Genomic DNA, 141,801 nt, shown 5'->3' with positions numbered 1-141,801 from the left:
TCCCACAGCAACCACAGGTAGCAATTATCCTGGTTCTGCAAATTTCGAGAACAGAAGGAATATTTGCTTTCTGCATCCCTCCTCTAAATGTACAGCCAGGAGTGTGTCTGCACACAGAATTGAGTGTGTTTTTCTTTATCTGTGTTTGTATCTGTTTGCACCCTGGAAATCTTTTCTATATCAACATTTTTGGACGGTTTTTTTTCACCCTGCTGCTGAATGCAGAACATCCTAAAACACATCATGCTTAATTTATTTCCACTTAGCTCCACTCTTTGCAACAAATATAATTCATTGCACTGGCTGCATCGCGCTCCCTCTCTGTATATCACACATAATGAATATCACTACAATAAAATTCATAGTTTGTGACACTCCTTATTAATACTAGCTTCCCACAGAAAAGAAATATTACTGTGACCATTACGAATTTATACAGATCTTGTGTTTCCCATTAGGAGACACACAGTGACGCACACTGCTTTCAAATGGGGGGAAAAAATGAACCTTTCTTGCCTGCTGAAGGAACGAATGCTGGGGAGAGGAACAAACGAGCACAAATCCCCACATGCTGCAGAACCAGCAGCAGATGAACGTCCTCCAAATGCCAGGCTCTCAATAAAGCAGAGAGGAGAGGTGTGATGCTTCTGTTTGGGTTTTCAAGGACTGAACTCTGCCCAGTGCACGGCTGTGATTAGCAGACCAGCAGCTTGCTAGGGGGTTAGTGGTTTATGTCTTCTTTAATTAGCCAAGCTCTCCTAATTGGCGGTCCTTTATTGCCAGGACCTGGTCTCCCAAATGCAGATCAATTCTGGGAAAGGCGAGTGGAAACCACGCTGCTGCCCGGCCTGCTCTGGAAGAGGCTCTTTCATTTGGCAAAGCTCAGGAGCACCGCGATCGCCCAGAGAATGCTCTCCCTTCCTCTGACTTGAGATGCAGTTACGTGCTCGTGCTGCCTCTGCAAATTACCTCCGGTTCCCTCCCAGCCCTTCCTGCATTATTGTCAAAATTGCAAAGGCCCAAACCTGCTTTCTAGCCCAGCTTTGCTGCACGCTTGCTCCTGGCAGCGTGAGCTGGCCGGGGCTCCGTTATCAGCACCCGTTAACCCCAGGGTTGGCTCGGGGGCTGAGCAGCCCCAGCACCACCACCAGGACCCTGCTGTGAGCCCTCGGTTCAGCTCTTCCTCCCTGAGGCTCAGCTCGGTGGCAGAGCAGGGATAACTAAAGCCCACAGCTCGGCTGCTCGCCCGTGTTTAATGCCGCAACCCGTCCGGATGAGTTTGGTGCATTTGTTATGTACTTGGTCTTCTTACAGCCAAGGCGCAGCACCTGATTTAAGTTTTTGCTGTCAGATTTGATTAAAAATTAATCCGAACACAGTTGTAGGAAAACTAAATTAACATTCTTTTTGTATAACACCATATAATTTAATGCAACAATTAATACAATTGAGTCACGCAAGTGCTAATGTATGTTTAGCGTAGCCCCGGGTTGGAGGCAGGCAGGGAAACCTTGCTGATTTTCTACTCCAAGGGAGCCCAGAAGTGGCCAGGCAGACGTAGGGGCACAAACAAGGCACCCATGGCATTTCGGCACCCCAAATTACAGGAGGATAAATATTAGGCCATTGGAGATGCACCGAGGCAGTTCCCTGGGGCGCAGCCTCCTTGCAAGATGAGTGACGACTTCCATCCTTGTTTTTATTTTAGGACATTTGGAGGATGCTCAGTCAGCTGAGCACCACAGACGTCTGGAGATTCCTTTCAGCCCAGCGCCAACTGATGGGATGTTGCTTATCCTCCTCCTTGTGCCGCACATGTTCCTTCCCACAGCCCGCGCATCCCACACGCAGGAGGCTCATGCAGTATCGAGGGGACGGGTACGAACTCATTCGCCCCCCATCACACCAAACAGATACCCAGACGATGGAAATTCAACACAATTGCAACGAGGAACATCCTGACCAAGTCCCAGCTGCTGCTCGTTCTGCTCAAGCACAGCGTGATTGATTTCCAGCTTTTAGCTCCGAGCGCGTTGGGATAATCAAAAAGCCATCACGAGCCAGCCGAGCACAAGCAGTTCAGAGCTCTCTGTCTCCAGGACCATCCAGGCCTGCGTCCGAGCGTGGTGTTTTGGAAAGGAGCCAGGCCTCGTGTCCAATGCAGCAGGGCAGGATCCAGGGGGGGCGTGCAGCACGGGGATGTCTATAGCATCGGCCACCAGAACTGCCTGAGGAAACAAGCCCAGGAGGAAGGCAGGAAGGGTTTGGCCCCGTCAGAAGCAGCCACGGGCTGCCCAGGCACAAGAGGTTTCCCAGCAGCCTGGAGGAGCGTGCCGGCACCCCGCACTGTGCTGGGGCAGCCAGGAGGGGACACCGGGGTCCAGCCCCTCTCCGCTGGGTCACACACGGTTGGAGCCGGTATCCTGGGGCTGTGCACACAGCATGGCACGAGGAAGTGTGGATTTCACAGTTCTCCACCGTCTCCCCCACACCTCTCCAACACACCTCGCCACGCTGACGTCTCGTGCATCTGCCTGAACACACACACACAGTTTGCTTTGCTTACTCTGCTCCGACAGTTTTTCTAGCGTGGTTTATCTGTAGCATCCAAGGGCTGCAAGATACGAGGTTCGCAGGAACATTTGCTGCTGTTAGCAGGAAGAGCTGGAGGCAAACCCTGCACCAGACACTCACAGGGTGCTGCAGCCCCCAGCACCCCCAGAGTGGGGACCCAGCGCCTGATGTGGCTGCATGGGATCCCTAACGGGGCTCAGCAGAGCAGGAGCAGCCTGCAAGCTGTTCATGTGCAGGGCTGCAATGAGAGGCAGGACGTTTTTTTTGTTTTAAATGGTTTATTCAAATGTTGGTGACAAGTTTTCAGCAGTGACCAGCTGTCCCCAGGTGGTAATGCCTCCCCTGCCTGCAGTGTGCTCCTTAATACACCGAGGACTCTCTCCAGAGGGTAGCCTGGTTTGATTCCTCCCTCCTAGAGAGAAAATCTGCCCTGGACGTGGTTCTGCTCCCGTCCCAGCATGGTGCCACGATGGAGGGACACGGCTCTGACCCCCAGCCTTCCCAGGGCCTCAGCAAGCCCTGGTGGCACCGAGGACCTTGCTGCGATGCTCCCCGTGTCCCGACACACAGCTCAGCGAAATAAATCGCCCAGCACTGCACGGGGGCTGTGATCAACACCCTCAAAGCCACAGAAGCATCGCAGCTCTGCAACAAGATGGTTAAAACCATCTGCAGAGAGAGCCATCCCCTCTCCAGAGGCTGAGCAATTCCGGACGGTTTCTATTTCTTTGCAGCTTTCACGCTGAATGGAGACAGCTCATATACCAGGCTTTCAATACAAGGGCCATTTAGGATTGAAAAATAGAGAGAGGTTTATATACAAAATGGGAGCATTTCACAAAAACTCTGCCTCTCACTCCCTTCGAGAATTATTGTCCCTTATTATACCCCAACAATGGAAGGAGCCGCTTCCTTACCCAGGCAAGCACAATCAGTTCTCCTGTCATTTTGCACAATGGAAGAGGAAAATAACGTTGACCTGAAACCTGAGCTGAGGGGCCCGTGAAGAGCCGGCACCCTTTTTGCCTGCTGCTCCCCATCCCTCTGGGGCAGGAGAGCACGGCAGGATGCGGCCACCACCAGCTGCCGGGAGGGGGGGGGGGGCTTCATCCCTCAGAAGGGGTGGCACGGAGCACGGCAGCAATTTCTTGCCATTAGCAGCATCCTGCAAATGTCATTCAAAGCGTCCGTCATTTTTGTAGGTATTTTTGGCTCCCGGCAGCACCGAGGTCCGTTGTATAACCCGCTCACTGCCGTGGCTCTGCGTTATCTATTTATATCCACGCGGGCGGGGAGAGGTCGGGTTCTCCAGACACCCAGGAACTGAAGAGCTGTGGTCAGCCTGCTGCCTTCTGCGTGCTGCTCTCCTAAACCTTCCCCAAAGCAGCCTGCTTTGGACACCCAGAGACCCCAGCCCGGGCTGGGCACCGTTGCCTGGATGCTGCTGGAGACGACCAAGACTTGGAAGGGGTCTGGGAGTCCTCGGCCTCATCCTGCTGCGGTGCAGCTCCAAGGGCAGCCGGGCAGGAGGTGCTGGCCTCGAGGGCAGCCGACCTCTGCCACGTCAAAGGGCCCCACGGGGTGGGCAGGAAGGGCTTCAAGGGCTTCTGCTCGGCCCCCAGGAGACGTGGGGCTGGCTCCCAGCTCCCCACACAGGTGCAGCCTTGTTGGGCTGCGTTAAAGGGGTCGGGAACAGGCGAGTATCGGAACAACACCTGGAACAGATGGAGACTTCTGCTGCAAGCACCAGCCTATGCCCTAGGTTTCTCTACAGCAACAGAGCCAAACGGGGAGAGCTCAGACGAACCTGCTGGGTTCTGCACAGCACTTCCGTGCCCCGTGCTTCCCGGAGCAGCAGCCGCAGAGACCTCGGGAGGGAAGTGATGCTGCAGGGAAATGACTGGGAGCAGCTGCTCCATGGTCACACACCCGTTTTGCCCATCAGTGAACTCTGTGCAGGTACCTTATGGGTGCCAGCAGCATCCTCCTTCCTTTACAGGAAGGCACCAGGAGATCCTCAGGCACTAACACATCACAGAGACGAAGCCAGGCTTAAATCACACCGAGCCCAGGCACAGCTTTCTGCAGCACCTCTGCAGGAGCAGCTCCACAGCAGAACGTGCACGGAGACACCAGAACCAGCATATCCTTTCCATACAGCTGCCATACTGGCCCTTTCAGGTCAATTTTACACGCAATTGGAGGCAGCTACATTTAAAAAACGTGCCCAGAGCTTGGGCGTTCAAGGAGCAGCAGCGAGGCTCCGTGTGCTGCTGCATCGCTGCTCTGGTGTGCAGCCAGCTCGAGGATCTGCAGGACTTCTGAAGTGCCTTATCAGGCTTTATTAATTCTTTCTAGAAAGAGCTGCCAAAATAGACGGTGTGCAATTATCCGCAGACGTATCCGCCACCAGGAATAAACATCTGCAACGAGACCTAGTAAAAAAGCCCTCCTACCTTTGGAAACGTTCAGACATGAGAATTTACAGCAAATGGAAGGAAAGTAGTGAGAGGGCTGCAGCAGGACAGGCAGAACCGGGGCTCTGCATCCCGAGCGAGCTGCTGTTCCTCGGAGTTATGGGAGCCCCTCCACCACCAGGCTCCCACCTCCCGTGGCTGCACTGTTCATTACGCAGGGGAACAAAGCAAAAGGCGAGAATTACAGTGCCAAGCCAACGAAAGCAAACAAACTGCATCTTTCCATGCTTTCCAGCTGGGATTCCAACGGGCACTTCTCCAAAACAAGGCTGAGGGGGCGTACAAACCTGCTGGCCACTCGTCTGCTCCAGAAACTATTTCACCCTGGATGCATTCTACCAGTCAACGCAAACTGTGACTCAGCTTTATGCCTAATGCACAGGCTGCGAGGTTGGCCGATGAGAGGGAGAGGTTCAGAATCCAGAAGCAGAAGATGACTTGGCCGGCCTGGCCCATGGGACCTGGCCGTGGGGCAGCAGTGCCCAGCAGACACCGTCCCTTCCTCAACGCAACCGTTTCTGCTGTTGGAAACCTCCTGACTGCAGGCAGCAGGGATGCTCAGGGTAGGAGAGCTGGAAATCGTCCTTGTAGGGGCTGCAGCCCTGCCCCATCCCAACCCCAGAAGCAGCAGCAGCACCTTACCTAGGGGAAAGTTTCTGTTTGTGCGAACCTGGGAAATAAAACAGCTCCATCCCCCCCGCGACGGGCATTATTCACTGCTTAGCACAGGTGCTCCAATTCTTCCTCCCCAGAATTAATGCCTGGCTCTTTGGATCTTGTTCAAGGTGTCTCACCCTGCCTCCCTGTGCTCCTTGCGGTGTCTCTGCTCCAGAATATAGCAGCTGAACGTTTTTGCCTTAGGTCTTTAATAAGAGGAGTTTTGCCATAGCTTATTATCGCTAAAATTAAATGTCACCTTGAGTTTTCCTCGCTCACTTTGGCGCACTTTGCTGCTGCCTGCTCCATCTATAAAAGGAAATTTTATGGCTCTTTGCTCTACGCTTCTTAAAAACTGCATGCAAAGAGAAAAATATCACCTTTCTTTCTTCCTTTTTTTTTTTTTAAAAAGATACGCAGAAATTGTTTGTGAAGTTGCATGTTCATCGCACGGTGACCTTCTGGGAAAAGCTGCACGACCGCGCGCAACTGATGCAAATGAGGCTCTACAGCAGCAAGGGAAAAACGGGGAGGAAGTAAAGATTCTTCACCGATTTTTCAGGCCTCTGGGACTCCACTAGCTCATAAATGCAGGTAGTATTAACCTATAAAGCACTTTATCCTGACCTGCGTTTACTGCTTTAACCCTGAAGTGAAGGCAATGTTTGTCTGCAGTTGGTGGGACAGGGACCGCAGGGGTGCCTGGTTAAACCTGTAAGGACAGCTCTGGGGACGTCGCTCCTATGATGATGGGGATGTTGCCAGACAAGCATTTCAGAACGAGATATTTAAGCCCAAATCCCTTAACTGCTTTCCAGCGACAAGAGCCTCATCCCACAAGACCATTGAATTAACCCTGTTCCCTTTTACTAAAGCATGCTGGGGCAAGAAAAGCCGCTACGTAGCACTCCTGCCCTTGTTTAGATTCAGGGAGGGGATGAGGCTTCACCACGCCTTCACCACGCCTTCACCACCGAAGGAAAACAAGAAGTGGGGTATCAATAACCTAACAGAGAAGTTCATTTTTAATTCTACTCATTCACTGCTCTTTCAAGCCCAAAGAGAGCTGGGGTTGGATGATGTAGCACAGACTCTCCATGGATTCCACCAGGATTCCCCATCTCTAATCAACAGCATAATTTCTGTACCTTTACTTAGAAACAGGACAAAGATCGAGCTAAATCAGAGTCCTACCACTCTGATTTGCAATAGAGGCTGGCATGGATGTATGGAGAGTAGAAGGGCCATGTGCAGAGTGACATTCAGTCAGAGATTCGGGAATTTCCTGGCTGGCTGGCCCCTCAATGCTATCAGCCACCCCTGGACCCATCCTCCCTTCGTTTCATCTCTCTCTGCTCACCTCACTCCCAGCTCAGCAGCACCCAGCGACGATCTCCATACTGCCGAAACAAGCGCTTCCCTTTGTTCTGCACCAGCTGCCCAATAATTCCACGGCCTGCCTCTGTGCGAGGACCAACAGACTCAAACCCTCTGCACCAGAAAATCATCGCATTAAGTATCACTGCTCCCGTCTCTCCTTCCTCAAAGCAACACTCGGGTCCTGTGTGAGCTCAGGGGCTACCCCCAGCAGTTATTTACAGGCTCTCCAAAGTCTACAGACAGATTTTTATTCATTTGTTTTCGGGAGGATCCCTAGGCAGCCTTCCTTTTGCCTGTGACCAATCCTTCCTTTAAACTATTCTCAAATGGATTCTTTCATCCGAAGAGAACACAGCTCCTTCCCCCCCAAAATAACCAGGATGCTTTTGAAGTTGTTTTGCCAGCATCCAGATCAAGCTAGGTTCATTTTTAATGATATCCTTATGCTCCTGTTACACAGCTACAAAGATTGTTTTGATACTTCAAGAGTATTTGACTCACCCGTCAAAATAAAGTACTGGAAACGAAATAAAAAACCACCCTCAAATCCAGAAATCACTTATCATTACCACAAACACGTTCCGCACGATGCGATCTGGCCTGACTTCCCAATTAGCTACGATCCCAGAGTCTTCTCTTGGAACCAACGTGCACCAGAAGTCGGGCTATTAATTAACTGCAGCAGCTTTCTGTGGCTTTTGTCAGCTCCTAAATTGCTTTTTCCTCGACGAGACAGCGCGCACGGGTAAGACGAGCGAGCAGCTGAGGAAGGGCGGCAGCGCGGGACTGAAGGCAGCACCATGGCCTCGTGCCTCCAGCCTCAGAGCTGTAGTGGATCCTCCAGCCTCCAGGTTAGGAGCTGTAGAGGTGCCTCCAATCTCCAGGTTGGGAGCTCTAGAGGCTCCTCCAGCCGTGGAGCCCCTGGCGAGGCCACCGAGCCAATTCCCTGCCCGGCAGCCAGCTGGGGAGCTCCCTCTGCTCCCCGTTTCCATCTCAGGCACGGATGCAGGGACCCCTCCATCCACCATCCCACCCCATCCGCCTCCCGCACCCCTCAGCCTCCAGCCTAATCCCTTTATTATTGCCGAAACACACACGAACTAGCCCTCCGGGGACCTTGCAAGTTTTTTATGATTTTTTTCTTTAATTTCGCTAAGCTGCATTTCCCTTTGCCAGGAACCTTATTTTGATGTAAATCTTGTAAACAGGGGACCGGTTCGTTCAGATGCTGAGAAAAAGCAAAACAAAAGCTCTTCCAAAGAAGTAGATCAAAAGTCTGCAGTTGGCTTAAATAAAGCCAGACTGACAATTAGGTTGGGAAATTCGGCATGGATTGGGAGGGGGGAGAAAAGCGACAGATTTAAGGGTTTTATTAATAGGAAGGAGAGGTGCAAAATAGCAAGAGAGGGTAGGGGGGATGAACACATCTTCAGTTTTATTACCATAAATACCCTCATGTAAAAAGTCCATTGTTCAAGCCAGTACAAAATGGCTGCACAAAAAGCTAAGTGCTGAGGCAAATAGAAAATTTAGACCTTCAGAAAAAATTGTTCAATATTTAAAGTGTTTTCTTTGCAATCAGGTGTACCCATCTGGATTTCTTTTCAAGTTGTGTGCCATTCCTGAAATCACTACCAGGGGATAATTACAGTACTTTTCACAAATGAAGTACAGACGACGCAAGAAAAGAAGCCAAGCTGTCAATATCATGGCAATAACACACAGACATTGTCTTGCCTTGACACAGAAAGCATTGATCCTCCCTTCGCTGCCACGAGCAACATAAAAGAGAACCAAGGAGGGGAGGACCCCGCCGTGGCGAGGCACACCGCTCACACGCCGGGGAATAATGCTCTCAGCCAAGGTCTGAGCATCCCCCAAAGCTGTTGTTTGCATGGCTTTGAACTTGGAAGGGATCAGTCACTTCTTTTTGAGGGAAAATAAAGCCTACCAGACGTGCTCCATCGTTCTGCTGGACGCCAGCACAGTGCCTGTAAGGTGAGTGGTGAAATTCATCTCCTTGAGGCTGCCACCATGCCAATGGAGGGCAGGATGCTGACGGCATGTGGTCAGCAGGGAAGTGATGGACTCCTCAGGTCACCTAATTGAGAAGGACAAGGTTTCTGTGATGTGAACGGGACACAAAAAAAGTCCCCTGCTGCTTGAGCACGAGCACAGCCCAACCAGCCATCACTTGAAGCCATCCCACCAAAGACTGGCAGGGAATTATCGCTGCCCCAAATACTCTGCTAGGAAATGACTGCACACCACAACCTGAAGGAGGTGGCTGCTGCAGCACCTGCACAAAGCAGCAACCCCCCAAAAACGCTCATCCCCAGTGAAATCTAGAGCCAAGAGAAGTGCATTGAGCACCGAGACCTCATCTCTGGGTAAGGAGAAGGAAAACAGTTAATGCTGGAAAGGAGAGAAATGATCCTGCTGTTATCTGATCTTAGGCGGACACAGCAGATTATGCAGAATACCAAGGAAAGTAGCATAAGCAAGATCCTTTGGTACTTGAAATTATCCACATTATCTTAAAAATAGATCAGGCCCAGTGCCCCTTTGAAGTTCTGTCACTATTTTTAACCGTGGAGTTGGGACGTGGTTTTTTAGGTGAATTCATCAGTAATTTATGCTAATGGATCTCTGTGCTAACGCTCCATGCCTATCTCCAGATCTGTCTAGATGCCAGCACCACGATACCCAAGGGAACAGCAGCGCAGGCCCCACGAGCCCACAGGAGCTGGAGCACCCCTGCTCTGCTGTGTCCGGGACCGCATCCTGCTGCACCCCTCCAGGTCCCTCTGTCCCCTACGCATGGCTCACGTTCACCCATGTTCTTCCCACTGCCAAAACCACTGCATAAATGCTTGGAAAAACTTGAGTTTTCTTCTTGGCAGGCCTGCACCTTTCCATTATGGAGTGCTGGAGCAGCCAGCAGCTGAGGGACCACAGATTTCGCCGCAGAGCCGGGGATGCTCTTGCTGTCCCCGCGGCACGCACCGCCGCGCTCCATCTCACAGCCTCATGTAACTCCAGCACTCGTTTTTTATTTATTGACACAAAGAGCTCCCTGTAAAACGTATTGAAGTTACGGTGCCGAAAGGAGAACGTTTCAGCAAACTTCTTGTAAAATAAAGCCGTAAGGAAGAGGAAGCTCCCAGCTGGCTGCACATGCCCGGCTCTCGCAGCAGCACAAGCTCACCCAGCTGGGGGCTCAGCGGCTGGAGCTGGCCCAGGAGCAGCACCACTTCCACGCATCCCCTCCTTAACCACACCATCAAGAGGCACCATGTAAATCTGCACGTTGTGCCTTCTGGAAAGCGAACAACGAGGGTTGGAGCCCAAGGCTGCCTGTTGCTGGTCTGGGTAGCATTCAGACACAGCAATTTAAGAAGGGGCTCTTGCGAGCACAGGCAGGTAACACCAAGCTGCCGTGAGCGATGGTCCCTCTGGCTGGGAGCATTCACTCCAAGGAGTGATCCATTTCGAAGCAGGAACAGAGATGGTTTCTTCCGATCACCAATGGATGCAGGACTGCAAACACCGCTGCCAGTGGAAATCCTCACCCAGCTGCCTTCCTTCAGAGCGCACAGACCCCAAGCAGCCGGGTTTGCTGCTACTGATCCCCTCTCCTCCTGCTTCCTAGTAGCCCTAAGAGCTGCCAGGAGAGCACAGAGAGCTGGCTCTCGGTGCCCAGGACCATGACCAGCAGAGGCACTTTGCTCCAGCCCTGCAAAAAGGGATATCTACATATTTTCAGATGACATACGAGCAGGCTTCAGGCTGAAATCACACCCATTGTAATTCATACTACTCAGACACAGAAGCACAGGCTTGAAGCCCGGACGTGAGCTCTTTACATTTAGTATCAGCACATAGGGACCAAGATCTGATTTGGTTTAGTCTGCGTAAGCCACTGCAGGTAATCTTTGTCCCATCCCCGAGAGGATCAGAAGTTGCACCAGCAGACCCCAGAACGGCTCAGTTGTCCTCTGCTGGTTCCTGAAATTAAATCAAAACCACGAGAATCCCTCTGCTTTTCCTTTCTTGGCTCATAAGACTAACATCTTGACTTTTTTTTTTAAATATCTATAAAAGCAACACCTCCAGGTGTTTTTCTGCTTCCATTGTCACTCAAGTGCCACTGCCAGCAAACAAAGATTTTCCCCTCTCCCATACTCAAGGGTTGTTTTGTCAGGAGTGTAACAAGCTGTCTGTTAGCTTGAATTATTCAGCCATACAACATATGTTAATCTGACCAATTTACAGCAGCTGCAGGCCTCGAAACATCTCCAGAGTTGACCCTACAGGTGTTTTGCCATTTTGATAAGGGTCCTGGAGGCACACCAGGTATCAGCCAAACCGACCCCTAACAACGCAGGGTCTCACGCCTGTACAAAGCCTGGGCACGGCACCCACCTTGCACCAGACAGAGCGAGGAATCACTTCTGTGGCCCCAGTGCTCAGCGACAGGCACGTCCACGAGCACCCCAACTCCTGCTGCGTGCTCGTGCCGGAGCAGTGTGATAAGTCTCGCCCTTCTCACCCGCCTCCTCCTTTTAATAGGGGCACTAAAAGTTTAAAGTGACCCAGTTTAATGTAGAATAATGTGAAACGAATCCCCACAGAATATCTCACCCGTGAAGGGTGATTACAACCCTCACATAAGAAAGACCTTAAATAATATCGGGGCTTACAGTCCTCGCCTTTGGTTTTGGGGAGGACGAACATACACGCGACCTTCATGGATGAGGGGCTGTGTATTTATCGTCGCACAGTGCAGGGACAGAAGACCAACCAGACCTGTTTAGAGGAAGGTTTTTGAAATTATTCAGACAAGTGGAAGCAGGGGGACAGCATTATTTAGCACTGGGGAGGGGAAGAGGAGTGTGCATGGAACCCCCCATCCCTAAGCCCAAACCCTTTGAGCCCCCACTCAGCCCCACGAGCAGAGGGACAGAGCACAGCCCACGTGAGCAGGAATTGGTGATAATTAACACATAACCTGCCCAACACCAGTAGTATCTGCCCTGTACAACTCAGATTGGACTCGGGATTCTTTTTTTTTCTTGGCACTCTGCAGAATCTGTGAAGCATCCAGTGTCAAAGCAGCTCGTGCCTTTTGGCATAAACTTTCCCCACGTTTCAGTTCAGCTCCACGCTTCCCAACTTGTTCGGCAGTAGCACAGAAGTGGAAGAGATAGAAAAAAGCATTAATAACACCTAAATTAAAATCAAATCTCAAATTCTACTGGAATTTGCTCAAAAGAAAGGAGAATCAATTGCAGCCTGTTCCCAGTTCTTTAAGGCAGTCTCATATTGTTTCTAACGGAACAGAAATCAATAAGAAATGCTTCTGATGGTTCATTTTTTAAGCTCAATACCAGCTATGCAATTTGGTTGACAATTATGAATGATCTGTTATGTCATCCAGCCCGTTTTCTGCTACACAGCTTGCCAAATCCTGCAATCATGTGTTATTGCTTGCAGGTACATCTTTAAATATTGGTTTGCTTTCCACTTTTCTACAATGATCACTCAGAAATAAACTGAATTCACTGATCAATTCCATTGACTTGAAAGCAAAAGTTATTAATGCCTTCAGTTTGATGCTGGCTCCTAAACTTTTCTGATCCATTAGTTATGAAAGCCCATTGATTGAAAGCGCACATCCTCCTGTCTTTGTTTTTTCAATGAAAAAACAATGCTCTTCTTAGAGACCCTTTTCCCCAGGAGGCACAGCTTAGTTTTTCAAACCAGCACGAGACGACAACGTAATTTCACCACAATAACCTCCTTTGTGGGTAAAAGTGACAAAGCTATTTTTGAAGCGCCTCATTACAGATGATTTCATTTTATTTCCAAACCATGCATTCTTCTTTCATCTCCTACGTGCATTTTCCTGGATCTCTGCACTCCAATCTTTTGGCTGGTGGATCTGCAGCTACAAAGGCAGGGCACTTGTCAGTTCCGCTCTGCAACGCCTGCAGGAATTTGCGTTGGCTTTGCCGTGAGCATCTGAGCTACCATGGTGCAGCAAGCTGGGCTTCGGGCCCTGCTCTGGACCACGATCGATGCAGACCCAGCAGCACCGGGCTGTGCCCCAAGCTGCCCTCGAGCCCCACTGCACAAGGGGCTCTTCCAAGCCTTCCAGACCCAGAGAGCAAGAGCACGTTTATTTCTGAGCAATGCGTAACCAAATGCTGCCCTCAGCGAGCACAACCCTCCTCCTGTCCCTGCTCAGGCAGATTTGGCTGCATCAAACGAGGAGGGCAAGGGAAGAAACCTCTGCCTCCTTGTTCAGAGGGAAGCCTGTTGCTATTAAAGATGCTTTTCTTCTGAATTTGCCCCCATTATAAGTTGTTATTTTTTTTTCTCCTTACAGGAGAATTACTTTCAAACTGAAGCGTGCCTGTTCAGAAAGCTGCTGTTGATCAGTGCAGACACGGGACGGACTCACCCAGTCTCTGCTCTGAAGTAGGTCATAGGAACTGCCACAGCATTCCTACAAATGTCCTAAACATCTAATCAACCTGAGGAAAGGAAAAACATGGCAATACATCTAATTTGCAAACCACACTGGCTGGTCTCCATTTTGCAAATCATTAAGCACATCCTTAACCCGAAGCTAATGAATCAACTTACTGAAATCAAAGATACTTAAACGTCTCTGAAGATCCAGTCTGAAGCACTCAGCATCTCGCAAGCTCAAATCCCAGAGGTCAACAACGAACTGCTCCAACAACCTAGCTCAAAGCTCACCGTGGGTCAGTTCAGAAATAATTTCTACATCTCCACGTTACAAACTTAGCTGTTTTCAGTACAATTTACAAGTGTTTAAAGTGGTCATTATGTCTCATTTGGTGATGAAAAAATCATGTTTTAATTTTATCAGTTAGCTCCCTTTAATATATCTAATCATGTCAGGGAAGCCTTGTGCTTGGAGCAAGTCTAATATCGGTTGCCTTTCCTTTCAGTTGAAGATATTCCTGAAAATGTCCTATCGATTCTGAGAAGAGGGTCATTCATTCTCCCCTGAAGGCTGTGCTGGAGCTGATCAGCGTGCTGACATAAACATATAGCATTTGATCAGCGTCAAGGAAAGGCAAACCTGCAGCCAGAGCTCAGTGACCCGGCCCAAACACCACGCCAGAAGCCTCCACGATGACTCACTTTTATTCCTGCTGACTGTAACGCAGCAGGGGGCAGGGGCTGGGTTTCCCTCAGGAGGGAAGACAGGATTTAGAAAACAGGTGGTGGTGGTGGTCTGCACCGCTGCCAGATTCTTGATCTGAGTAGGGGAAGAAGAATCGAGCCCTTAAGACCACCTCCAGAAACACTGCACACTTCTGGAAATAAAGTCAACGAGGAAGGCAGCAGTGGCACGAACAAGGAGACTGCTTCAGCTTCCTAGGAAGCACCAGAGACACCTCCCTGAAGTGGGATATGGGAAACCAAGACCCAAAAAAGAACGGAAAGTGGTGATGCTGCATCCCAAGGCTTCCCACGAGTGGCCTGGGGACAGAGCAGGAGAGCGAGGGGACACAGCCCCTGCACAGCAAACCTCTGCTCGGCAGCTGAGAGCCAGCCCCAGCTTGCTCTGTCCCCAGATTTCAGGGCTGAGCCACTTTGGACAACGAAGCCAAGTCTTTTTGGCAAAGGGAAATGAGAGCCTCAGGATTCTTCCTTATTAATGTCTCGTGATCTGGAGCGCGTCATGTGTGCATTTGATGGTGGACTAGAGGGGGAGGAATGAGAAAGGAATGAGAAAGAGGGGGAAAAGCCTCCCCAAAGCCCTTTCTGCTTATTCATTTTTTTGCTTTTGGAGCACCCTCGGGGATTGCCCTTCTCATAGAGGAGCGTGGTTTGGAGGAGAAAGAGGGCGACACGTTCTCAAGGAGGTTATTTACAAGTGCTCTTTCGCTAGAGATCAATGTGTTGAGTCTGGTGAAGAACGATTTCAATTTTGCCTCTAAAACTTGGATCAAACAATGCTGACGATGCAAACTTCCCTGCCATCCAGAGATTAAACTTGTTCTGCTGTTTTTAATAGGGGGCTGAGCACATCGCTTGCCAGCGGGCACTCAGTGCCGTGCTGCTTGTCTTTAAGCAGGCTCTGGGAGCAGAAATAACTGATGTGTGGCTGCATCCTGCTCGAGATGCTCCCGAGGCATCAGCGTGGTGGGGGGAGTGCCCCACAGGACGGAACAGAAAAAAACATTCCTGAAACCAAGTGCAAAGATGAGACAAAGTTACGGTAGCCAACCAACCTGGGTTTCATTCTGGGTTACCACAGGCTCTTCCTACGACCTTGAACAACTTGCCGTGATTGAGGGCACGATGACAGCGCGAGGACACAAGCATCCTGTGCGGCGCTGGAGTTTATAAGAGGTCTATATTCAACCATCCAAAGCCATTTATAGCAAGAGGTACCCTTGGCATGCAGCGTCCCCTGGGAACTGACTGCCTCGCTGAGGTTGATCACCCTTGACTTCACCTAGAGCTGTTTCCCCCCTGAGCCAGGAATTAATCCCACTGCCTCCCCATCCCAGAGCCTCAGCTGTCAGAAGTGCACACCCAGTGAGAGTGATCGGCTCCTGCCGATGTGAACAGCAGCTCCCACCTCGCAGGAGCTACACCCGCTTCTGCGAGATCCTCTTTCCCAGCAGTGTAACACAGAGCAACGCGATAACCAGCAGAAGTCCCGATGTTTTAGTAATCACAGAACCCAATTCTGCTGGGGGGTTGCAAGGGCTCCCCGATACCCACAGCTCATTGCCTAGGAAGGACGGGATCAGAACCCCAGCCTGCTCTGCGAGGCATCTTCTAGCCCCATCTCCATGGCACACAAGCATGAGCCAAGTCTGCCAAAGCCTCCTCTGAAAATAAAGATGTTCCTGCTGTTCTTCTGTGCCTCAAGGAGGGATCGTAATCTTCTGCTAGGATTATGTTGCAGTATTTCAGTTGGCTATAAAACGATAATAAGCACTGGATTATGCTTTGATGCACGTTAGTATCAGCTCAGCAGGATCTGCGGGCGCTCCACAAAACCCAGGAGAACCTCCAGCCTTCGCAGCCACCCGCGCTAGCAGCAGCCCTCTCCATGGAACACTTCCCAAAGGCTTTGATGACTCATTAGCTGCCTTCAGCTAACTAGCAAACAGCAGCAAACACAATAAGGTGCATTCTGGCTTTTTCCAGAACAGCACCACTCCAAAAATGTACTTAGAATTACCTCTAGGAGCAGATGGCAATGCCTCACTCCCAGTTACTTATTACAGCACTATTTAATGCAGCACTAATAAGAACAGCCTCAGCACTATCCATGCCACTTTGAGAGAGGCACAGACTGAACGCCAAGGATCTCAGCTCTCCTTTCCTATCTGTAAGGCTGGCTTGCACAAGAATTTTACCTTTGTATCTTTACCTGCACAAGAATTTTAGCACAGCCTCCCAGCAGGGAGGACCAAGCCAGGAGAGCACCACAAGCACCTGCACGGAGGCTCCAGCCTCCTCTCACCATAACCAGCAGGCAAGGCTCATGCTCATCCCCCATCCCCTCTCCTGCACCGCTCTGGAGCTGGCAGGCGTGCTACTTTTCCCTTCTCTTCATGCAGCCTCAGTATTGTAAAGTGATATTAAACTTGTCCTTAGCCCCGTCGGAGCAGCAGACGAGGCGGCCACGCTTCACCAGCGCCTGATTAGTCAGTCCTGCAAGACTTTAATCTATTCGGAGGGTTTTTTTCCTTCTCCTTTCTAATTCATAAATGGGTATCTTTATATTTAATCTCTAGTCAAACTACTCCTTGCTTGATCTTTAAACTGCTAACACGAGGGGATGTAATTGCATCTCTCCAGGGCCGCCTCACCCAGCGGTGAGCAGCTGAGCAGCGCTGGCAGGGAGAGCCGCAGCGTTCTGCTCTCGCCTACTCCCAGGCTGCATCTTACTGAGATTTACTGAGATGTGCCAAAATACCGCCTTAGAATTGGGATTGCTTTATGGGAAAGATGTACATTCACTTCCAATCTAAACATAAAGGTGCCTGACATCCGCATTGCCCCCAGGTATGACAGGCAGACAAGCGCTAACTGATGGATTTGGGGTTATTTCAGCCCTAATTGATTAAAAGCAGCCGCCCAGCGCTGTCTGCTGCCAGCCACCGGCCTCCCCACACCGGGACGGAGCAGGCAGCACCAGGCACTGGCATGCCTCTGGGACAAAAACAGGGGGGATAGATTTTGATTTAATAAAAAACCCATCCAGAATGCTTCCTTTTGCTTTATTCCTGTCCGTTCCGTCCCCCCCCTTCCTCCCCCCCGAATGCTTACAGAACAGAAATAGTTATGCAGAATTAATCATTTTTTTTTTACATTTGAGAAAAGCCAACATGAAGTACTCCTCTATATGACATCTTACTTTAAATATCCAATGTTCACTGGTTTACTTGACACAGTTCTGTTTTTTTCCTCTTTGCATTTGAAAAAAACCCAAAAGCTTCCCATAGAAAATTATGAAAATAGGCTGTAAAGAGAGGCTCTTTATTTTCCAGTCGGGTTTCAATATGCTGGTCATGTTCCCCACCATGAAATGGAAGCGGTGCGGAGCACAGATACAATACAGGGAAGATTCTGCATATGCTGTCTAAAATAAAGCCTCATCAGATCTGTTTTACTTGTACTAAGACCCACTTATAAATATTTTCCTTCTGTCCCGTCATCAAGCAGAAAGGGTATGTAGAAATAACAGGGGTCAAGTTTAAGCAAGGGATTTCCAAGCCAAAAGAGCCCCTGGTTTTTATCCCAGAGCTCCATCACTCTAGTCCTCCAGCTCTTACAGCTCGAACAAGACCGAGCAATTGGAAACTGCAGGAGAATTCTGAGCCCTCCGTTTGCTGCACGGCCAACGGAGGTCTCCAGAAATGGTGCAGAAAAGAGGCACAAAGTGCATGGCTCAAGGCACACTAACTCTCAGCTCCTCACTCGGGGTGAAGGTGGCAGTCACCAGAGGCACTCAAAAGAGGGGTGCTGTGCCATGCACGCCACCCCAACACACGCATCTATCCCTGGACACGTCCATCCACCCATCCACCCCAGCCCCTGGGGTAGCTCGGAGGAACTGGGGAAACCAGAGCGCATCTTACCAGTCCTATTTCAAAACGCAATGCGTTTGCTATCTTTTTTCATTTTCTGTTTTCTTAACACTTCCAAAATACCACATAAACATCGGATTTGAAGAAGTAACAGCAGAGCGTTCCTCCCTTCCTGCAAGGAGGGCCGCAGGGTGCGCAAGAAGCCTCCCACGCTCCCCCTTCACTCCACGCACACCACAAGCTCCCTTCAAGCAGGATAAAACAGGAGACTTTATTGCTTGCTAAGCTGAAAAGCACCAAAATTAACCCCGTGCCCAGGCACTGACGGGCACGAACAACAAGCATTTAGCTGGTGCAATGGCTCTGCACCAGCTTTAAGGGGAGCCCACCTGAAACCTTTGCTGCAGGGACCGGCACAGACATCTCCTCGCAGCTGGCGAGCCAAGTTAGGAGCTGAGTGCTGCTGCTGGCAGCTGGTGCAGGTTTTTTTTCCCTCCCTGACTGCCTCCATCTGCACCATCGTGTCCGGAGGAGCATTTTTCCCCATGGCCGGTGCCCCCGGGAAGGCCGTTTTCCCCCAAGCATCCCACCCCATGCCCCACATCAGGTCCCCACTGAGCAGCGATGCCCAGCCCTGCCTCGTTTGGTTCTGTATAGGTAAGGCCAGATGCAGGCACAGCTTCCCCGCCCGACATTTAAGCTTTTTCCCTTGTTCCAGCACACCCAGAGAAGTTCAGTGCGAATTGGAAGCAGGCCTGAGTTTGTCAGGGGACTGGGAAACATGGAGAGGCTGCAGCTGGCCAAATTAATTCCCAGCATAATTCCACCAACGTCTGATCTGAACAGGCATCTGAAACAACATGCTCTTTCCTTGGCCTTTGCATGTGTGGTGGGGAAAAAAAAAAAAAAAAAGGTATTAGCAGCTCATTCTGCATCTTCGCACGGGTAATTAGGCACGTGGGGAGCAAAGGGCCCTGGCCACTGGCAGGTGACCAACCTTCTGCTGCGCCGCCGCACGAGGAACCGAGGAGATCCTGCCCGGGCTTCAGGCAAGGGGACACACCTCGATGTTGACAGCCCAAAAATAAACCGCTGGCGAATTTATCAGAAAGCCAAGGAGCATACCAATTTTTTTTCTTTTCTGTAAACCAGTTCCATGTAAAGATAATTGCAAGCAGAGTCTAATTCTGCAGTCTCTAATTTTCTTGTCTGACTAAGCAGGCATAATTTACACCCATCATTCACAAATGGCTTCTCCCACCAATCCTAAAGATAGGGATTTTTTTTTTTAAGGAAAAAAAAAAAAGATGATTTCCTACCTCTGCAGAAAGAGGACAAAAAATGCAGGCGAAGACCATTTGGCATGGATGTGCATCTCCACTCAGCCTAGTCCAAAAGATTATATTGTAGTGCAGGAAGAGGAGCGCTTGACAGAGCTGACTGTCCAAAACAGTCAGGTGCTGGGATAAAGATAATAATTTACACTGGTCTTACTTACTCATTTGTTCCCCGTTGCCCTTTTCAGCCTGTAAGACACGCTACAATTTCACAACCCCGCCTGCTGCTGCGCGGCCCCGGGTGCTCGGACACTGGGGTGCCCAGGCAGCTCCTCCCTTGCTCCCAGCACCTCTGTGGCTCCAGGAACACTGAGCCCCAAATTTATGCTGCTTCCGATAACTTTGCCAAAGAAAAACAACTGCTGATGGGGGAGCCAGCTCTGTGCTACATGGCACCATGCCGCAGGGCTCCTGCCTGGAGCTTTACGCAGGTACAGGCCACAGCCCTTCAGATGTGTAATTGAAACAAACCCAAGATCTCTTCCTGCCCCAATTATTATTTTCTTATTCAAAGGGTGCCTCTCAGGTGTAATTAAGCCAGCCCCAGGTGACAAAGCCTGGCACACATCCCCAGCATTGTGGCTGCATCAGTGGCTGCTCGCTGGGCTTCCCAGCGCCCCTGGAAAGGACACAGCAAAGCAGCCGGGACACGAGCAGCACCGAGCAAAGGACACACGGGTCCCCACCTCCTGCCCACCCAGGACCAGCTCCATCACGGAGAGGAGCCCCCCCGGGACCGGGGCAGCCCCGGCACCAGCTGCGTCGCCGAGCGGCGGTGACAAGGTTTTTGATCCCCGGAGACGTGCCGGCCACACACCGGGCTCTTGTCGGCGTTTTCCCTGCAGCGTCGGCTCCCCGCGAACACCCATGTAAAATTAACGGAGCACAGCAGCAGGTGTCAACGCCCTTCTCCTTCCCAGCTTCTGATCTCGGGTTTGACAGGAGCTCACATTCCCCCAGTGTTTGCCTGACTTCCACGATAATATATTCAGCAGAACTGGATACATTTCAAACCAGCTATTACACCACAGTGTGTTCCAACACAAATATATGCAGTGTAGCACAGCAACAATTCTGCTAGGAGCATTATTCTCTAACACAGATTGGGGGAAAAAAAACATTTCCCTCCCTTTCAGCGTCCACTCCACCTGCCCAGCGGCTGCACGGAGCGGAGCGTGCCGCAAGATGTGCTTTCCTGGCAAACTTGCATAAAGTTATTTACAGAGAATAGGCCAGATAAAAAATCTAAGAAGTGAGAAATCCACAGACTTTCAAAGCACCCTTTGGTTTGAAGTCTCGTCTGTCTGCTTCTAGCATTTTCCTAAGCCTTCTGGGGCAGGAAAGGCAGAGCGGGGCAGCAAGAGCCTGCCCCAACAGGGACGCACCGAGCTCCCCCACTGCAAGTGAGGATTTCCCTCTCCCCCATCTCCTCAGAGGGATAAAGTTAGCACTGAAATTGGTTTGTGAGGGACGAAGTGGTTTCTTGCTGTCTGCTTTCACAGGAGCCCCAGCAGCATGGGCACTGTCACCCAGCTGCTTGCCATGGGCTCGCTCTGGCCACAGCACCAGCACGAGCTGTCCCAGGCAGCACCCGATTCTCCCCAATGTGGTCCTCGGCACCTCTCCGCGCATCTACAGCTCCCCAGGGGACTGCTGCGGAAGGAAGCCTCGTGTATCTGAGCTCACCACTCAGAAATACATCCATTACTGCATGTACAGAGCTGCAGGAGCCAGAACGAAAACCAGAGAGGTAGGAGAGAAGTGAGCGTATGCTAAGATGAGAGGAAGAGGAGCAATTTTTCCCTGACGGGTGAACTCGCGAAGCGCAGTCTTGGGGCTCGTTCAGCAGCCCATCAATCAAGCTGCGAGGTGTCCGAGCTAAGGGATAGTGGAGAACATTTCAGTAGAGGGCACCCAAGCCCCAGAAATGCGCGTCTGCCAGCCCCTGTGTTTACTCCCGGTATTTTAGGAGACGACTTCGGCACATGAATCTCAGTAATGCGAGCGCTGGGCCTCATAACTCACATTGATTGTAGTTGTATTACACTGGATGCACATAAATCTAAACAAAATACATGTGGATGCAGCTAATTCAAATGAACCCGTTTAGGTGCCATTAAAGAAAAAGAAGCCTCTTTTTCTTCATTAGTATGGAAAATTGTCAGAGCTATAGAAACGCTTACGTCTCTCTCTGAGGCTCATACGTCCTCTTAAGCACAGATCTGATTTGGAGAAGTCCTTAGTCAACCAGTATTCTCCCCTAGACATAGACGAAATTATTTCAACTTCTTTTTCTACTTCTGCAAGCGGTTCCCTTTCATGCTCAGAAGCGAGAAGCCTTACATTAAATTCATCAGCTTTAGAACATCCACAAACCTACAGCTTTATTTAGGGGCGAGAGAACTGAGGCTTTATGCATATAGGAAGTGTAAAGCACACTTCAGTATCCTACACGCGTGGGAAACAGAGCTGTAAATACCACAGGCAGTCACTGCAAAGAAGGCAGCATGAAAATCCTAACGTATCTCAATACCTCCCTAACTTGGAGTAACCAAACGGTCCTATAGCGTAAGTGGCACCCCTACAATTGGAAGTTGTATTTATAACAAAGAATTCACACTAACTGGTAACAAATATACTATGAAATGATGAATCACCACACGAAAGCCACTTGTGCATCAGCTGGGAGCTGGACAAACACATCGTATTTTTAGCAACACAACAGGGAATCATAAAAGAACACCAGAGCCCTTCTGCTGTGTCTCATTGCCCTTCAGCAGAGCACCAGCACAGACGGCTGCAAACGGCCCCAACTTTAACCTCTACAAGGTTTGTACCCTCACCCTTGAGCCCCCCGCCCTCTGTAGGGCCAAGGACCACCCCGACCCCACAGCACACACAAAACCCCAGCAGCAGCACCAGGCTGGAGCCCTGTCCCCAGGAGCTGCTCCATTCATTTCCCAGACCCGCTGTCCTTTGTCACATCCATTTTGTCATGCTTTAATTATAGGATAATGATGTAACCCCACCACAGCTGATGGAGAAACGTGGCCTAACTGATAAAGATCATTACTCACAGGGGGGTGACAAAAAAAGGGGGGGGGGGGGGGGGGGAGAAAAAAACCCTAAGGCAACTATGGCACAACACCTGGTAGCTTTAGCTTCAAATTGCCCCATTTCCATCACTTCTGGTGCAGCCCTGAGATCGCCCTGGAAGGCAGCTGGGTGCTGCTGAGGCTGGGGGTAATGTGGGAGCTCAGCACCACGAGGGGGGCAGGATGGGCAGCGCTGCATCACTGCTCGGGTTCTTAGGGAAGGGAAGGGCATGCAAGCCCCAGGACAGGGCAGAGCGCACCCCTGCCTCGTGTCTGCTTCGCCAAACAGCTTCTGGTGACTGATCCTGCTTGCCCTGCCCTTAGCAGCACAGATTGTGCTCCCTGACCCACACATCGAGCAGTATTCACGGCTCCCATACACCCATCGGATGCTAATCAAGTACAACAATATGCAACGCACCCTTTGCTGTTCCTGCAGCAGAATCCAGAAGCCAAAGCAGAAGTCAGAGCCTTATTAGCGCCTGGCACCAGCAAGCAGCAGCACCTCGTCGCTAATGAGCGGAATACATCATCCTAGCAACTTCTTAATTTGAAGTTTACAAAATCAGAACTTCTTGTCCTGAGTTACTGAAAAGCAAACTGTTGTCGATGCACAGCCTCTAAAAAGAGTAAGAGAGTAACAGCCCTCTCTACCCTCTTCCTCCCACTGGATTATTTTTTATCTCCAGGTGCAAAGATTTACCAGATTGTGACATTTAATTTTCTAATAATTCCCCTGCAACAGCTGTCCTTCATTTAAGCAATAAGTAAAGAAAATTCCTTGCATGCACTTTTGCTGAATCTTATCCTTTTTGGTGCCCTGAGAGATAAAACTGCCCTTAACATGAGGCTCCCTTTTTGCTAACTCCGATTTGGGCATGGAGATTTCCTGCTGGCAGTCGGAGCCTGGGCTGCCCCCAGGAACAACAGCCCTGGAGCTCCTCGGAGGCTGGACATTTGCACAGGGCTTTGAAGGCGTTAAGCAGTGCCTTTGCCTCTCTGGCTCGGCTCTTAGGGAGGAGCAAGAAAAATCCCCTCCACGGCGAAATAAAGCAGAGAGCCAAGGTCACGCTGTGGGGTGCCTTCCCCTGCCCCAAAGGAAGCACGAGTGAAGCCCTGGGGAGGCACTGCTGGGTTTCTGGGAGAGGGGGGCCAGCATGCTCTGGGATGCTCCCCCTGAGCCTCTCAAAGCCTTTCCCTGGGGCTCCGTGATCGCAGCAGGCAGCAGCCGCCCTGCCCAAGCTCCCTCCCCAGCGCACGGACCAGACGCCGCGGTGACGGGCGCACCGGGTGTCCCCGCGGCGCGGGTGCCTCCTCGGCGTGCTGCGTCTGCTCCCGTCAAATGCAAACCCCGTGAGTTTTGCTTTGACTTTCAGACCACAGCGATTTGCATGCATCCCCTCCTCCAGCTCATCAGAGGCACCCCAGCCGGGCGATGCGACGCCAGCCCGGGGTGAGCCGCCCGCAGACAGGACAGAGATTTGCTTTTCTTACGGCGCGGAGCGCTCCGAGCTTGCTGCCGAGGAACGAGAAGGACAAGGAAAATTAAAAGGATGAACAGATACGGACTAATAGTATGTTTGTAAGAAAATTAAAGATTTGCTCTTCAGATGTTCCAGGCGATGTAGTTAGCAGACAGCTGGCAAATGGGAGCGATTGGAAATGATGGAATAGATCAAATTATTTAAATGAGAAAAAATAAATTCGCCCCTAGCCTAGCCCAGCAAGTCGACAAAGCAGCCTACTTACCCGGTGCCTTCGCAGTGCTTTGTCTCCGTCACCGAGGTCATTACACTTGGCAGTGACAGCCCACGGGCACCAAATAAAACCATCCCCAGGCCCCCCGCACCCCCCAGCTCCCAGCCCCACTGGTCCAAGCCCCCAGCCCCACCACCTCACCTCGCCCTGCACCTGCCACTGGGGACGCAGGGGACACGCGGGACACCAGGAGCTGTGGGGACACAGGAGAGAGGGGGATTCCCAGGACACAGGGGACAGCGGGGACCTTGGGGGACACCGGCACGGTGGGGTGGCCGGGGCTCGGGGGGAGCCATTGGGGTGGGTTGGAGCCACCCCTGTGTCCATCCCATGTCTGCCCCGTGTTCCCTGTGACCCGCGTCCCCTGTGACCCATGTCGCCTCTGTGTCCTGTGTCCCTTCTGTGTCCTGTGTCCCGTGTTCATCCCACGTCCCCCGGGTCTGTCCTGTGTCCTCTATCTCCTGTGTGTCCTGTGCCCCCCTGTGTCCCGCGTCCCCCGTGTCTGTCCCACGTCCCCTCTGTGTCCCGTGTCCCCTGTGTCCCCCTCGTGTCCCGTGTCCCCCCGAGCTGCTGTGGCGCGGAGCAAGCGCTGAGCGCATCGGTGCGGGTGCGCGCGTGTGCGCGCGTGTACGTGTGCCTGTGTGCGCGCGTGTCTGTGTATGTGTGCGTGCGTGTCTGTGTGTGTGTGTGTGCGTGCGTGTGTGTGTGTGTGTGCCCGCGTGTGCACGCTCCGCGCCGGGGCTTTGTGCGAGCTGCGCGCAGCAGCGGTAGGAGGGGACAGAGCCGCTCCGCACCGCACCGGCAGCCCCGGCTCCGCAGGTGCCTCCCGACCGCCACCGGCACCGGCCCCGGCCCCGGCGGGACGGGCGCCCTACGATGAGCCCCGGGCCGGAGCCCCCCGCCCCGCTGCCCCTGGGGCCGTAGGGCCGAGCCCCATCCCCCCCCCCCCCCCCCGCCCCAGTCCCCCCCCGACGATGCCCCGGCTCTGGGCGGCTCTGGGCGGCGTGCTCTGGGAGTACTGCGCTGCGCTCCTGCTCGGCGGCTTCTGGGGCCAGGGCTCGCAGGGGATGCCGCATGTCATCCGGATCGGTAAGGGGCGCCGGGGGGAGCTGGGGGGCTGCGGCCCGGCTGGGGGGAGCGGGGAGCGGGGATAGGAGCGGGGCGAGCCCCGGGATGGGACCCCCGGGATGGGGGGGGGGGGGGACGGGGAAGGGACGGGGGGGGACACGGGGACACAGGGGGACACGGGGGGCAGCCCCCCGGTGCCCGGAGCAGAGTGGGGTGGCCGGAGGGGGGGGGGCGGCCCCTGGCAGGGGGCGAGGGGTGGAAGGCTGGGGAGGGAGCTGGGAATGGGGAGAGGAGGGCTGGGGGCTCCTGGAGAGGGGGTGCGGAGCTCCCGGAGACGGGGTGCTGAGCCCGGTGCGAGAATGGGGTGCTGTGCCCCCCGAGAAAGGGGTGCTGTGCTGCTGGACACGGGGATGCTGTGCTCCCAGGGAAAGGGGTGCTGTGCGCCTGGATGGGGGGATGCTGTGCCCATGGAGAAAGGAGTGCTGTGCTTTGGAGAAGGGGGTGCTGTGTCCCCGAGAAGAGGGTGCTGTGCCCTCAAGAAGGGGGTACTGTGCCCCTGGAGAAGGGGGTGCTGTGCTTTGGAGAAGGGGATGCTGTGCCCCCGGAGAAAGGGGTGCTGTGCTGCTGGACACGGGGATGCTGTGCTCCCAGGGAAAGGGGTGCTGTGCGCCTGGACAGGGGGATGCTGTGCCCTGGAGAAGAGGGTGCTGTGCCCCTGAGATGGGGATGTTGTGCCACAGAGAAGGGGGTGCCATGCCACAGAGAAGGGGGTGCTGTCCTCCCGGAGAAGGGGGTGCTGTGCCCCAGAGATGGGGGTGCTGTGCCCTGGAGAAGGGGGTGCCATGCCGCAGAGAAGGAGGGTGCTGTGCCCTCAGGAAGGGGGGTACTGTGCCCCGGAGAAGGGGATGCTGTGCCAGTGCAAGGAGCGTGCTGTGCGGCTGTGCGAGAGGTGTCGAGGCTGCTGTAACAGGAGTGCTGAGCAGAGGTGCAGGGCCAGGAGCAGCCCCCGGCCATGGGGTCCCACCGTGAGGTCCGTGCGCCCAGCACGAGGCTCGGGCAGCGCTGGGGGCCGAGGCGCGGAGCCCCGCAGCAGGAGGGTGCCAGCGGCTGCCTTTGCCGCAGCCGCTGCTGGGGGCCAGGCGTTTTTCATTAAATTGCTGAGGTTCTGGGAAAAATTTAATTTTTAATAATGTTACATAAAGTAATTGCACAGATAACAGCTCGGGAAAGAGTCTGCGATCTTTCTTTTCTCTAATTAAAGTAGATTCTTAAGTGTGTCACGTAAAGAAAGTCTGATTTCCAGCTCCAGCCCCTGCACCTCGCCAGCAGCGCGCGTTCCCGGGGATTTGCTGCCTGCCCAGAAACACCGAGGACGGCTTTACCTGCCTGCTCGGGGAGCAAATCCCAAGCCAGGGAAACAAGTAGAAAACGGAGAGATGTCTGAGTATGCTTGAGGGAAAAAACAGACCTGATTTATCCCGGTGCAACTACACGGCAGCCCAGGGAAAGGCAGGAAGAGAAAACAGAGCCTGCAGGGCAGCTGCTGGCTGGCGAGGTGCCGTCACCCTTAGGAGGGCTCCGAGGGGGCGCGTGGCCCAGAGCAGCTCACGGACGAGGGCCCGAGCCCCGCAGGGTGACCATCTGCTCCCCGCGGGCTTCTGTCTGGGGTGCTTTGCCCGCAGACGCGGTGCTGTGCGCGCTGCAGCACCACCGATCGCGGCCAGACCTGCCCGTGGGGACCCCGGGGCTGCCCAACTTCCCGCGGCGCCCAGCTGGTCACTGTGCTTGGCCAGACGCGGGGGCTGGTGGAAGCATTTTGGGTGACAGACCCCCCCTCTGCTCCCCCAAAAGCCCCCGCTGCCAGGGCCGGGGTGCCGCAGCAGCGCCGTGCAAGCAGGGGACGGAGGCGTCCCCGCGGTCCCCCCGCTCTGTCACCCAGCCGGCGCTGCCGGCCCCACCGAGACCCCGTGGCCGTGCTCCCAGGCAGCCGAGCCCCCGGGGGGCTTGGTGTCAGTGGGGTTTCTGTAGGGCAGGAGGGCGGGAGGAAGGAGAGCACCCATGGGGAAGGGGAGCGGGGCTGTGTCTGCTTTCGGTGTGGCCCCAGTGGGCCTGGCGCTGCAGGAGGGGGGCGCGGGGCTGCGGAGCAAGCGGGCGCTCGGAGGGGGACAGGGTGAAGTCAAGACTGGCGGTGCCAAGACCCCTGCGAGCACCACCACGGCTCGAGGGGGGCGTTGGGGGCCAGGAGGACCCCCGAGGCTCTGTTCAGCCTCCCTTGTCCTGCAGCCGGATGGTCTGGGCAGGGCTCAAGGCAGTCGCAGGGACGGACAGAGGAGCGCTCAGCGCTGACACTGCCGCCAGCCCTGCCCCGGGATCAGGCGGGTGCTGCAGCGCGGCCTCGCTTCGTCTCGGAGAAACGACGGCAAATTCAGCCCCTGAGGACGCCGTCCCTCGTCGGGAGGGAGAGCAGGGGACCTAAAAGTTGGGGGGAAGCTCTCGGTGGGGCTGCAGGGAGCTCTGTGTTCACCTGAGCTCTCGGCTACAGCTGGAATAATTCTGACCTCTCTCTCAGCTGGCAGGGAAATTGCAGCTTTGTCCCCCCCCCCCCCAATAATTTGTGCAAAGCTGCCCTGGCTTTCACGTAATTCGTTTAATTATTAGGTTCTGCCAAGAAGCGGGAACAATTGCATGAGAATTGTTTTAAAATGGCAAATTAAAGCAGAGGGAAAACAGGTAACTTTTCAAAGCGCCCTTTTTCTCTGTGAAGCTGACTATTAAAATAAATACAGTGGCGTTTTTTTTCTGCAAGAGATAACTAAGAAAGGAAAGGAAAAGCCAAGAGCACCCTTTTTCTCAGAAGTAAAATATAAATATTTAATCTACACATCTAAACATAATCTACACGTACAAAGAAAACCTATGCCTCATTGCTGGATTTTTTTTTTTTTGGCTAATAAGTAGGAGTTTGCGTCTGAAGCTTGCTCAACAGCTGTTTAATTATTATGCAATCTGCTAAATATTTGAGAACGCCGGATCGGAACTCAGCACCTAGGTCTGCGGCATGCTCCCGGTGCTCGGTCTGGCGCTGTGTTATCCTAGTATAAAGACGGCTAAGTAAGGACAGGAGCGGAGTTACTCTGCGTTTACACCGCCGTGGCTGGGAGCGTTACTCCGCGTTTACACCACTGGGAGCAGGCTGCGATCCTGCCGGTGAGATCTGCCGGCTTATACCTGTTACAAGCGCCGCACCGAGCGGCTGGGTATTTGCAATATCATCCCCTCGGTGAGCGCAAGGCGATTGCTCTACCCACGACGTCCTGCTTATCTCGCCTCCCTCCTGCTCAGGAGGCGGCAGTGGGATCCCCCGCGGGACAGCCGGGGGCTCGGTGCCATTCTGCAGCCCCCAGTGTGGCGCTGGGGGAGGACTGGGGTCGGCGTCACGCTCCCCGCCCGGAGGCTTGGCGTTGGATGGCGCCGCGATCCCAAGCGCCGAGCTCTGCTGAAGCACCACCAGAAGCGACTTGGCGCTGTGACGGATGGCCCGCGAGCGAAATGCACGCGCGGATCAGACGCGTGCCGGCGGCGTGAGATGAATAAGCGATTGTAAAACCAGACCGCGGGGGCAGCCCACCCCATCCCAGCACTCGTGTCTGTGATCTTTGGGGCTGTTTGCACTCGGGAGTTGATGCCCAGGCGGCGCAGCCCGGCTCTCGGCGCTTTCCTCCCTGCGGAGGCAGCAGCAGCGGTGGGCACACGCAGCCCCCAGCGGGTCCAGCTCTGTGGCCCCCCCAGCCCTGCATCCCCTCGCCCTTCCTCTGCTGGAGAAGCTTGGCCTGCAAGAGATTTCATTTTGCTTTCTACTTTTTTAAAAGGAACCACCTGCACCTCTGGCTTTTTGCTTTTTTTTTTTTTTGGTGTTTTTTTTTGTCATTTTGTTTTGGTTGTTTTTTTTTTTTCTCTTTTTCCCTAAGATCGTACTCCCGCTGATGTTTGTGACAATAATCGTACATCAAGAGGTTTTGAAATTCCCCCTCTTGCCTCGCTGAAGTCTCCATGCACGGGGCTGGGCTGCGGCCGAGCTCCACCCGAGCAGCCCCGCTCGGGGACGCGCCGGGTTTGGTTCTGGCTGTCTCCTTCGAAGCTGCGTTTGCCTAGGGAAGAGGTCAGGGCATCGATTGTTTGTGTGATTTGCAAGAAACGCAGAAAAGACAATCAAATTGGATTGGAGTCTGTGCGGAGAAAAAAAAAGCATTGATTATTTTGTAGAAATAGGCAGAAAACAAATTCTGCGGGTAGTAATCCTCCTCTGTGCAAGTGGCTTTTCTGAGGCTCATTTTGCCTGCCTGGAATTTTATTTTGCAATCACCTTCACACACTCTGCAAATGAAGTTTCATGTAGAAAAAAAAAAGACAAAGCCAGGCTTTTCCAGGCTGAAAAAGGCAGTGGCCAAAGGACTGGGGACCGCGGTGTCCCTGCAGGGGGGGAGCCAGGACCCCCAGGTGGGATCAGAATTTGGAGCACGAGGGGAATTTGGAGCACTTTGCCCAAAAGGGGGGCTAGGGCTGAGCTGCAGAGCATCAGGGCCCCTCCTGCCACTTGTGGGGTCAAGTGCTCACATGGTTTTCTTTGGGATTCTGCTTTCTGCATGTACACTGCTGCAAGTGATGTGCTTTTTTTTTTTTTTTTTGCCTTTTTTTTTTTTTTTGCCTCTCCTATTTTTACATCACTCGATTGCCTTTGTGACTTCTGCAAAATTTTGGTTTGTACTCCTGTGGCCGTACACCCACTGCTCCGGCACTTGGTGGTTGATGAAGTTATTTCAGGTCATGAGATGCTTTGTGTGTCAGATAACGTATTCGAGTAATTTCAGCAGGATATAAGGACGGCAGTGTAAATTGTTTGGTGGTAAATTAATTCTGAATACATTTGAATAACAATGTTACCTCTTTAATGCAGAATAGTCTAATTATTTGATCTTGGCATCCTCTTGAGAACTTCATGCAGGAAATTAAGATCAAACCACACAACAAAAAAAAAAGAGCCCCTCATTCATCCTGGGGGAAGGAGTGCCGCCAAAATACACGGCGCTGCTTAGTGCTGGGCTGCCTCCTCAGCCACAGCGCCTGCTTTCTCCCAGCCACGTGCCCAAAACCCGCAGATTTCTGCAGAATTTCGGGGCTGGGGGTGTCTCGTGTGGGTGTGCAGGGAGCCACCAGGCTCCGTCCGTGCCGCCGGGAGCCCCGCATGCAGCCGGCTCCGCAGCGAAGCCGCGCGCTCGCCCTGCGCTGCCGCTTTCTGCCTCATCACCAGCAGGTGCAAATCCACCGCTCGGCACTTCATTTCTCTGTCGTTTTTGCCGACGAGGCCAAATGGAGGCTGGTACCTCGGGAAGATTTTTCGGTGAAGCCTTCACGATGCGGTCCTGCAGAGGATGATACGAAAGGTATCGGAGCAAAGCTTGTCTCGCCCTGGGAAGCGAAGCGCTCCTCGGGCACGGGTCGGCAGCCTCGCCAACTTCGCAATCCCAATGAAATGCGGCTCTTCCCTCTCCCGGCGCCGGGCCCCGCAGCAGCAGAGGGCACTGTTCCTCGCCGCTCCTGCGGCTGCAGGTGGGAGGCAGCCGCCTCGCCGGCCACCCTCCTGCCAGCTCCTGGGCGCTGCTCGCCTGTGCCAGCAGCCAGCAGCAGCTCCGTGGAGCGGCTCTGCCAGAGGAGCCGCTTCTCCGGGGCGTCTCGGGGAGACACAACGCCAAGGAAAGCCCGACGCCGCGTGGTCTGTCTGTAGCGAGCGTTAAGCCTCCTAATCCGGTGTATTGCATTTCTCCGCCCGTTACGCCGTGCAATCTTCTTTCCCTCTTTCTGGCTGGAGGTTTAATGGGATGCTGTCTAGACTCCTTTTTTTTTTTTTTTTCCCCCCCTTTGCATAGTTGGAAACCAGAGTGGTTGAAGTCTCCGGGCAAGGCAGAGAACAAGCAGAAAGCATCAGAACTCGATGGGCAAGGGGGGAGAGGGGCAAGTGATGAAGAGGAGCTGGGGGCTGAAGGCAAGGCTAAAAGCTCTGCTACCGGTGATGTTGCCAGCCAGAATACACGTGAAACGAGCAGTGCTGGCACAGAGCCGTGAGAATTTCAGCTGCTGCGGCTCTGCAGAGGCTGCTGTTAGCGGGGGCTGCACGGGCGGCCGCGACAATCTGCTGCTGAACACCACGGGCTTGGGCGCCCAACTCAGGGCTGTATTTTCAGGCAGGGATTGTTTTTTCAGCCAGGGATGGTCTCATTTCAGATGGATGTAGAGCGGATCCAAGCATGACGGGGCTGCACGTGCTACCCATGTTCATTAACGGTTAAACCAGAGATAATGTGCTGGTATTTAGTGCTCCTAATAAAGCCCCAAATAGATTCAGGTCGTCGCTGCGAGAAGGAGCCACCTTGCCCGTGGCTCCTTGAAGCACAGCCTGGCCTTCCTGCTCCAGTCACACCACGATTAACACCAAAATGAAGAGTATTTGCACCTTGGATTAGGTGTAGTCCGTGCAGTTACCAAGTCAGCAAAGCACCCCCAGTTAAGTCTTTAGCCATAGATATAAACCCACTAATTTCAAGGGAATAAAGCAAACATCCCAAATTACAGAAATGCCCAGGTGAATTCTTGAATTTGGGATGAGCACCTTGCTCCTGGCTGGAAACTGGGCACCAGGGAGCCCCGTAAGGGGCCCGCAGAGCGCCAGGTACTCCAGTAGTGAGCCCACACCAAGGCTTTTGAGGCTGATTGTTGAAATTAGCCTTCCCCGTCCTCGACATCTGCAAACAGCAGCTTCAGGAGCGTTCATTAGTGTCGCTGCGGCGGTTCGGGTTATCAGGGTGGTTCGTAATGTCCAATAAGGAGCGGGAAGAGGCCATAGACTGCTCTCACCTCAGCCACAGGGTCCTCATTAGCCGGTAATGACGTTTGATTGCTGCAGCACGTCCTTTGTGCAAATCAGGGCCTTAGAGGTGAACAGGCCAGCTCTTTGAACTCACCAGTGCCCAGGTGAGTAGGAACAGAAGCCGTCCTTAAAATAACAAAGCCAGTACTGCAAAATCCAAATTTGCTTGAAGACGTGGAAATGTGCGGCGCGAGAACCAGCGCAAGCTGTGGGCGGCTTTTCCCCCACTTTAATGACTAGATGGCTGTCATCTCTTACTTATCTCCGGGATGAAACAGTAAATAAAATCTGGTATAACCCACAAATTTAGCTGAGTTATGACTGTCTATTGGGACTGAAGTGTTAGACTTGGTGGTTAGTTTTGCAGTGAATTCAAAGCACTCAGAGTAAGTCACAGCAGTAATTTTGCGTTCCACCCCCTGCTAGATGCCGGGCTGCCTGGGTGCAGCCTTCGGTAATTTTCCCTGGCTGCAGCAGAAGTTGCATGCTGAAACAGGGCCCGTTTCGTTACGAACAGAGCAAATGGCTACAGCACGTGCTTAGCCCGGGACTCCAGATCAGATTTTCAGATTTTCGGGCTGTGCTGCCCGCCTGGGTCCTGCTGGGGGCTGTGCTGGGGGGAGCACACCTTGCAGGCATCCATCCGAAACGGTGTGTCCTGGTGCTGGGGGCTGGAGAAACAGAGGGCTGTTCTCAGAGCCATATAAATAAAGGTTTTCTGCAAACTGAGCAGGTGCTGCTCGGTCTGATTGTCTCTGATTCACGTCCTGCTAGAGGTGAATTATTAATCTCATATATTCTGCAAAAAGACGGCTGGTATCTATCTTCTAGTAAAAACCTGAGCAGATCGAGACCACTTCCTAATGGTTTCGGTAACTGTTTGCTTTCTTACATCCATTTAAAGAGTTCTGACAGCGTAGCAGGACTGCTGCTGGTTGGCTGACAACCTGACCACAGCACGGGCAGCGAGAGGTTCTGGGTCCTCCGTGGTGGAATGAAGGAAAAGCTCTCCCTGAGGAGCACAGCCTCAGCTGCCACCTCGGCGCCTTCCCTGCCTTCCACGTGGCAGCGTGGCCAGCACAATGACTTGGGCACAAATGGAGTTTCCAGGAGTATTTGGTGTTTCAGCCGTCCGGGGCGGTGTCAGACCCCCTGCAGGACGTCCTGCAATGGTTTCCATCACCACCAACACTGCTGCTTTCTGTGCTGACAATCACAGGCACGTCAAGGCACCAGGATATCATCTAGAGATTTTTAGAAATACCTGAGCTCTGCAAGATCCTAGTCCTGACCTGCAGAAATATCTGTATTCTCTCCTCCAGATTCCTGTTACAGGAAGTTTATCACAGACTGTTTCAAGTGCTTTTCCCTAGGGGAAGCATCCAGCCACCAGGCATTTCCTTTCTAAAGCACGGCTGTTATCTGAGCTTTTGCTGTTGTTTATTAATACTGCTGTAAGGCATTCCAACGACATGCTTTGCCTCAGTTTTTTAGAAGCCTCTCACTTCACCTGTTTCCTGCTTCTTCCCTTCGGAAGCAGGTGTAAGCTCACCACGGAGAAAAAAACATCAGAATATCAGCCAGAAACAGACCCCAAAAACCTACTGGCCAGATCCCTAGAGTGACAAAGAGGCCGGTGGTTTTTCTGAGCCACTCTTCATTTTGATTTCCCTTTATCCTCCCTTTCTGCTCCAATTCTTGTGATGCTCCTGCTTCCTCTGCCCATCCCCTCGCTGCACCTGACCCTCCAGCCGTGCATCGGTGCCGTGCATCGCGCTGCAGCGCCGAGCCCAGCTCGGGGCAGGTGCAGCCACGCTCGTCTTCGCCAGGCTTTGAACCTGGGCCTCTCTGCAGCCTTGAATCTAGTGCTGTGTTTTGGGGCACTTTCTTCCCTTGCAGTGATCCTTTCTGGCTCCCCAGCCTGGCAGCAGGGCAGTTTGGGGTGCCCAGGGCAGCCCGCAGCACTCCCACCTTGTCCTGCTCCACTCTCAGCACGTTGCTGCCCAAGGGAAGGGCTCGGAGCAGTCCCACAGCCCCGCACCGATGGCAGCTGCAGGTGTGGGCACTTCCCAGAGAGCCTGGGCAGGAGAAGTGGGAACAGAGCAGGCGGGAACGCGAGGTGCTCCTCCTTCACTGGATATGCAATAAAAGGCACGCATGGTTAACCTTACAAGTGTAGGCTGCTTCTTTGCCCGCACGAGACAGGTTTATAATATTTTCCCTTCCTTTTTTAACACTGGGTCCTTAGTGCAGCTTGTGATTTATTGATTTAATCCATTTCCTTATTGATCACAGAATCAGAAAATCAGAGCGTGGGTTGGGTTGGAAGGGACCTCAAAGCCCACCCAGTCCCAGCCCCTGCCATGGGCAGGGTCCTCTACCACCAGCCCAGGCTGCCCCAAGCCCCATCGCTGGCCCTGAAAACCTCCAGGGATAGGGCGTAACGCATTGAAGTGCCCCATCAGTGCCAGATAATCGATCCAGTTGTGATTTTAAGTGTGCAAGAGTACATGTATGCGTACTTGTGTATATATTTTCACCCTGCACCTCACCGTATCCGTGTCAGAGCAAATACAGCCTGCCTCGCTCTGTTCCTTTTCCAGTGGCTTTTGTTTATGGTGTGTAAAAAAAAAATCACGACGTTCCATTACACCTTGTAAGTTTTACAGTACTTGAGAGGTTTATGCTGTATGAATGTAAAGGGCAATGCAATAATGCAAAGGGCAGTGAGACATTTTTAAGCACAGACGGATACACAAGGGGCTGCAGAGATAAATCTGGGTGGATAATCATCCCAAAGTGTCTCTCCTGTTTATGGGATAAAAAGACATTCACTGCAAGTCATGCTCCAGGTCACTTCTGCCCTGGTTTCTGGCTCTGCTTTGCATTATAGGCTGGCTAAATTGTTCTTAATTGTGATCTCTGCCCTGGCGTGCAGCCCGGTCTCTGCTGTGTCCTGCGCCCAGCGCTCACCCCGGGGTGATGCTGCAGCTCCCCATCATGATGTGGCACATTGGTCTTGTCCAGTTCAAGGACTTGTGCACAAGGATTGCTTTGTTTGTTGTCCTCTGTGAATTAGGAAAGGGCTCATCTAGACAATTAATGATGGGAGGAAGCAAAAGGAGTCAAAATTACTATGACTGATGCTCACAGATAGCTCCGATGAGATCAAGAGCCAGGGTTCAAAGTCTCCTCGCAGGCTGGGTGTTTGCTGCTCCGTTTGACATGGGAGGAAAAGTGCTCGTGAGCACAAGTCGTGAGTTTTGGCAAAGCAGTGGTCATACTAAAACACATCAGCTTCACAGCGTCTTGCTGCTCGCAGAATTTTTAAATAGTCCATGAACCCTGCTCCAATTTGAATGCTCAGAATGAGGCACTCGTAAGTAGAATACGAGACAAAATGTCATTACTTTTGGAGGTCACGTTGAGTGGTACACACAGGTCACTGTTCCAAGTGCTTCGTGCAAAATCTCATTTGTTTTGTGAGCTCACGACAGCAGAAACCCCGATTTTTATGCTATCTCCATGTGCTCAGTACTGTCTATTGTGGGAAAAGATTTTCCCTTCATTACATTCAGTTCTACCAGCCTGGCACAGAGACAGGATTTTCCTGGCCGCAGCCACCTCACCACAAGTTGGGAACTGAACTGCAGCCTGGAAGTCCCGAGGTGAGGAGCTCCCGAAGCGGCAGGTGCAGGCTGGCTCCTGGGTCCCGAACCCTGCCGATGGCAGGGGGATGGCATTGTTTCAAACACCTCTGCAGCCTGGATGCCATCCCTTCTTTTTCCTCTTGCAGTAATGCCATTACAATTCGAAGCTGTAAAAGGGAGGCTCTTAGTTTAAATTTCTGGTCTATAAATTCTTTAAAATCTGTTTTTCCCTTATAGGGAACAAAAACCATTTTCATCCTCATTTTATGCACTTTTCTTCTTACAAATTTTTATTTCTGCATGATCAGATTTTGTCGTCTTTACTCTGAAGAAATTCAAAGTGAGCACTTGGACGTTTAGCTTCAGGGTGCTATCTAGGTCTGGCTCCTAACATTTGAATGGAAATTGGCTCTTACGTTTCTTTTCCTGTTCACCTCCAACATTGGGAAAGCGTTGTCCAGAAAGCGTGTTGCATGGTGTTAGATGAAGCTGGTAACATTTTTTAAAATGCAGAGCTTGTCTTTGCGCAGGAATCAACTTCAATTAAGATTTGAGTTATAAATAAAAATGTTGAATAAGAACAGTTCTCTGCTCTTTCAGCAGCTACCTTCAGCCCCAGTGATGTGTTTCAGTAGACAAGGCTGGGTTTGTACACATGCCCATCTGGCTGTAGACTGCTCAGTAAGGCAGCAGTTATATCCTTATACCCACTTCTCCTTCATTTTCTTCTACATTAATGCAGTGGCGGTGATTTGAGGAAAGACGTGGCACATTTCCATTTCTGCAGTATAACTTTAGATCTTAAGTGTGGCAATCTGAGGGGTTGGCTCCATCTCCTCCAATTAGGCAGAGAGCAATGGCATACTAAAATCTGAAACCAAGCCTGATTCGCATACCATCGTCTTCATATTATGGATTCCCATTTAATTTTCATACTTTTTGGAGGCAATTCCAACCTGACTAGCTTCTCCCCTCATCCCTTCTCATCTCCCTGCCCGCTGCTGGGCCACAAGGAAGCCAACGACATTCATTTGGGACTTGGCAGAGGGGATTTGTTGCTCAGCCCCACACAATTAACCCCTGCTTCCCTCCCACCAAAACGCCCCTTCAGTTTGGATGTCCAACTCCAGCCCTCACTCTCTGGCCTCAAAAGCGGAGGGAAGAAATTCATACAGTTGAAATCTTGGACAAGATGTGCTTTCTCCTATTTTAGGACAAAATAAATAAAAATTTGCCTTCACAGGCTTCCTTAGCACTGGTTGGGAATTTTGCTTATTGCCAATGGCTGGAAAGAAAGCGCCCACTGTTCCCTGGGTTCCTATAGATCCCAAGGGGTTGGGTCCCACTGGTCCGGGGCAAGCTGCTGCCTTCAGCCCCAAGCTCTGGCTCCATCTCTTTAGGGGAATTTCTCCCCCAGCCCCATGAACACATGGCCCTGGAATCAGATCTGTGCTTTAGGGTTAGGGTTAGGCTTAGGCTTAGGCTTAGGGTTAGGGTTAGGGTTAGGATTGGAACTGGGTTAGGGTTGGGTTAGGGCTAGGGTTAGGGTTAGGGTTAGGGTTAGGGTTAGGGTTAGGGTTAGGGTTAGGGTTAGGGTGAGGGTTAGGGTTAGGATTGGAATTGGGTTAGGGTTGGGTTAGGGCTAGGGCTAGGGCTAGGGCTAGGGTTAGGGTTAGGGTTAGGGTTAGGGTTGGAGTTGGGTTACGGTTGGGTTAGGACTAGGGCTAGGGCTAGGGTTAGGGTTAGGGTTAGGGTTAGGGTTAGGGTTAGGGTTAGGGTTAGGGTTAGGATTGGAACTGGGTTAGGGTTGGGTTAGGGCTAGGGTTAGGGTTAGGGTTAGGGTTAGGGTTAGGGTTAGGGTTAGGCTTGGAGTTGGTTAGGGTTGGGTTAGGGCTAGGGCTGGGTTAGGGTTAGGGTCAAACCGCATTACTGAGGTCACTCTATATAGTTACAGTCCTCCGTGTACTCTGCGAGTGTTTGTGGGAAAACTTATTTTGGTGTGAATTATGGAAGTTTGTGCCGTCAGAATTGTAATTCGTAAATCGTTATGACAGCTGCATTTTGAAAGAAAGCACAGAGAAACCTGTGTAATGAAACTTGCTATCAAGGGAGCGGACTTGTGGGTCCTGGATAGAATTCTTGTCCAAGGGTTGTTTATGATCATTACAAAATAAAATGTGTTTTTACGTTGTTATTGCTAGGAAATTACCTGTAACCCCACTAGGGAACTAATAATTTTTCCTTTGAGGCCATACTACTTCCAGTTGATTTTTTTTTTCTATATACATTTTTCTGACCAATTAAGCCATCACTTTTGATTTATAATAACAATAATTATTTCTAAGTGGTCAGAATGCTGAAGGGTTAACCACCCTTTGATTTCAGCTGGCAAAACCTAGGTGCTGACAGTGATGGATGTCAAGGGGGGAACGGCTGATGGCGTACGTGCCGTTTTTTCTCTGGTTTGCTTTAGTGGTGCTAACAGCCTCTAATGGGGAGCACGGATTATTTATGTTCTTCAGCACTTCCTCATTAATCTCACAGTGTACTTGGTTTGGAGATTCCTGATTTCTTGGTTTCTTAGTTAGCATTACACACTCAACAATGCCGAGCGGTGGAAATGACTTCGGGAAGTGCAATCCATTTGGATTCCCATTTGGAATGATGCTAGAACGGCCTTTGGAATCGTGTCATCAAAGCCTCACCTGAGAGCAACAATTGTGGGGATAATTAACCATGAGAAGCTAGCAAGGATGCAGGACCGATGCCCAGGCTGGCAACACGGTGGTGACCTCCCCGAAATACCTCTGCATGGCACGGAGGGGATCTGTAAGGAATACTACGGGAATTATGGCTGGAGCAGAGCAGGACGGAGCTCCAGCAGCTCTTGCCCCATTTCCCTGTCCAGAACATGCTGGGGATTTTCCTGTGGCCGCTGCCCCAGGGGCAGAAGCCCGTGCCCACGCCGCAAGCATCTCCTCCAAGGAGCTGGGACGGACCCGCACGCACCCTGTTCCTTCTCCGGGAGCGCTGGTAGTTGGCTGTAATAACCCTGCCTGCAAAAAGCAGCAGGAAGCTCAAGATCAACCTGAATATGAAGGTTAAGCGAGTCCTAAATTATTCATTGCCATGGTTACCGGGATGATTACACCTGTTGTTTCCGACGTGCTACCCTGCAAGGTCCCCCCAGCGCAAGGTGGTGGCACGGGACCACAGCCCCTGCACCTCCTGTGCTGCCCACAGCCCCCAGACCTGCGCGCCCTGGGCGCACACTGCCATGGCCACAAGGTGCTGCCCATGGCAGGGACAAATCCAGCCTGTGACTAATTGCATCTCTGATGGCAACACAGCGATTTGTTAGAGCTGCATTTCCTTTACAGCCTTTCAAAGCCTTATTTTTAGAAAAGTATTTTTTGATCTTTCGCTAGCTCTCGTTGTGCGCTGTACCAGGCTCCCCGCGTGGCTTTGAACAAATGACTTTGCTCTTCTGGGCTTCAATTCCGTGCTTGCAGAAGAGGGCTAAGCCCACTCCTTGCTCCTCTGGGCTGTTGGAATTGGGGGGGTTTAAGGCCTGTGACGTGTGTGTGCAAATAGCTGAGGCTTTGGGGTCTCGGAGGCAGAGCAAGTAGACGGGAGCACGCACAACCCTATTAAAGTGGTGAAATAAGGAGATTACAACCCGGAACTCTCTCACTTGAGTCATTTTGGGAAAAGTAAAAAATAAACATGTAGCCTAAATATGCTTTACTGCTTATTTAATGTAGATTTTAAAAGTTGTTTATTGAAATTTAACAACTGTTTACTCAATGTAGGACTGTAAAGCCTGAAAAATGTAGTCTTAATAATCCCTTGGTATTTAACTAATGTACAATAGCGTGTGCTATTACATCCCAATTAACTCCCTATTTGAGACACTTCATTAAAAAGGAGTCCGGCTTTAAAGAAAAGTTAAAAAATCATTAAAACATCATCGGCTCCCCATCACTTGGCTCCCCCCCAAGATGCTGGGTTCTCCCTGCCGGTGCCACACGCATCCTGCAGCAGAGCGCGGGGCTGAGCGGTGCTGGGGCAGCCCGGTGGGGGCTGTCCTTGGGCACAGCAAGGAGACCTGCCTCCGTAGGGCTGGGGTGGAGGCTGGCAGCCAAGGCTGTGGCCTCGTGTTGCCCTCGGGCCCTGGAGGCAGCCCCCTGCCCTGTAAAGGATGGCTTTGACCCCGTGGAGCAGCAGAGCAGAGGTGTGGGCAGAAGGAGGTCGCAGCGCTGGTATTTTACGCTTTCTGGATGCCAGAGCTCTGCAGGGACTGGAATAATCCTGCTGGGGTCTGCTAAGGTTAAGAACGCCCGGCAGAAACAGCAACAGCAGCTTTGGCTTTATCACTGTCACGGGCCACAGCACGGGGCCACCCCCTGCAGGACGCAGCCACCAGCCTCGTGGCCCCTTTTCTGTGCCAGAAGCGCTGCTGCAGAGGAGCAATCTTGGAAGCTGCACCAAGGCCAAAATACGGCGCGATATTTATGGGAACCTTGGAAATTCTGCACTGCTGCTACCCCCATTGGGTGCCCGAATGGTGCTCTGGCCTGACCTGCCCTGCAGTTGGTAAAAATCAAGCTGGCAAATACATCCCCATATCCTTATCCTGCCCTGTGCCAGGCTTCCCCGGGCAGCCCGCGTTAGCCAGAGCCCTCGGGACATTTCCGTCTGCAGACAGCTGCTTGCCATCCAGCCAAGAGGCTTCTCCTGCCTCTCTGGCAGAAAAAATCCAGCCCCCCTCTAATTCCAGCGTGTTTGAAATGAGAAGTGACAATAGCTTTGTGCTAGCTCCCCAGCATGATGCGATGTTCATTTGCCTAAGTGCATTTTTTGGTTTTAATTATCAGCCTGAGATTCACAACTGAGGAGTACGGGGGCCCCACAAGGCATGCCTGACTGCTTCAAGGATGAAGTTTGTTTGCTCATTCAAGTGCTTAAATAGAGCTCTTAATTGTGTGGCTGATACTACAGCACAACGCAAAAAAGGGGAAGGATGGGGGAGTGCGATCCAGGAGCCCCAGGTGCAAGTCCCAGCCCCGACGGAGACGCTGGGTAGACCCGCAGCAGACCCGCACGCTGCACCCACCCCGAGCACCGCAGGCAACGTCCCGGTCCCAGCTCAGTGCTGCTCGACCAGAGGTTTACAACCACGGTGTCACTTCTAGAGAGAACCCACGTCCCCGTTTCCTCCTGGAGGCAGACGCAATAAGAGGTGGGTCTGCCATGTAGCAGCTCATTGGATTTTGCAGGGGATTTTGAGGCCAGCCCCAGTTTACGAGCAGCCCACTGACACAGCACGTACAAACCCTCATAAAAACCCTGCTTTCCCCCATCCAGCCCACAGCTGTATTTCATTCGTGGTCCAAATCTAATAAGAGATAGCAGAGATTTCGGCAGGGGAACCTCTGCTCCCCCTCCAGCGCCAGCAGCGAGGCTCCGGGGATGCCAGAGGGAAAGCCAGAGACACCCTGCCCTTCCCTTCTCTGGGACACTTGGGTCCAGAGGGAAAAGCAGCTTCAAAGCGAACGGGAAATGCAAACATCCACTCCTTTTGGGTGTTGTTGTTGTTCCAACCCCTTTAAAATAATGTTTGGATTTCGTGTATTGCTAATTACATACACTGGTGTTCTGCGGTATTTAATGCCAGCCAGTGATGGATGCTCTGTAATCTTATATAAGAGAGAGCACATTTGTTTTCTAAGGCTAACTGCACACAATCTGTTATTGTATAATGCTGAATACTTCAAGGGTTGGTGCCTTTCAGCGTGGAGCATAAAAGCCAGGCCTCCCTGACAATAACCTTCATTAATCAGGCCTCCCTAGTTCGTGAGCGCCAGCGACCACGACGTCTCCTTTGTATGGCAAAACTTGCTAGGATCCCACTTTGAAAAACCTCCCCCCGATCTTCCATTCTTTTATTTTTCTTTATTTGCTTTAGATGGGAAAACATCCTCCCGGTCCCTCCGCCACTGTTTCAGTTGTGTCCCAGACGTGCAGAATTACTTCTGCTTTTTGACGACCAGGCAGCTTAAGGGGGGGAGGGCAAAGCAGCTGCAACTTGCTGAGAGGAGCGAACTTCACTTAAAGCGGATTCAGCTTCTTTTGTTTTTCACAAGAGCTGTGGAGTGTTCCAGAGCTTTAAAAAATACGGCCACTTCTCCAGGCTCCTGAAACATAGGTTTAGGGGAGAGGTGTTCTGAAGGCTTTCAAGAGAGTTCGAGGCGCAAGCGAAGGTCGCAGGGAGCTGTGCCAGCGTCCTCTGGGACACTGGGGTAAAATCTTGCAGGAACCTCTCCTTTGGTGCCTCACCTCAGGTTAGGGACAGGGTTTAGTGGGTGATGGCGGTGGCAGGGGGGTGGCTGGACCAGGTGATCTCGCAGGGCTCTTCCAACCTTATTCTAGGATTCTGTGATTCTCCTGGTTGTCTTGGAGTCCACGGCTGTGATTTTAGGTGTAGCCCAAACTCGCTCTGAGCAGACGAAAATCACAACATTTAGGAACGCTCGAAAATGAGCCTGCTTGTACTGAGGTGCCTGAATATGTAGGGAATATTGAGGTGCCTGAACATGTACCGTGGACAGGAGCACTGTGGCTGCAGCTGAACAGTTCTGACTTGGGCAGTCTGTAAGCCCGACCCCATCCCGGCAGTATTTTTCTCTGCAAAGCCAGCCTCAGAGGTCCTTGCCTGTTCTCGAAGGGCAGCTCCTCCGCACAGGCAGAACGAGCTGCTAGCCAAAATAACGCTAATTATTAGGCTGTGTCGGAGCAACTCAGAAAGTTGCTAGTAACAGCTATCTCGTGCCATTCCCATCAGCAGAGCTTTAGCTTTAACTGCTAACTACGGCTTAGAAAGAGCAGTTGGCTTCCAGCTCTGAGCCTGCACAGTCGCTCTCCCAGGTTTCGAGATGCAGGGAAAGTTTTTGGGTGTTTTTTTTTTCTTTTTTTTTTGCACTGTACGTTTCAAATGCTTCATTGTCAAACTGGTTAAAGGCCCTTATTTATAAAATGTGTGCGTCTCTTTCAGCTTAACTGAAAAGGCATTAAAATAACTGCAGCTGTGGAAAGAATAATTACAGCGAGATTTTGTCAAGGACTCTCTTGTCTGATGTTGCCATCTGTGACATGGTGAATGCAAAGATCATTTTAAACATAGGCAGTTAATGTAGAGAATAATTTGAGAGCTTTAGATATTTATGGCAAATTATTTAACTTTATAGTTTGGTTTTATGGCCTCATTATTCCATGTAGGAAGGATCTCTGCATTCTCTGTTGTTCTGCACTTTGATTTTCACTTTGTGACGGAAAAGTACACCGCAGTGAAAGTAACACTTGACGCGTTTCCGAAATGTTTCAAGGAGACATCGTATTAATCAGATTATTTTCATGCTCTTCACTATCATCCTTGGTGCTTTTTACAAAAAACCTTCAGGGAAGGATGTTGTTATTGACCAGGTGCTAATAGTCAGCCCTTCAAGCATGGCCGGTGACAGGGGCTTGCGAACACCCCATTTTCACATCAGTTCTCTCCCAGCTCCTGGAATATTGGTTTTTAGACCCCCACGAGGACATTGCCGCATTATTTCCTTCACCAAGCCCCTAACTGCCAAATTAAGGGCAGGCTGCCGTATTGGCAGAGAGGAATTGGCCGCCAGAAACAAAGCAAAAGGGGAATTTGGCTTTCCTGATACTCGCTGCTCCGTCAGCGGGGTTTAGGCTGGAGGGAAGCCGGCTGTGCTAATTAATCAAATTAGGGCGTGAGCAGCCCGTGGGGGCCGGCTCCTGCACGGGGCGCTGGGCGCTGCTGTGCTCCCAGGGCTCTTCTGTCTCCTGCTGCCATTTCCCAAGAAGTCATCCTGCCCTGACACAGGGCAGCAGGCCCCAGGGAAGCTCCCCCCTGCCCGTGCACCCTTTGTGCCGCTCTCAGTGAGGTTTCAGCCACTCTCCCCAACCGGTCGCCTCTGCTAAGCAGGACGTATATATATATACACATATATAAAGTGAACGAGTGACTTTTACTGTGCAGTTGGGAGGATGTTTCTGCTGACTGAGGATGAGGTTTGCTCCTTCTGGGAGGCTTAATGTGGCTACATGTGAAAAGCAGCGCTTCCCTCGGTGGTGCTGCACGTCGTGTCCTTACCCTTGCCGTGCCTCCCCCCGAGCTCCCGTGCCAGGCTCCCGCTGCAGCTCCGCAAGCCCAAGGACGTCCAAGACGGCACAGAAGCCTTTTAGTGGATGTGGACTTTACAGAGGAATTCAGGCCATCTTTCTGGATGCTGAAGTTGCGTGGCTGCAGCCCTTGCTTGACCTCCTTTGGGACTTCCTAAATGTAAATGGGAAGGGGGAAGAAACTGCCCTTTTCCACCCTGTTGCCTTTAGCACTGGCTCCAAGCGTGCCTGCGGATAACGGTTATCTCGTGGTGGAGAGGGTGGGCAGCTCCAGAAACCATATGAGCACTCAGTGACTGCCAGAGGTGGGCAGGGGAAAGAAGGAAGGTTCCCTGCTTGCTCTCGGCCATGCCGGTGACACAAGGAAACCTCCGGAGCCTCACTTTCCAGGTTGTAAAGGAGTCGATATCACATCTGGCTCCGTCTTTCCCATTTCACTACAAAAAACTAGACAGCCAGCTCCACCCGTTATGTACCTAACTTCAGATGCAAATATTTGAGAACACGTGAAGGAAGGTCTCAAGAACAACATTTGTGAAGCCCTGGAAGTCTGGCACTGCCAGGTGTAAGAGCAGAGGTTTGTTTAAAGGAGGAGTGACTTTGTGTGCACAGGTCTCTTGCACTGTTTGGTAAATTTTGGTAATTTGTGTATCACTGGAAACCTGCCCTGCAAACAAAGCACTCGGTAAGCAGTTCTCGGCCAGCCACTCCCTCCTTGTGCTGCATCAGGGTAAATAAGCACGGTTTAAACAGAAATTCTCCCAGAGCAGATGTGCTGGCTGCTTATACCCCAGTATTTCATGTCTTCCTCTGCATCACCTTCCCCTGTGGGCCACGGGTGGTGCTCCTGTCTTGCAGCCTCCGGGAGATGCTCCTGTCCTGCAGCCCCTGGCACTGGCCAGGGAGCCCCACATCACCCATGGGACCCGCACCCCACTGGAGCTGCCAGAGCCTTGGGTGATGAACGCAGAGGCAAAAGCTGCAGCGATCCTGGGTTCTAAGAGATTGGTTTAGTGATGGGAGCGTAGAGGCCTTGGAAACATCTCCAGGCAGCAAAATGTACTCATCGAGTGTGTGCTCCTCTTGTTTGGCGTCCTTCAGTGCAGACAAGACCAAAGTCTCCACCCTTTGTCAGGTGAGAGAGCTTCACCCTGCATGTCAGCGAGGCACCGGCATTATTTTGATTGATGGGCAGAGCAGCCGGGAGCCGGCGCTCGTTCCTCAGTTTGAAGGGCTGTCTTCTGCTACCTCCCAGTTTGGGTATATAAAGAGGAAAATCTACGAGGCGTTTGCTCCGGCCGTACGGAGGTGGAGCGAGAGGCCCTGGCGATGGATCGAGATGTGCGGAGCTGCCTCCCCCTGCCCGGCTCGCGTGCGCACAGCCCAGGGGGGCGGAAATCTCCCCGCGCCCTCACCCCTGCCTACTGAATCGACGTTTGTTTGCAGCCGGCTCAGCCCATCAAGTGAAGATACCCTTGGCTCTTTTTAACACAGCGCTGCTTAAAGATGTGTCTTATGGGAAAAGCCCTTCTCTGAAGATCATAGAAGTCTGGCCCTGCGGGGCTCTGCCAGCGGCATAAGCTTCTTTTGTCCATACGTTTCTTTTCTCGGTGCATAAAGGCACAGACGGGCAGTCCCTGGAGGCTGGCATGCAGGGTCTGTGAGGACACGTGTGTGTGTGTGTGCATGTCAATACACACTTGTCTGAGAGGGAGAAGGGGAGCACGCATGGCTCCAAGCACAGCAGTACGATGCACAGAGAAGTAACAAAAATTCCCGGCTTTGCTGCAGGCTTTGCTATTGACTCCGACAGCAGTTTTCAGCTCGGTACAACTGCAGCGTAAAGGTGTGTAAATAGCTATCTGTGCACAGACCAGCTGGCAGTCGCAACGCTCACTCACCAGGCTCCTTGGTGAATTGGTCTTCCTTGGACCCAACGACCAGACATTAAGACAAATTTTTTGCTCTTCTATTCCCAGTGGTGTCCTACGACTCCCCAGGGTCTGCCAACGGAGACGTCAGAAAATTTGAGATACTTTTACCTTCTCTGAATGTGACTTTGTAGCTGAAAATAAGGGAACACGGGGTAATGCAATGGGATCTGGCAGCTCTCAAATATGCATCCGCATACCCCCTGGCCAAAGCACAAACCCCCCACTACGTCCAGCTAAACCTGGGAGACCAGACCAGGGAAATGAACATCTGCAGCCTATGTGGCTGTCTGCAACACGACGTGCTTGTGAACGCAGTGCTTGGACACGGGGCTGGGGGAAGGCCACGCTTTCATGGCCCAGCAGCAGCAGCAGGACCCTCAGTCCCTGGCCCAGTTAGCAGGGGAAGACCTAGTGCTTGTTGTGCAGCTACGAGTCCTCGTGCTCTTTGGTTTCTTTTCCTCTAGCTATCTTCCTCGTTAACTCAAATTAACATTCATAATGCAGCATCTATAGGAACATGCCTTCCAGACTCGGAGACATTTCTGTTCTGGTCAGGATTAATCACAAGGGATAATTACAGTATTAAATGAAATAATTAAAGCATTATGACTCTAATAACCAAATTCATGGATATTAGCTTCCGAGAAAAGACAAATATCGGAACCAGAGAAGTTTTGATGGATGCCTCTGGCTGCATTTATTTTTCCTTGCATTTTCAATTCAAAAACTCCCAAGCATCTGCCACAGCAGAAGAGCTCAGCTTAATTTGAAAAGGCTGGGTAGCATACAAGCAGGGGGGCTGATAGAGCAACGGGCTACTGCAGAAATACTTCATTAGTGGTGATAACGAGGGGACAGCGGGCGCCGAGAGCTCTGTGATGACAGAGCTGGGTTATATGGGAGAGCTCTTCCCTCTCCCTGCCCTTTGCCAGCTATGAAATGCATCCAGGTGCCACCGAGGCCAAATCCCTACCCCAATTGCTTGTCCCCAAGGGTCTCCAGGCTCTGGCGGCTCCACTGAGAAAATGGAGATTTCCACCGCCCCCAGGAGACCCATCCTGCAGGCATCAGGAGTCCTCCTGGGAGAGAAGGAGCGCTCGGCACCGCTAACGCACGCACAGCCCCCTTCCTGCATCCCGCGTCCTTCTACTGGGGAAGAAATGAAGTCTTAAAGTACTATGCAACTGAAAATATTTAAAAATACCGACTATGTGCATTTATGGATGCCTGCATAATAGAGTGCTGAGAGCACCACGAGTTGCTGTTACGTCTGCCCGCGCATCTTCTCAGACAAGGGAATGCAAAACGCTGCTGGGAAAGCAAGCTCAGACGCTGGTAGCTATCTGGCGCACAGCTCTCAGCACGGGCAGATAGCGTGTTACAAATGCAATGACGTTTAAAATACCCAGACTAAGCAGTTTCATCTTTTCAACAAGAAATATTAATTCTAGATAATAAGTTAGGATTTTTATCTTACAATCCCTCAGTGACTTAGAGCACAGCCAAATTTATATTAATATTGCATAATTCCTCTATCAGGCAACAAAAGGAAGAGTTCCTTTTGCTGTCTGGAAGCGGTTCCTGTGGTCGGTGGCAGGCATCAGCTCAGTGTGAACTATTAATATGCCGTGCTCCATATGCAGCCTCATATCTCTGTTTGCAGCTACTCGTTGGTATCATTCAGTTCCCAAATAGAGATATGACTTACTGAGCATTTACACTTCACAGCGTGCATCCATATGTATTGTTTCCTGTGGACACACAGCTCTCTTTCTGTGCCCCGTGCCCTAATATTCATGCACAAGTTCCCCCCGCACAACCCCATGCAGCAGCTACCTGCTTTGTATTTGGGTGCCACTCGAGTCCCCTGCCTGCAGAATACATTACGCCACTTTAGGTCCTGAATTCCTTCACAATGTTACACTACGAGAAAATTTGTGCATAGTTCTGACAAAGCAGACAAAATCCAGTTGCAAATGCTGCGCTGTTTATTGATAGCTCCATAATACCGGCGAGGTGGGTTGCCAGACAGCTGCATTTCCTGGCATTTAAAAAGAATTCACTGTAATGTATTGTAATACATTAGCATAATAATTGGTAAGCATTCGCAGATGAATAGTTTACTGACTGATAGATTTTGTACAGAAACTGTGAAGGTTACGTGGAGGGTGAAAACATTTCACTGTGTCAATGAACACACTTAATTTTTCTGGAAGTGCTATTTAAATTGTGCAGCGCTGGGACATTAGCATAACAAAGACATAATGCATCAGTTTGTGCTGTAATAGGGAACACTGCCCTACAGTGCCTTCACCAGGTGACCCATAAAAGATGGGGGTTCGCAGTGTTCCCGTACCTGGCTACTGGAACGTGGAGAGATTCCTCTCAAACCGCAGCCCCGTGGCTGCCTCCTGTCCCTGCACTGCCTTCTGCTGCCTTGCGGCAGGGGCAGTCCTGCCTCGGCACGCTTTCTGATGTGATCAGGTCTGGATCCTGCTTTGCTCTCCCACATCATCAAGTCTGGAAGTCCCTGCCACTCTCCTCCCCGTCCCTTTCTTGTCCTAATCTCTTCCATCTGACACCCCTCGGGGCACGGACCTGGTCTTTCCCTGCGCACGTTCATCAAGAACCACCCCGTGGGGGACCTCCGAGTCCTCCTGCAGCTCGCAGCGAGCGCCTGAGCCCCAGCAGCCGCAGGGCTTGAGGTGCCCAGGGGAAATGCGGTCCCCTATAACCTCATGTCATCTCCACCTGGGATAACTTGGCTCCCACGTTTTCTCTGGGTCTCCTGCGTTCTTGGACATCAACAGATGTCACCTGTGTCCCCTCGAGATACTCCTAACACTGGTGAATGGTTTGCACTCCCTGGCTTCTGCCTCATTCTTCCTTTCCTTCAGCCCACAGCAGGCCATCGGAATGACAACTTGGCAATTACCTTACAGAAACCCAAAATTGAATCAAAAGGGACGGAGCTGTCTTTTGGGCAGAAAGTGTTTGTGAAAACATTATAAGTCAAGTTTTTGCTTGCCATTATGTATGTTAATTCCATTGGCACCTGGAATAAATTGGGAAAAATGGACGTGAGGAGGAATGAAAGATTCCTGCAATGAGAAGACGAAGCTTTTATCTCCACTGACCAAGCAGAAGATCAGACATACGCAGAGACTTTGCCCGATATGGGATCCCAAATCATTTTACAACGCGGTTACTGCTCATCTTCACATCAGGAATGTGTTTAAAGAAAATAATCAAAGGAGCTTTTTGCCCAGGTGACAAACCAAAGATCCTTTCTTTCCGCACAACTATTTGACCTGCAGTTCCTACCAGAAATGTACAAATTTTAAGTGTTTCAAGCTTTCATCTGAAAGCCTCATGAACAGCAAATGCTGGAGTTCAATGCATTTCATCCAGGAATGATGGAAGGATGAATCAAACCTCATTTGCAGAGATCTTTAATCTTCAATGGCATTTGTGGCTCTTGCTTTTGCTTTTCAGATGTTCCTGTGGCATAAAGAGGGAAGGTGCAACCCGATTTGTATTTACCTTTACCACTGCTAAGGAACGAGACATCTTTCTGTAGATTTTTAAAACCACTGTGTGACACGAAATACATGGGATATGCATTAGAGATTAAAATACTTCCTAAAGGTAAGAATATTTAATTGCCAGAAGAGATGCCCTATTACAAATAGAGATGTTCAGGACTATAGGCAGATGAATCCACTGGCAAGGGGTCCCACAGACAGACAGACAGACAGACAGACAGCCCCCCTTGAGGATCTCCATCCCCCAGGCAGAGCTTTTCCAGCTCTGAGCACTGACCCGCTCCCTTGTGAAAGGCAGAGTAAACAATTAAACAGCTCTTGCTCTTGTTATTTTAACTGTGAAAGCTGGCTTCTGGCGGCTGTACACAAATATGACCCGGCTGGCTCCCTCCATCTAATTGGTAATAAGGAAATTGAAATGCAATTTATAGTAACAAATTCCTTCCTGCTTTACAGCCACAACGTGTTTCATTAACACACAATTCCACAGCAATTTGCACTATTAGGGATGCATTTGCTTTCAGTTAGAAGAGATAAAATTGAACGATATGGAGTGTAATTATGGGGTCAATGCCATACGTGTCAGTCCTATTGCAACACACCGGCTTTCCAGCGGGGAACTGACGGGAATGGCTCCCGTAAGACATTGGATTACCGCTTCCTATTTGTGTCCCTGGGAGCCACAGTGGTGGGCACGAAGCCTACAAATGGTGGTGCTGCCCCGGTGCCCCCAGAATCAGTGCCTGAGAGGGGGTGGCTGGTCCCATGGACAGGGCTGACAGATTTCAGATTTATGTTTGAAAACTGGCCCCGCTTCTAGAAGCGCATCACTGATCGAATGGCACGGGAATACCGCGTTTCTTGCTCCCTCTTCCTCAAGCCCTTTTCTATAACCGCGCTATAACACCGTCATTCTTTCCCATGCCCCTTTTTCCCCACTTACTGATTTCACCGTGGTGAGGGGAGAAGGGGAACAAACCCCCCCAGTCTGCCACAGAAGACCGGCCGTGCTCTGTCCTGTCTCTCCCGCTCCAGCCCCCGTCGGGCTCCGCCAAAGCCCTTCGGGACCTGTGCGGGACAGAGCAGTCTCCCTGTGCTAAATAAAGGTTTCCGAAGAGTTTAGGGCTGTTCAGACAGCGACAGCGGGAACTGTGCCAGCACCTAGACACTGTTTTTCTACATTACCACCTCCGTGCCGTTTTTAGCTGCTGCATTAGGTGCACGATATACGTACGTCTGCTTCATTCCACGCGCTGTATTTTAAGGGCGTAGCGCTGAGCAAGGAAGGGCACTGTATTCCGAGGTGTTTTGTGAACTTAGTTAAGGATTAACGTTGCCGTTAATCCTGAGTATCCCTTCCCGTGGAGGCGTGACGCTAGCTTACAAGGAGGAGGAACAGCAGAAGTAACTGAGCGCATCCTGGCTGGGTTTGATAGGGCAGCTCTGCAGCGGGTGCGCTGGGTGCGGCAGCACTGGGAGAAACCCCAAACCCACCGGGACCAGCCCTGCAGCTCGGTTTGGAAGGGGCTGGCAGTGCCACACAACATGTGTCCGGGCACAAAAGCACAGAGCTGCCAAAGCCAAGGAAGGAAGCAGAAAAACGTTCACAGGGCAGCTGGGGGAGCAGGCGGTGCTGCTCAGTCGCACGTCTGCGAGTGCTGGGGGCGAGCACAACGCCTGTAGGGCAGGAGGCAGTAGGGCAGCTTCAAAGGGAAGCCCCGCCAAAACAGCAAACACTCATCAATTTTTACTTCTGCTTCTTTAGAAGAGATCTATTATTTATTTCTGCTCAGATGTATTTGATAATTAGCAGCAAAGGAAAGTCTAGCAGCAGATGGGGACATTCCTGGGGAAATTTCAGTGCTGAATATTTCATGGAGTACAAATGCAACTTTCAGCCCTTTGCTTTGGACCGAAAGTGGTTGCAGACAATTTGAGAAATTGCAAATTAAAAAAAAAAGTTATTTGCTTAACAAATAAATTGTACTTTATTAAAACCACAAGTTTTTATGTCGTCCTGAGGACAATGTTAAAATTCATTTCAACACTTTTATGTTTTACTCCCAATGAAAACAGATCACTCCAGCAAATGAAAATGATGGCAATCCCTTGAGAATGCAAAAAATAAATCCTGAGTAATTGAGTGATGAGGAAATCCCGCTGGTAATTGGGATTTTACAGAAAAGGAAGGGAGACGTCTGCAGGCACAGGCACCTCAGCACCTTTTCAGGACTGGCGGGGCGTGAGCTGTGCCTGGCTTCAGCCAGGGACCGCAGATTACTTAATTACTTTCTGTCCCAAGGGACGCCAATTGAAAAGTCTCATTCTTGCCTTTGTTGCTCAGGGTGAATCACTCTGTTGCTCAAATCCTCAACTGCCAAGTTGTCATCAGGAGATGGTAACGGGGCTGCTCGGCGGCAGCTCCGTGGCACCCGCTGTGTGTTCGTGGGACAAATGGCAGCTTCTCCCTCCTCTTCTGGCATGGTTTCCCCTTGTCACTGCAGAGGGGGACCCCACTGCCTCGACCCCACTGAGAGGGAGACGAAGCCTGATCGGTTCTTTAGCATGCCTTTCATGCTCAATATCTATCACTTTCCTCTCTTCCCTTGCCTTCTTACAAATTCCCAGAAAACTCAACTTTTAAATGTTAAATTTTAGTGTTGCAAATACCGTGTGCCAAAAATATTGTTGGTCTGTCACTGAAGACTCGACAAATGTTAGATATGTCATCAGGACAAGAAGAGTGCTGCCCCGTAGCTCAGCACCAGGACGCTGGTGACTCTCAGATCATGCGGATTTTCCCGAGTGCCCTTCCCTGTGCCAGGAGCCCGGCACCAGCCCGAGCAGCCCTGCAAAGCCAGGCTGACCCTTCCCTCGTCACGGTGCGCTTGGTACGGGGCTGTGGTGTCGTCCACTTGGGGAAACGAAACACAGCTGTAGCATCAGCTCGAGCTTGTCTTCATCAGCTTTCCCCCAAAGCGGCTTCAGAGTACTGGCATGCAGGAGAGAAGACAAAATAACAGGGGGAAAAGGCACACAAAGCGCGGGTATTAAGAGGATGCTCCTTGCAGTTCAGTGCCTGCTGGCACTGCCACTGGTCAGGGACTGTGCCAGGGGCTGTGGCGATGTCCGGGTCTGGTTCTTATCGGGGCTCAGTGAGCAGTGGTGAACGGAGTGATGCAGGAATAGAGAAAGCATGGAGGGAGCAAATCTGCAGTTACATAGTCAAGGAACCACCGTGAGACTTGGATTTCATTTGGGAAGCCTAAGTAGCCAAGGGAGAGTGCTAACGCGGTTTGGAAACGTCTGTTGCATTCTCCCTTCAACAATGCTGCTTTTCCTGAGCGTATTGAGTGCCACGAGTGCTCTTGATTAGGAGATGAGCTTTTGGGGAGGAGAAACAGCCTCAAGTGTCACGGCTGGAACAAGCTGAGCCTGGGCAGCGTGGTGCAGCGGGCCGGGGAGGGAAGGAACAGCTGAGCAAGCAGAAACTGGCAGAAACCACGTCTCCATCTACACCAGGAGCCTCCTGCAGAGCCTTGGGGTCCCCACGTGGGGAGCCGTGCAGGGATGGCACCGTCCCCTTGCTGAGGACACAGCAAGCTTGTCACTGCATGGCTGGCATCAGGCAGCAGTGAGTGAAGGCACTCAGTATTGAGAACACCCTAGAAAAGAACGGTGCGGTGCTACGTCGTAAAGTTATATCCCGATATTAGATGCTTTGTGTGCGCAACACTAGGCCGCCCCCATATATATCGGGTAATAAATGCCCCTTTGGTAGGAGGAGACAGTATTTCATTGCAAAAGTAAAAAATAATAACGGGGGAAAGTGCTATCTCAGCTTGCTGCATAAACAGCTAAAATAAGCAATATGCAGGCATATCATTTCGAACACAGATTAATAATTTCTGTTCTGAGAGGTGGTAGCTAGCCTGATTTATCGTGGCGATGGTATTACGGTCCCAGACTTTATTGTCCTCTAAATTATACCGCAGTCTATACAGGAAGCAGACAGGGATCTAAATCAAGGATTATTGCCTGTAAATTTGGAAACAAATAGTAGTTTTCCCCTCTTTAAATCACCGAGTTTGTGGCTTTTATAAGGTGAACGTTACAACTTGTTATGTGACCGCAGCGCTTGCTTCCCTCGGTGCCTTTTTCTGCCCCGTGGAAGCCACCTCTGCCTCTCCTGCAGCTTTGCCCTCCGCAGGGTGACACCTTTGCTGCTCTCCATGTGGCTGGAGTGGCCGAGGAGCTCCGCTGCTCGAGGATTCCTGTGTAGCAGAGACGCCTTTTGACCATCTCACAGCCCCGCACGCTACCTCTTGATGCAGCCCGGCGAGCGAGACAGCTACCGCCTGCTCCCTGCCCTCGCACAGCCGGCAGGGAAGCGATCTTTGCAGGTACGTCCATGAGTATGGATCGTACAGCAAGCAGCCACTGCAGCACCACGGGGAAGCCCTTTCCCCGCTCGCAGGACGGAGATGCTGGGTGCTGGGTGCACAGCAGCACCTGCATCCCCTGGGGTGAGCGGCACAAAGCGAGGGCAGCGCCGGCTCCCTCCGAGCCCCAGCAGAACAATCAGCAGCGCCAGGGGACGGAGAGCTCAGCAGCCCGCTAAGCTGGGCTTTATTCCTCACCTCTCCGAGGGAAGGGCCAGCCGCTGGTCTTTCAGCCGCTTTCTATAAGGGCCTGTGACTTTTCTGCTGTCTTTGTGTGGTCCGCTTTGCAGCAGGTAATTGAAAAGATGATAAGAGGAGCTGTCATTCTCCCTGTCAGCCCTGCTCGCCTGGCTCCTGAATTGCAATTCATTTACAGGCACTAGCATGCTGTTTATGTTTTTGTCATCTTATACCTGAATGCCTGGATCAGACTCCTTTATTTCTGCCTTGCCCTTTGTATCTCTCAGTATATTTTCCGTCTCCCCGTCTGTCCTCTGCCTTGATTACACCACGCTCCGCTCCTGCCCGTGCCAGGAGCACAGAGCCGAGGGAGGGCTGCCCCTGGCAGCAGTGGTGATGGAAGAGCAGAGGCCACCTGCGGCAGCCCCGTGCCTGGTGCGACCCCTGAGCAGATCCAATCCCAAATTCGTGGGACTGCTCCTGCAGGCACTGTGCTGGGAATGCCAGGAAGGGTCCTGCTGAGAGGGGCTCCACAGACACACAGCCAGAGAGCAGCAGAGGAGGAGGGAGGGAGGGTTAGGAGCCTCGTGCTGCAGGTGGAGGGAAGGGTGATGGGAGTATGGCTGCAGAGAGGATGAGATATAGTGTGGCTGCAGAGTTAGACCTGGAAAACTGCTGCAGGAATCCTTGTCTGAGACTACCCTAAGCGGAGTATTTTGGCTGTGGGCTCAGCACAGAGGGAACAGGGCATATCCTGGAGACTGCGGAGGTGTCCTGCTCCGGCAGGGGGATTGGACTAGATGATCTTTCAAGGTCCCTTCCAGTCCCTACCGTTCTGTGATGCTGTGATTCTGTGTCACTTTGGTCCCCTGCTCCGTCCTGCCTGGCACAACTTCAGGCAGCGCAGCGCACAGACCGGGCAGGGCAGAGGTCACCGGGGGCAATGATGAGAGCAGTCCCCAGTCTGTGTCAGGAGATATGGACAGGCCGTAGCATTTTCCTACATCACTTGATGTGGTGTTGCTTTCCAGAGACCATCACGTTAGGCAAAAAGGAAGCCAGGGGGATTCCACCAGCTAAGCAAGAGGCGGGTGGGCACCCGCATTTGTTTGCTTGCCATCTGCGCCGGGCCATATTGTCTCGCTGGTGTCTGCTCCCCAGTCCATCAGGAGCATGGGTGCCAAATAGCTCTTGGCAGAGCTGCCAGGCAGAGCCCTGCCAAACTCCCCGTCGGCACCCGCGATTAGCTGCATTTTGGTGGCGAGGGAGGACGCTCCTGTGCTGGGAGGAGGCTGGGACAGGAGCCCTGCACCCGATGCTTCGGGTCCTGTCCTCTGTCCTCTGCCTGTGGCACGAAGCCGCTGAGGAGCTGCAGCGGTGCCCACCGCTGCACTGGTCTCAACCTAAGTAAAAGCTACCCAGTAATGCCGCCTCAAATGCCAGTACAAAACAAAGGGTTACGTGTCAATAAACTCAAGACTTACACTATCACACGTGCACTTTTTAGTTGAGCACCAGCTTGAGTTACATGCAGCACGAAATGACCTTTAAGTGGAACAAGTAGGCTAAAACCCCGAGCAGTAACCCCTTCCTGATTTACAAGTGCCCAGTGCCCCCATAGAGCAGAAACAACCGAAAAGCCTTAATACATAAAGTTCCTACAGTTCTCCTAGCATTCACTACCCATGTCATCAGGCAGCTGGACTTCCAGCAGCCTCCCAGCTCGTGCGGTGCTGCTGCTCGGGGAGCCCCCCAGGCAGGATGGGCAGCACCCCACTGCTCTGCTCCGCGCAGAAGTGGAGATCTGCACTTGAGAGATGCAAAGAAGCTGTAAAATACTGCTTTTCAGAGGTGTTAAGTGTCCTGCGCTGCTCTTGCACAGGTAGAAGTGATTATAAGAGGCCCTAGGCCTTGGACAACTGAACGGTGTTTCTCCTACCCTCTTCTGCTGCTTTGTTCAGGCACTCAGAGCGATGACACAGGCGCAATCAAGGCTGAACTTAAGACGACTGAGCTGAGTTTTGAGCCCCTGCTTCTTGAGTGGGCTCATAATTTAGGCGTCACATGATTCTTTTTGTGCTTTTTTTTTCCTTTTGTGATCTATAAAAAGCAGAGTGAAAAGTGCTCCAGCAGGGCATCAACACCAAACGTCATCATTGTGAGAGCAATTTCCCTCTGGCTCCTATTTTTAAACAACCTCCCGGAGTCCCTGCTGCCCACATTCTGGTGAAAGCTCTCCAAAGCTTAACAGGTTTGACATTTTCATTTCTGTTTTCCTTGAAATCCCTAACATCATCAGATTGAGCATTACAGCTTGTTTGTGTCCTGTTGCCTGCAAACATCTATCCCAAGCCCTACTACCAAGCCCGGAGGCAGGGAGGCCGGGACGGAGACATCCTGATGAAGTGAACGACCGCAAACGAGCTGCTGCAGACCACCCCGGCTTGGACGATCCCTTCCTGCAGATGATTTGCTTTCTGGCTAATGGCTTCTGGCACATAGCTCAAGAGGCGTGTTTTTTATTTCATGAGTGCCGTGGAGGCTGCTGCCCAGCTCCGTTTTGCTGCTAACACAACTTTGCACTTTCCTTCCATCAGCAGCGAGTGCATCCCAGGCACTGTCCGCGCTGCCTAATGGTAGCCCTCGGCGCCCCGCTTGTCCGGCACAATCAGCTGGGAAGGCGAAACGCAGCCTCTTTGAAGTCAGCACTGCCCTTGACTGCCTGCCAGTGCTGCTGTGTCAGTAGATGGAGCTCATTTCAACCGCTTTTACTGCTGGGAGCTCTCTAACTAAAGAGCTGTTGTTGGGAACACTGTCCTGTTATTAATACTCCATATAGCTTCGCATCCAGACGCACTCCTCACAACCCTTCTATGTTCTTGTCTCGTGTTTCTGAGGCATCATTTCCCATGGAACCGGGTCTATTTCTGTGCTGAGAGCCTCTCAGCAGGGTCAGGTCCTGTGCACACAGCTGGGGCCACGAGCTGCAGCCAGCGGTGCCCCGATGCACTGCGCTGCTCCGGCCGTTGCCTTCAAGGAGGCTCAAAGCAGGAGGAGAAGCAGCACCCACCTGGCCGTGCTGCCTCCCGAGCTGCACCGCCTGCTGCAGCGCTTATCTTCGCCACACAGCCTGCTCTGCTCCCCCCTCCTCCTTGGCTTCAGCAGATCCATCACAGACAAAGCGAGGGCTACAAACTCCCCATCCATCTAGAAGCTTGTCCAAGTCCCATCTAGTTCTCAAAGGCATCGAACATCGTAGGAACCTGGTGTCCCTTTCACTGAGCAGCAACCGCTCCTGCCAAAATCACGGTGAAGACCGTTCTCATTTCAGTGCTGTGCCCTGCTCCCCTGCAGGGACAGCACGGCAGAGGCGTGACACCAGGGAAATGGCAGTGTCCCCTTCACAGGACACATGCCCTGCATGTAAGCACACCCCGTGAACTGTTTCACCATTAATCTCTGGTTTTTTAAGCATCTCACCTTGTGGACACAGCCCCAGACCTCGGTGTTAGGGCAGCCTCTGCCCAGCTGACACAGTGTGCTCTTGGTGCAGGAGCTTTACACGCGGGCAGCTCTAGCAGAGGTGCCACCGGTACGGCCGCCCGCACGTCTTCTGTCCTTCGTCTGGGGGGCCCAGCGCATCGCAGGGTTCAAAGAACCCCTGGCAGCATGCTATCATCTCTGGGAGTAAGATTACAGCTAGTACTGAAAATTGCACAAAATACCTCCCCAATGATGGAGATTGCAGGGAGGCTGGGAAAATTACCTTTTTCATTATGTCTTAAAAACACTGCAATCTCAGCCTGTGCCTGAGATTCTAGGAACTAGTACGTTGTTCAGAATAGCACTGCTGGAGTGGGCTTGCAGAGAGCAGGAAAATGGAGCCTTCTCTTAGACAGATACATTAGGACCCTCAGGACTGCTCCTTTTAAATCCCAGTACTCTGAATATTGGTGGTTGCTGGAGAGCTTTCTGCAGCTCCCACCAAACAGCAGGAAATGCTGCAGGCATCCGGGAGGAGGTTCACAAGAGGAGAAACTGGCCCCCACCAGATGCTTTTGGAGGACCTCAGAGCATGCTTTGCAGCCCTCTGCTATCTCAGGACTGGTCTGGAGAGGACCCAGGCACCAGGGACACCCAGGTGCCAGCGCAGGGCTGCTGCATGGGGCACTCAGGCAGGGGGCCGGGTCCCTCCGGGCGCTGCATGCCGCTGGGAGCGGGGCAGCGGCTGTCAGCACTGCAGACGACAGCACTGCTCATTCCCATTAGCAAAAAACAGCTTATGCTAACTGGCAGGGAGACATATGCTGAGGTGTGAGCACTGAGGTTGCCAGCCAGGGCTCTGCACAGCATCCTTGTTACCGTAAGCAGAGATGTGACAGCAGTTTTGCCACCTCCCCCCTCTGTGACAACTGGGGAGAAGCACGGAGCCAACCTAACCCCAGACAAACGCAGAACGCGGAGCACCTGCGAGCGTGTGTACAGGCTGCCTGGGCTCAGCTCCTACCTGGGAAAGGGAAAAACCTCACAATGGGAGGGGACCCTGCAACAAGCAGCAAACGTAGGTGGTGCTCTGCAAGCAACACGTCGCTTCCCCCAGATCTTTGGGAAAATTTACAAGGAGAACTGTGCAAGAAATGCGGGAGTTCCAGAAAATTTACTAGAGTCTGGAAATACATTTTCTTTGGCAAATCAGAGAAGAAGATAGCTTTGGCTGGGAGCCCATCTTGGTTTATTGCTGAACTGAAGCCAGTAATAAAATTAAAAAACAGGAGAAAGGGAAAGACATGAGAAGCATAAAGAAATGGGAAAATATGAAATTGGTAACAATAAAGGTAAATTACGAGTTAGGCGAAGCAGAAAATTTATAAGAAAAGTAAAGACATCCTGGTAAAATATTCATGGTTAGCAAGGTAAAGAATAGGTGAAATCCTATGAAACACTTATAAATCAGGAGGGCATTGTCAGACGAATTTGGTGTAATTGCTAACTGCAAAAGTAATACACAAATGACTAATAATTATTTTCTACTCTTTACACAAAAGGAAGAGTGATGTTTATTAGCACTGAGGGATGATGAAATGCATTCCTTCCCATTAGTAACCAAGGGGGAGCCCAGGCTGGGGTTCCATGGAGAGACTTCCCAAAAGAAGTCAGCAAACCCAGAAAACCTCCCAGGGCCCCGAGGTGCTGGCTGCGGGTGGCTCCGGCTGATCGGGGGCTGCTTGGAACAAAACCTGTAGGAACGGGGAGGTTTGGGGGGCTGGGACTGTCAACAGGAGGAAAGTGGGGTAAGGTGTGCAGCATAAGAATTTCCAAGCAGCACTGACTTAACGCCTCTCAACACGTCTTTACAAAAAATGGTTGTCAAACCTAATGTCGTTCTTGATGAGATTTGGGATTTGTGCAGTTCAGCCCCTCTCTTATTCTGTGTGGGGTTGTAACGTCAGCCTGCGCGGGGCAGAGCTGGGTGCGCGGCCCCTGAGAAAGGACTGCCATAAAGCAACAGGAGCAGCCCGCTGGGAGGATGCCCAAGGGGCAGAGTGCCTGGGGAAGGTGCCTCTGGAGCGGCTGCATGGCACGGGGCATGGTACCAAGGGCAATTCTTGCTTTCCTGCCAAATTTTAGCAAAAAGTCACCATAAGACTAACTGAAGCCTCCCTAGAGAAGACGCCACCCTGGAGGGTTACACGAGTGGAGGCTGCACACAATTTTCAGAGCAAGGGATGAAGGTTTCTGTTTTTTACAGCGGATATCTGAAAACTGAAACATCCCCATGCTTTGGGGCATCAGAATCAGAAATTTGATTTTGGAAGAAAAGGGACTCGAGGGCTGTTTCCACCTCTTCACGTTATTTGGTGTAGTCATTCTTTTTGTCCCCTCGCCCTCCCCATCACGGGCACGTAACACATCCTACGTGCTCTTGAACGAAGAGCTCGAAACAATGTGCCATCCCTAGCTAACTGTGAATAAAGCAGAAGTCAGCACATTTTTGAAGCAGTTGGTGTTTCTGCTATAAAAAGTTGTTTAGATAAAATGTACGAGCAGGGCACAGCTGCTCAGGTTGCTGTTGTTGCTCCATACACACTTCCTCTGCCTGGCTCCATTTTTTCTGTCATTTTTATCAGCCAGTGAAGCTTATTTCTTGAAACAGTATAATGGTAGGGCGCTAAATAATTTCATTAAGGCAGGTGAGAACAGATGCATCCTGTTTGTGAAAGCGTTATTTCCAATTGAATCAGCCGGGTGAATTCACTCCCAGGTAGTCTGTGCTACGGGGACACTTAGTAACAGTGGCTCCTCTCCTTCACTCGCGTTCCCAGGGCAAGGATCTAATGCAGCATTTCCCAGTCTGGTCCCTAATGAATTTGTACTGTTTTCGTGGCTACCAGAAGCAACGCATGGCTCCAGACTCGGGGGATTTGAGGCAATGTGGTGGAGCCAAACACCCCCCTCCAAGCCCACCGCCCCCAGGCACCAAGAAATCACCGGCTGAGCTCGGCGATTAGTGCAGACCCAAGCATCACTTGAAATCGAGGTACAACCCGGTAGCCCTGGGACCAAACAAAAAGGGCAGCATCATTTCAGAAGGCTGGCAGATGGGTTACTTTCCATGGGATTACTGGGGTACTTTCCATGTGATTACTGGGATACACCAAACCCACATGAATTTATAATCCCCCAGACATACCTGAAAGAAGGTAAAGCTCCTTCCTAGACCCGATTTAAACCCATGAGGTGGGCTCAGTGTTGGCTGACTGCAGCGACACTTAACTGCTCCTTCCTCTCTTTGAACCAGCATCAGGTAAAGGCATCGCCGGGTCCCCTGGCACCCGCTACCAGCATTTTCCCCAAATAAAACGTACTACTGCTGCTGTAAATGTTTTCCAGAGGAGACTCAAGATTGTCATTTTTCAGGGAAAGAAGTGAAAGCAAATAAAAAAAGAACAAAAACATTTATCATCAACATTTCCACTGCTACGTCTGAACGTTTTAGCCACCATAACCACAGTGTTGCATCAAGATCCTGGGGCAGGTTTTGCACTATAGAGAACAGAAAGGCATTTCTGCACGGAGGCTCTGTGTCTATCAACACAGATTAATTGAAAGGAGTCCTCGCCCCATAAAGCATTCCATTAGGCAAGATGTACAGAGAGCTCTTTCGTTGCCACTTGACCCTCACGGTCTGTCCTTTTTGTCGCACACCTATAGAACAAATTACACGCCCGATCGCTTTGCGGATAACCGCACTGAGGCTGCAGGAGCACACGGTCAGGGTGGTACACGCGTAGCTCGGCTGCTTCCCGGACGTGGGGCAGGGAGGGCTCCAGGAGGTCCCAGCCCTGCTGTGGAGACACGGCCGGGAGGGCTCCTGCACAATGCAATAGCAGGCAGACCTAACAAAGGAGCTGGGAGGCCTCAGACACCTGCTTTGTAAGGAAAACCTTTGCTCCTCCTGTATTTGCTTGCTATTTTAGAAGAAGAGATGAGTGACACAGGTGAAACCAAGAGAGTTCGAGCAGCTGCCCACACCAGCCTCAGTGACACGTTCAGTAAGCGCTGCCCCAGCCCTATCCCTGCTGCAGCCCTGTCTCCAGAGCCCCACGAGCCCTCTCCCTGCTCCATGCTCTCCCCATCGTGGCTCCAGCCCCATCCTCGTGCAGGTGTCCAGTGGGAACAGGCCTCAGCTCCCAAACCCTGCAGTCACCCTGACCTCAACCCCAGTCAACCCCAGCCCCACCCTGACCCTGCAGCAGAGCCCAGCGGAAAGACTCCTGCGGCGAGCTGCCAGCACAGGACGGAGAGAAGCCCCTGCTGCACGTCACCTTGCCTTGTGCATGACAAGCTCTTTCAGACCACCTGCGAGAAGCAAAGGGCATGAGTGCTACGAAGCCTCGTGACACACAATGGTCACGGCACGGATGCAGGAATAATCCAGCAGCCCACCAGCAGCCCACCAAGGCTCTGCAGAAGGCTGCATGGGGCGCTCTGGAGAGGAGACCGCAGGCAGCGCCGCTGCCATCCGTACAGAGAGGTACACTGTGACACAGTGACACCTGGGAGTGCAGGCCACTGATGCCTGGCACGAACTGAGACACAAGCAAGGCTTCCAAAGCACCTCCGAATTTATCTGTGCAACCTTTTGTTCAGCCAGACATTACCTGCCCTGCCCTTCTCCCTTGCTTACCGCACTACGCTCGCAAAATAGATTCAAAGCATTCCAGGGCATGACCTTGTCTAACAATTTGCCCCGCTGGGTGTCTGAAGCGCAGTTTAAAATAATGAATAATAAATGCAATCATCAAAATGCAGTAAGGCAGAAAAAGGGAGCAGCAGGTATTCGTGACCTAGCAGAGAAGGGAGGGCTGGGCTGGCAGGAGGGGTCAGCTTCGCCACGCAGCCCGGAGTCAGGATTTGCCCCGTGGGGAGCTGGGCTCAGGCTGGGCTCAGGCTGGGCACGTGGGATGCGTGAGCAAAGCCCTACACTGAAAACCACAGATCCCAGGGACTGGAGGGTATTAGTCCCTTGTGCTTATCAGGTTCCAGATGGAAAACTGCTTCTGTTCCGGGTCTTCGTCCAAACACGAGTTATTCCCACGTATATTTATATCCTGCCACTTGCTGCTCTTCCCTTTGCTGTGGCTTGTTGGGACCAGACCGCGTCCTTACGGGGCGAAGTGTTTTCCCTTACTGCCCAAATTAGCCAAGTATCATCCCCCAGCTAAATATACAAGTGACGACGCATGTACCAGACCGATATGCATAAAAGGCTTCTTTTAGCTGGGTTTCTGAAGACATTGCATTTGAAGTTTGCATCTCCTGTAAGTGCTTGGCAGTAGAACACCAGTGATCACGTATTCTCATTAGATTTTGGTGTTAATTGAAAATGCTGTTGAAAGCTATGGAGTGTTGTTGTGCTGTAGCGTAAGCGATCTCAGTAAGGTACGAAAAAAGGAACCGTTCCTTTGAAGAGCTCAGGGAAGAGATGTCTGTCACCGAGATGCTTAGAAAATGTGCTGTATTATTACTTTAGGAGCAGAACAAACCTGGCTTGGGCACCATCATCGCAGAGTGTCTGGTGCAGGTCAGTGCCTCTTGAGTGTGCTTCGTCCATCCAGAGGGGCTCGAGCCCGCAGCCCTTGCACAAGATTTTGGGATAAGCTCTGAGCTGGGAGGGGAGACGTCTTCCTGCACGGCCCCTGCCTGCCCGCCTGAAGCAGCCACGCGTGCTGAAGTCAGCGGTGTTTGACTGATGCAAGGCTGAGCCTTTCTCTTCCAAGCACTTTCCATTTCCTTCATATTTAGCCTGACAAATGCAAGAAGTACTTGACTAAGTCAGACAGGGTTTCATGCAGAAATAAAGTAGAAGCTATCGCGTAATTCTGCTCTGACAGGAGGCAAACACAGTAATCTGGGCAGTGTTTTCCTATAAGTTTCTTCAGACATAAAACCTGAAATGACAAGGAGCATGGCAAGAAGAAAAATTGCTCTCATGTATCCCTGGAGCTGAAACTAGTGAGTGTGGCAGAGCTTCCCCAAATCCCCTTATTCAGGGCACGCTCCTGTAACATGGGTATGTGGGGGTGAGATCTGCCAGTGCCACATTTGGCACTGAATGGGCAGGGACTGTTTTCTGTCCAACGTGTGCCCAGTAACCAGGGTTAAGGATGGCATTTCACAGACAGGAACGTTTCATGCAAGCTAATTTTATCATCGCGTGAGCTCACACATTCACAGAAAACTGGTACCTGAACAAATGAGGTCTGTACAGGCACCAGGCACCAACAGAGCAGAGAACGTGCACTGGGCAACTTCTGAAGAGTTCAGCTCTCAGTACCTTGTGCCATGGGGCAATCAGAGGCTGCTGACCAGTACTTCAGCACCCTTTCATGTTGCCTAGAAGAAAACTACCAGGCTTGGGGAGCCAGGGCTCAGCTTCAGCACGATGAAGTTTCTCCTTCCTCGAGATGAATCACTGAGCGCCAGCGAGGGAGGGCTGTGATGCACGCATCGGCTTTCCTTGGATCGGGGTTGGAGTGGGACCTGCCTTCTGATAGGGTCAGTAAACAACGCTCTTCTGGCCTTGGGTCGCTGCTAAATATACCGTCCTGTGGGAGAAGGTCGTGCTAACAGACAGCACGCAAGATGCGTCTGTCAGGCAGCTTTGAAAACGAAGATACCAGAGAGTGTCTGCAGATCTGAACCACCACGCACCACGTACATGGCAGCGGATTTAGAGAACAGGCTCAATAAACAATGGAGCATCTGTTTGCAAAAAGCAGACAAAGCCAATAATCAGGCCTCTGCTTATTTTTATATCATAATTCACTGCTGGAGCGCGAGCGCGTCTGCGGCTCGACTCCTGATAAGCAGCAGGCAGACAGGAACGTGGCCACCAGCTGCTGCTGCTGGCACCGCTGCCTGCACTGCAGCACGGCGCGAGCCCCGGCAGCACGGCGCGGGCGGGAGCTGCTGGAGAGCATAATGAAAAAAAAAAAGTGCAATTCTGTTAGAGGTGAAGGAAGGGGGCAGGCGGCTGAATTGCATCCCTGCTGCACAGATTTGGCAGTGACAGTCCAAGGGCCCTGCGAGACCCCTGGTGTGCGGCGTGACCCCCGCCTGCTGCCAGGAGGGTGCCGAAGGCTCACGAGCCAGAGGAGAGAGGTATTGGCAGAGAGAAGAAAAACGACCCAAATATAAGTGACAAGTGGTGTTTGAGTAGGAAACTGTGCCTTGCTGAACTCTGCACATAAAATGAGTGGAGAGAGTGGAAAACGTCTGAAGCAATTTGAGGAAGTTTATTGAATCCCCACAGGGAGCTCCAGATGGTTCGTGTGGCTAGCGCGGCTTTTGTTGCTCACGCAAAAGCTGCCCTGAGTTTTCAAGAGCCTTTGTGATAATAACGGGGCTCCCTTTTCCCCACGGACACGCGGATTTTCTCTCTCTCCCCCCGAAGCACTACTGGGGGTGCTCACTCTCCTCCCCAGGGCTGACACCCGTCTCCGAGCCCCCGCGAGGGGAAGGCATCTCTGTGGGCAGCCCACCGCTGCGGGTCTCCTTCCACGTTCTTCTTGGGAGACTCATTCTCAGCTCTGCATTTCTGTTTTATGATGCTTTGTGGCCTCTATAACCAGACAAGCTGTTGCCATCGCGCTGGGGGTTGTTCCCTTAGGTTTCTCAGCCACACTAACGCTGTGACATAGCAGCTCCCCCAGCAGGGCAAGCCACGGGGCTGGGGACAGGCTCCTGACTCACTCCCTGGCTTCCCCTGCTGGTGGCCCTAAAAGCACAAGCCCCCACCCTGTCCCGTCCCCAGCCGGAGGTGCAGAAGCACCAGGTTTTCAGTTTTGGGCCCCTCGCTACAGGAAGGACATGGACGTGCTCGAGCGAGTCCAGAGAAGGGCGACCAAGCTGGTGAGGGGTCTGGAGAACAAGTCTTACGAGGAGCGGCTGAGGGAGCTGGGCTTGTTCAGCCTGGAGAAGAGAAGGCTCAGGGGCGACCTTATCGCTCTCTACAGTTACCTTAAAGGAGGCTGTAGAGAGGTGGGTGTTGGTCTGTTCTCCCACGTGCCTGGTGACAGGACGAGGGGGAATGGGCGAAAGTTGCGACAGGGGAGTTTTAGGCTGGATGTTAGGAAGTACTTCTTTACCGAAAGGGTTATTAAGCATTGGAACGGGCTGCCCAGGGAGGTGGTGGAGTCACCATCCCTGGAGGTCTTTAGAAGACGTTTAGATGTAGAGCTTAGCGATATGGTTTAGTGGAGTACTTAGTGTTAGGTCGGAGGTTGGACTCGATGATCTTGAGGTCTCTTCCAACCTAGAAATCTGTGTCTGTGTCTGTGTCTGTGTCAGGTTTAATGACATCCACGCCGCTCCCACATAGCCCAGCACCACACAGCACCACCGCCCCGGAGGTGGAGTCCCTGTGGAGCCCATGGAAGGGCGCAGGGCAGGTGAAGGCAGCTCCTCTCCACGCTCCGCTCCTCATCCCATCCCAGCCTCGCGCTGGAGCAGAGCCAGGCACGTAACTGGTGGAAAGCAAATGAATCATCCAAGTCCAGGGGCATCAGCAGCTCAGGAGCAGCTTGCGACTTTGCAGGCTGTCTCAGAGGCAGAGAGAAGTCTTTAATCAATCGGACACGCACGCCATTATTTCCTTGCACTTTCCAGTGGTCTTTCCCCTCGCCAGAGATGCCGCGTGCTCGCTGCGTTCTTCCTAAAGTAGGAACAGAAGTATTTGAGGTTGTCTCTTTCCCAGTTGTGCATTTTTAATTGGGCTATAAATTCCGCTTTGTTGTGGTTCAGAATGTTATTTTTATTTTCCAATAGAACTGTCTCTTCTTTGATGAGGGCAGAGATTTATTACCCAATTTTCAAGTTTTATGTCTCCCTTTTGGTGTGTTGTTTTAGCTGCTTCCTAGTTATACACACAACCCCTTTTCCCAATCTTTTTATAGTTGCATTTCCTCAAGCCCTTACTCTGTGCTGCTCCTTAATGCCCCTGCCTTTTAGCCAGTCTCCTTAGGATTCATCGTGGACCCATCCACTGGCCTCCATTCCCACTTTACAGCTTCTTGAGGATGTCTTTGAGACTTCCACAATTAGGCAGTGTATTGCCATCGAGCTGCGCGATGTTAGGATGATTTTATGGCCGTGTTTATGCTCTGGCCCTGGGCCCTCTGCACAAAGCTTGCACAGAAATACTGAAAGGACATCTTGCGTGTTTATTTTTATACACCCATGGAGAACATAACAGTGACCTTCAGTCCAGCTCCTGGTCATTAATCAGTAGATAAAGCCACAGCAAAATACTAGAGGAACCGTTAGAAGCCTGCATCATTATGGGGCGTTCTAAGTTTGTGCAGTGGGAGAAAAACAGAGTCACAGCTAATTGAGGCACAAATACCCCGTAATGCAGTAATTAAACCAAGTCCTCGGTGCACTGCCCTAAAACGCCTCGCCATTACTTGGTGCGGGCAGCAGAGCTGCAGCCAGGACACGGGCAGGACGCTGGCAGTGAAAGCAGTGGGGAACAGCGCCGTGCCAGTCCCGAGGGTGCTTATGGGGACCACAAATGGGCTTCTCTTCCCCCAGACCTCCCTGGGGGAATTCCTCCTCCGCCTGGGAGGACAGAGCCTCCGGGACCGGGGCTGGAGTACCGAGGAGCACGCAGGCTGGCACAAGTCAGAGGTGTCAAGAAGAGTTTGGACAACACTCTCAGATGTAGTGTTTAAGTTTTAGGCAGTCCCACGTGGAGCCAGGAGCTGGCCTCGATGATCCTTGTGGGTCCCCTCCAACTCGGGACAGCCTACGATTACCACCACCCATCACAGCCGTGCTCAGCTTTGGAACAGGCTGGGTTTAACACCAGCCTCTCTCAGTTTGCTGACCTTTCTGCACACATTTGCTGTGTTTGTTTAAGGAAAAGCCCTTTTTTTGCTACTGAACTGAAGAAAAAAGCATCATCCCTCAATATTATTTCAGTCTATTTATACAAAGTATCTCAGGGCAGACTCCAAAGGTCACAGGAAGACTCCACGAGTTAATTGGCCCCATTGTCTCTACCACTGCTTTTGACATGGGGAAGGCTCCTCATTATTAAACCAGGAGAAGCCTTGGTTATTAGTATCTGATACTTTTTAACAGAACAATTCACAGTGAGATTCAGTGTGTGCAACTCTTCAGCACAGATGAGAAAAATGGTTTTTCTCCCCCATCCTGTGGTTGCATTATTTCCATGAGTGGTAAGTGAGCATCGAGAGGATGAAAGAAGTTAAGAGAGGCATTTGTGTTTATCCCTTTAGCTCCAGACACAGCCATCGTATGTTCTCCCTGTGACCTTTAGCTTACACTCCTCCTGCAGAAATAGGGCTTTACAGATCTTTGTTTCAGTACTTAACAAGCAAAGATTATTTGAAGAACCCTGCAGGAGAAAAAAAAAAAAAAAAGAAAAAACACACCAAGTTTTTCACATTCTTGTAAACTTGGAACACGTTTCAGATTTGCTAGCAAGTTATACTTGAAATAGATCAAAAATACGTGCTTGTGTGAGTTCCAGAAGGCAAAGCTAAAAATAGAACCAAGAGTAAAATCTGCATGGGTGGAAAAAGCAGCGCCCCAGCACCCGCACGACTGCCCGCGTTCCGGCACACTCCTCGCCCGCAGCCAGCGGGACGTGTCCTTGCGCCCCCACGGGGGAGCCAGTAGAGCTGTCGTGTCCTGAGCACCCAAAACTCTGTCCCCAAAACTCCCAGCACCCAGTGGCTGCATGGTGTGCACCACCGAGCTGCCCCGGCCCCAGTGGATGCGTGGAGTGCAGCAGGGAGCTGCCGCCGTACCTTGTTTGTTTCGAAATCAGGCAAATCGCCTAGAATTGCCCTTTATGAGAAACTTGCACGGTGTGAACCTGGAAATTAGCAAAACGCTCTTCAGCCCCTTGATTAGGGGAGGGTTACGGCAGCAGGAAGCTGCTCTCGGCGGCGATCGTCAGTGTCTACCTGCTTACAGGAGGGAGAATGCGTGCAGGAGCGATCCCCCCAGCCGTCAGCCCCCAGGGACCTGTGCCATGGCACGGGGGGCAGCACGCCCCAAAAGCCCTGCTCCAGCAGCAGCACGGCCTGGGGACACCGGGCACGGCTGCACGATGCCAGTACCCACTGCAGCCAGCTGCCCGGCAAGGTGGTCCTCAGCACCGGGTGCTGGTGAGCCGTCCCCTTCTGCAGGATAAAGGAAACGCTGCTGCCCAGCCCGGTGCGTTCACCCTTCCAATGGATTCTAGTGCCCAGCCCTAATTGCTGAAGAGATTAACCTGGCTGCTCCCAGGACTTTCATTTGAATTACTCCATAGGAAGAAATAAATATTTGTATGCTCGCTTAGGTGAGGGACGAGAGAAAGCCCAAACCTATGTTTCAAACCTATCCAGTTGTTTTAGCAGCACATGGATGGAGTTCAGACAAGCCCTTGTGAGCTCAGAAAACTCAGCCGGAATAAACAGTTCAGCATGCTAATCCAGTTAGGGTTTCCATACTCCTCTCCGAGGGTACTGCAATACCATTACTGCATTAAGGCTCGGCTACACGAACCAGAAGGAGCAGAGGTTGAACCGGGGGATTTGGGGTTTCATCAAACCTGCTGTCTCCAAGATAACACATCATTTTCATTTCCGTTTGAAAGCACTAATAAAAATCTGTTAGTTCAACATGAATGCTTCAGAAGTGCCTCCTAAATCCCCAAAAAATGAACACATGAGCTTGGATGCTCCCAAATTAACTTGTGGGTTTGGGGGAAGCAAGCACTTAATTATTACAGCACGGAGAAGGACTACGGCAATGTGAAGTTCTGCAGCGAGCACGGAAGGGCACTGCCGTGGCTATGGCAGGGGGGTTGCAGCAGAGGATTTCCAAGATACTTTCTGTGTTGAAACCTGGCAGGGGGAAGGGGCTGGAGCTCTCCTGGAGGCTGCACCAGGCCTCCAGGCACAGCAGGACAGGGGATGGGGGCAAGGAGCTGTTCCGCCAGGCTCAGGGCAGGCCAGGCAAGGCTCACCGGGGCTTGGTGGAGATGGACTTGCACAGCATTAAGCCGCAAGCCTTCATGCAGGTTTCCTGTGTGCAAGAAAATCTGATTTCTCCTACCCCGTGCATTTCCCTAGATCTGTGAGTTTGATACTTCACTTTGAATTCGATTCCCGAAGTTTTGATGCATTTGCTAAAGCTTTCAGCTGCACGAACAGCCGCTTTCCGGACTGCCATGTTGCCATCTAGTTACAGGTAACATCTAGTTACCTGCACGCGCTTACAAAGCGGCTGTCATTACAAAGCACACACCTGAAAGGATGCACAGGCATCTGAAAACACGGCTGGGACGAGAAAAGCTGCAAAGCAGCTCGGTATCAAAGCCCTGGCAGCACTGAACAAGAGCGCAGTGCTGCCGGTCGGGTGGATGGGCTCCCTTCCTACCCTTTGCTCAGTGCCTTTAATGCCTGCCCGGAGCGGGGGGGTTAACACGGAGCACAGCTTCTCCTTCCACACGTGGCTCTGTGCTCCTCAAGGGTAAGAAACACCCGCGGAGCAGCAGGCCACTGGCAAAAGCTGCTGTCTAAAAATAAAAGTGCTTGTGAGCTGGGGCCAGGCAGAGCCGAGCCCCCCAGCACAGCACAGCACAGCGCAGTGCAGCTCCCCTGGGGGAGCAGTGAAGCTCCGAGTGCTCCCCCCGGCCCGGGGAAGCCCCTTGCAACACCCCCAGCTGTACGTGCTACCACGGCTCCCATTTTATTCCCAGCTCCCATCGGTATTTCAGCTGGGAAAAGCAATAATAGCAGAGAGTCTGCACATCACTGCCCATGCCCGTAATGCTGGGGAAAGCTTTTGGGACATTAATTCCCCGCTGCACTGCCACAACCTGCTAATGAAGGTGCCTCAGATCCAGTGCGGCAGGAGCTTACGCCCCTGAGAGACTCACCCTGCCCGCTGGGCACATGGATGCTGCCCTGGATTTTCAGTCATTGCTGCCAGGTCGCAGGAAAGGAGCACGGAGGGAGCTATAAACTTGGTAATACGGATAACTGGAGCAGGTTTCCACCCCGGGGATATCTGTCCTTTCTGCGGCTGAGGGTTGCTTTCAGTGTCCTACAGCTCCTTGCAGGAGTTCACAAGCAACATAAAACCCAGGGCTCCTGCAGAGCAAACCGACAATTTTTTCCTCCCTGTGAGCTTCCAAGTGCTTTCCTGGGTGGCACGGCATCACGAGTTATTACAGCGCGCTGTGGAGGCTGGTTGTTCCACTTACTCTACAGCATACCAGGAGAGCATTTAACAGGGGAGTTTCCTTTCTTTTAAGACGTAAAAGCGAGGGTTTCTTTTGCTGCGAAGTGACAGGTTACCTGCTAAAACAGGCAACCCTTTGCCCCAAACACTCATCTGAGGCCCCGTCCCCCAAAAAGGCTGAGAGGCTGCAATGACTGAAACTGGAGCAAGGTGTCAAGAGGCGGACGGACGCGTGGAGCAGCACCAGGACAACCGGGAGCGCAGGGAAGAAGGACGAGCTGCTTGTGCCAGGCGGCTCAGAAGCACAGTGGGACAACGAGGATGGGTTGGAGCTGGGTCTCCGAGGGAGCCCAGGCTGCTGAGGAGGAGGAGGCAGCTCCCCAGGGCTCACAGCCAGCCCCCGGCTGTGACAGTGCTCGGCACGGCCAGCTTGCCTCTTACGTTAATCCTCTCATGGTCAATTTAGAGAGAGGCAATGGAAAAGGTGATTTACCTAATAGTTGTCAGGCGCCTGGTGCTTCTGAAATGATTCCTCCAGAAGCCCCAGATGCTGCCTATCTGCACAAGTGGGAGAGGCTGCCCCAGGGGGTCTTGTTCCTTGCCTGCCCATCACAGCTCTGCCAAAGTAAATACCCAAGTTAGTGCATTGCTTCTGACCCTGCCACAGGTCTCGGTGCACACCCAACACTCACCCAGCCGAGCTCCACCACCACTTTCAGAGAGCACGCACAGAAGAACACGAGAGATGCCGACACTTTGGATCACCAGGTTTGGGCACAGCCACCCAGGCGAGTCCCACTAGAAGATGCTGGAAGCGACTCCTCCGAGCAGCCTTTACATACATCACACGCATCAAGAAGAGAGCTGGGGATAAACCAGATGCTCTGCATGATAACAGATAGACCTCTGCAGCGTCCTCTCCAAATCTGCTTTCCGATGGACCGCTCTCTTTATTCATCTTGTGTTTTCTTGCCTAGCTCTTTGAAACCAAAGGGATTACTTGCATTCTGCACCAGTGATCTGTAAATTAGAGGCTCAGCTGGGGACGTTGTCCCAGGGCTAAGCCCCGAGCCCAGGCATGGCAGCAGCAACCCCCCGAGGGTGCCTGGCCCACGCGGGGGAAGAGGAGGAGGAGGAGGAGGAGGAGGATTGTTTTGCCCAACTTCAGGGGGTTTCCAGACAATCTGTTTACTGCAGACACACCATGGGGAGGAGGAGGAGGAATGCTAGCTCATGTTCACTGATTATAAATAGGGTGGGAAAGGGGAAGCCTTCACTCCCCAGCTTTCCTGTCTGTCAGAAATTTCTTCCTTGATTTTTAATTTAAGTCAAACCCAGCTCATTCGCGTTCTCAGCTCCCTTTGCATCTCCCCCAAGCATCCATTCTTCCTGACTTTGCTCAGCCCCCAGCACTCCCTTTTTCCATCAAATTCCTGCTCCTCTGGTCATAGCTCCTTTATGCCAAACAACCTTTACACAGGAGATAGCATCGATTCACCTGAAATGAAGGAAGTTGCAGGAAAAAGCCAGCAGGGCTGGGGTTATTTCTTGCCCCACTGGCACAGAGACAGGACAGCAGGCACAGAGATCCCCAGAGATCCTGTGCTGAGGAACAGTAATTCCTGCGTGTCTACCTGCAGGCTCCGGGCAACAAAAAGCAATTCTTGTCTAAATACATTAAAAGTTTAAAGCTTTACCTGGTGCCTGCTGGCCTGCCTTCCCCTCCCAGTGCTCTCCCACTGCTCTGAGAGGCCCCAGCTGCCCTGAGGGAGGCAGAAATCCAGCTAACAAGTTACAGGGGCAGCCTTAACTCAACGCACTGACCCCCCCACAGACCCCCCACCCTCCCAGGTGCAGTTTGCCCCCGTGCTGCCAACTGGGTTGGTTATGACCGCGTGTTGCATCTCGTTAATCAGCTCCGCGTGAATCCGTGTCGGCCACTGAACGCATAATCCTTGGTAATTCATAATGCGGGGTCCTCAGCGTTAAATAAGCAGTGATCGTGGTGATAAATCACAGGATTATCACAAAATAGCGAAGCTTTGGTATGGACAGGTGCGTGGTTGGGTTGTTGCTGAGCACACGAGTGGGGCAGAGACGTCCGATGTCATTTCTGACAAGGTGTGAAGCACCAGACAATGCCTAACATCCCTTTTTAATTGGACTTGAATCCATTAACAAAGTTTTCCTACCCCATCTCCTCTATAATTGGAACGTTCTTGAAACTTCCCCTTTTCTGAGCTACCAAACTAATAATTTACCCACTTTAATTTGAGATTCGCTTATTTTGTTTAGTCATAATAATGAATATTCAGCTTCATTAGCACATATTTGGCTCAATTCATACTTAAATGCGTTCGGCTCTGTCAATGCGACACTTGGATCGCTGCAGAGGAGGCTCCCAGGCTCGTACAGAAGCAGTGGCCGCTGCTGCCCCCTCTCCACCGGCAGGACCAGGGGATGTACAGAGTCCTGGGGTGCCTCACGGCTCTGCCTGATCACCGAGCCCCGGGCTTGTAGGAGATGGAAAGGATCTCTAATAGCTGCTTTTGATCATTTAGGGGATACCAAAGTCTTTTTGCAGTCATCCTGTTGGGCAGTTTTCAGTGCAACCCCTTGTGCTCCCCGCTCGGTGTGTGGCTGTTGGTAAACTGAGGTACAGAAGATAGGGAAATATTGGAAATATTTTGCAGAGCAGACCCTTTTGTCATTCCCTTTTCTCCTTCATTCCCTGGAATAAAGTGCTGCTTTGAAGTCAGCAAATCTTTCAGCCATTATTACCCTGGATATTTGGAATTAAGAAATTAAGAAATAAGATATAAAGGAAGGGAAAATAGCCATTCATAACATTTTTCAAACATGGCGAGTTTATAAAATGCCTACCCTGGGCAGATCTTGCCTGCTGTGAAAGGTGCTGCTGAAGGCAGACTGCGAAGGAATTTCTATGAAATCCCCCGGTGCCCAGTGCCCCCAGTACCCTCCTGGAGACACGTCCCGTGGAAAATGGGCTCGTTGGGCTGCCCCATCCTCCGAGCACACAGGACAAGTGCCAGACTCTGGCAAAGCCTCCCTTCTTTTTCTCTCTGTTTAACTCCATTAAAATGGAAGATAAAAAGGCTGAAGTAGGGATCTAAATCTCCCAGTTACATCTCTCGCCTGCCCCCGAGCACCAGCAGCACAGGGCAGTTTAATCACTCAGTGCCTTGTGTTCACTCCTGCAGCACACAGCTCTTGGAAACCTGTTGAAATCTATTACAGACCTTTGATCTTTTCCTACATAAAGGTTTTTCTGTAGGGAGTAGATGGGATTAAGCAGAAACAATTTTGCCAGAGAACTCTGTGCTTTTTCCCCCCTCTTTCTCTGCTTTCTTTTAAGAAGAGCTGGGGGAGAAAAAAGACAAGATGCTAACAGAAAAGACCCTGACAAGGGCTTGGGATTTTCAGCTCCTGAATGGAATCCATTTTGTCAATCAAATTCAGCATCTATCAGGAGCAAAGTCTCAGCATGTGGCAGAAAAATCTTGCAAACCCGAACTGTTAAATATTTAGGGCAGATGACAAACAATATGTCATAATATTTGCAGAACTGCATTTGCTATTCAATGCATCATCTTCCTTAAAGTGCTGATTTTTGGAGGCATCAACACAAGAATGAGAAACAATCAGTTGACTGCCGGTATTTGGTTACATTGTAAATGAAGTGTAGGATTTAATTTGGATTTCTTAAGTCTAATATTATATGCTACATGCCAGGTGGGTATTAACATTTATTAGCTGGGGCGTAGCAATGAATATTTAAGAAGAATGTAATTAACATGCGGCAATTCTTATTTTAATCGGGTTGAATTTTTATTTCAGACTTCATGCCATTGCAGGACACCTTCTGTTGCATAGTTCTATTTCCAGGTAAAACAGGAGCAAGTAAATGGCAGGCGGGGAGGGAGAACGGGGACCCTGAATCCCCCGGCCCGCCAACCGGCGCCACTCCAGGCTGAGCACTCGGAGGAGCACCAGCGGTCAGCGTCACCGCTCTGCCTCCGCGGGGTTCATCCCGACAGCAGGTCGCGTGCTTAGGAATGAGTTCTGGCTCCTTAATTTTGGGACAAGGTTCAGATTGGGCACGGCTGCTGGTGACAGGGGTGGGTCATCGGTGAGCACCTGCGCTCCTGTAGTGCCGCTGGCCACAGAACTGCCCGCTCCTGTTCAGTGGAGAAGGCAGCTTTCTGCCAAAATGGAGTGTTTCTGGTTTTCAATGCTCTGTATTTGGTTTAGAAGTTTTCACAAATTAAGCACGCAGAGCCACTTTGCACCAGCAAAGGTGAGAAGCTCAGCAGAGGCCCGGGTGTGCCAGCACAGGGACAGTCCCGCACTGAGCTCCGCGGCGCAGGATGAAGACAAATCCCGAGCATTTCATCATCCTGCACTTTTTGCTACAAGCCCAGTCAATCACAGACACGAACCTGGATTTATTTCAGCTGTGGCCTTGTTTCTCTGCTTCATATTTCGCTTGAACTGTGCGCCAGATGGACATCGCATATAACACCAGATTACACCGCAGGGCAATAAAACACAATAGAAAAATGTACTTACAGCTGTGTTGCCTAAACCCGGCATCGTACAGCCTTAATAATTTTAAGCTTTCAAACTTTTTTTTTTCCTCCCATACATTACAGTTTAAAATGTGCTCATAGCCCAAAGCACGGCTGTAAAAATGACACCTGAGCGTGCCTGATTTATTCCGCCACCCGCCATTTCCAGGACAGCTCTGCCGAGCTCACACAGCCACGGTGAGGTTTTGGGGAGGGGGAGTCTCATCTCGCTGCTTGTGCCCATCAGGGCGGTGACAACGCAGGGGGTGACGGCCCCGGGGAGCCCTCCTGTGGGCACATTTGGGGATCGGACTCAACCTGCACCTGCGAGCACGACCAAACCCAGCTCTTCTCCCTCGGGAGCGGGGGCTATCATGAGCCAGAGGCAGGCACAAACACTGGGATTTAATTCCACGCTGGTGGCAACCCGTGCGAAACAAGAATCTGAACTGCTAATGAACCAAGGCGAGCGCGTGGTGAGGCGTCTGATAGCAATTTGCACGTGGGTAGCCCCAAACTTGCAAGATCGATTGTTCTGAGAGAGAAGGCAGCTTAAAGCCTAACTGCTGACCATGGGGGAGCCTTTCTGTGCTACCGTGAAGGACACCGGTGGTGGCCGTCACCGGGTGCCTTCCAAGAGCTCTTCCCCATGGGGATTTCTGGGGCTGGCACCCAGCGACCAGAGCCACGCACCCGGTGCCGTGGTGCCACGGTGCACGCAGTGGGACTGAAAGTTTCTTGGCATTGCCATTGCTGGATCTTGGTAGGAATCTACTCCTCGGAGATTATGGGGACGCGTTTTTGTTTTAATTAATTAACTGAGCCTGCTTAAAAAAAAATAAAAATGTCCGTTTCATTTTAATCATGTATTATGCAAATTAGAAATGTAAATATCATTAAGAAATCTGCTGCTAACTTAATTTATTTCTGCTGTAGCACTGCTGAAGGCCTTTGATCTCAGATTAGCGCTTTGATCCGCTCGCTTGGTCGGGGTTACACACTGCTGCTGCGGTAAACGCGCCGCCCGAGATGTAGAACATGCAGCAGCAGTGGCTCGCTCGCAGAGCACGCGATGCCAATTAGGTCGTGTGAGCTGCGAACTAGGAGAAGTTCACTTCCAGAAGCTGCCACCAGCACACGTGTGCAGACAGGAGCCCATCGCCACCCCTCTGTCACCACTGTGACAGCCCCCGGGGTGGCGAGGACACAAATCCCTGCACACCCCAAGGAGGCACCGAGTCAGATGCATCCCGTGCACCGAATGTGCAGGTCCTCTGTGAGGGCACGGCTCTTCAGAGCATCCCTGTCTGCTTTCCATTACAAAACAAGGCGCCATATTCCATTAATTTCTCATTTAGTGTGAGTAAAGTGCTGATACATACATTTTAGCTACAGTGCTTGTAATCAGTTAATTTAACCAGAAACATTAATAATGTATTTCTGTGCCACTTGACTGCTCGTCCATTAACAGCTTATACATAGGAGAAGAACGCCACCCCTTGTGCCATGAAGCACCTAATACAGTGCAAACGAAATCAGGTTTTGCATGTTTTATATCAAAACGGAAAAAGAGGGAGGCGCCGTCCCTTGGGATCACAGACTTTGGAATGGATCAAACTACTGCCATGGGCTTTCTGCGCTGGCAGGCAGGACAACCCCTCCTTACGGGACACAAATTCTGCGTATTTCATTTTCTGCTTGAATTCATTTCCTTGGCATTACTCAGCAGATACCTGGCTTGGCATCCTGCCGCAATGCGTGGCTGCGTCCGCGGTGCCGGGGCGCGACTCCCCGCCTGCCAGCCAGCGGGGGCTCCCCGGGAAAGCCCCGCTGCACGGGCAGCAGCCTCGGGGCTGCGGTCACAAACCTCAACTCTCACCTCTGTTCTCTTTATAAAAGAGAAGTGTGATGCACGCAGGCAGCCCGGACACAGCAGCTGTGAGGTCAGTGCTTGTCCCAGGGTCTAGGCCCCAGCTTTCCATCGGCAGCCCCGAGGGAGCAGCCTCCATGGGCAGGGGCCGCGAGCCGCAGCGGGCAGGCTGCTGCGGAGGGGCGCCCTGGCACGCGCGTGTTTATGAGGCCTGAAATTGCTTTGGATACTTGGCTGTGTTGCATCACATTAAGCGGCGCCACGCTGAAGTGACAAGGCTGATGCATGATCAGGAGCAGTTTAAGGGGACGGGAATTCAGATCCTGCCTCTCTGTCAGAATCAGAAACTGATTGATGGACCTAAGGAATTATTTTCAGTTCCTTTGCCAGAAGGTTTGTTTCAATAAGCCTCGAGGGCTGCTCACTGCGTGTAGCCGAAGCTGGACCGCTTCTGCCTTCGCCCTGCATGCTCTGACCGCAGGAGCACGCCGTGGGCTGGGGGCAGAGGCTCCACGCCGGGCATGGGGAAGGTCCCCGAGTGAGCGGGTGCTGGAGACTGGGAGCTCCTGGTGCCTCCCTGGCACTGCCCTCCTCGTTCGTCAGCTTGGAGGCTGATTTGGTTCCTGTCTGGAGCACAGCAGCTGGCATCAGCCCCTGGCTGAGCAAGGGAGCAGCTCCAGCTTCGGCTGCGCTTTGGTTCTGGAGCATTTTGTAGCAGCAGCTCCTTGGGGAAAAGTGGAAGGAGAATCATTTTGAGGGAATAAATCAGTTGTTGCTTTTTTTCTTCTTCTTCTTTTGTGTTGTTGTTTTTGTGCGTTGGTTTTATTTCTGTGTGCTATTTATTACCTTCTGGATTCTGCTGTTTTCACTGCATCGGTGCTGTTGTGCGTGAGACCGCCACATGCTGAACGGGCGGCTGTGCGGAGCTCCTGCTCGATTCCCAGTACCCAGCCTCGTGCTTCCGAGATCTTTCCTTTACTTCCCACCAGTGTGGTCTCATTTCCCCGTATCAGCACCACCAGCGGCCCTGGAGGAGACGTGGAGCAGCCCAGTGGGATCTCTCGCCCTGCTCATCCTGCAGGAGGAGGCACAAGTACAGGTCCCATGTGCTAACGCTGTCCCCAAACCAAGCACATCAGAGAGGACAAATTGCCAGGGCCCTGCTGCTCGAGAAGAAAGGCATTTTGTGGCCTTGGAGAGAAGACACAGAAAATAGAGCTCTCTGGGCACGAGAGCTCGGTAAGAGGAGGCAGGAGCTCTCGAGTCTCTGGAGGAGCTGAGGCTGGCTGCATCCTCACTACGAGCTATTTCAAAACAAGTATTTCTTCCAGGATGTCACATGGAAAGAGACTGTCAGAAAGCTGTCTAAATGTGTTAACAACACTGTCAGCGGGGGAGAGAAAAGTGTTATCAGAAATAGTTGTTCTTCAAAGCTAAATAACTCCGTGATTTTATAAGGAGTAAAATATAAGAGATCACACCACACACCGAGGGCTGGAGGAATTTTCTTTCTGAGAAGGAAGCTGCTTGTTTTGTTAAAGAGGAGAGGGGACAAAGTGAAAACCCAAAATACTAAAATACTTTGACTTTCTTGACTTGGCTTTCCATGGAGCTAAAAATAACCAGCTGCACTCAGCCTGTGCGGTTGCAGCTACGGGTAAGGGAAATCACAAAAAAGGATTTCCAGGCGGCTGACCGAGGCTCCCTCCGGGGCAGTCTCAAAGCTCGTCCAGACAAAGACGGGAGGGGGACAGCAGATCTTTGCTGGATGCAGAACACTTGGGCCTGTTCTGATCGCCATCGGGGGCAATTTTGGTGGGACTCGGGTTTTACCCTGGGCAGAGGGGTTTGCCTGGTGCTGCTCAGCCCCTGGAAGCCTCCATTCCCGGCGGCTGCCCCTCGGCTCGGCGTCCAAGGGGCCGTCTTGGGCTTTTGCTTCGGATCCACAGTCTGAATTTTGCAAAGTCCCCACGTCAGCACCACTGTCAGTGGTCATCAAATCAAATCAAATCGAATCAAATTGAATGAAATCATACAAAATAATAAGATGTGAAGTTGATTCTAATTAGCGTGTTTTCTCATTTGCGGATTGACATTCTCTGGAGAGCAATTAGCCTACTTTAAAGGTAAAAGACAAACACTTCTTCAACATGCCTGGCAACTGACGTCTAAAACCCAAGAAGCCAGAAGTAACAATGGAGAACACGCATAGGTTTCCACTGCGAGGATGGCCTCAGCTTGTCCTCCCCATGCCTTCCCCTATCTATTTTTCAAAACACCAGAGCTGCAATGCTTTGGGATCCCAGTTGGAGGAATGCAGAACAGATGACACTCACCACAGATGGGGAGGAAAACCAGTATGGTTCCCCATCCGATAACGCTGGAGCCTTTGTTTTCCCCCAGGCTTGCTAACGACTGTCCCAGGTCCTTGGCTTCCCAGTACTCCCAGTTCTCCCAGCAGGGTCGACGACGTGCCGTCCACCTGCCGACCTGCAGCAGCGCAGCCTTTCCTTGCTGTGGGAGCAGCGGATGCGTCGCAGCGCAGCGGAGGACATGAAACGCACAGCCTTCAGGTTGCTGTACAGTCCCAGCCTTCAGATCTTCAATGAAGAAAACTTCAAACGCCTCCTTTTGCCTTTTTTTCCCCCCCATTAGAGCAGTGGGCGCTGAAGCCTGCGGCAGCCGTCTGTTGAAGTGGGGGACTTGTACCCTTGTCTGCCGTCCCCAGGAGGGATGAAAGGCTCTGGGCAACCTGCCCTCGTGGGAGGTGTCCAGGCCCGTGGCGGGGGGTGGAATCGGATGATCCTGAAGGTCCCTCCCAACCCAAAGCACTCTCTGATGACATGAAGCTCGCCGGCACATGTCCTGCCTCACGGCTACACGCCTGTCCCACCAGCTGGGCTTTGGGGTGCCGGGGGGATACTTTGAAGTGCGTGGCTCTGCTGGCTTTCCAGTGCCACAAAGAGGAGGACGGATGACTCCAGCACCAGAAATGTAAAAGCAATAACGACTGATAGCATTTGGTAGTACTCTGCCTGGGAAGATATCTAATCTGGACTGAAGCTTCTTCTAGAAGGCCGATTCCCAGATCTGGTTCCTGTTGTACTAACTGCTGCACAAACATGGCATAAAAAGGTTTTCAGGAAGAAACATGCATGCAAACAAGCTCAACCCTAAGCTGTTAAACCTCAGTGCGTGTCCAACAACCTGTGGTGTTGCAGGATGGGATCTGTGGGCTTCCCTGACTGGGGAAGGGAACAGCACGGTCCCTGCCTGCACTAAGCAGGCAGGCAGTGCTCTGATGAGCATCGGGAGGACGTAGCAGGGCAGTGCTGGGAGCTGTCAGCGTGTCAGCCCTCGGCGCTGCCATCTCTTATCTGCCCGCGGAGCTGGGGAGGCGAGGTAAGGAGGACGAGGGAGCTGTGATGTGAATAGACAAAGAGGCAATACCAAGGAAAGGTCATTAGCACCAGCCCAAGTGAGCAGAGGCAATTCATCTCCCAGGCGTCGGAAATAACTTCCAAAGCAGGGCGGAGGCAGGAATGGTTTCGAGAGAGACAGCAACAGCAGAGGCCCTTCAGTTTTACTATCTCTGATGAAACTTGTTTATAGGTATATAAAAGTGGGAACTGTTTTGTTGTTGACTTTTTATAGCCCATTGACTTTCTGTATCTCACCAGAGTAAAGCCCCGGGGAAGTTCCTGGCGCAGCCCCACAGGCGATGGTGCTCCCTGGGGAGCACAGGGAGGGCTGCAGGCGTCTTGCAGCCCCCCAGACTTTCCCCTGCTGCCACACCGAGTGCTACATCGCATCCGAAGGCACATTTCAGAGTGTTGGAGCATAACAGTCTGCACCACGCCTGCACCACAACAGATGTGGTTCTACCTCAAAGCAGATGCAGTCGCTCCGGGGCGCCAGGGCGCATCCGTGCCCCTGCCTGGGAGCTCTCCACCGCAGCCACGTCCCCTGCCCCTGCTTGGCCCAGCTCCTCTGCCCCTTCCCAGCCCGGAGCTGGCACCAGCAGTGCTGGGGAGGGACAAGGAGACAGCAGCACAAGGGAGGGGTGGCTGGGCCGGAGGGCACAGGGCGCTGTGCCGAGGGCTACCTGCCTGCCACAGCTGATGGCAGCAGCGGGTGAAGGCGCTCCTTATTTCTTGGGGAGCATTCATGCTCCTCGACTGTGCAACTGCTTCCCTCCCAGCAGCATCTCACCACGTTTACTGACGATGGATTTTTGTGATTAGAAGTGGTGAATTCAGCGAGAATTGCCTAATGTTGTTTGCTGAAAAAAAACAGCAGGTATCTGATGTCTTTTGTTTCAAGGGAAAAACGTGTTTCTGCCTGGAAGTGTAAAGGCCTTTTCATGGACTTTTAAAAAACGAATCCAAAGCAAGGACAGAGAGAGAAAAGGCTTGGCTTTCCTGCGAGCTGGCGGGAGCCTGAGCTCCCTCTGCTTTCACCACTGGCAAGGAGAATCCTTGTGTGTAAATACAACTGGGGGAAATATTTCCTTTAAATAGTCGCAGTGTCCATTTTGAGGGTGAACGTACAATTTTCAGAACTGGTGATGATTTCACTGTGTTGCTAACCGAAGGGCAAAGGAGGTGTGTCTGCCCCGACACCTTTACAGCAAATTGCCTATCTTCATTTTAACTGTGGTCGGTTGTGGGGCACAAACCGATGCCACGTCCCTCATCCTCTCTACAGCACGAGCTGATATTCCCCATCTTGCTAAAATGGAAGAGCTGCAACAATTATTTTCATAATTAGCTGGCTTTTCAAATTAATGCCAGTTATGCTATGTAATCATGATGAAGATTATGCATTAATCAGCTGTTTCAAGCCAGTTATTAGGCTCTTTAAATAATGATTGCAATGAGCAGATCTGAAGGAGAGAGGCAGGAGCCAGCGAGGAAGGGAGGCTGCTCGCGGCGCGGCGGCTGCAGCGCGATATCTGCCATCAGATGCTCCCCTTCCCGCCGCGCCTCCGAGAAAAAGAGCAGTCTGTTGCATGCGGTGGCTGCTTTTAACACCTTAGCAAATGCCAGAGATTTCACATTGTCCCGCTATTTTCAGCACCCAGCAGTGTAGCCAGAAATATATTGCTCGTGCCTGTCTGCTCTCTCGCTGCCTGGTACTAAATTCAAGCTATTGGGTGGCTGCACAGAAAATCCTTCTCTGTCGAGATGCCTATTACAACCAATTGGATGTCTGGAAGGTGAATTTATTTGGGCTCAAGCACCAGTAACCCCCATACCCAGCCCTTCTGTATCCATCATCATAAGGCGTGCTGCAAAGCAGCCCTGCGAGCTCGGGGCTAGGAGGCTGCCCAACGCCAGCTGCTTGGGAATCAGCACAACACAACCCTGTTATCACTTCAGGATGATGCTGGAAAGCAAAAAATGCTTTGCTAAAATGTTCTGGACAGTAAAGCATTGTACAGGAAGGATGAATCTCATGCTCACTTTATTTGTGTTTATTGTTTCTGGTGTAATATTGAGCACGAACCTTCCCTACCTTATGAAATTTCGATGAGCTACCAGCATATACAAACACTGACGTGGATGAATCATTTTCCGTGTGCCAGTCAATAACCAAATGTTTCAACATGATACAGTGAGAATGAGGCACCTGGACAATTTTTCCAGGCTCCTGTCTATATTGCTAGGCATTCTAGATTAAAAATGAGGTCATAAGGGATTTGTTGAAGATCGCGTGGGATTGAAAGGGGGCTCCAGAACAAGCACCCAGCCTCTTTTTCTCTACTCTTTCCCTATTGCCCATGTTAGTACTGAGATCAAAAACATTTCTTCCCATCAGAGACATGCAGTGAACAACTCAAACGTTTCTGCATGTTTATCAATGGAAATTAAACACCACGCTTTACAGCTGGGGACACAGACGCACAAAGTGTGCAGAGAAGAGGAGGGAAGCAACCTGCCATGATCACAGCGGGCGCTTCCTACAGCTTCCCTCGTGTCCTCACTGTGCAAAATGCCCAGCCGTTGGTGCTGAGGCTCCTTCAGCCCCGGCTTCGGGTGGGTTCCTGTAGGGGGTACCGAGTTTGGCTGCTGACAGAAACATCAGCTTGCCTCTCGTCACAGTGGCAGCGTTGGCTAACGCCGAATTGCCACAAGAAGTATGGCTCATGCCTTCTGGCTCCTGGAGGAGGATTCCTGCAGTTGCCTGAAAACTAGGAGGGCTGACTAGACATCTGTTGTCTATAACAAAACATTTTAGGACTACCTTAAATCGAGGAGGAAGATTTTCTTTCTGCTAATGAACCCAGAGACCATCTGTTACCAATTGCACTTGCTTATCTCGCTCATCCATTAATTATTTTGGTTTACTTTTTAGTAAGACAGAGCAAGGTTTATGTGTCTATCTGTGGTTCTGGAAGGGGCACGGGACTGTGCCGACGCAGAGACAAGGACGTCCAATTACATAATTTACGCCTGCACTGAGTCACTTCAATTAGACTGGCTGTCAGTGGGGAATTGAGGACAAGACTTAGAGACACGGAGCCGAGAAGTGCAGCAATCCTCCGACATGAGCTTGTTGCCCTTGGGGAGGTGCAATGGCATTAACAGCTCTCGAACACTGGGAAGCATGCATTCAGGACGTGCATTACTGAGCAGAGAAGCTGTAGGGTTGGCAAATTCAGAAGTCTCTGCTGGTCTGCGTTACGAACCTGGATAAGCCAGCAGCAGGAAGGGCAGAAGATGAGAAGGGCGCTAAAAAGGGCCCCAGAGCAGCCAGCAGGGACTGGGGTAGCTCTGCACGAGGGGGCCCTGAGCACGGCCCCGCAGCGCCTCCACAGCAAAGCTGGCAGTCTGAACACTGCCATGAACCAGCACGTAACAAAACCCCGAATGCTTTCATGTCCTTATTCAGATGGGGACACGTCCTCGTTCCGCTTGCAAATGTCACGGGTCCAGCCAGGGGTTTTGTTGTCCTTGCGACACAAGGGTTTGAATCCAGCTTCCCCCGGCTCACTCCTGCCTCTCTCTTGTCTTCCAGGAGGAATCTTTGAGTACGCAGATGGCCCCAACACCCAGGTTATGAGTGCCGAGGAGCAAGCCTTTCGATTTTCCGCCAATATTATCAACAGAAACAGAACCTTGCTGCCTAACACAACGCTCACCTACGACATTCAGCGGATACACTTCCACGACAGCTTTGAAGCAACCAAGAAAGGTAAGAACACGCCACACGCCTCACAGCTTTGTGGTATTTGTTCAGCCCAAACCCATGTGGCTTGGCTCGAACCCAGCACCGTCCTGCTCCGCTCAGTGCTCCCAGTTAGAAGTTTGCCCAGAGGTGACCTTCCCGAGGCATGTTAGTACAAGGGAACGACCATTCTCTCCTTTTTCCTCTGCAAACGTCACACAGCTCCTTTCAGCGTTTGCTTCTCATCCTAAGCGAAGGTCTGCAGGCCATGCCTGTGCTTATTTTATTGTATCCCTGGCAATTTGCACACCCCCGGTGCAGGAGGTCTGTTCTCCTCCTAACACACCGTCCCTTCCTAACAGCAGCGGCACATCTGAAGTGCCCTGGGTGAGGTACCGGAGGGGAGGGCAGGAGCAGGACCACACAGCACCGGCACGACCTGGGGGCCCGGCGAGCCTGCTTCTGCTCTGGCAGCACCCAAAGGTGCTGTGGGAAAGCTCCGTGGTAGCTCCCAGTTCGGGGCGAGGCTGCAGAGGGAATGGAGAAATAGTCCGCTCCTGTGAAAAATTTGCACGTTTTTTTCCCCTAAAAATGCCTCCAGCCCTAACTGCAGTTGTTCTGCTTTAATTTCTCAGTGATAGCTTCAATGGAGCCACGGAAAGCATTATTCTGCAAAAAGCAAATTCTATTAAAAGTGATGGGAAAATGCATTTGGCAGGGCGATGCTGATCAGCTCCGTGTTCGCACCAGGCACGGCCCTGCTGGCTGTGCTCCCTGGGCAGCCCCTGCCCTGCTGGCGCTGATCTCTAATCACTCCCTGGAGCACAGGCAGCTAAGATCAACGGCAATACTTGCCTAAACACGGCTCAGGACAGGCGGTGTCAGTCCCCCGAGGACCTTTCATCCCCGCAGTGTGGATGAGTGGCCCCGATCGTGGCTCAGCACCACGCTGCCGAGGAGCGCGGCAGTGCCGGTGCCGGTGGCCCTGGCCCAGCCTCTGCTGGCTGGGAGCATGGGAGGGAGGGGGACACCAAAGGTTTGGGAGCTCAGTGATAAATCGGGAGCTCCTGGGGAGCTGCAGGAAGAGGCCGAGGAAGGAAGAATGGGCAGGCAGCCTTCTGAACAGGGGCAGGAGGACGGAGATGTACCTTGTTCATGTTTCTGGAGGCTCAGCCAGCTCTAGCAGGCTGAGCAGCATTCCTGATGTGGAACACCTCCAGCCACGGGTCCAGAGCCTCGCCTGCCCTCCTTCCTCCTCCCTCTTCCTGCCTCTCTTCACTGCTGTAATCACCCAGCACCTGCACTGCTGTTAGTGCCCAGGAGCTTGTCTGTCCGTCCCATGCCCAGGAGCTTGTCTGTCTGTCCGTCCAGTGCCCCCCCCACCCCCAAAGCTGCCTTGTGTTTCTCTGACCGCCTCTTCCCTCCTCCTCCAGCCTGCGACCAGCTCGCCCTCGGGGTCGTAGCAATATTCGGCCCGTCCCAAGGCTCCTGCACCAACGCCGTCCAGTCCATCTGCAATGCCCTGGAGGTCCCCCACATACAGCTGCGGTGGAAGCACCACCCGCTGGATAACAAGGACACTTTCTACGTCAACCTGTACCCCGACTATTCTTCCCTCAGCCATGCCATCCTGGACCTGGTGCAGTACCTGAAATGGAGGTCAGCCACCGTGGTGTACGATGACAGCACAGGTAGGCAAAGGAGGTGCTTTGAAAGGAAGAATCCAGATTTTTTTGTTGTTGTGGGTCCCATTTAGGAGCTTTTCTAAGAAACCCTTTAAAGGGCAAAATGACATCACGTGCAGTAATCCCTGGGATCCTTTCTGAAGCATTTTATTCACAGCCCACTTGGGAAATGGGTAAACCCTCAGCACCAGCTCTGCCAGCAAAGGGTCAAGGGGAGGATTAAGTGTCTGGGGGCACGCTGCCCCCACCCTATTGTATGGGGCACCGCCATGCCCCTCCGCACCAGCAAAGACCCCGCTCTGTGCCTGCCACTGGGGATGCAGTTTCCCAGCTAAAAGCAAAAGCAGTTCTGGAAAGTTTTTTTGTTTTCTGGCTAATTCTATAAAACACAGCTACCAAAGTTTTTCACACGAAGAATGCTGTTGATGCTTAAACAAAGCAAAGTGCTGCACAGCACTGCAGATAAAAAGAAAGGGGGAAAAAAAACAGAAACAAAAGACACATTGGGTAGCCTGTCCAACCTAATTCCACTAAACCAAATGGTTTCTTTAGGGGAGGGCTGATGAGAACACAGTTTGACATTCCTGTTTTGCAAATGTGGGTCACAGTATGTTCCCTTCATGGCATATTCTAATGCATTTCTTCTACTATGCACAGGGACATGCTTCTATTTTCCTCCCTGCAATAGGCATCTGCTGAATTTCTTCTTGCAACATTAGATACCAATAATTCCTGTGCAGCTGCATCCAGCCTGGCTTTGTACCTTCTGCATAAAATAGAAATGAATTCTGAGGGCAGCAAGACAGTTACAAGTTGTGATTAAGTGACCGTTATGAACTATGCTATTCATAAATCTAAGTGCTTTTTCTTTTTTTTTTTTTTTTTTCCCTTTTCCTGTTGTGTATGGTAAATAATGTGGATTTTAATTTGTTGTGTAGATGATTATCACAGCCTGTCCTTTCTCAAGGGCATATTGCTAAACAAAAAACCATCGTGATGACATAGATGGCAGAGGTTAGGATGGATCTGCCGCTCTCCTCTTCCTACCCAGTGCAAGGACCCCAGCTCTGCATCTGCTGGGTGCAGAGGCAGCAGGAAAATACCAGGAAAAGCCAATCTGCCCCAGAATAACCATTCTGGAAGTCTCTGTGTGTGTTTTTTAATGACTGACACACACCTTTACCTTGCTAACTCTATAGCAATGGCCATCTGGGGGAGAGAGGAAAGTCTCGATGCCTTCCGTACAATAACCAGAAGAAAACCTCATGCTCTGGTGGCCCCTAACACTGTGCCCTTGTCTTTGTGCCATGCCCGAAGGCCTGATTCGGCTGCAGGAGCTGATCATGGCCCCGTCAAGGTACAACATCCGCCTGAAAATCCGCCAGCTGCCGCTGGACACGGACGACGCGCGGCCGCTGCTGAAGGAGATGAAGCGGGGCCGGGAGTTCCGCATCATCTTCGACTGCAGCCACCTGATGGCAGCTCAGATCCTCAAGCAGGTGAGCGGGGCCGACGGGGGCCATGGTGGGGGCCATGCTGCTGGCACAAGGCAGGGGACAGCCCTGAGGGTGGGCGTGCAGACCTACAGCTTTCCTTTCCGGTACGACGGGTGATTTTACTCCTAGACCCCGCAGCACAGCCTTTGAAACCAAGGGCTGTCTTATTGCAGTCGGGAAGGAGGCACCAGTGAGCACTCAGAAAGCAGCAAAGTCAAGGTTAGGGTTATGTCTCGGCATCCCCAGCACAAAACAACCCCAGTCCCGTCCTGATAAGACAAACACTTTGATATTTCCTTTTTTAAGAGCATGAGCCGGAGCGCAGGTAGCGGGCTGCTAATAGAGGTGGTGAAAGAAACCAGCCTACGCCTTTTTTGATCAAAACCTGCCATTTTCACCGAGTGTAATTTTCCAAGGGTATGACTGGATTTCTACACCAAAAAAAAAAAAAAAAAAAGTAGATTTCAATGAAAAAACACATTGCAGAGAGACAGAACCCTGGAAAGAAGAAGCAAACGTCAGGGGAGCAGCCGTTGTGCCACCCCCGTGCCCCCAGCCCGTCCGTGGTGCGCAGCCCGCGGCACTGCCCCTCTGCTCCTCTGCCCTGCTGTGTAATGGGGGGACGAGCTCCAGGCCTCCTCTGTGGCTGCTCATTTAGCCCCGCACGGGCTGTTTAAACACTGATTTTAAATCTCTTCCCTCCCTTCTGTGCTGCCGCATGCCCCAGGGGTGTGACTGCATGCCGTGCAGAAGGGCATGGTGTAACGGCTTCGTTTTGGTGCTGGGCGCGGGGCTGTGCTCGTGGTCCTGTGCCTCGCGGCAACAGGACCAGATCAGCACGGGATCTGCTGCGTGCTCCGTGTGCTTCCCAGCACCGTGTGCAATTCTTGCACTTTAAGCCAGATGTCAGTGATTTTCCGTTCACTGGCCTCCCTTCCGTCTCTCCCTTCTGCCACTGGCGTTTTTCGCAGACCAGGAGGTTTGCGGCTCGCCCCAACCCCTTGGACTCAAGTGCCAGTACACTGCGGGGTCACTGTGAGACAGGAAAATGGTCTGAAAAAAGGCTAAAAAGCAGCCAGCGGAGGAGCTGCTCCAAGCAGCTCAGCAAGACGCTACCACACAGATTAAATAAATCCCCTGAAGGGCTGAGAAAGCAAGCGTGTAGAAAGAGACTTCTCCTGCAACCTGCTTGATGCAAAATGAAGAGAAATCAGAAAGCCTAGGAGGGATTATTAAAGAAAGCAATAGAAGGGACTCATTGTCTCCTGCCTATTATTTTAACATGCTGGCTGTGTTTGGTGCTGTTCACTTATTATGCGGTTTATTATAGTTTATTGTGCCATCTGCTCTGCTCAGCGTTGCGAGCACAGAGTGAGGAAGATGGAGGAGAGGGGGGACTGGAGGGAAGGAACTTCTCCCAAGTCCTTCTGGCTGGTTTGGGGGGGGGGCAGTTCAGGACCCACAGCCAGGGATTTCTGCATAGCAATATTACACAGTGTACACAGAAAAAAGAAAAAAGTCAAATATTTTCAGAGTTTGGGAAGCTGTACAAACCCAAATCGTGCCCCGACTGCCCTCTCTCCATATCCGTGCAGTGTTGAGGCTCCGAGCAGCACACGATACACACCCCTCATCTCTGTCACCCTCATTTGCTGAAGAATTAGGAAGCTCAGGAACCTCATCTCCTAACTTTCTCCCCAAATGAGAAACACACACCTGGAGCAGCCGCCTTCCCTTGCAGAACAGCAGGGGGGGGCCAGGAAAAGGCACTTCCAGCCCCGACCGCCGCTGCCTCCTCCCGCTGAGCCTCGCACGCAGCCCGAGCCTCCTCCCTGCGGCACAGCAGCCTGAGCTTGCTTTGTGCTGGTGGAGGAACGACAACACGCAGAGATAAACTGAACGGCAAAAATGCCAGGGAAAAATGGCCCGGCACCCTGTTTGTCCCAGAACCAGCAACGCTTACACACCAGGGTTACCCCCTGCTTTTTGTAGCCTCAGTTAGCTCTGCTTCACTCAGCCTCTGGTGTCGGCTTCTCCCAGGCACGACCCATGGAGGTGTTCTGCTGCCTGCCCCCGTGCAGTGCCGACGGATGGCAAAAAGGGCTTGTGCTAGAATTCCCAACGCTCAGTACTGGTTTTACCTTTAGGTGACATAAAATGGTTTGAGCAACTACAGCCACCATTCACGAAGGCAGCTCCGGCTGAGCACACAGGACTAAGCCCACCCAGCTCTTGCTCCCAAGTAATTCAATGGCAAACTCTCCCAGAATATGAGTGGCATGCAGTTCACTGGTGATGTGGACAGTGCTTTGAAAGGTCATGAGTCCAGGAATCACAACCCGAGAGCTGGCACAAAGATGTGCAGACATTGCCACGTCCAGTCCGGGTTCCTTGGAGACACCAAACGATTTCACCCTCTTGGACACACAAATCATTACAGAAACCCATCAGAGAGCTACACCCGCTCATGAGGCCCTCCCCTGTTACCTGTGTTTCTCTAGCCTAGCTCATTTTTGGTCACTTTTTAATCCTTTACACCTGTTCTCCAGTTTCACAGCTTCCCCGCTCTCCTTGGCAGCTGTTTCCGAACAGTTGCCGCACTCTGCAGTGCACAGATGTGCCTGTCTTAACTTTAATGGAGCTTCCGTTCCCATCCTGGGGCTCGCCCGTAGCTCATCCACAGGTTTATCATTTATTTATTCCCCCACAAACCCAGATGTCTGCTGCACTGCCAGTATGGGGAGCTGGGGCTTGCTTCTCCCAGCAGCACCGGAGCGCGCGTCTACCTCCAAAATGGCTCCGCTGGGGAGCCATCGCCTCCTGCGCTGGAACCTCAGGAGTTCCTGGGGGGTTTCACGGCACCTCCCCGATGGCTCCCGTGCTGAGCTATCAGCGAGCTCCAGGTTGCTGCACCCAGCTGTGCAGGGCAGGAGAGCCCTCGGACGCAGTCCTGTAGATCCATGGGCACCGGGCTTTCTAAAAGATATTTCCAGGCCAGGAAACAAGGGGTAAAGACCCTCTCCAGCCTTACAATTTCTAGGCTTGTAATCTCGATCCTTTCCTTTCCCCATGTTTTTGACATCCTACTTCTTTGCAAACTGTCACTTCCTTCCTCGGAGCTAAATTCTGCCCTAGTAATTTTAGCAAAAATACAAGGGAAGCAAACATTTCCTGGGGGACTTGAAGTTGCTTTCCCATCAGTGGAGATTTTAAAGTGGTCTCGCATGCGTTTTCTCCAGAAAACAAGCTCACAGAGCCAGCATCACAGTGCAGACCATGAGCATCTCCTGCTGTAGCCACAAGCCTCAAGGTGACCTGCTCCCGGGCAGGAACCTGTGCCCGATGTGCTCTGGAGGGTCTGCACGAAGTAACCCAGCCAGGGACCCTCTGGGCCGTAACAATTTGTGATAAATCCCACAGATCACGGCATGTTTATGCAAATCCCAGCAATCTGCATGAGCAGATCCATGTCGGGCTGGAACATGTGGGGCTTGGTGTGGCCAAAAGCCCCCAGCAGCATGGCGGCGTGGCCGAGGGGGGTGAGACACCCCCGCTCCCCTACACTTCTGCTGGTCTGCTGCCAGCCAGGCACTGCAGGGGAATCCGCCTGCAGGACTCCGGAAGGACGGACACACGGACAGGAGTCAGACGTACAAGCTATATGGACAGACACTGAAGGGGAGGGGATGCAGAGCACCAGAAATACAAGAACTAAAAAGCCTTTTACTTTGCTTCTAGCCTGGAATCCAGCTGCTGGGCGTCTGGGTCTGCCTCCTGCCAGACTCTCGAGTTTTATTTTGCATGGCTGGTGTTATATTCTTGTACCCACTCTTACTAACCTCCTTTCCCTGCTCTCCCCAAGGCCATGGCGATGGGAATGATGACAGAATACTACCACTTCATCTTCACCACTCTGGTAAAGTATCTAATCGGCGCAAAGCCCTTTTACCCTCGCTGGTGAGCCCATGGGGGACGAGGAGGTGCTTGGAGGGGCCGGGGAGCAGGCTGGGCGCCCATCCTCTTCTATGTGCACTGCACGGCTGCAGGGCATTACTGCGGGGAGGGGGGGAAACAAGGGGAAGGGGACCAGCACCCCAAGAGAGGTGAGAGCAGGGCTAGACTCAGCTTCGGGTTAAAACCAGACAATTTGGTCATCCCAACTCTGCCACCGCAGCCCTGCCTGAGCACTTACTGCGAGAGGCTTCAGTCTCTGCTTCGCTGCTCTTGGATGGCTCCAGTCCTTTGGAGCCGCACAGATTTGCACAGATGCAGGCTTTGGTTTTGTTTCCCCTCTCGCTCATTTTGGTTTCAGTGCAGCTACCCGCATGCTGAAAGATGAGCATACGGGTGAGGTTGTAGATGGGATGGCAGGGGACCGAGTTTCAGTAAGACCCGGGTGTGTGTTTCTCTGCGCTCATCTTGGTCTCCCTTAAAACCCAGCACCAGCCCCACCGTGGTCAATAGTTCAGTACTGCAGGTTTATTTTGCATGAGAAGAACTCAGCTTGAGATTAACTCCACACTCATTAAACACGGGCCAGTTCTTCTCTGACACCAGGAGGCATTTTGGTTTGGGTTTTTTGGCATGCCACTTTTGTTTCCATTTAGGATGCTATTGTCTGGTATACTGTTGAATTTTGTGTGATTTCAAAAATCCAATTTATCTTTTTGCCTTTAGGAAAGAAACAGACTAAACTAACCCTTAAAAACTGCAAAATTTATTTTTCAAATGCAAAAGACATGTTAATTACCCCTGCTGCCATTATCTATTCCAGGCAGCTTTAAGCATTTCCCAGATAACCTCCTATTAATCAGCCCCAGCTGAGCCTAGAGTACATTTCATGTGTAGGTACAGCCTGGAGGTGGGAAAAAAAAAAAAGAATTATAATAAATTAATAGATAAGCAATCACAATTAATGCCACTTTCCTGAAATAACAGTTATATCATGGGAAAGATATTTTAATCTGTCATTCCTTAAGGCAATGTTTTTCTAGCTTGCAATGCATGTGCTGCAGCGTCTACAGTACTAGACCCATGGGGTGCTAATGAATTAGTCTATTATGTTATACTGAATGTTTCTAAAAGGTCCCTAGTCAATACTGAGTACAGTGTATCAACACTTGGCATGAAATGCTTCAACATTTTGCTAGGCAGCAAGACTACAGTTCACTGACTTCAACGTGATGAGCCCTACCGCAGCCTCTCTGCCGGAGCAACCCTTCTGCGCCCGCGCCTAACGCACGGGAGGCTTTTACATCCTATAGAGTCCCGAGCAGTGACAACCCCCTTGAGCTCAACGCTTCTGGGAATTTCCCAGCAGCTTGTGAAAACGAGTCCTTGCGAACCCAGAAGCTTTCCTAATGCCTGCTGTCACTTCTGCCGCAAGTTAGGGAGGCAGAAGCAGGAAGCAGGAATTGCCTCCCAAGCCTGGGGCTGCCGCGAGCAGAAACCACACGCCCAGCCCTGCTTCTGAGCAGGCACCGAGCTGGGAGGGCCTGGTTCCCACTGGCACTGGTAGTCAGGCATTCCTGCGAAGCTCCTGAGGCTCACAACATGCTTCCTGCTTCGGATGCTCAGGCACAATGAACTTCGGCTCAGGATTTTAACTGGGGAGGTGGGAGGGCATAGGTGAGGGGAAGACCTCACAGAAACATTGAGCATAGAGCTTGAGAATAGATGGAGGGGAGAATTGTCTGCAGTACAAAAAATAGCAAAAGAGAACGTAGATGAGGTGGAAAATAGAACCAGATGTTTCAATTTGTGGCTGTGCAGGAGCAGAAAATGCAGAAGAAACTGATATGGCAATTCCCCCCCCACCTCTGCATGTTCCGCCACGCAGCCTGTGTTCGTCTCTCTGCTAATGCCAGGAGATGCTAACGTGGGTTTGCAGCTGGGATTTGAACTGGCACCATGAAGGGAGCTGGGAGAGGACCGTGATGAAATGAAGCTCAGTGGCGAGCACAGGGCGGGGAGGGCGCCCAAAACACTGGTCCCATTGGGCAGGCAGCAGCGCCACAGCACCACGTGCTCTGGAGCTCCGTGGGTTCCCCTTGTCACGGCTGGCCACATTCTGAGGGGAGAACGATCAACTTTTTGCAACCAAAAATTACTTGCCCTCAGCAATTTCCAGAATACAGACTGAAGTATCCAAGGAAAAGATCCGAATCCTGATAAAATAACCCATTCCACTGGGCCTGGCACAGTACCGCTGCGCCCAGCGTCCGGATGCCACCAGTACGCTGAGGTCAAGCAACCGCATTTGCCCTCAGCTACCAGAAGTCATCTGGAAGTCAACATTACGGCCTGGCTTTCACGATGCCCTTTAACAAGACGTGGAGCTTTATACTTGCAATTTTCCAGGAGAAAAAATCCAACAACCAGGTTAAACCACAGCAAACCTGCGCTCTTTGGTGGGTGTGATTAATGGCTCGGGCCCGGGCTGCAGCTGCGGACCGCACCACGGCATCCATCAGCAGCCTGCCTCGGGGGTGCAAAGTCAGAGGGCAGCACTTAAGGAAAGATCAAACCCCCAAAGCTTATTAAAGCAAAACAGCTGTAAGAATTCCTAGCTCTCCCACTGAGAGTGAAGTCTCGGCTGCTGGCAAGTGCTGATTTTGCTACGCTTTGCGTAGGGCAGTGCATTTTAGGGCCAGTGCTTTCGCAGCCCCCGTGGGCTGAACGGAACTTGCTGCTATGTCTGGGTGAACCCACAGCCTGCTGCGTCCTACTGCTACGGCCACATCGTACAAAGCAGCAACAGCCCCATATCTCCTGCTGCACTTAAACTCTTGGGTTTTATCCCTTGTCATCAATGAACACCGTTACCACGTTCATTCCCCAGCCTTCATCACAGAAGATGGTGGCGTTGCCTTTCCATCTCCCTCCGATTTTACTAGAAGAAATTGTTCTGGATAAATTCTGATTAAGCTCCATCCACCAATTCCTCCCACACTCAAAGCCCCTTCAGACTGCCGTTCATCTCACGCACCCCTCGCCCTGCTCCGTCCCCCAGGCAGCTCTCACTGCCTCGAGTCAGCTGCTCTGGTTTTCTATGGGCAGGCCAGCTGCTCTTGGCACCTCGTCTAACCCAAAACTACTCCAGCTAGTGACTGGGCATTGAAGCCAGCCCCTGAACTGAAGTGACTGTGAGCCAAGAGATGCATTAAGAAGCGCGCTCGCAGAGGGCTCCGAGCGCCCCGTCTCTCGCTGCCTGCCAAGCTGTGTCTGTGGGCTGGCTGCCAGCAGGGCTGAGGGCTGCCTGGCTGGGGGGGGGGTTTAAATAGCAAAAAGGGCACCCTCATTCATTTGCAGACTGCGTAGGCTGGTTGTAATGTCAAGAAATGCGTCTTAGTTCCTCTTTGAGAGCTGTCTGCGAATTGGCATTCTGAATCCGGAGTTATTCTGCCCTCCCCAGCACACCACGGGCCTCAGCACCGACGGCAAATTCTCAGGGAAGAGCCCAAGGGAGCTTCAAGCACAGGAGCTCTGCCTTCCCCCCACCCCTGGGTGCCAGCCTAGTTCATCGTGGTTTCAGCTAGCTCAGTGCCCTGGGGTTGGGACTGAATTGTCCCAGCCCCAGGGAGTGCATGGGGAGCTGCAGCCACCGCCACAGCACACAGCCCCGTGGCACAGCTTTCGGCTCGCATCCCGGTGCTCGCACACTGTACCCGGAGCGCTGCTGTCACTGCTATTACCGCTCCTGCCCTTACTGCTGCTGCTGGGGGCCATGATGTCGAGGGACTGGCTCGGAGCATCAGGGATGTAGGATCAGCTCCTGGCCCCTCTGCAGTCACCCCAAGAGGGTCGTTTCACCTCCTCTAGGCTCAGCGAGGCAGAGCTGCTGACCCTGGCTTTCCCCCCACCACTCATCTCTCTCCCTTACCAGACAGCGAGCTCGCAGAAAAGACAAGCACAACACAGCTAAACAAAATGTTTAAACTGGTTTCTCTCTTTTAAGGATCTTTATGCATTAGACCTAGAACCATACCGCTACTCTGGGGTGAACCTGACCGGCTTCCGGATCCTCAACGTGGAGAACCCGCACGTGTCGTCCATCATCGAGAAGTGGTCCATGGAGCGGCTGCAGTCAGCGCCCAAGGCGGAGCTGGGGCTGCTCGACGGCGTGATGATGGTACGAGGGGCTTAAAGGATGCGTGGCAACGCGTGGGGAGCCCAAGGGGCAGGAAGCCTTTGTTAACGCCTGTTGTATTTATACATATGTATATATTTATATATATAACACCTAAACGTTATATAAATGCCTTGCACTAGTAACAACTCACCGCAGGTGTCTTCCCCAGGGCAGTTACTGGCACACTAACATCTGTCCCTCGAGTGCAGCGAGTTCTGCTGGTGAAACCCCTGCAGCCCACTGTGCTCACACTGCCCGGCACACCCAGCTGCTGACAGAAGTGCCAGTTTTGGGAGATGGTGCTCCTTCTCTCCTTCCCTTCCTCCTTCCCTCCTTCCCTCCCTCCTTGCCAGCACAAAGCTGCCTCCAGGACCCGCACATTTCAAAGCTTTCGCTTCCAGCAAAGACGTAGCACAGCGGGGAAGTGCCCTGGCTGTTTCGTGCTGGGAACAAGAGGGAGGGAGCTGCAATCAGCTGCCCGTTGTGCCCCTTGCTGGAGCTCAGCGGGGTTTCCCCACGCTCGCCCAATGCGCAGCCCAGGAGCGCCTCGCAGGAGCGAGCTGTGCGTGCCCCAGGCCCCAGCACACCCGCGCTGGCTAGGGAAGCCCCTCTGCAGTCACTCCCTGGGGAAGGGCAGACTGTGCAAGTCCCTGGAGCAGCGCTAGGAAGCAGAAATGCTCCAGCAGCCAGGGCCTGCCCGCTAGCAGGTGCCAAGGCTTCCCTGGGTCCAGCCCAGCTGGGATTACTTCCCCAAAAAGTCCCCAGAAGGAGCCAGACGCCCAGCTCCCTGGGACTGTGAGCACAGCATGAGGCTGGACTGGGCCAGGCAATTCACCGAGATGGAGGCAGGGAAGAAGAGGCAAAGCTGTGCCCAGAGATGGGCTCTGCTGCAGCTCCGATGCCTCCTTTTAGGGCCCGATGGCAGCTCTGCTCCACCGAGCTGCTGCTCGGAAGGTGCAGCACCTGCTCGCCCATCTGTCTTCCCGGCAAGGCTGTCTCCGACCCGTAGCTGCCGGCTGGCTGCCTCCGTTCCTCCCCTCACGCTCTGCCAGAGCCTTCCCCCCGTAGCAAAGCCTCCCAGACCTTCACCTTGAAACGGCTCCTCGCATCCCTCCTGTCCCTTTTTATTTTCCCTTAGCGGACAGTCCCATCACTCTCCTTGTCCCTCCCATGTCTCCGCAGCACTGCAGACGGTATCCTACCCTGCCAGCTGCCTCTGGCTCTTCCCCAGCTGCCCCTGGTTCCTCTCATCTTTTGTCCTGCCTGCTCCCTTCTGCAGGGGGTTCTTTTGCTGTGTGTTTCAGCTGGGCACTACAGCATCCACTTCCCCATGATATTGCTTAGCCAAATCCTTGTCCCCCTTCTAATTCCCCATGAATTTCCTTATCCAGACCCTTGTCCCCCTCTCCCCCAGCCCCAAACTCCCAAGATCTGTCCCTACAGCCGCACATACGACCCCACAGGAGGCAAGTCCGGCGCCTGCTCTTCATGCTCGGGCGCTGCGGGAAGGGAAGGTCATGGGGATGGCTGCCAGTGCTGGAGGCTTTTCTCCATGGCCACGTCCTGACAGATATTTGCCCAGTTGTTTGCTGTGTTATTTTGTTTTATTGTGGTTTATTACTTTGCTGCTGTACTCACATCTGTTTTGTAGCCTTGCGAAGCCAGCAAACAATGGATTTTCATTAGCAAGACCAACCGCATCGGTGGGAAAACTAAATGTGGTTCTCTTGGTCAGTGTTTGGAGGAGAGAGGGGGCATCTCAAATGGAATTTAAACCCATTATGTTAAATAGAAGAGGGAAAAAAAAGGAAAGTTCTCCCTAGTTCAAACCACTGAAAAGTGGGAAGATGTTACACATCTGTGATGTTCTCATTTCAACGGCAGTTTGGGGCATTCTGGAAATTTTCTATGCCCAGAGACAAGCCACTTAACTCTCCTGATTCCTATTTCCCCATGTATAAAACAGTGTGGATAAGATGTTCTCATGTAAGTTGGTTTTTGCACAGCCTTAGACAAAGCAGACTAAATAAGAAAACCTTGTATCTTCTATGTTTAGAAACAGCTAGCTTCTTTGTTTGGCCACACAACAGTAACCGCACTAAAACAACCAGAATCGCTGCAGATGGACAGATGACAGTTTTCCAATCTCTGCCTAAAGAGCTGCATAGCACAAAAACACGCTCGTGGGGCTTTGTCGTGTGTCTGAGGATGAGTTTTGCATGAGAGGTCAGCCCAGAGCCTCACAGAAGTCCTATTTTGTGTTAAAGCTTACGCACGTATGGCAATCTCTTGAGATCCCAGCCCTGCCTCTGGTGGGGACTGCACCAGGACCCATCTGCTGGTGGTTCTTGTGGCTTCTCAAGGAGACACCACGGATTCCCCCTGCGTTGCTGTGTGAATGCCTCCTCGCTCCGGAACCACGACCAACACAAATGCTGTTCCCTTTACTTTAGACAGACGCTGCCCTGTTGTACGACGCGGTCCACGTGGTCTCCGTGTGCTACCAGCGAGCCCCCCAGATGACCGTCAACTCCCTGCAGTGCCACCGGCACAAAGCCTGGAGGTTCGGTGGCCGCTTCATGAATTTTATAAAAGAGGTAAAAGCACGATTTGCAACCCTAATTGCTTCCCACTACTGCAAAAGCTCCCCAGCAGGAGCAGTGCAGCTGCTCGGAGCGCAGGTACTGAGGCACGTGGCAGAGGGGTTGGCAGTTACAGGGTTATAGAAAATCCTCCCCTGCCTGAGTAGGTACAAACGGACGGAAGCGTGGACACACATCAGATTGCTGTGTGTCCAGAGAGGAAAAATCCTGTCTTTGCCTTCAGAATAGCATGCCTGCAGCCACAGCAAAACACGCAAAACAAGCCGAGCACTTCCATGGTGTCACCGAGACTGGTCCTTGCCTCCTTTTGTGTCAAGAGCAGCCGGACCCCTCTCTGCAGCCATTCCTGCCCCGAGCCATTTGCCTCTTCCAGCACCATTTGCTTGGGGTCCTCAAAGGGCTCTCGGAGCAGCCACCTCCCGGTGGCTGGGCTGGCAGCGCCGCGCACCGCTGCCTGCGTGCTGAGGAACGGCTCCGGCACGCGGAGCACTGAGCGAGTGGGAGCCAGGGGAGCGAGGAGGCAGCCTGTTTTCAGTCATGATTTCTTGCTGTTCAGCCCACGTATGGTTTGTTTGCACCTGGCTTAAGCAGGCAGGCAGACTCAAACGGCGGCTGTCTGGGTGCAGAGAGCTTACTGAGGGAGGGGAGCAGCGGCGAGAGGTGGCCAGCCTTCCCGTGAGCCCCGAGCACGCATCCCCATGCTCGCACCCCAGGCTTTGCCTTGTCTGCAAAAAACAGCCCTCGCCTAAGGAAAAAATGAAAGCAGAACTGCAGGGAGGCACCGCAAACCCTGCCAGATATGTCTTTGTGAAAAATAATACCCTGTTTACCCTAAGGCCTTTTGGAACTTCTATGGCTGTGGCTCTTCACGTGGAAGTTATGAAACCGGAGGCAGTATGGGATAAGACACGGGGACCACACTTAAAAGGCTGGGTATAAAATCCCCTAAAGTTTTTAAGCATAAAAGCAGAAGTACACTGTTAATCGTTATTAGGACTGGTGCTGCAGCATCACCTGCAGACCACGCTGGCGCTGAGGCCAGGCACACACGAGCAGTGACAGTGCCCACCCAGGTGCTGCCGGGTGCACGGACTGCACGGGCGTGGGGAGGAGAGGGAAGAATCGTTCCCATTGCAGAGAGAGAATGAACTTCTTCTTAATAGGCACTGAAGACTGTATCTCCTCTCTCTCTCTGCCTCTCTCTCTCCTTTTTCATGTTTTGTTCCCTTCTGCGGAAAGCTGCTCCAGCTGGCTGCCAAAAGAGAGTGTAAATAATTTGTTTGGTTGGCTCCTTTTGCAAATTACCCTGAGCTCACACTCCAGTGCCTGCCTGTTGTTTCCCTTCCTGGCACCGTGTCAGCCGGTTGCAGGGACGAGCCCCCCCCATGGCAATCAGAACACGCCGTAATTGCTCCCTCTAAACTCCTGCCCAGACAAAGCAGCGCACGTAGCGGGGTGCCTCGCCGCGGCCACCGGCCCCGTGCTCCTCGCAGCTACAGCAGTGCCTCGGGCTGGGTGACGACATGCACAGAGGGGCCCCCGGCCACCCCCATCGCCGCAGTGTCGGTGCCCTGTGTGCCCTTGGGGTTCCTGGGAAGCATGGGGTGGGCAGGGGGAGCGGAGCTCAGCCCCATCTAGGTGCGCTCCCCCTGGCTACCGGTTAACCCCCCGGGAAAAACCTGCGTGCCAAAATGAGCAACGGAGCACAATCTTCCCTAAAACCCAGGGGTGGCGAGGAAGTTGTCATTACTCCTTAGGAATTAATGAGGACGAGCCAGAGGAGTGCATTTACAGGGAAATATGCCAGTTTCCACCCCCACCCCCCACCCCGAGGATGCGTTATGCCACCTTTATCGCAGCAGTTTATTTTGAGCTGCCCTGCCCACGAAGGAGGCACCTCCATCAGAGGCACGTGCAGCACCTGAGCAGCTTGGAGCCTGGACCAGTGGTGGGAGCATCCCCGTGGGGCCACGGGCACCCCCCGGCAGAGCAGCCTCCGCACACCCCGCTGTGCTGTGGTGCTGGCTCTGCTGGCACAGCTCCTGCCCGGTCTGGGGGCTCTCCCTGATATTCCCGTGCCAGTTTCAGAGGGCAGAGCCTGCCAGAAGGACTGGCTCCTAGCCTCTTCTGCTCCGCTTTCCATCTGAAGGGAGGGAAGCAGGGAGGAAGTGTTCGGGACATTTGAGCTTCCGTGCCCCTCTTTTCCTGCGAGAAAGGATTCTTTATTTATGAGCTTGGCTGGAGTTGTCCCAAACCCAGGCTCCCTGCAGCCCGGCATTTATCAGGACTACAAGGATAAATGCAGCCCGCAAGGATGCCATGATAAATGCAAGGAGTTTTCTCCTGAGTCATCATGTCCTGCAACAGCTGTTGAACACAAAAGGTGCGAACGGAGACGGTAGCAAGGACTGCAGAGAGTTGTGAAATCTCCAGCTCCGTCTGCAGTCTGCAAAGTGACGTTGGTGATTATTAATTAATCATGCTCTTTGGGGAGAAAGAACTAGTAAAAGGACTAATTAAAAGAACACACGGTAGAGGGCAAAAGATTATTCATGATCCCAACTAACAGCCCTGCTACTTCTTCCTTCTACAGGCCCAATGGGAAGGATTAACTGGACGAATTGTCTTCAACAAAAGTAGTGGCTTACGGACAGATTTTGACTTGGACATCATCAGCCTCAAAGAAGACGGTCTTGAAAAGGTAAGCGGGGTTTGTCTTACCTGCGGAATGCGGCTCGGCACAGCTCTGATACCCAGATAAAATGAGAGATGGATGGTGGTTGTGTTGTTTCCGTATTTTCTGTCCTTTACATAAAAGGATATCTGTTCTGTGGGATTGCCCTGATCCTTTTCCATGCCTCATCAGTGACTCACTAGCCCCGAAGCAACGTGCAGCAGATTAGAGTTCCCAGCTGCAGAAGCTTGGGGCACCTCCCTGGGATACGGCACAGCAGTGGGAGCAGAACCTCGCGGCTCAGCCTTAACCTCTGCGGGCCCAGGCCAAAGGGGACAGAACAAAACCTCTCCCACCCTCTGCCTCACTGGGCTTGCTTACAAAACCTTGAACAACTCCTGAAAGCATCGGCTGGGTGTGATTTCCACCAGGAAAACTACCCAAGGCTTGGAAATAGAGGGATGGTTGGACCAGATGTCTTGGAGGTCTTTTCCAGCCCTAATGATTCTGTGACTCTAGGATTCTATGAAATATTACAGGTGTATTACAGGCTAGATTTTGTTTTCTTGCTTCTGTGTTACCAAAGGGATGGGAAGGAGAAGGCAAAGGGAGTCTCCCAGCCCAGCTGGTGGGCTTGCCTTTGGTGGTGGTGCTGTGCCCAGCCAGGGGACAGGCAGCACCACGGCCACAGCCCCACAAACACAATGCTAACATGCAAACCTGACCCCGGGCATTTGTGGGGATTTCATCCCCTTTGCTTCAATTACTTTTCAAAAAAAAGAGCAGTACACAAAGCTCTAAAGCTCCTAAACCACTGGTTTCAAGGCAAGGTCGGTTCGTTTAAGACAAAACAGACCAGCAAGAGCTGCACTGCAGCCAGCTGAGCCCCGCAGCCACCTCTGCCATGGATCGGGCTCCAAATCACGGCCATCGAGGCCGCTGAGGGTCCCGGAGCTCAACCCCTTTTTGAGAACAGCTCTGAGCCCACGTCCTGCTGACGGACATCCTGCAGACTTAGAGGAAAAAGCTGGCTGCAGGGCAGCAATTCCCTGCCCAGAGCACAGTCTGCTTTTAGACGCACACAAGGTGCCTGGCTGGCAGTGAGGGACGAAGTGCTGAGCTTGTAACCTGTGGGCACGGAGACAGGTTCGGAATCCTGCAGGAAACGCCAGCTGGGAGCAGAGAGGAGCAATTTTCAATTAGCCATGCAGCAAGCGGCCTGAGATGCACAGATGACTTCTCCAGTTAAGGCTGGGGAATTAATCACAGAGTGCTCGCAGGCAGCCCTGGGAGGCTGGAGGCTCGCTCAGCCCCGCCGCAGCGGGCAGATCCGCGCTGCAGCTCCCTGGGACCCAACAGCTCCGCTCCCCATCCCCCTTTTGACAGCCTGGTTTTCCTCCTCTTTAAAATAAATTGTCACCGTGCTTTCACACCACTGCGGTAGGTCTCTGCTTCACGTACAAAATCTCAAGGTCACCACAGCACTCTCCTAGTGGGTATTTTGGGTGTCAAATGCAGAATACAGACAACATTACTCCATATAAACCCGGCGAGCTTCAGGCTGCAGTCAGCCGAGCCTGGGCAGGAGGGAGGCAGGCAGAAGGGCAGGGGAAGATCCCATCTTTTCACACAAACAGAGCACCAAATGATCTTTGTGGCTTTTTTTTTCCCAGAAATCATTTTGTATAGAGTCTAGACCCCCCCAAAAAAACATCATGGCTTTTTGGAGCACGGTGCTCAGAGCACCAACAGAGTGCCTGAGAGCGGCATCGGAAGGGTAACAGAAAAATGTGTGGGTATTTGGATACCAGGCGAATCTAAATGTTTAAGTACAACTGCAATATCTGTCTGTCAACCTAATCCTCCTCAGGTGTACCGGAGAATAGCTGGCACTAGCTGCATTTATTACTGTTGTGTGTCACATAAAGCCCGCAGGAAGCCGCCAAAGCTTGATGCGTATTCCGTGCACTCACTCAACTTTTGTCTCCGACGACTCCGAGATTTCACAACTCCCACTATTATTTGCCGAAAGCTTCTTGTCAGCTCTAGAGGGGGTTTAAAGTATCGATGTCAAATCTCTGTTGATGCTACGGTTCTGTCAATAGTTAATCTGAAATAACAAAATGCCAAACTACAAACAAATCCCACACGGATTCTGCATTATGTATAATAGCTTATGTTTGTTGAGCTTTAGGATTGAACTCCTGATCCTTATACCTCCTGGATGTTTCAGGGATTACAGCAGTATTAACTAAACCTAATTACATGTAGTTTGACTATCTGAGTCGCACAGTTCTCTTAATGCACTTTTCTCTTTTTCTTTCTTTTTTTTTTCTTAATATTTTAAACTGATTAGTTCAGTCTTAAGTTCCGTGTATTTCCTCTTCTTAAAAAAAGAAGTCTGCAGAGCTGCTAGCAGGAGACTCTTAGCCTCTTGCTTCTCGTTGCCCATGCGCAGTACAATTCTTCTGACATTGCAGCTGTTGTGTGATTGAAAGGAGACACAGGGGATTGCTTGGGTTTTACCTGAAATATTTAGAGCCTTTCACAAAGTTCATGGAAACTCTTTTAGAATTTATGAGGTGGTTGGCTGGTTGTGGGTTTTTTGCCAGGCAGCATTGCTCATTACAAAGTCTCTTTTTTGGGATACTGAAAAACCAAGTTGTCTCCTTGGACTGATGAAGAAGTTGGAGGATCTTAAAAATAGCAATAAATAAAATATGGGAAGTTCCTGGCTCCCCACGGGTTCGAGCTGTCTGCCTTTGGTTTCTCTCTGAGCCCCTTCTCCCAGCATGACCCTACAGATGGGTCGTTCTGTTCCCGTTTCCACCCGCCCTTGTGTTTCTTCTCACTGCCAGGCTGGCTGTGTGGCATATTCCTCCAGCTCTCCTGATACTTTATCTCACCGTCACAGTCCTTTAGCCAGTCGAAGATTGTTCTAAAGCCTCCCCTGCACTGCGGAGATCAGGTTAACAGGCTTAGAGTTGCCCAGACGACTTCTCTTAAATAGAGACATGTTCTGCTATTTCTGGGTCAATAGGCATCTTCAGAGCCTAATGATATATTAAAATTGACAGCTTGAGAAAGGCACAGCACCTCCAAGAGACGAGGAATGTGGCTGCGTGTGCCGGAGCAAGCCAGGGCTCTTCCCTCCGTGGGGCTCACCACCTGTGCCGAGACCTCTCGCTGCGGAGGGGTCGCTGGGGGGCTGCGCCTGTCGGGCTTCCCTGAGGTGGGCTCCTGCTCTCGATTGAACCCAGACCTGGGCTCCTACCGATCAGTGGATGCGCACTTACACAGTGTGCTTCAGAAGCTCCGAGCTCCTTCCTTGGGAAAGGCCCTGCAGGCTCAGGGTTGATGGGGGATTAAAAAATATTTTTTGTTTTCTCTCGTTCTGCTTTGTCCTTGCCCAGAGTTGACTCTTCAGTGTGTTTTGATTGCCTGCTCTATGCAGTACCGTTCCAAATTGTTCCTTCAGCTCCTAATTCCAGCCATCGTGGTCTTCTTCAGTGCACCTGCATCATTCAGAGGGCAGCACAAGGCTGCTAATTGTACACGTGCAGTTAGAGTGGCCTGCAGCAGAAGGGCTAACGTAAACCTTCTGTCTAGCTGAAACAAGATGGTAATTCCAACTTTGCTTCTGTTTCCTGCAATGAAGGAAGCAGGCTCCCTTCTCCCAGGCCAGCAGGATCCTGAGAGCAATTAAGGACCGTAGGCCAGGTGTTCATGCACTCGTTCGCTTCGTTTCAGGTTGGCACGTGGAACCCTTCCAACGGTCTGAACATCACAGAAATTGCCAAGGGACGAGGGCCCAACGTCACGGACTCGCTCAGCAACAGATCTCTCATTGTCACCACTGTCCTGGTAGGAGACCAGAAGTCCACATTCCCCCCCTACCCACAGCCCCTGGGGACAGCTGATCCCTCCAAAAGCTGGGCAGGGGCACGGAGAAGTCCTGAGCCCCAGGGTGAGCTGAGCCCCAAACGAGCCGTGGCCCGGAGCTGGGCTTGTGCTGGGCTCGTGCCAGGCTCTGGGTGGCCAGAGGGTGCCAGAGGGTGACCGGGAGCTGCCTGCCGCTGGTGGAAGCACTCATGGTATGCCAGGCAGCACCAGAACACGTTGGGGCCTTGGCTTAGCTGTGACAATCCTGCTTCTTTCCCTCTCCTAAGTACGTATTTGATAAGCTGGCTAAGAGTAATGCCATTATGCAGCAAAGCACGGGTGCTTAACAGGGCTCCTGCGCTTCCAGCTGTCACGTTGCATTTTGCTCTCACGTTCGCTATTGGATTTGATGGCAGGCATCAGATCAGAATGAATTTTTATTTTATATCTAATGAATTATGACTAGTGGCATTGGTTTCTATACAGCTGTATTACACAGTGCAGGCTCATGGCATGCTACCAGGAGGGAACAAAAAATATCAGCCCCTGCACAGCCTGCTCACAACTGGGTCTGAATAATGGTTCTGCCTATCCAAATTTCCTGGCCCTTTTGTATTCCGTATTTTTGGAGAGTGAGGGTAAGGAGCCGCCCACTGGGAGATGTGTTCCCCAGTCCGGAGCTCTGTGACCCCTCCTGATGTCCCTGCCATCCCAAAAGGACGTGGTCTGTAACACAAAGTGAGGGGCTTGGTGTTAGGGAAGGAATGGGACCAGGAAGTGCCAGACAGTGCCGCCCTTTCTAACGAACTCCCCGTTCATCACACAATAATTATTCCACTGAAAGGCTTTCACATGCCAACATGCAGGGGAGACTGGAAAAGAAAATCTCCCCCAGGCTGCAAGTTTCAGACCGTGGAACTCCGTGAGACCGCGGGTCGCACGCACAGGGCTGCCTGCCCGGCGCGGTGCTCGGTGCCACGTGTGTGGGCACAACCTGTGCCAGCAGCGGCTCCCCACCAGCTCCAGACACAGAAATGAATCAGGACTCACATCAGGAGTTCCTGCACAGACATCAGAGAAATGACAAAGCAAAAGGCAGTGAAACAACTCAGCGTGCATTAGATCAGGAGAGTGCTCCTGCGCGGAGCCTTGCCGCAGTGGGTGCAGGCAGACACGACCCACATAGGTTTGCTCTCACCGTGTTCCTTTGCATTTATCGGGGTCTGTTCAGAAAGCAGAGGTTCAGGTCATGTTTTTCTACTAGGCCAAACAGAGACACTTGCCAGGGCAAGGTTAGTTCATCTCAGCAAGGTAACTCAGGCACTGCCAGTCCCTGCACCTGGGAAAATGCAAACATTTAGGGCACTGCAGCGAGCTGCTCTCAGGTGCAGGCTTGGGATCAGCCATAAGGGAACTGTTCAACCCGTACTGCAGCTGGAGAAAACTCTCCAGAAGCTTTAAAATGACTCCCCTTCTGCCCACGCTCACCTTTCACGTGAAATTACTGGGCCGGGACAGCTGGTGGTACGGGGAGGGCTGGAGAGGCAGCAGCAGAGGGGTGCTGGGAGGTGGAGGAGCACCCGACGGCGCGGTGAGGCCGAGGGACAGCAGGCGAGGATGGGACCAGAGGAGGGAATTGTACAGTCAGGGCTAGGGAAAGCAGGGAGGGCGCATCTTTCCAGGGCTTAAACCATGGCTGGAGCTGGGGACCTGCTGGGGTTAGAGCGCTATCATCACTGCACCTCAAAGACCTCAGCACGATGTCAGGTGATGGAGCCAGAAGGAGACCTGTCAGCCACCTGCCTGTGATGGGCTTCTTTCGGGCAGCATTTGCATCTCATGGTCCGGGAGCAAGCACAAATCACATGAAGTACACGGGTGGTATCAGTTCCTATTAACCGTGCCACTCCTTGGGCCTGTACATGTGCCATGGGGCATCCTCCTGGAAACCAGCGCTGCCCGAAGGAGCCGGCAGTGTGCTCGGACCTGAGCTCTGCACTAACTGCATTTCATATCCCGGGTTCCAAAACATAAAACACAACCCTACGCTTCATTTGCATTTGCGACATCCCTTTGCCCTTTCACATTGGTTTAACTGGTTGTAGAAAAGCCAGAGGAGGAACCTTTAAAAGGGAAAGCAGGAAAGGTTATTTTTTCCCCTTTTGCTCATATTGCAGTGACTTGTTGGAAGAGAAATATTACCCCAGCAGCCAGCGCCACTCTCCCCAAGCAATATGGGAACTGTGAAGTTATGAAATTGAGGGCACCTTCACTGAGAAATCGATTAGCAAACCGAGAGCGCTTGTGAATTGGATGTCTGGCCATTTTCAGTAATAAATTGTGAAATAGTCCGTGAATAAGTGGTTCACAGAGTTCAGAATTACCCCCTAGGAAATGTTTGAGACCTGCAGATACATTACTGAAGCGAGTGGCGTCCTAATGTTCAGCGCTTCAGCTGTTAAATATGTATGTAATCCCTACAGCGCTTCCCAAAATTAATAGTGCTTTATGGCTGCTCTGGAGCTGCTGTATTTATAGCGAGATCCATAGATTCCGCTGATTCACAAACAAAGCACTAATTCCAAAGGAAAAAAAAAAAAAAAAGCTGAGGTTGTGGCCAGGGAGAGCAGGGTTTAACAGAGCTGAGAGTGCCAAACCAAACTCTGTGGGCGTGATGTTTCCCACTTTGCTTCGTAATTCTGCAATTCCAGTTTCCGTGAAGCTCTCTGGTCACTCCCCAAGGCACGGCAACTGCTCTGCAGCACAGGACCTCGGTGCCACCTTACCGGGGCTCCGGCCGCCTTGCAGATAGCTTTAATTGCAGCCATTCATTTGCTGCCTCCCCCTATCTCAGCCTCCCACTGCCGTCCAGCTCCTGCCTGCTGCTTGCCATTTTTTGCCATTTCCATCTGTGCTCTGCACGTTGCCTCCCCCAGGCTGCCCCAGTGTCCCTTGTCCTCAGCCCCAGTAGCTGCCCAAGCCTGACAGCCACCAAAGGGTTGTGCAGCTTGCTGCGTGTTCCTGCCTTCGCCTGCAAAGAGGCAGCGATCCGTAGGGCAGAGCCGGTTGTAAAGCACTTTTTTAGTTATTTTCACATGTGCTGGTGCCTGGGGCTGCTGCGACCAGAGATGTCCCCGCTGCGGATACAGAGCCCAAGGCGGCGCCTCTCTGGGCAGCAGCAGGGCCCTGCACCCCTTCAGCTAGTGCTGGCAGAGAGGAAACAGAGCTCAACTCGGGGACGTTTGGGGCTGGCCACCAGCCGAGCACAGTCCTGCAGCTGGTATTTAATCCACCAGCCTCTTAAGGGCCGGTACCGCAGTGTGGGGTCGGCTGAGTGTCGGCGGAGCAGGGCTCGCGGTTCAGTTTGTCCCCCCCAGCCTTTTGCTGCTCTCAACACTCTTCATTTGCAGAGCATGAAATGGTTATTTTTCTCCCTGAAATTCCACCAAATGGAAAACAGTTGGCTGCTCAGAAGAGACAAAATCAAATTTTGTGGGGTAAACAAGGTTGCTAATTAGCTGATGCGCTGTGCAAAGCTAATTTATTCCCAGCGTGTCACCGTGCCAGCCCAGCCTGCAGAGCTGGCGCTCGCGGCTCAGGTTGGCTGAAGGGGTGGCCCTACCTGGGGCAGGAGCTGGGACCGTGGCCGAGCCCTAATGGGGTTTTTGCTTTGCCCTGTCCAGGAGGAGCCCTTCGTCATGTTCCGCAAGTCCGACACCGCCCTCTTTGGGAACGACCGCTTTGAGGGCTACTGCATCGACCTGCTGAAGGAGCTGGCCATCATCCTGGGCTTCACCTACGAGATCCGCCTGGTGGAGGACGGGAAATATGGCGCGCAGGACGACAAGGGGCAGTGGAACGGCATGATCAAGGAGCTCATCGACCATGTGAGTGAGGCCGAGACACCCGGAGGGGCCTGGGCAGACCCAGGCTTTCAGCCAGGGGTGGGATGGGGGCTGCAAACAGGGGCCAGGGCACAGCAACGAGGTGGCTCAGGGGCCCCAAACACATCCCAGGCTGAATTGGCTGGGATGAATTGGCTGAATTGAATGAACACATCCCTTGGCTGAATTCAGATCATGGATCCAGAGAGCAAGAGCAGGTGTGCAGGGCACAGGTCTTTCTCTCTATATATATTTATAAATGCAGCTCATTTTCCGAAAATCTCCAAAACATAGAGCTCCCCTGCAGCAGAGCAGCTGTGCCCTTCCTTCCATGGTTACTTCTGAAACCCCATTACACACCAGCGAAGCTCCAGTGGCAGCTTTTCCCTTGCAGCTGCCAAAAAGTCACCTGGACTCACGGCCAGCGGACGCTCAGCCTCCTAATGAAGTATTTTGCCTCCAGCACATCCCATGATCCCCGAAGCCCACTTAGGGAGGTGAGGAGAGCTGGCGCATTTCTGAAGCTCCTATTCCAGGAAAAGGTCTCTGAGAAAAAGAGAGACAAGACTCCTCTCTGATCCCTGCCCGCAGGGAGCGGTATCGGCCTCCCTGGAGGTACAGCACACCCCTCTGCTCCTTCACGTCCTGGCCGAGGGGCGCAGCCATGGGACAACCTCTCAGGTTCCTGGCTTCATTTTGTAAACATTGCCTGAGCGGAAAGGGACAAAAATAAGCCCAGATACGTAGCAGCTGTGATGCTATTACAGCTGATGTGAGAGGAATGTGTGTGCTGGGTGAGTCACTCCAGCAAATGAGCGTCGCTGCGAGCGGCTAACCAAGCAGTGTCTCGCGGTGAGATGGCAGACCTGGGGCTCCGAGATCGAGGTTGTGTTTCCAGATTTGGCTTGTCTGCCTGAAATGACATCGGACAAGTTGCTTCTGCGCAATATTTCCTCCATCTGCAAAATGCAGATGATCACGATTATGTCCCTTCTAGGGACAGTGACGCTCAATCAGCCGGTGAAGCAGGCGGTAGTCCTGAGATGGCTCGCCCTGGAGAAGCAGGAAGGGCATGCAAGGACAGCCCTGGGGGGAAGGAGATGCTTTGTCTCCCAGGGGAATACGCCCCAGGCGGCGCGACTCTGCCCTTGTGCTTTTGCTCCCAGAAAAGCCCATGCAGCCCACAGCACAGGTTTGATGGTCTCTTACACAACGGCCTCGCTAAGTCAGACGAGTGACTCTCAGCTCACAGCGGAAGAGGCTGCCGTGGTGCCCTCCCCGTGACGAACGTGGCGCAGACGCAGCGCACAGGCTGTGACCCTTGGCAGCCTGCTCCAGAGGCCGGCCTCCTGCAGTCCCCAGCCTCGCTGCTGGCAGCGGAGTCCGTGGCTCTTACTGCAGGGCATCCATCCCATGGGTCTCTGGAGAAGTAAACAGCTCTGAAGGAAATTAGACAAGGGGAATAGCAGCCAGGCTGTCATTTAGTCTGACCCATGTCACTTCCAATGTCCTGCAAGATGTTAGAGGGCCCTCAGGAGGTTTTCTGAGCTCCCCAAGGCTGTGGTCAGCTTAAAGAGACAGACCAAGAAGAAGATATGGGGAACAACCTCATTAAATGATGCCCTAAATTCATGGCCAGCCTGCACTGAAGTATTTCTTGGCTACTATTCAAACAGCAAACTAACAGACAGCAACAGGAAAGGACCAAATCCCCTCTTCTTGCAGGTTTTACTTGCAAACAAGCATCAAGTTCGAATTCTGCCTTCTAACAGGTGCGGCTGGGTACGTGCCTTGCAGTGATTTACAACCATTGCCCAAACCCTGTATGAAGCCATTATTTTATCTGCATGTCATTGCTTTTTATAGCAGTGTTTATGTAAAGCATTAAAAAGTGAAACTGCAACCAGATGGGGCCCTTCCTCAGCAGCAAAGCATCTTCACGTGATGTGGGGAAAGGAACAACTGATTGGCATTCGCAATGGGAAAGTTCAACCTTATTTCACACCTTGTAGGCAAAGTGTTGGAGACAGCATTCAAACAAAGCGGTAACGGTGAAAACAGGACTGCCTACACCGGGAGTTCGGTATCTGGGCTGGCTTCCCTCCAGTGTCTCCTCCTAGTAAAGGAATTTGGATCGTTCAGGTGGGAGCCTAAAGCACGTAGGACTTTGTGAAGTCCGAACCCCCAGGCCAAGATTAGCTCCGTGCAGAAAGTCTGTGCCTTGCTGAAGATCCCCTTACCTCTTGTGCAGCTGAGACTGAGCCCCCAGGGTGCTGTGAAGCACCTTCTTGCGGGGCTGAGCTGAAGCGCAGTCTTGGTCCCATGCCTTGTACATCAGTGATGTGTTCCCGAGGTGAAACGAGAGGCTAAAACGGAGGTTGTTATCATGTGGAAGGGCTGAGAGCCCTGGGAGCAGCAGATGCAGAGTACCACGGATGGGCAAAGCAAGGAGGGCTGGCCTTCTGCTGGGCTGTGAAATGCACCCGCAGCGGGAGCCGGCTGGCAGTGCCAGCTGGGGGAGCCCAGGTGGGTGTCCAGTTAGTGTTTGGGGGTGATGGTGCCCACCACAACCCCCAGGGGTACCTCCCAGAGCACGAGACGGAGGACTGGCTGTTTACGCTGCAAGCTCCCACTGCTTCCTTTGGAGTCACGCATCCTCCTCCTTCCGCCGTCCCTTCTGATCCAGACATGCCTGGCCACAGGCAGTAATGCCTTGGGCTACAATCCTTTGTAAAATTGCTTTGTTTCTAGTGTGGCCTTAAGCATAAACAGGAAAAGCAACAGCAGTCAGAGCAGCTCCCAGCATGACCCCATCTTGCAGGTCCCCAGCAGCAGATCTGGAGAAGACAGCTCTGCGCAGTGAGATGCAAGAACTCCTGCCCTGCTGCCTTTCATCTGCTGCTCGTCCTTCATCACAAAAAATCTGCTTTGGTGTTCAGTCCGCTCCCTGGAGAGCCGGACGCTTTCCTCAGCGCAGTTTGTTGCTTGTTGTCACTCTGCCTGGCCACTTCTGCAGGGAAGTCTTAACCAGAAGGGGCCATGAAAGCTCACCTCGCTCACACCACCAGTGTTTTGGGTGGGTATGGGGCACCAGGCGATGCAGAGAAGTCTCTGTGCTGTGCATCCGTAATAAACAGGGAAGCTGGCAACTGTCAGATCTCCTCCTTTCATCCGTAGTGAACTGTTACTGCTATTTATTCATAGGAATTATTATTGGTACAAGCAGAACTACACTGTGCATTGTGGCCCATCCATTCTGATTTTTAAATTTTAGCTGTCTGGCACCGTAGTGCCTGCAAATCCTCCCCATTGTTTGTGGGCAGAGCCACATAAAACCAGCAGAATGAGTTGTTCTGGACATTTCGCACAAACTTGTTCACAAATAAAACTTGTCTTCTCCCGAGACAGTACATATCAAATTTCCATTCACTCTGAAACTTCATGTGGGAATAAAAAAGGCATGAAGAATAACAGGGTTTCTAATGGAAATCCCTGCCAATGGTAACTATAGAGAAGATATAATATCTATCCTTAGGGATGATTTATGACAGTTGATTTAACACTCTCACAATAAACGGGCATTTATTGACAGTAAATTCTGGCAGAAACACATATTGCACCACATTGCCACATTCCCAGTAATGCTCCTGCACTGGTGGGTGTTTATTTCAAGTGCCAGGGAGCTGGGGATTCGTTTGGAAGCCACTGGGCCAGGAACAGGAAAAAAAACATTGCTGTTGGATGAGGTGCATGTCGTCCCTTGTTTACACCCCAGAAACTCAGCATTAGAAAGGAGATGGAAGTAAGCTGGCTGCACTTCCTCCTTTTGTGCTCAGCATCATTAATTTGGTGAATTCACATTTATCACCATCAGAGAAGCAGCCGACAGCAGCACACTGACGTGCAAGTTGGGAGCCCCAAGTCCTCTGCTTGCTTCCGCAGGTCTCTGGACCTGCCGTTCCCCCCTTGGTTCGCTCACCTGCCAGGCACAGGGCTTGTCCCTAAAGCTAGGTCTGCTGTCACTGTGATCCCAGAGCCTGGCCGCTCTCTCTGAGGAACTTCCCCCCCAAAAAAGATGAGAAGAGGCCCAGCCGGACTTCACGCTCCTCCTTTCTCCCCTTCAGCTTAGAGCTAGGTTTTCCCTGCCAACATCCTTCTGAATTCACCACTGACATTAAATAAATGCATTGACAAAAATGATGTCTGAACGAGGGCTGAAATCCTAAGAGCAGCCATTAAGAGCAGGAGTCAGCCAATTAACGCTGACCCGCTGCTCACGGTGTACACGGTGCCAGACGAGGAGCGCTCGGGGTGGTGCCTGCCCCGGCCTCGCTCCCCCTGGAGCATCACTTCGTGCGCGTGGTGCTCCCTGCTGCTGGCTGCAGGGCCCCGCAGGACGCTCAGCCGCTTGCTGAGGATGAACCCCTGCTCCCCACCAGCTGCAGGCTGCAGGCAGACTGTGCCTGCCCTCGCCACCTCCTCCTGTGGCAGTTCTGGGACAGGGTGGGCCACGAAGGGTGCTGCTGGCCGTGCTGTGCCCGGGGATGCTCAGGAGCAAACAAGACTGGAGGATGCAAGTGCCAGTGCTGCCAGACAGACAGCTGAATAACAATTAAATGAGTAAAATATGCACTATTTACCTGTCTCTCAGGCAACACATACATAATTAGTTTATGTAAACACCTAACTCAGATTGGTAAAATAAGCACCGAGGCAGCTTACTTTCTTGAATAAATATGTATCTTGGTGCTTATGCTGTTTGCTGGCGCTGCTGCGAGAGGCTGTCACACCCAGCTCCGCTCCGGTGGCCGGCGGGTGCTGCACGACTCCAGGGACTGTGCTCGAGCTGTTCTGACCCGCGGCCACGTTCCTGTGATAACTGAGAACTTGAAGATAAGACCTAGCAGTTGGTGCTAAAGCCAAACACCTCTGCGGAGAACAGGATTCTTCCTCCACTGAACGCCCGGCGAACTCGCATCAGTTCCACCCAAGTGTGAAGGCTGCAGCCTGGTGTGAGTAAGGAGAGCCAAGCCTGCGAGGGGTGCTGGGGCAGTGCCTGCATTTGGTGTGTTGTTGCCTTAGCAAAATTCATCTTTTTGGCCTCAATTCAGCACCACACTTAAGATACGCAACACTTGGAGTGTGTGCGAGCTCCGGGAAGACAGAAGCATGTGCTTAAGTGGCTTTGCTGGATAAGGGCCTTTAAGCCGCTGGCACTTGCCGTAATTCCTCATTTTAATAAAACCCATCTTACCGTGCAACAGCATAAAAGCTGGGGCTGAGTGAAGGAAGCCATCAGGGCCCGCTACCCGACTGCCTGCTTCGTGACGGCAGAGCACAACGAAATGAAAGCTTCACCCTTGGAGGGTTTTGATTCCGATCCTCCCATTCAGCAAATCCGTAATTAGAGGCCACCTTCCGAAAAATCTGCATCGATAAAAAGGATATCAAAGTGCAGCCCTATAATGCCTTTCAGAGCTGAGGACACAACGCCAGATTGGGCTCCCTAATACCTGCTTCATCCTGGTTGTGTGTGACATTTACTGCCAAGGACGTGGGGCTGTGATCAAATCGCAGGAGCTGCTGAAATGACACAGTAAAATTTTATCTCTGCACTAAAAGCATTTTGATCCTTGAGCATCCATGCAGACTTTTCTCTCTTCATTTTCTGTGGTAAAGCATAAACTGCTGGCTGTTATTTAGCTTGCTATATCATTTTGACAAATCTGGCTTTGGAGGATCTCTCAGATGGGCAGCTGCTAGCTAGTTCTGACCTCAGAACTGCCCATTTCCTCCTTCTTCCAGAAAAATCAGTAGCCACATTCTTCAGCATCTCCTTCAGATTCCCTGTTAAGAGTAGGACACGCACACAGACGTGACGCAGGAGCTGAACATGACTGCAAAGTGACGAGGAAAAGGAAGCAACCAGGGCTCAGACTGAAGAGTATTAGAAGAACAGACGTAGTTCTGTCCTCAGAGAATCCCTGCACCTGCTCTGCTCAGGACCTGCAATGTTCCGATCTCTGGAGAGCAGACCCTTTCAGACACACGTAACGGATAAATGCTTGTGTCTTCCTATAAAAAAGGCCCAGACAGGTTCCTGCACATAAAAATACCCCACTGCCTTTTTGCACAGAGTTTAGGGCCATGAGCCTGGCCTTCCTGCACAGCACAGGCCAGAGATCTTCACCAACTTCTGCAGTGAGCCCCTGCTTTCTGTTGGAGCAAAGCAAGTTCTAGCAAGAGCGCTAATATTGATTTAAAGGTTGCAAGTCACAACGAATCCGCTGTATCTCTAGGAAATTATCACTAGGATAAGTGATAATGCGAGAGGAACTGCATCCCATGGGGGCTCCCTCCAAGCTCCCCGCACAGCACCGCAGGGTCCCCGCCCAGCACCGCTCCTCCCGCACGCCTGGTGTCCCCAGAATGGGCCTTACAACTTTTGCCATGAGGTCAGCCCATGTGCGGTGCCCAGCCTTTGGGGCCGAGCAGCCGGCGCAGCAAAAGCCCCCTTGGTCTCAGTGCCCAGGGTGCCTCGCTCACACCCCCACACCTTGGCCTTTTGCTTTGGGCTCTGGTGATCTGTGCCCTGCTTACCGGGGGGGAATGGGAGCAGGGAGGAAAGGACGGCGCTGGTGCACAGAAACACAGCTGCAGCCCTTGCAGGCTGGCTGTGCTGGGTTTTAGAGCTCCCAGGTGAAGGCAGCAAGGATGAAACCTTTGCATGTTTGCAGTATGGCCTCTGCTGGGGCTTCGGAGCCAGCCCCAGAAGGCGTGCGTGGAGCCTTTGGGTTTTGGGGCAAGGCACTGCCTTTCAGCAGACAGAACAACCCAAGCCCAGCCAGCCCTCCTTTGCGGGGGGCTCTGCAGAGGCCAGAGCACCTGTACTGCCCTCTACCACAGAGCAGAAGCAGAGCAACCTGGCAGACGCCGGCTCTTCCCAGCGCGGTTCCTCGTGCTAGGAACAAGACCGACCCCGCAGCGGGGCAAGTTGGGGAGACGGAGGGCTTCTGAGGGATGGCAATGGCTTTCTAATGACTTCTTTTTTTCCCTTTGTGTCTCTCTCCCTCCATGTCACGGACAGAAAGCTGACCTGGCCGTCGCTCCTCTCACCATCACCCACGTCCGGGAGAAAGCGATCGACTTCTCCAAGCCCTTCATGACCCTGGGGGTCAGTATTTTGTACCGCAAGCCCAACGGGACCAACCCCAGTGTGTTCTCCTTCCTCAACCCCCTGTCTCCTGACATCTGGATGTACATCCTCCTCGCCTACCTGGGGGTCAGCTGCGTGCTCTTTGTCATAGCCAGGTAAGGGGATGCCGACGCCGCGCCACCCAGCTGCCACCACGCTACGCTTTGCCCGTGCTCCAAATCGTTTCGCTGCCGGCACGTCGCAGGGATCTAACCACGCAGTGGGAGCCGCGGCATTAAACCTGTTTCATTAATGAAATTACTTCTGGCCCATTACCCAGAGGCAGGCTGGTCTGCTAGCGTGGGCTTGCTCACGACTCGCAGGCTCCCCTGTTCTGTTCCATTTCGCTGCCACCCTTCCCATGGAGGGATAATCAGAGCGTTAGCCGAAGCACGGTTTATGGTTTTTCGTGGCTTCAGAAAGAGAGCGCAAATGGCTTTTTGCTCAACTGTGGCGTTGCTCTGTAAGTGTTAAACTAAAACGGGCCCGGCTTTTACCTCCCCGAGGCTGGCTGTACACATTCAGACCAATGCCTCTCCTCCTGCTCGGTCCATTTTCAGCGAGGGCACGGCAAGGCTTGCTGTTGGAGGCCCTGCGTCGGCACAGGGGCTCGGTGCTGGCAGCTCGCTGGACACGAGGGGCTCCATTTGAAGGCCTCAGCACACAGAAGCTCCCTTCTTTCAAAATGTAAACAAAGAGATTTAGGAACAGGACTTGCCAGAGGGCAGCAGGCTGCAGGCTGTGGGATTTCTATCTCCGAGTGGCTGGAGAGGTGATACAAAGCCAGTGGAGAAAATTAAAGTTGGCTATCCACAGGGGAGATTTGGTTCTGTCTTTGCCAGCTCGAGTCTGTTACATCCTTTGTGCTGCTCCACCATGCTAACTGTGGTTGTTTGCTTTATTAACATAAATCCGTAAGCCTCTTGTGCTGTGTAAGGGCTGGCAGTTCCACCGGTTAGCAGACTTTGAGCACAAAAGAATTTTAAAATGCTCCCTCGTTTATGATTTTAGAAATTCACCTGCCTTTTTGTTTTGTTGGCACCTGCCTGGTACGACGAGGGGTGACGGGACGTGGTTTTCCTGCTTGTGCTCCCGTTAGGTGACCTCTCAGGCAGCCTCCCCAGAAGAGGCCCGGCCTCCCCACTGCCCCCTGGGCACGCGGCTCCCGCGCCCCGCGTCGGTCTCAGCTCCTGCTTCTGATCCCCCCAGCAGCAAAGCTCCCCGCAAACCCTCCCCTGTACCAAACGGATGCAGAGCGCGGCGCTACGATCTGACAGCGTCTGTTTACAGAAATTAATATGCATCTAATTAGCATGTTTAAAACCTCTATATTTAAAAGCAGTGGAATTTGCATCTATTTGCATGAGTTATTAATTTCACAGAGTCTTTGATGCGATTCACAGTCCAGGGCTGCTCTGAATATGCAGCGCCGCCTTTCCAAACCCGAACAAAGCTCTTGCTGCCCTCCCTGGCCGTGTCCCCAGCCATGCCCAGCTTCCCGGGTGTTTAAATATTTTGGGCGAGCGCCGTGCCTGGGGAAGTTTCCCAAACACGCTCTGCAGTTAGACGCTCGTTTCTCAGTACCTTCCAGTCCCAGCCATGGCAGCGGTGCCTCAGCAGCATCCCTGCTGCCCCCCACGCCGTGGCTCTGTGCAGGCCCCTCCGAGGAAGGGCTGGTGGGCTGTGTTTTCCTTGGAGCCTCCTTCAGAAACCAGCTTCTACCTAATCCACTGACATCAATCAGACAGTCAAAGTAAAGATTAAACATGAAACCGCAGCAACCAGAACGCATTAACCCTCATGTTACAACAAATCTGCAATTTCCAACATCCCTCAGGTCCTCAGAGGCATTTAGAGATGATTTCCTGAGTTTACTATGTAATATCCTAATTACACGTAACAGCAGTTGTCAAAGTAAACTCTGCTTAGCAGACAGCATTAGTGTTCTGCAGACCATCTGGGACGGCGAAGCAGCCACGTCTCTGATCCCTCCTCTGCAGAGGTGCAGGGCAGGAGGGGCCATGCATCCCTCCTGAAGGCACAGAGGGTCCCCAAGTGTCTCCTTCCTACTTTTTGCAACGCAGCTCTCCCAAAGGGGGCCATGACACCGAGCCACGCACCAGGCTTCCAGGCACCATCCTGAGATCAAACAGAAGTCCTCTGAGCACGGACATGAGCAGGCTGCCGCTGCCCAGTGCCCCTGGGGAGCCCAGCACAAAGCAAGCCACCAAGATAACCTCGCAGCTCAATTCAGCCTGCGTGCGGCGTAACGCGCAGGAAAGGCACTGCTTGTTAGGAGCACACGACTTGAGGAGAGGATGAGAGTGGCATTGCCATCACCACCCCACGCTTCTGCCAGCTCAGCTCAGCAGACCCTGGCCAGAACCAGCGGGGCCGGCTGGGGAAGCAGCCAGGGGGACAGAAGATGTGGGGCAGCTTGGCTAAGCGGCGCTGCCTGCGTTGTTGGGGCTGTCAGGGCTGCAGCAGGACGAGGGCCTTAATGGTTCTGCTTTGTGTCAGAGAGAGAAGGCACCAGATGCTCTCAGCAGGGAAAGATGCTCATCTGGGAAAGTGAACCCAAGGTAATTACAAAAGGAAAAAATATTGTGGTGATTAATAGGATCCCTTCACTTTGTGCCTCTGCTAGCCATGCAGAACGTGGCCGGATGGACTCTGCTGCCGTAACTCTGTGGCTCCAGTGCCAGAACTATCAGACTGCTCATGGAGCTTGGGATTAGAACTCACATACAGTTTTACTTTTATGGGTTTATATTTCTCTACTCGCCTGAGGACCAAATCCAGCCCAAATTATCCAGACCCCACTTTCAAAGCGTGTTAAATGTGCTAATTCCATCTACGCAAGAAATTTGCTGCAGTAAATACTGAGAAAAGGCTGAAGGAGATGCTGGGCCTGGCTCCCACGTGGAAGCATGTTCAAAGCCACCTTCTGCAACCAGGGAAGTCCAGAGGGGCTGTGCGGATCGCAGAGGGGCTGCTCAGCCCCAGGCAGTCCCTCCATGCTGTGAGCAGCGGCCAAGAGACAGGGACCTGGGCTCGCAGCGACCCAGCGCATGGCGGCCGCGCTCCCGGGCCCTCAGAGTCCCCTTCGGCTGCTCGCTGTCTGTGCCTCCCTTCCTTCGTTTTTCTCGTTCTCTCCTCCTAGTTTTTCATCCAGGATCTCTCATGCTAGTTTACACTGACAAAATGAGCCGTTCTGCAGCACAATTTATGTCTTTCTTACATCACAGCAGTTACGAGGTAATATAACATTTTTTTCCCATCAGGCTGCTTTGGGGCTGAAATAGAGTCTCTAAAATATTGCCGTTACAGTTTCTTTTTCACGTGCTTTGCTCCTGACATTTCTTCTGTCTTCATGTTCTCTTAAAGAACATCAAGTATTTGGTGTAATTAAGGTTCTGCAGGAATATCTCTTAACACACGGAGATGGAGAGCCAGAGATTTCATGGGGAAAATACGGGGCATACTTATTACATTCAGAAGTAATTGAAACAATATCTGCTTTGACCCCAGCAAGGCCTCTCAAATCCAACCCTCGGGAGAAAACCACAGCCAAAATAGCAAAGCCTTAATTCAGAGACATGAGTCTCCTGAACTAGGCACCAGAGTCCTCTGCTGATGCTATAATCATAGGTCAACGCCACTTAAAACCGACTTAGGGACTATTTAGAGGCAGGCAAAGGATGTATTTGATCCATCTCTCCTTTTAATCAGCCTTCTTGCTTATCCCCTCTGCTCCAGCCACCGTGGCACCGCAAGCACCCACGTCGGTGGCTTCGTGGGAGTCTGTCTGGTGGCTCTGGCTGCCAGCCGTGCCGCTGGCTGTGTGCTGGCTGTCGTGAATTGTCAGCTGGTCTCGGACTCACAGGGCCTTCAAATCGCAGCCGAACGCCTTCTGGTGCTCACCAGGGCCGGGGCGTTACCGTTCATCTTAACTGAAACAAGGACTGGGTCATCCATAGCAGATTTCTCCGGGGATGCAATTTAGGCTCAGAAGTGTTTCGTGTTAGATCTCATCTTTAACTAAACCTTCTTTGAAATGCTCCTGTTTCCCTGCCAAAAGGAGACAAGAAAATAATCGCAGTTTTTGATGAAATATTCCTCAGCCCCTGTTTGCACCTGCAGAAGAGGGAAGCCAGCCCAAGGTGAATCCTGAAGAGCCCCCATTTATTATGGCTCCAGCTGCATGGGGTCATCGAGCTCCGCTCACTTCTTCCTTCATTACCCCTTTGTTTCCTTTAATGGTCCCACTAGCTTTTCAAGCACTGAAGACTGTTGCTGCTTTGCAGTTTTCTGAATATTTCTCTGTAATTTGAGCAGCACCAGTAGGTTCTCACTCAGAGACCTTGAAGTTCTTCAGTGTGTCATCTTGTCAGGCTCATTTGATCTTACCAATTCCCTTTCCATCTCACACTCTTTCATTGGCAGCCCGAGAAAGTTTTCATCTAATTCTTGAACTCTGCCTTTACTCAATAGACAGGGCTTAGGCGCCATCCTTTATACACCTCTGGCATAAATTTACAGCAGGTTTAAAGGACTACGCAACATGTAAGGCCAGGTCTGAAATCAGCCTAATTTTTGTTTTCCTCTCCAATTTTCTCTTACTTTAAAAAGCACAGGGAGGCGGGCGGTCTGGATGGCAAACGAGTGAGGCTGTTAGGGTGCAGCCCGAGCCCAGCCAAACCTCCCTGGGGACACATGAGCTCTGTGCCACGATGGCTGAATGCTCATTCTCCACCTTTTGGGTTCTGCAAGAAGGTCCGCAGCGTGAGTGTGCGTGGAAAGCAGAGATCAGGGGTAATTGTTTGTTTGGGGGAGCTTTTGTGCTGGGAGGAGCATCTGAGAGCTGTTCTGTTCTCCCAATGCTTCCAACCGCCTGCCTGAGGACACCTGGGAAGTTAAGCGACAAGACATCTCCTTGAGCAGCAGCACGCCTGGCAGAGAATTGCACAGAGAAATGGCTCCTAATACAAGCTGGGGGTTGGGCTTGGAGAAAGGGCTGTTGTGAAGCTACAGGGATTTCAGAAGGAAGCAGAGATGATAATTAATGCCTGGTTCAAAAGCAATTATGCCAATTATGTTTTTAATTTAATCTGTGCAAAATTTGGGACTCTAAGAAAACGCAAACAAACAGCTCTAAAAACATTAGCATCTATCCTGATGCGCATCCTGCCTGGATCTTGGCTAGGAGAGCTGTACTCAAGGCGGTGCTCGCATGCCTGTCCCAGGCAGGATTTGCAGAGAGATGATCAGAGAAAATTCCCTCTGTTTTGCCCAAGAACTGCAGGGCTGTCCGTGAAAACATGCCCCCTGCTGAACAACTGCTCTTCCATGGTCTGAGCATCGCAGCAGCCCAAGGCGAACCCACCCCGATTTCCACTGTGCCAATGCCTTGACACGCAGGATTTCTGCTTGTCAGGCTGGTGGCGAGCTCTGCTTCTCGCCTAGTGAAATCTCACACAGATGCCCACATGCACAAGCAGAGAGCCCCTAAAACAATGTGGTTTGCCTCGGCCACAGCTGCAGAATCACTGCCGTACCTCTGCTCTGTCGGTGCAGAGACGCTGCTGGTCCCTGCGCCTTGGATCTGCTGCGTGCCAGGGCTGGGGGCCGCGTGCCCACAACACATCCTGCACACCGCTGCGTGCGCTGGTTGCTGTTGGCTGACGTGGTGCTGAGCAGGGCATCAGCAGAGACCGAAGGCTTTGGAGAAGCAACCCGAAACACCTCAAGGGCCTGGCTCCCCCCGGGTTTCCTTGTTGTCTGCAGTGTGGAACATGGGGCTTCCAGCCATGCTGGTCACTTCCGAAAATCGTGGCTGAATTTACCTTTTTCTTTAACAAGCCGCACAACTGAAGGGTCAGCGGGCCCTGCACAGCAGCACCAGATGTATCACGGCTTTTCTCCTGGTCCTTTAGGGTCTGATGCCACATCCTGACTAACGAGCTCTCTCCTTCCTTGTGCCACCGCAGGTTCAGCCCATACGAGTGGTACGACGCTCATCCCTGCAACCCCGGGTCGGACATCGTGGAGAATAACTTCACCCTGCTCAACAGCTTCTGGTTTGGGATGGGCGCGCTGATGCAGCAAGGTACGGTGGGTGGCTCCTCCCCGCACACCCTGCTGCCGCTTCTCCGACACCGGCCTTTTGTTGTGGCTTTTCGAATGTAGAATTTAATTTATTTGTGACAGGAACAAGATAAAACATCTTTGTGCCTGTCAAAACCAAGCAGCCGCTGCAAAAAGAATACCGGCGGCGCCCGCCTCGTGCCGTTGTCACGGCGCAGGGGAGCGGGGCTGGCTCCGAGCAGGCACAGTCAGCGACCAGCTGCGCGAGAGAGGGTGGCTGCCGCGGGCAGCCCCGGGGTGCTCACCAAGGGAACCTCACGGTGGTCTGCAGCTCAGAAGGACCCGGTGGCTCCGTCTGCTGCTATCCGCTCACCTGGAGCTGCTTCTCCTCCGCTGGAGCCACGCTGCTTTGCCTTCATGGCTTGGATGGAAGAATGGAGGGATGTGTGCAGGGCTGAGCCCTGCCTGCAGCCCCCCAGGAGAAGCATCCAAAGCATCCGAGGTTTTCTGGGCCAGGAACGCCACCAGATTTCTTCTGTGGGAGAGCGGGCTGGCGCATCTCACCCTTTGTTAATTTAATTTTACGTTTTTTTGGTACCTGCCTCTCTTTGTGCTTTCTGTGGGTCAAAGCCCCAGCCCAACAGCTCGCCCCACGGTGGTGGGCACAGACTCATCGCTCACCCAGCTGCAGCTGGCTGCCCGCACACAGGTGCCCCACTAACAATAATTACTATTAATGACGTGTGCACGCTTTGGCAAGTGTCAGAAGGAGCAGCTCCAGAGTCTGCCATCTGGAACACGCTGCTAGATGATGGAGAGGCAGCGTGTCCGCACGTGCACTGCTGCTGTGTGTGCAGAGCAGCACCCGCACTCCGTGCCCCGTGGAGGAACGCTGGCTGAGCCCCCCTCGGCTGCTTGAATTCCCCAAACAGCCACGTCCGACAGGCTCTGTGCGTTTCTGCTCCCGTTAATTCAAGCAATTTGCTCTAATTCAGGATCTCTGTCCTGACTGGCTCTGCTTTAAAGCCACTTTGCAGAAGACAGGGCTTCTTGCCCTCCGATCTGTCCCTGTTCTTATCCTCTTCTGGTCATTTTGGTCTTTTTTGTCATTCTGGTCATTTTATCCTCTTCTGGTCATTCTGCACTGGGAAACGACCCAAGAGATGCAAGACAGGTCACGAGGAGCTTCTTCAGGCAGCTCTGCCTGGCCCTCACTGCAGGCAAGACCGAATGCTTCTTGTGCTGCTGGTGCACAGCACCACCACAGCAGGGACCTCCAGAACGGGACAGGGATAGGACGGCGTTCGTGTACATGGATGGGACAGAGCACACGGAGTATGGCGAGGTGCAATGAGCAGCATAAATCTGTGGGGAAGACAGCACAGGGCGAGCTTGTGAGCGGTGCTGAACGAGGAGCAAAATCCTGCTGTGATCTAATTGCAGAAAATCCAGGAACGGAAAGAAGTGGAAAACGAGAAACGCTTGTCACACTTTTATTTATCATGTCTGGGCGGTCACGGCCAAGGAGTAAAGGACCCGCAGCGCTGGCTTGGCAGAGTGCACAGCGCTGGGGCTCCGCGCTCCTCCTGCTGCCATGGCTGCAGCGTGGCACAGGCTTCCCAGATCTCCTGCCCTGATGGACAGTGACAGCTCCCAGCAGGGCGGTTTAGCGCGATGAATCATCCTCTTATCAGATACTTAGAAATAAAAAGAGCTGCATTCTTTTTAAGTCTATTCTGCATCTAAGAAGAAAAATATTTCAAAGCTAGACTGATGTCACACCTTGCAATGCATCAAAGGGCAAGAGATGGAATGGGAAAGGAGCAGAATCTTGAGAAGAACTAAAGCAGCACTGAGACCCAAGGCTCCTCTGCTTCCCAGTGCCTCCTTGCTGCACTCAGATGGGAGAAAAGCTGTGCTCCATACTAAGCTTTAATGCCACACTGCCTGAAATTGCTTTGCAAAGCCTTATCTTTGTTGCAAATTCCAGGTTGGATATATCCTCTGAATGCAGTTGTTTTAAACCCAGAGCTCTTTTCTGGCTTTAAAAGGTGTCTTGGGTGATTACAAAAATAGCACAACCCATTTAGTCCTTCATGTCTGCTCAATAAAAATCATTCCAGACCTGTTATACACCTTTTATGCTGCAACATCTCCAGCTTCCCTACTTTTAACCACTATTCAAAGCACTGGACCCTGATAGTTCCTTTCTCTCACTGTTTGATTTTTTTTTAAATCATGTGTATTTGAACACACTCCCTAGAGTGAGTCCTTTGAAAAGTAATCCATACAAAAGCAAAGCACTTTTTAAATGGCTGGACAAAACACTCATAAAAGTTCATAAATGGCTTGCTATTTAAATCTCATAAAAGCTGCCTAGTTAATTACTTCAGTTTGAATGTTTCCTGTAAATTGTGCACTGTACCCAAGGTCAGCAATAAAGGGAGAGGGTTTTTCTGTGAATGCTACAAAAAAAAACCACTGATTTCCTTGCATGCAAGATGTCTGGATAATTTGCCTCGAAAACAGTTGGCTTTAATTGCATCGCTGTTACAGTCTGACAGTGAAACCTAATCCTTCATCTATACATATGTATATAATGTACGCACGTATATATAAAACGCGTCCTTTCTCGCTTTTGTTTCCTCTCCCCTCCCACTCCCTCTCCCACCCCAGGCTCGGAGCTGATGCCCAAAGCTCTATCTACACGGATCATTGGTGGCATATGGTGGTTCTTCACCCTAATTATCATCTCGTCCTACACGGCCAACCTTGCCGCCTTCCTGACGGTGGAGAGGATGGAATCCCCCATCGACTCGGCAGACGACTTGGCAAAGCAGACAAAAATAGAGTACGGAGCAGTGAAGGATGGAGCTACCATGACCTTCTTCAAGGTGAGACCCGGCACAGGCTTTCCACCACCCTGGCAGAGACACAGCCCTGCCCAGCCAACAGGAGCGAGAACAAGACCCAGAGACAAAAAGCCTCTTAAGCCATCACTGCTCCTCCGTACAAGCAGGTTGCTTCTGTCTGTCTCGCATCTTTGTTAAGACCTCGACCCGTCAGCTTAGCTTGCCTGGATTCACATCACGGCTAAATCCGCCCCTTCCAGTTGCTGATTGAGGCCACAATTATAAAATCACATTGATTTTACAGCTCTGGGGACTGTACCCAGTATTCACTCAGACACCCAAATATGAAGCACACATTAGGCAGAACACGACAGGTGTATCTTACATTAAAGCCCTACAGAAAACTCTTCCATTCCTTAAGCATCGCCCTTATTTTCCCATCCCACCCACTGCCACTCCTGCCTTGTGTCTGCACTAACCACCGCACAGAGCCCCCGAGGCTGCCCGGCCAGCCTGCAGGGGCAGAGAACAAACAAAAACTCAGCCTGGACACATGCTGCAAAGGGCCTGGTGTTTTTTACAGATGAAATTATCTTTCCTGTCCTTCAGGTATCCACATTAACGTAGTCAGGTTTTATTAATCTCTGATTCCAATGCGAGGTAACACCACCAATGCATCAGAACCAAAGTACATTTATTTCTTCTGTTTAAAGTGAGGTTTCTGAATTTAGTCAACACTGCAGAGGAAGGTGCTAAGGACACTCATCATTTCACTAGTGCCTGAAAAACGGAAAGAAACTGAAAGTTAAAGAGACCTTTGAAACCACAGCTGGCCTGTAAAAACACACTTTTCAAAAAGAGAGAGAAAAAAGGACTAGAATTGAGGGGTGATTAACCTAAGCAATAAGCACCCTGCCTTGAAGAGGAATTTAGGTTTAAAGCAAGGCAATGCCGTGGCACATGGCGTGTAGGCTGAGAGGGTCCTGAGCAGCCCCCGGGGTCTGGGGGAGAACCAGGGGGCTCAGGGAACTCTTCTTGGCCATGACTTGGTTAAGGAGCCACGCTCTTGTCCAAGTCTCCATGCTTATTGTGACAGGCAGCAACACAGCCCAGTAAAGCCACATGGAGGGGTTTGTTTGGTTTGATATTTAATTAATCTGGGAAATGCAAATATTGCAGGGAATAGCAGGCTGCTGCTTGCTTGCCGCAGCAGAGCAGGGGCATCACGTTTGTCTGCGGCAGGGCCAGCTGCCTCACGCTGCCATCCAAGCCCACAGCAGCTGTAGGAGAAGGATGACTTCTACTGGTGTGCTTTAACTACCCTTTCCAATAAGAGTTTTATATGGAAATAAAAGGAAACTCTATCTTTTTTTTTAAATCATCAAGGCCATAGCATCTTTATTGCTTCCTATCATTATCCATCAGAATCATTCCTCGGGCTCCTAACGGGCATTTGGCAGGGTTTATTGACGCAGTGTATTTTCCTTTTGCTGTTTTATTATTATTGCTGTTTGGAGATGAATTATCAGGGATGTCCCCTCTGACAAGCGTTCAATTACTGGTGCAGTGGGAGCGCTCGTGTGGGTTGCCATGCTCACTTGTCCTTTGCGCACAGGAAACAGGGGAGAGCAATTTAAGGCCCTGATGAGTGTCCCCCCACCCCACAGCGAGTCCTTGGTGAAATCACGGGAGAAATCCTGCGGCGGGTTTGGCGAAGCTGCTTGGCTGGCATCACACTCTCAGGGACACCCCCCAGGAGCACGAAGGTCCAGGAGGGTGCAGGGCAGTGACCACCCTCGTGCTCAGTGTCAGAGAAACCCTGGTGGAAAGCATGGTCCCAAAATGCTGAATGGTTCTGCTGCCTAGTGTTAGGCTGGTGAAGGGCTCATGCCAAGCCCACCGTGTCCCTGCAGAAGTTCTCTCATGGGCCAAGCCAGGTCCGTGTCCGTGGGTGTGCCAACACGGCCCCATGGGCTTGCCTGTGCGGCCCCACCACCTACGGCAAACAGGAAGCAGAAGCCAGCCTTTTCCTAGCTGCACTGGCAGACTTCGACTTCATGAAAAGAACTTTTGAGAAGCTATTTCTTCCCTGGCAATGCAGATTGAGTTACAGGAATAAACAGATCAATTAATTTAGGAGCAGCATCTAGGTTTCATGGCAAATCATGCCAGAAATCCTTCATATCTTGCAGGAGATGCTCTCTCGCTCTGAACAAATGCTGGGTTTAATGTGTCGTTTGGCGTACGGGTGTGAGAGTGTGTGGATGTGTGTACATATATATTCACTTGTACAGAAATGTTAAATCCTCAAGAGTAAGTATCTTCCGTCAGTGAAAATCAATTTATTTTTTCATACAGGCTGGAATTGAAAATCGTAAGCCTGAAAGTTACTTTCTTGCCAATTTCACTGATAAAAAAGCATATATGTCTTGGCAAGATGCCTTATATTGGCTCCTCTAAACTATTCCATTAATTTATTTGGGTGACTGGTCTTGAAGCATTGGTTATTAAAGACAGCTTCTGAGCTGTGACTCTAAAGAATGAGTTTGGAGGCGTTCTCGGTGCTCGTTGCATTTGCTGCATTCTGAGGGGCTGGTACTCAGCTTTTCCTACACGCGTTTCATTCAGCGCCAAGGCAGGGGCTGATTAAGATGCTGTCTCAAGGACCAGATTCGGACGTTATTTACCCTGGCCAAAACTCGGACGAGTCAGTGGGAGAGATGCAAGCAGGAGAGAGACACAGCCCCCTGGTGCAAACCCCGGAGGCACTGATTAACAGCTTTCAGCCACCGCCTCCGCTTATTAGCAATAATCTCCGTTATTCCCAGCGCTGGGGAGCTCACGATGGAACTGCTCTCGGGGGATTCATCTCAGAGCCACCCTGCGGGTCTTCTTCATCCACCCTGGGCAGCAAAGCGAGGATCCCATGGGGCAGGGAAGCCAGAGCATCCTGCAGGGGCTCTCTGCCTGCCACCACCTCACCTCCTTGTACACAGCCCACGGCAGCATGCGTTGCTTCCATCGAGAAGAAATGTGCACCTAGCCACCGCACCACAAATACCAGTTCAAAGCAGTAACAAACCCCAGAGAGGATTTTTTTTGGGTAGATGACAAGCCATAAAATTAGAGGTCCTGCAAAATAAAACGTCCAAAAAAAGCCCAGCGACATCAACGCAATTTATGTGCATTCCTTACTGACAATTAATTTACTGCTAATGAATTATTGTGCCTAATGAAGATGGCTTTGCCTATCTGAACGGTATGTTCCCAGTTGCCGTCATCCACGTTCCCATAAATAAACGGCCACCTCTGAAGTACGGTCGAAGAGCTGAGGAGGAAAGGGAGGAAGGAGCAACTTTTCTCCCTGATAAGCACAAAATGGATCGTGGCTGCAGCTTGCGGAAGGAGCTGGGAGCTGGAGCACCACACGCTCCCCGGGGTTGCTCGTGCAATTTTTGACTGACGACTGCTCTCACGATGACTGGCAATTGCTCCTAAATTGGACTTTTAACAAATAGCCAGGTCCATCAACCTGCTAGTCCTGCGCCGAGAATTACAGCTGGCGGATCTGTACTTGGGAAAGGAGCACTTTTACCTCCCATTAGCCAAGTTAAAGAAACGAATGGGAAATAAATTCCTGGTGAGGAGGCGGTGGCAGGTTTCAGACAATGGGTAGAGCCTGCATCGCCTCGCCTTCTCCTCGGGTTCAACATGCCCTTGCCAACACCAGCAACCTCGTCCTTCTCTCTGGGAAAGATGAGGCCACGGCAAGCAGTGGCGCCTGCTGCAGGGAGACACAAGGCCACGACGAGGACGGGAATTGCTAGTGCAGGGTGTGCTTGCCGCTGGCTCCGCGGTGCCGCGAGCAGCTCTCGCTGTAGGGAGGCTCCTGCCCCAGCCCACGCACCCTGAGCAGTGCTGGAGCCGCAAAAGCAGCGCTCGTCTTGGCATCCTGGAACACAATTAAGTCCTTGGAGCAGGTCAAAGGGAGTGAGTTAAGATGAGAAAAGTGTTTTTTCTGTTCCAGGGAGCCCTGTCTCATGTAATTTAAGTTGCCTGAAGAGCTACAATGCCTCATGCAAGTCCTATTAGCTTCACTAAATGCAGCCTATTGATTTTTTGCCAGTTTATTTTGCTCTGTGCTTTAAACTGGGAGAACACTGATGTTGTTTAAGAGCCCTGTGTCAACACCCGAGGAGCATTAAACGCAGGAAGAGAAAGAGCAAAAGGGAGAGCCAGTGAACCCAGAGGCCTCTGATCCGAACTATATAAATGTTAAACAAGTCGTTATCAGCAAGTTGAGTACGCTATTCATTTCAATTACCCATCGTAATGCACAGATATTTAATAATCCTTTTGGAGGCTACATTTCTTGCTGCTCTTTGAGGCTTGATAGATGCCACAAATCTACCTTACAGGCACTGGACCAGATTTTCGAGTGAGGGAGATTATCCTGCCTCTTGAATGCAGTTTGCTCCAGAGCTGCAGGTTCATCAAGTGGATTATAGCAAGTATGAATTTCAACCAGCGAGAAACGGGTCCATAATAGTACGTTTGTTAAACACACTGAGAAAAGGAGATGGATAGGCAAAGCATTTGGAATATATCAAGCATGATGAGGGACTATTTTGGTTAGTTAATTTACCCTTATTTCTAGTGTTTTATCAAAATAACCTATGCTGGCACATTTTGGATCATATTGAAAAAACAAGGGGGAGCAGTGACAGCAGCAATTGGGATGGGCCAGGGCTCCACGTCCTGCTTCTTTATGGAAGGCCACAGACCTGACAAAGGGAGAAACAACGGCTAGAACAAAGTGCAGCTTCTGCCACAGCGACTCCTGCAGCTGCAGGTGAGCCGCTAGCCTCAGTCACAGCAAAGCAGAGACTTACCGGCAGCTTCAGGCTCCTGCTAAGGGCTGTTGTGGGTGTTTTGGCTGACTAAGCTGGCCTCTAAAAACTAAGAAGGCAAAGATAAATCTAGGAAAAATAAGAAAGTAGGTAAAAAGAACAGCACCTAAGGGAGCAGGCAGCACAGCATGACCACCAGCCTCACTATCCAAGTGCTCTTCCCGAGCCCAGCCAGCCGTGCAGAGCTGCGTTCTCCCACTGACCGCAGCAGGAGGCACTTTGCAAGAAAGCTAACGTGCCTCTTCCAGGGCAGGTGAAGTCTTCAGCAACAGCCTACACAGGGACAATCCAGAAGGTGGCCATAGATAAATGCTACATGCAAAGTGTTATGGAAAGATACAAAATAACCATATTCTCACCCAACACATTTCTAGGAGAAAAAAACATTCATATGAGCAGCAAGCTAGACAACACATTCCCCCTTTTCTAACACAATGCCTACTGATAGTGGAAGAATATCCACGTTTATTTTTAGCCGTAAGACAATCTTCTTGAATATTTCTAAGCCTCTGTTTATGTGGATATGTTAAATTTGTTTGGCAGTTGCACATATCTCAGAGGAGATGTGTTTCCTTGTGATGCTTGGGGAAAGACAAAAATATAATAGAGTGTGTGAGAGGGAGAAAAACATGCCCTCTGAAACGTTCCCTGTCTTCTCTCATTGTGCAGAAACATTACAGGATAAACAAAATTCTGGTTAGGAAACTAATACATTCAAGCAGATATACTGATAGCCTGTCACACCAGCAGTTCTGCAGGGCATCACGGTAGGGCCTTGCTGAAGCAGAGGAATAGTTCAGTTACACCTACAGCTCCTGGTCTGCAGCGCAGTGACTCTTTTTTGCTGAGCATTTATTTGCATAAGGTGAAGTGTGCTGGAATCTGTCTCTTTTAATGGCAATTTGATGCCACACAATAGTGGGCAGAAAACTTAAGAGATATTTAAGACATGGCAAACTGGCAATAGTCCCATTAGGGAGCCTGTTCTCAAACTGGAATTTATCTATTTATTGTAAAAACACCGTTTTTTTTGCAGTGAATAGGCTATTAATTCGTATTTTGGGGATGGGGGGTATTGTTTTTCCAGAAATCCAAAATTTCCACATTTGAAAAAATGTGGGCCTTCATGAGCAGCAAACCCACGGCACTGGTTAAAAGCAACGAGGAAGGCATCCAGCGAACCCTCACGGCCGACTACGCCCTGCTGATGGAGTCGACCACCATCGAGTACATCACCCAGAGGAACTGCAACCTGACTCAGATCGGGGGGCTCATTGACTCCAAAGGCTACGGCATTGGGACTCCCATGGGTAAGGGGCACTGGGGGGTTCTGTAGGTAGCCCAGGAGGGGGGCTGGTCACCAGACATACGACAGATGGGATCACATAACCCACTCCTAACTGTCCATTTCCAAATACCAAAGCTTACGCTGTCTGCCAGCTGAAGGGAGGTCTGAACAGCCCTCCCAACAGATGCAGTCCCTACTTGGTGTAGTTTTTGTCTGACTTTCCCATCTGTGTGTAATGGCATTCCCCCTCCCCAGGCTCCCCGTACCGGGACAAGATCACCATCGCCATCCTCCAGCTCCAGGAGGAGGACAAGCTGCACGTGATGAAGGAGAAGTGGTGGCGGGGCAACGGCTGCCCTGAGGATGAGAACAAGGAGGCCAGCGCTCTGGGCATCCAAAACATCGGTGGGATTTTCATCGTTTTGGCAGCAGGCCTGGTGCTCTCAGTCTTTGTGGCCATGGTGGAGTTCATCTACAAGCTGCGCAAAACGGCAGAGCGTGAGCAGGTACCGATCCCCTCCGTTTCCCTGCACCACCACTAGCCCAGCACTGAGGGTTTTGCACAGCGACCTCGGGGACGGGCAGGGAGATGGGCAGAGGGACTCTGACCTTGGCACAGAGCCTGGAGCCCCCTCCCCATGCCCACACCCCACGAGTGCCATTCCCCAAGGCTCGCTGCCCGCCCCGCCTGCAGAGGCCAGTTAGTGCTGGTGGAAAAGACAACTGGTTTTATGGTTTTCCCTCTTCCCTGCGTGTCATGGTACAGTAACTGGAGAGTGCATTCACGTGCACGACCAGAAAGCAAAGCAAACTGGACTGGATAGGTAAAGGAAACCTGCCCCCTAGCAAGCTCACAGGATTCGCTAGCCCTGACTCACAAACCCACCAGACCCCGGCAGCCAGCCAGCAGGGACCACCCAGAGCACCGGCACTCCAACACTCACCTCCCGCTCTGCCTTTCTGCACGGTTTAGCATGTCTAAGGCGCAGCTCTTCCCAAAGCAGAGAGGGTCAACTAGAGGCCCACTAACGTCCCACCAAGCAGAGCTGATGCCTTAAATGCAGCCCAAACCTTGCGATTGCCCACTGCAGAGCCTAGTTTCAGCAGCCTCCTGCTCAGGCAGAGGCAAGTGGCATGTTCTGGGGTGGTAATGGTGCTTTTTGGGGTGGTAACGGTGCTTTTTGTCCAGTAATGGTGCTTTCTGTCCCCGCTTCTCCCCAGCGCTCCTTCTGCAGCGCCATGGCCGACGAGATCCGGCTCTCGCTCACCTGCCAGCGGCGGGTCAAGCACAAGCCCCAGCCCCCCGTCATGGTGAAGACGGACGCCGTGATCAACATGCACACCTTCAATGACCGACGGCTGCCAGGGAAGGACAACATGACCTGCAACACTGGATTGACGCCCGTGTTTCCCTAGGGAATGGGACCTGGGGGGTGGGAGGGAAGGAATCGCGTCAGTCAAAGCTGAATGCACTCTTAACTAGGGAAGAAAGGATTAAAAAAAAAAGCGAAAAAAAAAGCGAAAAAAAAAAGCTTGGTTTGGTTCATTTCAAGATCAAGGCCTTTAAAACACAGCTGCATCAATCACCGGCACAGAAGCACCAACTGCAAAGCATGGACTGTAACATGGGTCTTGGGGCTTTTCCGTTTCATTTTTGTTATTTTCCGTTCCTTATTTTTTTACAGCTTAGATCCTACAGGCCTCATGGAGTCCAAACACACTACCATCCAGGAGTCTGATGTTTACATACCGAAAACACACGGAGGCAAAAACGAATTGAGCCAAACTGACCCTCGGTGGGTAACGAGGAGCCCCTGAGCAAGGCTTCTTTAGCATGGCAATAAAAAGAAACACTTTGCCCCTCCAGGTGTGGAGTGAGCAACGGTCAGAGTGAGCACCCATCCCAAAGTGACGGACACAACACATTTAGGACACGCTGGCCAGGAACGAGGAAAGTGCCTGCAAAGCTCTGCGATGCTCCAGGCTGCGCCCTACAACGACGCAGCTCGTGGTGGCTCTTTGCTCCCCAGCCGTGCTGGCTGGCGTCACCACAGCACGAAGTCCACGCGGGGGCCTGGAGGGAGAAGGCAACAGAAATGCTCATCAGTAGACCTGAGACAGCTGACCCCGAAGGCGAGAGCAAGCTCGAGTGACCGGAGTCCTGGCCAAGAACGGGACCGCGTGCATGGGGACTGTGCCACCTCTGAGTGCAAGCGCCCCAACGCCAGCCCACGGTGACACTGCGGCTCCGTCGCGCTCACACTCAGACCAGGAGAGGACACTACGCATGGTTTAGGACTAAATGCTACACGTGGCACCAGAGACCTGAGAGGCAAAGCCTCAGCCTGCAGGGCCGGGGCTGGCCTGGGACAAACAGCACTGTGTGAGCCAAACCTGACACCCCCTCGCCCTGCCCGGTGACCCGCAGCCCCGCCGGCAGCATCTCCATGCCATTTACACAAACACGCTAACATCTTTCGAAGAAATCTTCCCCGGACTGTATTCTTATTTTCAGGCTGCTCAATCCAGGAGGCTGGTCCTGCGGATCATCTTGTCAGAATTACCAAAGACCCCTCTGCTGACCGAACGCACCGCTCGAGTGACGCCGCGCCGCTCCGTCCCTCTGCGGATGAATTTCTCCCCGGCCATCTGCTAAACAAAACCAACAGAAACGGCCCTGCCCATGGAAACCCAGAACATCCCGAGGAGTACTGCAAGGTGCTTAAAAGCTCTGGTTAAAAAACACAGGCGTTGATGAGAAGAGCAACCTCTTTCCCTGGCAGACGTGACGGAGCCCTGCTGCTGGACACCCCCACTCCCCGAGCCACGAGGCTTTCCGCAGGGTTTGTTTGGGCCCAAAGGGACAAACCTGCTGCAGCCCAGTTAAAAGGTTTTTCCCACCTGTTTCTTTCTCAGTCTCAGTTATATGAAGGTTATCTTTGGAGCTGATTAGAATTAGCAAATTAGCTGAAGGGGAGATTTCTGCTTTCCCCCCCCATCACAGACCATAATTTGTCCTTATTTTGTCTTTCCATGATGTAAAGAAGCAACACAGTGACCCGAAACAAAAAAGCTAGATTTGTCATATTTTGACTCACGTAAAGATATGCAATGAATTTACATTTATTTTCACCTTTTCATAGAAACCATGAAAAATCAGAGTTGAAAGCTGCCAACTCAATGCGCATCATCATCTTCACAGTTTGCTGACCAAACACCTACAGCTGAGGACGGACTGGGAAATGTGGCTGTTTCCCAAAGCTAATGACGTATTTTCTGTACTTCTTTGCCAATCCTTAGGCTTGTCGGAGCAGTAGAGGTTATGTTGTCTTTGCAGATTCCTAAGCTCTTAGAAAGGGATTTTTACAATCACACCACAGATAAAAACAAAGCCTAAAACTGGCTTTAAATGTCCTGAGAGTAAAATACCACCAAAAACCATTTTGCTTCCTGGCAGATTTTTTTTACATAAGTAAATATCACTAACGCCATAAACACCCTTCGTTCATCCCTGACGCCAGTTCGATCTCACTTTACTCACCAACATCCCAGAGCGCCAGGTGAGCAGCCGGAATCAGTAGTGCTATCCGCCAGCAAGACAAAGCCTTGCAGGTTAACCTGCTCTCTTCCCTCTCCTCTGACCCTAAATCAGCACTTCATGCGTCTCTGTTACGGTTTTATGTTTAAGACCTCGGTCACTAAAGGCTTTGACACAGGGAACCGCCGGCACCGCCAGGCAGGGGGCTGCTGGGACCGGCCCCGTGGCACCGCTCACGCGTGCTCCCCGCCAGCTCCGCTCACCGGGACGGTTCCTGACCTCGTCCTCCTGCGGTGCCCCCAGGGCCATGCGATCACTGCGCTGCTGAACCAGCCCGGCGGCTTCACCCAGCGCGAGCGACGCGGCAGCCTTCTGCAGAGAGCAGCAATGAGCCTGACAGCGAGCAGCAGCGGCCAAGCGGCCTCGAAGGGGCAGATGTGATGCTGAAGCCCCGAAGCCTTTCGCAAGCTGGTCTGTGCCCCTTTTGTGACCGCTGGCGACTCCTGTCCTGGAACCATCCGACTTCCAGCTTTCCTGAAAGCAGTTTCTTTCTTGGCGTGGTGGGCAGAGGGACTGGAAAAGCGAGGAGGGAAGACAAAAAGCAGGTCTGGGCTATTAAACTGTGTCTAAACTGCTGCCATGTCTGTTCACTGTCCCTTACCGCTGCTTTTTCCTCCCGGGTCTCCTGTGAGCCAGAGCAGGGACGCAGAGGGTAGCTTCCTTTGGGGTTGCTTTTCCCTTTAGACTTAACCAATAATGAGCATTGGGTACAAACGGCGAGCCTACAAATCCACAAAGAAGGTGAATATGCAAAGGGAAGCAGCTCCAGCTCCGGGCAAGTGCTGTCCCCTGTGGGGCAGGTGATGTGGGGAGCAGGATTCGGCCGGCTGCAGGCACTGGCGGTCTCTGGGAGGTCCCGCAGGGGGACCCACAGCTCCTGAGCGGTGTACGGGGGGAGCCTTCCTGCAGCACGCGCGAGCAAACTGGGACGAGACCCAGCCCCAGGGCTGGCTGGGCGCTGGCGTGGGAAGCCCTTTGCTGTCCGTACCTTTCTTTGACATGTTTCTCAAAAAAAAAAAAGCAAGAAAAGAACAAAAAGAAGAAAAAAAAAAAAAAACAGAAAAGAGTTGGATAAAAAAAGGAAAAAAACTGGTCTCCGTGATATTCAGGGGATTTTCCTTTGTGGACATGCAGAATTTCTATGAATATAGTTTTTTGTAAACATTTTGTAACAATTTTGGTTTCATAGTAACTGTGTTACTTGCTGATCATTCTAGGCTGATGTAAATAAAATTTCCAAAAAAAAAGAAAAAATTCTGATTATTTTCCTTTTTAAGACACTGTGATATATCAAAGTGCACAGTTTGCTGTATGAAGTAATATGGTTTTAAATTTTAAATAAAAATTCATTTCTAGAAAACGATGAAGCTCGTGCCTGTTTCTGCTCAACACCTCCCTCTTCCCTGGTTGAAATCTGGTCCCTAAAACCAAGCCGGTTAACGACATCCCCATCTCTCCTGGTGACCAGCCATAAAAACCCAGCGGGAAAAGACCCGATTCAGGACCAAACGCAACCATCCCGGGAGAAGAGCTGCTGCTGCCGCTCGCCGGAGGGTACTTGTGCTGGTTTAGAGGCGATGAGGACTGGCTCGGTCAGCGGAGAGGAGCACGAAGATCGCCCTCTGCTTCCCCTTCGACATGCAGGAGGGTACGAGGCTCCTGCTGCCCGCGGGTACCCGAGGAGCCTGGCAGCAGCCAAAGGAGTCGGTCCGGCCGTTCCCCGAAGAGCCACCTGCAGAAGTGCTCCCCTGGAGTGTCTCGCCCGAGGCTCCGTGGGTTTATTCCTCATTCCGGAGGGGCACCTGAGCCTGAGAGCCCCTACAAGCCTGCAGGATCCCAGCAGGCTTCAAGGTTAGTAGAACAACTGCTCACCTGTTTTCCCTCTTGCTTTAAGTCAAAAATCTTATTAGCTTGATAAAAGCTGAAAGCACTCTGAAGTCTAGCATTTATTAGTCTGAAATCTCTAAGATTCTGCTTTATTATATTGAGACGGGAAGAAAAAATTCGCCGTTTCCAAGATGGGAAGTAGGAGAGAGCTGAGCTGTGCAGTTCAAGGAGAACACAAGCAAATAACCCATACAAACAGAGACAGAGCCTCAAGCTCGTGAGCTCTCCCTTCATTCACTGCAAGAGACAGGCGCTGCCCCAGAGATGCACTTTGGGTAGGATTTAGGCATTCTTGCCACTGTGGTTGTGCACTTATTAAATAATCCCGAAAAGCTACCATTTCCCATCCCCTGTTTAAAATAATCCCTTCCCATTTCAATTATTTTTAAGGGTCACCCTCATAAATCTTTCTCATCTCATTCACTCGTGCGCCCTGGAAAGCTGCAGCTTTGCCATTCCTGCCGAAGAGGGACTCTCAGACCAGAGCCGAGTTTCTCTTTTGTGTTCTGAACCCTGATCAATATGCACAGAATATGTGAAAAAGAAGAAGGGGAAAAAAGGTAAAAGCAACCGCTGCCTTTGCAAAGCATCTTCAACACCGCTTAGCATGGGAGACCTGCTTCTGGGAGCGAAATCCCTTCCACGTGAGCGAGGAACCGGCCGGTGCCATGCGCTGGGGACGGCGCGGGGCAGGCCAGGGCCCCACACCGCAAACCCCGTCTGCGCTGCCAGCCCTGGGAATTGTCAACACAAATCGTTACGCCGGGAACGCCAGGCTGCAATTAACCTTGTCAGTCAGCGGATCACCCTCCGCTGCCTGTGCACCACCACCTCAAAGCTGCCAATCATGCTGTCCATGAATAATTAATCAGACAACAGATTGCACTCGTAGGAAAGGCGATCCGTTCCCTTTGAGCACCAATTAGTCCCGCTGGGCAAAAGAGGGAGAAAATAGCGGAACAGCAGGAGAGGCTTCTCTGCCCAGTCCCCTCGCCTCCCTGTTTTCTACAGGCACCTTGAAACAGTTCAGATTTTCAGCTCAGCGGAGAAAACAGTTTTTAACCTGTAGTTGTCTCAGCAAAACCCCATTTTAAGGCTGTAACTGTACCTCTGCAGTGCTTTCACTGCTGTACCTCCGCAGTGCTTTCCTGATCCTGGGTTTCAGAGCTCTGATCCCCCCGGTGTGCCGGCAGCAGGAACGCACGGCCACTGCTCTGTCGTGCTCCCATGAAGGACTCAGTCAAGTCTGGACTTAAACGTTGTTGTGAACCAAACACACCTGATCTCCTGAATGAAGGTCTGGGGATGGAACCAAGAACATGAGAACACGATCACAACGTGACCCCCAGTGGAAGGGAACGGGGGATCACTACATGAAGGAAGGGGGCACGTGGCAGAGAGCAGGGCTAGATGAATTGTTACCAAGAAGACCTCAAGTGTGCTGCAGAAAGATTTCAGGCACGGACCATGCCATCCTTTTAAGGCTTTTCACCCTTGAGCTCTAGTTAGCTTATTTGCACCCTCCCCTGCTGCCTGGAATTTCCTTCCATTTTCCACACACGTGCTGTTTGTTCACATCGTGGCTTATATTCCACTAACACGTTTATCCTTCTCCCTGCGCTTTGTTGGATGCACCGTTCCCTGCTTCTTCATGGCAAAGCGCTGCACTTCAGCAGGGAATTTTGTTTGGGGAAGCCCAGGCTGCTGTGACACCGCTGTCACTGCAGGTGTTGTTACCCATGCAGACTTGTGCCATTTTCACGGAGCTGGTGGCAGCCCCTGTGTCCCCCAGTGGCTGTGGGTGCCGAGGAACCAGCCCATGGGGAATCTGCTGCAGCGAGAGTCTGCAGGGCTAAGGGCAGGATCAGGGCCTGACACAGGCATTCCCTGAGCCAGAAAAACAGCTGAGAAAATAAAAGTGTTGCTTTGGAGGAGACTTCAAGTTGTAGGAAGGGCCTGGGTTTTATTCCAAGTATTTCACTCGCACTGCTCTCTTCTTGTGGCCTAGCTGAAACTGCTCTGAGAGACATAATTAAAGTGTTTAAGAAGCATCTGTCATTATTAAAACAAAGTTGCTTTGCAATTTTACTATTTCACTGCAGTTTCATTATCTTATGTAAATGAGCTGTCTCTTCCCTTCTGCAGCGTGGGCTGCAGCGGGATAGAAGCCCCAGTGAGACAATTTATTACCAGCCTCTCACTCTTGAGATTATCAATTGCAAATGAAGGAGCATAAATACGTCTTCTTTAGCTGCTTATGCCACATTAACGAATATGCTCCAAGCTAATGGCTTTGCCACTCTTTGTCTGCTCAGACGGGAGCACAGGGGGAGGAGTCCTTTGGATCACGGAGGCTTTAGAGAGGCTTGAGGAGCTTGGTGTTAGCAGTAGGTTGTTGCAAGCCATCCTGCAGACTGTGGTGCAGTCACACGAGGTAACGCAGGTGGATTGGTTTGTCCTTTGGGTGAATTCTGGTCCTCTTGATGCACTGCAATGTGATCGCACCCCAAAGCCCTGCTGCGTTTCCAGCAGTACAGCTCGTTCATACATACGCATCGAAATCCCCATTTTGCCTTGGTGCCCTGGTGTTTCCAGGGTGCAAAATCCACGTATGTACATCTCTAGAAGAACACAAACCTGCCTACTTCACAGATCCTTGCGACGTTACCCAGGGAGAGGTGGCAGGATTTGGCTCAGACCGATACAGCCCGGCTGTCACCTGCCCTCCCGCTTACAAACAGCCTCCGCTCGTCATGGGTACCTCCAGCCTCACCTGCGCAGCCAGGTGCTCAGCCCGCCAGCACCCTGGGCTCTGGCACCAAACCCCCGGCAGCCCCAGCCCTCAGCGATCACCAAAGAATATCAGCAAAGAGGCAATTAGCTAAGTAGACCGGCCGCAGACATCCAGGCTGAAGGCTGCAATCAGTACGTGATCTGATGGGCTGCCAGGCCCAGGCTTTCCGCTTGCTGTGACGGGGATGTCCCCGTGCCCAGCTCCTCAGCACCACAGCCGCTGTGGGCCTCCTCTCAGGGCCCCAGAGCGCCAGCGATGCCCAAGGTACGTTTCCTTCAGAGTCTCTCTAGCAGGCAGAAATGGTGGCTAAAGCTGCGCCATCCAAACCTGGCAGCTGGCACGCAAACATCCATCAGAAGTGGGTAATTGATGCTGTCTAGGGCCAGTTTATTGCAATCAATACCGAGCTCTCTTTACATCGGCATTCACCACAGCCCTCTTGTGCTGCAGAGGGTTAGAAAATGTTATTATCCAGACAAACCCCTAATTCCAACAAATTCGATTACCCAGGCAAATGAAAATAACACAAACAAAACCATCTGAGATTCTGATGGCTGAATTGCTTGTTGGGGGCTTTATTTATTTATTTCTAACGGGATTTACAGTGCACGCCATGGGCACGTCGGGTTGAAAAGCAGTATGGAGCTGGCTGCCCTTTGGCATCAGCTTTCCCAAACACAAAGCAGTGATTATCCTAAACATCGTAGTCCAAATGGGTTTTCAGAGGGCCTGGCCCTTCCAGACTGATTGAGTGAGGCTTTCGCCCCCTCTATTCTCCTTCAGCCCCATCTGCAGACAACAGGCACGTTCTGCGAGCTCCAGGCACCCTACTTGGATCTAAAGAACCACTTAAATGGCCGTGAATTGTAAATATGAGACTTGGAAACCTTCTGAATTTGTTCTTACTCCCTCTACGCTTTCTGCAGTGGATGCTGATGGCCAGGAAGGTCTGGTAAACAAATTTACCATCCCAAACGTTTTCTAGAGCAGCGCGATTCAGGAGGGTGCTGCAGAATGGTCCCGGCAAGTGAAGCTGGAATTTTTACGCCGCTCAGAGTCAAGGTTGGGTGAGACAGTCTGGCCTCAGCCACCAACAGACATGTGCCAGGTGATTTCTGTATTCAAGCATGAGAACCAAAATTTCAATTTTCACACCCCTGAAAGCTGTCACGGTGCGCCTTCAAAAAGAGCTACCAAGCAAGGATGATTGGTGAAGTAAACAACAAAGCTGGGTGGAAAGGGCAATGTTATTGTTTTTCACGGAGAAAAAAAATAAAATCATTTTCATTACAAAGCCTCCAATAAAAATTTAAAACCAACCTAAAATTGTTTAGATTTTCTCAAAACACTGGGGTGAGAGAAATCCGCCCTCCATGCCCAGGAGCGGGAATGGTGGCACGGCCACGGCCGGTCACTGGCACAGGGCCCCTGCCGCACAGCCACAGCGCCCGTCCTGCCCCGCACACGGTGGTCACGCTTTGCTGTGACCCTTTTCAACACGGGATCAGCTCCCGGCACGCCAGCACTTCCCAGGAGTTAGCATGCTACCTCCCACACAAAAAAAAATCCCAGAAAAAAAATCCCAGAAGACTAAACTTAACATAAACCTTGTGCGAATGGGGTGCTGAGCGCCAGGCGAGGCGCAGTGCCCGTGCTCTGGCTTGGGCTCCCCGTTGGGACCAGTGCAGCTCGCACTGCAGCTCACATTCCCAGGGCCCCAAACCAAGCCAGGTGCTTCTGGCTTCTACATCACAGCAGGATGTTGCCCACCCTTGACTGCAGGTAGAAATAAGTGTAAGTCACTTAAGAGCAACTAAACGGTGCAGCCAGTTCTGCTAGTAATGTTAAGAAAAGCCAGCTGTCCCCATCGCGAATGAAAATCAGCAGCAAATTGGGAGGCAAGGAGATTCGTAATACAGGCTGAAGCAAAACAAAAATTGTTCTCTGCTCTTTCACTTTCCTCCTTTTTCTTCCTTTCCTCCCTTCATTGCCTTCAGAGCAGTCGAGAAACAGGAAAACCAGACACACGAAAGAATAATTTTGCACTAGGCCACTGCAGTCACTCAGCATTTCTGTCGGGCTAACTAACCCTCGGCGCTCTCGTTCCAGAAGTCAGGACTTTGCCCAC

General features: G+C 51.9%; 1 protein-coding gene and 1 long non-coding RNA gene across 3 annotated transcripts; one reads left to right on the top strand and one right to left on the bottom strand.

Moving 5' to 3' along the window:
- Positions 1–25,348: 25,348 nt before the first annotated feature.
- GRIK3 (glutamate ionotropic receptor kainate type subunit 3) lies at positions 25,349–136,308 on the top strand. Of its 2 annotated transcripts, XM_040534833.1 has the most exons (16): positions 25,349–25,463; positions 84,558–84,734; positions 86,141–86,398; positions 87,710–87,891; positions 91,751–91,804; positions 95,846–96,019; positions 98,473–98,616; positions 101,216–101,323; positions 105,047–105,160; positions 108,862–109,065; positions 116,150–116,373; positions 122,248–122,366; positions 125,021–125,238; positions 131,194–131,416; positions 131,650–131,900; positions 132,616–136,308. In XM_040534833.1, exons 1-16 carry the CDS (start codon positions 25,349–25,351, stop codon positions 132,808–132,810), a joined length of 2,760 nt encoding a protein of 919 aa, XP_040390767.1. In that variant the 3' UTR covers positions 132,811–136,308. The 2 variants fall into 2 exon arrangements, with proteins under 2 accessions (XP_040390767.1, XP_040390768.1); XM_040534834.1 differs by lacking the exons at positions 116,150–116,373; positions 122,248–122,366; positions 125,021–125,238; ... (1 more) ...; positions 131,650–131,900; positions 132,616–136,308 and adding an exon at positions 111,884–115,911 and having other exon boundaries at positions 25,351–25,463.
- Positions 125,245–132,549, bottom strand: LOC121058816. Its single transcript, XR_005814365.1, has 3 exons — positions 131,661–132,549; positions 130,089–130,175; positions 125,245–129,980 (listed from the first exon to the last, which is right to left on the bottom strand). It is a non-coding gene; the product is annotated as an uncharacterized LOC121058816 (long non-coding RNA).
- Positions 136,309–141,801: the final 5,493 nt, after the last annotated feature.

This window comes from Cygnus olor, chromosome 23, assembly GCF_009769625.2.
Source record: "Cygnus olor isolate bCygOlo1 chromosome 23, bCygOlo1.pri.v2, whole genome shotgun sequence".
Classification (NCBI taxonomy): domain Eukaryota; kingdom Metazoa; phylum Chordata; class Aves; order Anseriformes; family Anatidae; genus Cygnus; species Cygnus olor.
Note: the sequence above shows the minus strand (reverse complement) of the source record. Positions and strands in the feature narration are given on the sequence as shown.

Excerpts from the sequence above, each read along its gene's own strand:
- GRIK3 (XM_040534833.1), top strand. The coding sequence starts at position 25,349 with ATGCCCCGGCTCTGGGCGGCTCTGGGCGGCGTGCTCTGGGAGTACTGC. Across the intron at positions 25,464-84,557 it reads GCCGCATGTCATCCGGATCG|GAGGAATCTTTGAGTACGCA; the intron begins GTAAGGGGCGCC and ends CTTGTCTTCCAG. Across the intron at positions 84,735-86,140 it reads CTTTGAAGCAACCAAGAAAG|CCTGCGACCAGCTCGCCCTC; the intron begins GTAAGAACACGC and ends CTCCTCCTCCAG.